Genomic DNA, 144,179 nt, shown 5'->3' with positions numbered 1-144,179 from the left:
CGGGTATGCGCAGTGACAAATGCGGATCCAGCCGCCCGAAAAAACGTTGCATGGTCCGTTCGGGCATGTCGGACGTCAAAATTTTGGATCCGCAAAAAATCGGATCCAACAGATGGCCATCCGTCAAGATCCGCCGGTAATGCAACTCAATGGGAAAAAAAACGGATCCGCCAAGAAAAATGGTGGATCTGTGTTTTTTTTGCAAAGAGGCGGATTTTGACTGATGGACAAAAATGGATGTGTGAAACAGGCCTTATTTACCAGCCGTCCAGTAACATGGGGAACGGCTACATAAGTGGTTCACTGGGCAAAAGGTTACTCTGGCTAAATACCCTTTTGATCCAGACCTAATGAAGGGTCGATTTACAGGACCCTCCTGTACCGCGTCTGGCTTCTGCGGGTTCCTCAGTCAGAAACCCCTCCGCAATTTTTTGGAAGTTTCAGGAGCAGCGTTTTTTTCCCATCCATCGCAGCAGTTTAGGTCACTAAGGCATGGCTGCTTGGACAGAAGTCCTGATTACTTCCTTCCAGGGCACCAATCTTCCTCCGGAGGCAACCTCTGTCGCCAGATGCTTCACGCAGCAGACTTTGTAGTAGACACTTCTTTTGATGCCGCCAATTGCACGGCTCAAGCTGCCGCTAATGCAATCTCCTTTAGAAGCACCCCAGGGCTCTGCGGCTGGTGGGCGGATGCCACATCTAAAAGATTGTTGACTTCTCCCCCCTCTTCAAGCGGGTCGTCTCTTTGGAGAGAGACTGGACCAGCTCATTTCTGATACTACCGGGGGGGGGAAAAGTAAATTCCTTCCTCAACAAAGGGCTGTTTCGCAAATCAACAGCCGACGCATCTTTGATCTTCTCGCAACAATTCCGGTTGGACCTCCTCTACCTTCTCTTTCGGATCAGGTCGGTCCCCATGTGGAGACAGAGGCTCCCAGATCTCATACAGACCTAACTGTTCTTGGAAACCCAGGCCTAGGGCTTCTGGATCTAGGGAAGCCAGATCTCATAGATCTACCCAATGATGTCAAATGGGTCAGGAAGCCCGTGTTCTTCGGATATAATATAGAATTTCTTCTCCCCCCTCCAACTCAGGTTTTCCTTTCCTCTTCCCCCAAGAGAAAGACAAGAGCCTTCCTTTGGGTTGTTCAGGCTCTGCTAAGGGACGGAGTCATAATTCCGGTCCCCCTTCACGAAAGGTTCAGAAGATTTTACTCAGACCTTTTTTTGTGGGTCCAAAACAGGACGATGCGACCCATTCTGAATCTCAAATTAATTCAATGGAAACTCTCCGATCAGTTGTTGCTTCCATGAAAAAGGGACAGTTCCTAGCATCCATCGACATCAGGGCCGCTTACCTTCACATTCCAATCTGCACTTCCCTCCTGTAGTTCCTGCGTTTTGCAACTCATCAGGAACACTTCCAGTTCGTGGCCTTGTCCTTCGGACTCGCCACCGCTCCCAGGGTCTTTACCAAGGTCTTGGCGGCTGTGATGGCCATTCTTCACTCTCGGGGAGTGGTAGTGTTACCGTATCTGGGCGACCTGCTCATAAAGGGCCTGTCCCTTCCAGCCGCCAAGGAACCTGTGGATAACAGTAAATACACTTTCTTGCCTAGGGTGGAAGAGACTGCAAAAAGTCTTTCCCAGGACCGGCTCACACTTCCTGCGGGTTGACCACTCTCCCTCCAGGAGAGACCCAAGCCTTACAACAAGCAGCGCGGCCTCTTTCTCGACCAGTTTTTTCACTCCATTCGTTCAGCATGAGAGTTCTCGGAAGGATGGTGGCCGCGATGGAAACAGTTCCACCTCCGTCCCTTACAACATGCGTTGCTGTTAGCTTGGGACAAGAACCCGTTCTCCCTGGACCGTCGGATTCCTCAGTCCCTGCGGAACAGGCAAGCCCTCAGGTGGTGGACACTGAGGTCCTCCCTGAATCAAGGGAGGTCTTTACCCCCAGTAAGATGGTTGGTAGTAATCACCGACACAAGTCTCAGTTGGGGTGCGGTCTCGTCGGCACAAGGTCATTGGTCAACCCCAGAGTCACGTCTCCCCATTAACATTTGGAGATACGAACAATCAGATTAGCGCTACGGAGTTTCCACCATCTCTTCGCAGGTCTCCCCATCAGGTCTCAATCCAAAAACGCCACGGCTGTAGTGTATATCAACCGCAAGGGAAGTACCCAGGGCAGGATGGCCATGCACGAAGTGAGTTGTATCTTCCGTGGAGTTGAGACCAACCATTTGCCCATCTCAGCAAGCCACATCCCGGGCTTGGAAAATTGGGAGGCAGATTTTCTCAGTCACCAAGGCATTGCCTCGGGGAAATGGTCTCTTCCTCTGGAAATCTTTCAGCAGATTTGTCATCGTTGGGGGACTCATGGCCTCAAGACTAAACAACAAGGTTTCACTGTTCTTTTCCCGATCGTGTGATCCATGCGCCATTTGGAGAGGACACTCTAGTTCCGCCATGGCACCGACTCCTGTACATCCCCCCCCCCTTGTTTCCGAAGGTCATCAAGAGGATCAGAGCGGAGGTAGTACCAGTGATCCTAGTCGCACGAGATTGGCCGCGCCGAGCATGGTATGCAGAACTAATACAACTAGTCGCCGACGTCCCATGGTGACTTTCAGATCGTATGCATCTACTCTCACAGGGCCCAATTTACCACCAGTACTGCGGGGCCCTGTCTTTGACAGCATGGCCATTAAATCCTGGTTTTTACTTCAGCCCAGCCTGAAGTATTTCCACCATGATTAGTGCTACGAAGCCTGTGTCCATGCGTATCTATCACTGCACCTGGACAACCTTCTTTTTTGTGGTGCACGGTTCATGGTCAATCACCTCCGGTATCTTCCATTCTGGCCATATTGGAATTCCTTCAATCTGGATTAATATCGGGCCTCGCGCTTAGCTTGCTCAAGGGCCAAATTTCGGCCTTGTCAGTGCTATTCCAACACAAAATTGCCACCAAGCTTCAGCTCAAGACGTTCATTCAGGGAGTTTCCCATGTGGCGTCTCCTTATGGAAGGCCATTGAACTCATGGGGCCTTAACCTGGTTCTCGAGGCCTTTCAGGAGGTTCCTTTTTGAACTGCCTCAGGACGTGTCACTGACCGTCGTCTCTTGAAATGTGGCTTTTTCTAGTGGCAACTACGTCAGACGAGTTTTGGAATTGGCAGCCCTGTCCTGCTGTTCTCTGTTTCTGAATTTTCATCAGGAAAAGGTTCTCAGGATGTCCCCGTCCTTCCTGCCCAAGGTCCTCTCCTCTTGCCATCTCAACGTGGAAATTGTTTTGCCTTCCTTTTAATCCGGCGCCAGTCCATCGCATTGAGAAGGCCCTCCACACCCTGGCTGTGGTTAGGGCGCGGAGACGGTACATCTCGCGGATGGCTCCTTTCCACAAGTCAGATGCCCTGTTCATACTTCCAGAGGGGCATAGGAAGGGTCTAGCCGCGTCAAAAGCAACGCTCGCCAGGTGGATTCGCTTGGCGATTCAGGAATCCTACCTTGTCAGGAACGCGCCTGTCCCAGCAGGGATTAGGGCGTGCTCTACCCGGTCAGTGGATGCCTTTTCGGCACCAGGCCTCGGCAGAACAGGTCTGCAAGCTGCGACTTCATCCAGTCTGCATACTTTTACAAAAAATTACCAAATTCATTCTCAGACCTCTCCGCAAGGCTGCTACTTGGTCCAGCTTGTGTACCTTTACATGCATTGCCTAATCCATTCTCAGGCTTCTGCGGATGCAGCTCTCGGCAGACGCAGCCTGCAATCGGCAGTACCACAGTGTTGACTCAGCGGTACATGGGGTATTAGCAGATGTATGCTTCCCACCCAGGGACTGCTTTAGGACATCCCATGGTCTCTGTGTCCCCTAATGAGGCGTTAGAGAAATAGGGATTTGTGTGTACTCACCGTAAATTCCTTTTCTCTGAGCCAATCATTGGGGGACACAGCACCCACCCTGTTTAGCCTATTGGCTCACTGTAGCATTCTTAGGTGTTGGCATAGTTATTGTTGACTGTTAATGCTCCTACTGCTTTTTTTACCGAACTGGAGAAATCTCAGCCAGCGAGAGGGTGTATACTGCAGGGGAGGAGCTAACTTTTTTTCTGGTTTACTTAGTGTCCTCCTAGTGGCCAGCAGCATAACACCCACGGTCTCTGTGTCCCCCCAATGATTGGCTCGGAGAAAAGGATTTTACGGTGAGTACACAAAAGTCCCTATTTTGACAGAGTGATCAATGAGTGGAACAGGCTGCCACGAGAGGTGGTAAGTTCTCCTTCAATAGAAGTCTTCAAACAGAGGCTGGACAGACATCTGTCTGGGATGATTTAGCGTATCCTGCTTTGAGCAGGAGGTCCCATCCAACTCTATGATTCTATGGATGCTCTCAACCACCTGAGCCATCCCAAACATTTTGTTTCTTTATGTAACTCATTTTTCCCGTCTCCCATGACTGCACACATGAGAGAGGGCATCCACCCATTCAAGACAGGAACCTTACTGAAGATAAAAGGGCGGTACCTCTTCCCTCGCTTCAGTTGGGTTTCCTATCCTGACAGGGACCTGCCTGCTGAAAGACTGTGTGTAAAAATGTCTTACCTGCCTGTGCTGGGCGTTGGGGGTGGACGTGCCATCCGCAGGTCCCCCGGGGGCTCAGCGGGCGTGGGTGCAGCTTGGCCGGAGGTCCAGGGGCTCCTCCATGTCTGCCGTGCTGCCCTCCCTCTGCCGGGGCGTGACGTCGGGGGCGGGTGCCGGATCCAAGATGGCGGTACCCATGACGAAAACGCCAGCCGGTATCAAATCATCCCGGTGGGGGGGCGTGCAGTGGATCCCTCATAAATGGGGAATGACCACATGCCCAAATCTTCACAATGGAAGTGGGGCAAGAAGAGCAGCAGCAGTCTTTTCTGCAGGAGCTCTCGCCAGATGAATTGCTGAGCTGCCAGTCGTCAGGACCAGCAAGATTCTGCGATGTCCAGAAAAAAGTCACACATTCATCTGATCAGCCTCCGAAATCGGTACCCTTGATTAACAGCGGTGGTGAGTTATCTACGTGAATGTCACCCTTATGGTAACTGGGTCCATATTTCTGTTTGATCACTAGGGGTCGAGGAAGTCTAGCGGCAAAACAAAGAATAGAGAATACGTCTTATGCAAAAACCCGCTGGCAGTTCAGTGGCAGAAAAAAATCTCTCCGCTGACTGTATAAATAAAACCATACAGGATGAGTCTCCTGATTTTGTCACTAGCCTTAGGGCTATAATACAAGAGGAGGTGAAAGGCTCCCTAAAGGCAGCCCTTAAAGAAGCCGCAAAAGGGATTCTGATTCAGAGGCCTCGCTTGTGCAGGAAGGTCGGGAAAGATCCCTGTCCCCCTCCGCCTTCTCGTCTCAGTCCTCAAAATCCTCCTCGGACAGCGATATAAGGGGCCGTCTGTGCTTCCCAACAGAGGACGTAGAAAAGCTGGTCAAAGCTGTCAGGTCTACAATGGGCCTTAAGGAGGGAAAAAACACCTAAGTCATTGGAGGATGTTATCTCCTAGCCCTCCGAACATAAGAGAAAACGCACCTTCCCTGTCAATGACAAGATAAAGGCTTTAATTGACAGGGAATGGAAAAAGCCAGAGAGGTCGGGTACCTTACCTTCTACATTAAAGAGGAGGTACCCATCTGAGGAGAAAGACTCCGAAACTTGGGAAAAGATCCCGAAAATTGATGGTGCCGTGGCTAGGTCCTCAAAAAAGTTCTCTCTACCATTAAAGGATTCGTGCGTGCTGAAAGACCCGCTTGATAAAAAAGCAGATGGCTTCTTGAAACATCTGGGAAGTATCGGCAGGGGGGCTAAAACCGGCAATAGCTGGTACTTGTACCACCCGAGCTCTCATGGTCTGGCTACAACAAATAGAACACCAAATTAGGGAGAACTTTTCTAGGAACTAAATACTATCAAACCTGACATTGGTACACGGAGCAGCGGCTTTCCTAGCGGATGCCTCAGCAGATTCTGCAAGGCTAACAGCTAGAGCGGCAGGCTTGTCCAATGCGGCAAGACGAGCCCTGTGGCTTAAAGGGTGTCCAGGAGATCTGCCTTCCAAAGAGACTGTTCCATCCCATGTGACGGTCAATTCCTTTTCGGCAAAAAAATTTGAGGACATTTTGGAGCACGCAGGGGATAGGAAGAAAGGCTTTTGCCGATTTCTTGGAGAGTCCAAAAAACCGTCCTTTCGGAGGAGATTTAACAGGAGTCGTCCCCCGGGAGACAAAAAACTGGGACTTTAAAGAAAAGAGAGGATCGGGGTACATGTTTAAAGGGCCCTCCATGTCCTCCAAAAAATCTCGCCAGTGACATCAGGGCAGTGGTAGGGGGAAGGATTTCTCTCTTCCTTTCAGCCTGGGCAAACATCTCCCCCAGTACATGGGTCCTAAATATAATCTGGGACGGTCTAAAAATAAAATTCATCCATCCACCCAGGCAAACCTTTGTAATGACACCCCGAAGAAAAGCCCAGGAGGAACAACTGGCCCTGGAGACGAAGGTCCTGGGAATAGTGCAGAAACAAGTCCTACAGGAAGTCCCAGCTCAGGAAGAAGGAAGGGGGTTTTACTCCCCCCTCTTTTTGATACAAAAACCAGACGGCTCTTGGAAGACCATAGTCAATCTGAGGAAACTCAATCAGTGGGTAGACAATTGCTCCTTCAAAATTGAGTCAATCAATACGGCCATAAAAATCTTGTTCCAGCACTACCTCATGGCAAGTGATAAAAGATGCCTATCATCATATCCCAATCCATCGGGAGTATCGGAAGTACTTGAGAGTAGCACTCTATGTCCAAGGTCAGGTCAAACATTATCAATACACAGCCCTTCCGTTCGGCCTGTCTACAGCCCCCATAGTCTTTACCATAGTGATGGCCGAAGTAATGTCATGTCTTCGTTCCCGGGATATAGTGATCGTCCCATATCTGGAAGACTTCCTTGTGGTAGGGAGGTCGGGACCACTGCACTCAGCAAGTAAAGGAAGTGACGTCAACTCTAATAAAACTGGGATGGATAGTAAACATTCCCAAGTGAAGATTAACACCAGTAAAGGTGCAATCCTTCCTAGGGTTAATACTGGACTCCGAGCGACAGCTCTGCCTCCTACCAAAGAAAGTCACCAAGATAAGGGGCCTAGCTTGCACAGCAATACAAGGGACAGCTATGACACTGAGGAACGCAATGTCCCTTTTAGGCTCGTTGACATGTATACCCATGGTAGGCTGGGCACAGTTCCACCTAAGACAGCTGCAGTGGGAAGTTCTATCAGCATAGAACAATTAAATGGGGGTTTAGAAGGAGAACTATATCTCTCCACGGCCGTAAGAGATTCCTTACTCTGGTGGACGGTAGAGGAACATTAACAGCCGGTGTCCTGTGGCAAAACCAGTCCAGGACATCATTACAACCGATGCAAGTGCTACAGGGTGGGGAGCACACCTGAGATCCCACTCAATACAAGGAACCTGGTCCTCCCTAGAAAGGTAGGACGGTTCAAATGTAAAAGAACTGTGGGCAGTGGAGAAGGCCGTGAAACATTTTCTCCCCTTACTTTGGGGCTGCCACACTCGAGTTATGACGGACAATCGTGCAGTGGTAGCTTACATCAACCACCAGGGGGGAACGAGATCCCGGGGCCTCATGGAAATATCAAATCTGCTGTTCCAGTTAGGCGAACATTTGTTATCCATCATGGCACTGCATATAAGGGGCGTCGAAAATATACAAGCAGACTTCCAGAGTCGCAGACACCTGAGACAGGGGGAATGGTCCCTAAACCCCCAGGTTTTCCAACAAATAGCGCAAGCTTGGGGTAAACCAGAGATGGACCTGTTTGCCACCTCACACAACTGAAAAGTCAGGAAGTTCTGCTCACTAAATCCAAAAGAACACCTGTTCGCAGTAGATGCCCTACAAATACCCTGGAAGTTCTCTCTGGCCTACACGTTCCCCCCATCCCCGATAACGATGATTCCGATAGTTCGGAAAATCAGGGAAGACCGAGCGAGACTAATTCTCATAGCTCCGTTCTGGCCGAGGAGGCCTTGGTTCTCCCTTCTGAGACTCATGTCAGTAACGAATCCATGGATCTTACTGGAGGTTCCAGACCTGCTTTCTCAGGCACCAGTGGTCCACTCTCAGGTGAAGGGCTTCCATCTGGCAGCCTGGAATTTGAGAGGGTGCTACTGAGCCGCCAGGGATTCTCACCAGGGTTAGTCTCCACCCTGTTGGAGTAGGAAACCTATAACATCCAGAATCTACGTGGAAAAAGTTCCTTGACTTTCTGGGGGAACCTTTAGGTGATGTAGCTCCAGTGAGACCTATCCTAGAGTTTCTACAGGTGGTACTGCAACTCTGGTTAGCAATCAACACCCTCAAAGTCCAAGTCTCAGCTCTGGGGGCCATATACAACTGCAACCTAGCATCCAATAGGTGGGTGTCCCGCTTCACAAAATCTTGTGGTAGGTCTAGGCCGGTCATCAGCCCAAAGATACCACCCTGGGACCTAAATCTAGTCTTGGAGGCTTTAACCACAGATCCCTTTGAGCCATTACAGGAGTTGTCACCAAAACTTCTCACACTTAAAACAGTATTACTAGTAGCCTTAACATCGGCCCGTAGAGTGAGCGACCTACAAGCTCTATCTATATACCCTCTATATACTCAGATTTTTGATCACAAGCCGGATCTGGTCTTAGAACCACTCTATCTCCCCAAGGTGGTCCTCAAGTTCCATAGAACTCAGGAGATCTCCTTCCCATCTTTTAGTGATAATCCTAGAAACCCTGGGGAGCAAAAGTTCCATACATTGGATGTAAGGAGGGCCACATTACAATATATGTCAGTGGAGGAAAGATCACTCCCTGTTTTTAGCCTTTCAGGGTAGTACAAAAGGGTACAGGGTAGGTAAGAGTACCATTGCCAGATGGATCAGGGAGGCCATTATGTTATCCTACTCTGCGAGTGGCGCTCCAGTTCCAGAAGGCATCAAGGCTCATTCCACCAGGCTGAGTTATCGATTGAGCAGATTTATAAAGCCGCTACTTAGTCCTCACCTTCGACCTTTTTCAAGCACTACCGACATGATCCATCTTCCTCTACTGACCTAACCTTTGGTAGAAGGGTGCTAAAAGCGGTGGTCCCTCCCTAAGGCGTCTTATTCTACAAAAGTCTCATGTGTGCCATCATGGGAGACGGGAAAACACCAAGGTTACTTACCGGTAGCCGTTTTTTCTGGAGCCCATGACGGCACCTATATATTTCCCCCCCTTATCACTCCTTTGGTGTGCACTATAGTTTGGGTGCTTTTTTTAAATATGTGATAGTTTTACCATGTGTACTAACCCGAGGGGCCTCTCATGCTCTGTAAACCAACTGAAGCGAGGGAGAGGTACCGTCCTTTTATCTTCAGTAGGGTTCCTGTCCTGACTAGCCAGATCCCCTCTCTCATGCGTGCCGTCATGGGCTCCAGAGAAAACGGCTACCGGTAAGTAACCTTGGTGTTTCACATTCCCATTGCAAAGTTCAACCAGTGATTACTTTTGCTTTGCTTACTTCTATCTTTATTCTGCATTGTGACTCTCATACCCTCAGCCATTCTAATGGCACTCTTCCATGTCTGGGAAATGGCAATTTAGACAATGTTTTGATGAAGGCCCAGTGTGCAGAGGAGAAAATGTCTAGTCTTAATATAACCCTAGACTACCTGCAACTTTTCTGTCCAATTCTACAACAAAGCAGATTGATGCTAAATTAATCTCCATGGTCAAGCATGAAGAGAGCCTCATTGTGGTAGACAGGCTTCAGAAATCTTTCTCTGTTAGCAGGTGGTGATGACTGATGCTAGTCTGTGTGGCCAAAGATTCTCAGCACTCAGTTTCTGATGGCCACAGGAATGGTGGCTTAAGTCGTAAATAACAATAAAATAACAGTAATTTTTCTCGCTTTCTCCCACTGACCCTTACTTCTAGAAAACATCCTGTTCTCGAACATTCACATTTGAACCACCTGTAAAACAGCAGGAGCCCCTTGGCCATGAGGGAAACTTCCAAAATCTTCACTGGGCAAAAATTCACATTTCAAAGCTCCCCCACAATCGATATTCTTAGGCCTGACAACTGAGCTGGAAATTTTTTTGGCTAATAAGCGATGGCTGCAGCAGAGTGGGCGCTTCAAGATATCTTCAGCCAGCTCTCTTTGCTTAGGTACTACTGATGTGATACTTTTCACTTTCCAAGCCATACTGGCTGATCTCTGCAACAATAAGCCTAAGCAGTGGACATGTAGGTCACACCTTGGACAGATCCTTCTGCTGCTCCCACAACCCCTTCTCAATCATATTTACCACCCCACCCCCAAGTAATATTCTGGCCTACGTTGCCAACCCTTCCAGAGCTTGTGTGACCTTATGCCATGAGAAACCCTGCAATTGCTTCACTCTTGCCTCCTTCAGATAAGTCTGATTTCCAGAAGAAATTGGCAGTTACTGCTATCTCTCATGGCAGGAAGTATTTTTTGGTTGGCTCCGTTTGAAGAAATTGGGTTCCATTAAAATAAAAAAAAAAAAACACATCTGACAGGCACCAAGCAAAACATTTGGTTAAAAAAAAATGTAAACGTCCATCTGGATTTTTTTTGGACATCAATGAATGCATCATCCTCAACATAAATACAACCTAATACTTTATTATTGTTTTGTGAGCTCGATCGTTCAGGGGCCTAATCTGTTTGGAAAGTAGAAGGCCCACCATATGTAGATTGCATGGATGTGTGGGGCATTGGCTTTGATAGGTGGATAAAGTGTGGCCTAAGAGGAAGCTAGGTTTGTTTGGCTAAAAGGTAGGTTCTGGTGCTGGACTTAAGAATATGCCTGATCATGGCAGGGTGCATACATTGGTGGGTTTGGCCCATAATGTGACATGAGCTGGGGGAAAAAATATTGCACCAGTGTCCTACAGAGCTTTGAAAAAGCATTCATCCGCTATGAATGTTTCCACATTTTTCTTTTCATGTTGCTCCCACAAACTTGTATTGCAAGTACAGTCATATGTTAAAGTTTGGGCACCCCTATTAATGTTAACCTTTTTTCTTTATAACAATTTTGGTTTTTGCAACAGCTATTTCAGTTTCATATATCTAATAACTGATGGACTCTGTTATATTTCTGGATTCAAATGAGGTTTATTGTACTAACAGAAAATGTGCAATCTGCATTTATACAAAATTTGACCGGTGCAAAAGTATGGGCACCCTTATCATTTTCTTGATTTGAACACTCCTAACTACTTTTTACTGACTTCCTGAAGCACTAAATTGGTTTTGTAACCTTATTGAGCTTTGAACTTCATAGCCAGGTGTATGAAATCATGAGAAAAGGTATTTAAGGTGGCCACTTGCAAGTAGTTCTCCTATTTGATTCTCCTATGAAGAGTGGCATCATGGGCTCCTCAAAACAACTCTCAAATGATATGAAAACAAAGATTATTCAACATAGCTTTTCAGGGGAAGGATACAAAAAGTTGTCTCAGAGATTTAACCTGTCAGTTTCCACTGTGAGGAACATAGTAAGGAAATGGAAGAACACAGGTACAGTTCTTGTTAAGCCCAGAAGTGGCAGGCCAAGAAAAATATCAGAAAGGCAGAGAAGAAGAATGGTGAGAACAGTCAAGGACAATCCACAGACCACCTCCAAAGACCTGCAGCATCATCTTGCTGCAGATGGTGTCACTGTGCATCGGTCAACAATACAGCGCACTTTGCACAAGGAGAAGCTGTATGGGAGAGTGATGCGAAAGAAGCCGTTTCTGCAAGCACGCCACAAACAGAGTCACCTGAGGTATGCAAAAGCACATTTGGACAAGCCAGTTACATTTTGGAAGAAGGTCCTGTGGACTGATGAAACAAAGATTCAGTTGTTTGGTCATACAAAAAGGCGTTATGCATGGAGGCTAAAAAACACAGCATTCCAAGAAAAACACTTGCTACCCACAGTAAAATTTGGTGGAGGTTCCATCATGCTTTGGGGCTGTGTGGCCAATGCCGGCACCGGGAATCTTGTTAAAGATGAGGGTCGCATGCATTCAACTCAGTATCAGCAGATTCTTTACAATAATGTGCAAGAATCAGTGACGAAGTTGAAGTTACGCAGGGGATGGATATTTCAGCAAGACAATGATCCAAAACCGCTCCAAATCTACTCAGGCATACATGCAGAGGAACAATTACAATGTTCTGGAATGGCCATCCCAGTCCCCAGACCTGAATATCATTGAACATCTGTGGGATGATTTGAAGCGGGCGGTCCATGCTCGGCGACCATCAAACTTAACTGAACTGGAATTGTTTTGTAAACAGGAATGGTCACAAATACCTTCATCCAGGATCCAGGAACTCATTAATAGCTACAGGAAGCGACTAGAGTCTGTTATTTTTGCAAAAAGAGGATCTACGAAATATTAATGTCACTTATGTTGAGGTGCCCATACTTTTGGACCGATCAAATTTTGTTTAAATGCAGATTGCACATTTTATATTAGTACAAGAAACCTCATTTGAATCCAGAAATATAACTGAGTCCATCAGTTATTAGATATATGAAACTGAAATAGCTGTTGCAAAAACCAAAATTGTTATAAAGAAAAAAGGTTAACATTAATAGGGGTGCCCAAACTTTAACATATGACTATGTGTGAAGGATTGATTATACATGACACTCTAAATATTTTAAAAATATAAATCTGAAAATTGCTGAAATCACTGCTGCAAGTCTTTCAGGATATGTCTCCATGATCTTTGCACCTTATCAGCTTGACATTTTTGACAATTCTTTGCAATCTAGCTCATTGAGATTGAATGGAGAGCGTCCATGAATAGCAATTTAAGTCTTGCCACAGTTTCGTAATGGGATTTTAGTCTGGACTTTGGACCGTTCATCCAGGAATATGTTTTGATCTAAACCATTCCATTGCCACTCTGGCAGTAGGTTTAGGGGTTGTTGTCCTGCTGGAAGGAGAACATACATTCAACTCTTTTGCCTTTAAGGTTTTCCTCCAGAATTTCCCTGTATTTAGCTCCATCCACCTCATCAGCTATGACCAACTTCCCTATCCCTGCTGAAGAAAAACATCCCCAAAACATCATGCTGCCATCGCCATGTTTGATAATAGGGATGTGTTTTCAAAGTGAAATGCAGTGTTAGTTTTTCCTGTTCTTTCATGACAGCACCACCTGAGAGAGGGTATCCACCTATCAAGGACAGGAAACCTACTGAGTAAAAACTGGTAGCTCTCATTAGTTGGTTTCCTGTCCTTGAGGGAACCGAATGGAAAGAGCAGTCCGTGGTCTTGCCAGGAGAGTATCCAGGAACGGGATGCCTTCTGTGCTGGGATCACAATCTACTGGCCAGGTGTTCGATGCAGCGCCATGTAGTCAGTGACCTCTTGACAAATGTCTTTGGCCGACATGAGATCCCTGGTCTGCACATGCCGAGGGCTGCAGGAGCACCCAGCTAACAAGTGCACTGAAAAGCTTGGCCGCCGGGTCGGCACAGGATGCTGGTTGTAATATCTGTTGTGTCCTGATGCACAGCGCACCGGGAATAGATGGCCATCCAGGTCTGCAAATGCGCAGGGCTGGCCGGGGCTCCCTGCGCACAGCGTGCTGGATTTGAAGATGAAAGTGCCCTGGGGTCAGGGCGGTACTGGAGATGTGGCTGGACTCTCCCTACTTAAGGGAGATTATCCAAGATGGTGGCAGCCTCACAGCAATGGATGTTCCACAGGAGGCACTGCAGCAGCAGACACCACCACAAGAGGCCCCAAAACAACATCAGCGGCAGCAGCATCACAGCCAGGGACACAGCAGTAGCAGTTGGGCAAGTGGAAGCAAGACCAGACAGAGGGCCAAAACAGGTCAGGAGTCCACAACCTCCAGAGGAAAATGTTCATGTGATCCGACCCTGCCTTAATCTCCAGTACCCTAGACTGAACATCAGAATGGTGAGTAATCTCCATGAAAGTTCAGCATATTAAATAGGTCCCCCTTTTCTCTATGTATCCTTGCTAGGGAAGGCCCATGAAGTGTAGCGCCAAGCGAAATAACAATGTGCGCTGTGCTGGAATACCTTATCGAGCACATACACAAAACAGCTGTGTCCCCACTGCATTCAGAACACCATCTCAGAGAAAACTCCCAGTTTTGCTACAGATTTAAAATCCATAATAAGATTAGAAGTCCAGGACTCATTGAAACCGCTAATGGAGCAGAGGAAGGGGAAAAGGAGACCAAATCATCTGTTTCGGATGAATCAATAATATTGGAAGATAAGGACGTCTCGGTCTACTTCCGGCTATTCCTCTTCCGATAGTGACACAGGGCAGACCATGTTTCCAGGAGGAAGATACTAACAGGCTGGTGAAAGGCATTTGATCGACCATGGGTATTACAGATTCCAAAACCCCTAGGACAGTTCAAGACATCATGTTTGGGGGTTTAGAACAGAGGAAAAGACACTCCTTCCCAGTCAATAAGAAAATTAAAACACTCATTGACAAAGAATGGAAAAGACTGGATAGGAAGGGTCCATTACCATTGGCGTCAAAAAGAAGGTACCCCCACCCTTGGGATAGGACCTTTTCCTTTTATTCTCCCCCTCATCACACCCAATCTAGAATAGATTATTATTATTTTGTGAATATTTTGATCCTTAGGATGATGGTGAAGGCAAAGTTGGGTCACATCACTTGGTCTGATCATGCCCCGGTGGTCTTAGATCTTAAATCCACTCAATTAGCTTCCAGCGTCTTGTCACTGGCGGTTGATTGAGTTTCTAATAAAGGATCCGACAATTCGAAACTTTACTGAACCATCTCTCCGACTTCTTCCATTTGAATAAGGGCTCGGTTTCTTTCCCTTTGGTTCTTTGGGAGGCCCATAAGGCTGTCATGAGGGGGGTACTCTATTAAGAAGGGGTCTAGATTAAAAAGGAACGTTAAAGTGGAATTTGATAAATTATCTTCTCAATCATCATGTGAGGAGCGCAAGTTGGTAGCCTCGCCTTCAATGAGGATCTTAAATAAGGTTGTGGCACTTAGAAACAAACTGAAAGACCTGCCATCACATTTAGAATTGAAAAACTCACTCTCTATACTAAACAAAAGTACTTCAAAAAAGGAAACAAAGCTCATACATTTTTGGCCAGAATGTTGAAGGCTAGAGCTTTGAATTCCCATCCCCAGGCTTTGAGAAGTACTGACGGCACGATCATTATGATCCTACTGAAATCTCAGACATGTTCTACAACTTTTACAGTAAGTTATATAACTTACAAGACACTATCTTTTACAGTCCGGTAGAATAGAGGCAATGCGCCAATTTTTGTCAAGCTTGAATCTTCCAATTCTCCCCTATGAGGCCTTGTCATCTCTTAACCAGAGTGTGACACAGGAGGAGGTTCTGGACATTTTGGGGGGCCTCCCCTTGGGTAAATCTCCGGGCCCAGATGGGCTGACATATTTGTACAGGACCTTTGCAGAGGAGCTCTCTCCACATATGGTCAATCTCTTAAATTCCTATCTCGGGTTCTCCCCCATGCTGGATACACTGGCACGTTCCTATCTGGTCCTTATTCCAAAATCGGGGAGGGATCCCCTGGATTGTTAAAACTATCACCCAATAGCGATGTTAAATTCTGATTTTAAGATATTCACCTGCTTACTGGCTAATAGATTGAACTGCTGGCTTCCCCAGCTCATTAACAAGGACCAGGTGGGTTTTGTCCCTAACTGGCAGGGGGGAGACAAGACTACAAGGGCAATGGATCTAATTGATGTTGCTAATAAAAATAAACTACAATCTCTTATACTAAGCTTAGATGCAGAAAAGGCATTGGATCGCCTTAATTGGTCATTTTTGTTCGTAACTGAAGGCTTTCGGGTTTACGGGCCACTTTGTCAGTTATTGGAGTACTATATAGCTCCCCTTCTGCCTCAATCAGGCTTCCATTTTGCACTTCTTCATTTAAGATATCAAATGGGACCTGTTAAGCCGGCTCTCCATCGACCCTATTATACGTTTTATGCATAGAGCCGCTAGCGGCGATTAGGCAAAATCTGAACATATCAGAGGTAGAAGTGCGTGACCAGATATTTAAGATTTCCTTGTTTGTGGATGATGTCCTTTTGACTCTGACCAATCTACAGTTAGGTCCATATATATTTGGACAGAAACAACATTTTTCTAATTTTGGTTCTAGACATTACCACAGTGAATTTTAAACAAAACAATTCAGATGCAGTTGAAGTTAAGACTTTCAGCTTTCATTTGAGGGTATCCACATTAAAATTGGATGAAGGGTTTAGGAGTTTCAGCTCCTTAACATGTGCCACCCTATTTTTAAAGGGACCAAAAGTAATTGGACAATTGACTCCAAGGCTATTTCATGGACAGGTGTGGGCAATCCCTTCGTTATGTCATTCTCAATTAAGCAGATAAAAGGCCTGGAGTTGATTTGAGGTGTGGTGCTTGCATTTGGAAGGTTTTGCTGTGAAGGAAACAATCGGTCAAAGGAGCTCTCCATGCAGGTGAAACAAGCCATCCTTAAGCTGCAAAAACAGAAAAAACCCATCCGAGAAATTGCTACAACATTAGGAGTGGCAAAATCTACAGTTTGGTACATCCCGAGAAAGCAAGCACTGGTGAACTCATCAATACAAAAAGACCTGGGCACCCATGGAAGACAACAGTGGTGGATGATCGCAGAATAATCTCCATGGTGAAGAGAAACACCTTCACAACAGCCAACCAAGTGAAAACACTCTCCAGGAGGTAGGCGTATCAATATCCAAATCTACCATAAAGAGAAGACTGCATGAAAGTAAATACAAGAGGGTTCACTGCACTGTGCAAGCCACTCGTAAGCATCAAGAATCAAAAGGCTAGACTGGACTTTGCTAAAAAAAACATCTGAAAAAGCACAATTCTGTAAGAACATTCTTTGGACAGATGAAACCAAGATCAACCTCTACCAGAATGATGGAAAGAGAAAAAGTATGGTGAAGGCGTGGTACGGCTCATGATCCAAAGCATACCACATCATCTGTAAAACACGGCGGAGGCAGTGTGATGGCTTGGGCATGCATGGCTGCCAGTGGCACTGGGTCACTAGTGTTTATTTATGATGTGACACAGGACAGAAGCAGCCAAATGAATTCTGAGGTATTCAGAGCCATACTGTGTGCTCAGATCCAGCCAAATGCAGCCAAACTGATTGGTCGCCGTTTCATACTACAGATGGACAATGACCCAAAACATAAAGCCAAAGCAACCCAGGAGTTTATTAAAGCAAAGAAGTGGAATATTCTTGAATGGCCAAGTCAGTCACCTGATCTCAATTGAGCATTTCACTTGTTAATGACTAAATTTCAGACAGAAAGGCCCACAAACAAACAGCAACTGAAAACCACCGCAGTGAAGGCCTGGCAGAGCCTCAAAAAGGAGGAAACACAGCATCTGGTGATGTCCATGAGTTCAAGACTTCAGGCAGTCATTGCCAACAAAGTGTTTTCAACCAAGTACTAGAAATGAACATTTTATTTACAATTATTTAATCTGTTCAATTACTTTTGGTCCCTTTAAAAACAGGGTGGCACATGTTAAGGAGCTGAAACTCCTAAACCCTTCATCCAATTTTAATGTGCATACCCTCAAATGAAAACTGAAAGTCTTAACTTCAACTGCATCTGAATTGTTTTTTTTAAAATTCATTGTGGTAATGTCTAGAACCAAAATTAGAAAAATGTTGTCTCTGTCCAAATATATATGGTCCTAACTGTACATATTACGCTGCCTAACCTGATGGAGGATCTTAAAAAATAAGGGGAATTACTGGGGTACAAGCTAAAGTGGTCGCTGGACAAATGAAAACCGCTCTCGCTTTCATTAATTGGCAAGATTTCCTCTCTAGACGTCCCTCCTTCCCAGACTCCTATTATTTTGAGACCTTGCCAGTCAAGGTTCCCATGAGTGAGCTTAAGTCTTTCCAGGCTGCTATGATGAGGTTTATTTGGAGAGATGGGTGTCATCGGATGTCTAAACATGTCCTCGTCTCTCCTAAATCACAATGGGGTCTCTCGGTCCCTGACGTTATTAAATATTACTGGGCCGCTTACCTTCGTAGAATCCCTTCATGGGCTTTGTTTAGGGCATACAATAAGTGAACAGAAATAGAGAAATTATGGTTGACGCCAATCCATCCAAACTTGCTACTATGGCTAAATAGGACCATTCTGACCCTGGAGCCCCTACTAGGCCCCATCGGATTCACGAGAGAAAGATCTGGCTCTCCTGTATGAGAAAGTTTGGTCTGGCCTCTCCTAATACGCCTATGGTTTCATTTATATTTCAACCCCTGCTGCCAAGCAGTCTTGAACATACGATGGCCAACCCTTGGTCCTCTGCGTGCTTGTTTAGATTGGCAGACGGGGACACATTGGAGCTTCTTACATTTGATGATGTCAAATCTAAATTCTCTATTACCAATAAAGAATTTTATCAATACCTACAGATTAAGCATTTTGCCTTTTCCTTTTTTGGCTCGTCAGGAGTCTGCCTGCTGACAGACCAAGGGTTTAATCTCAGAAATATATAAAATTCTGAGTTCTCCCCAAGACAGTCGTCAACGAAAACACTCTTACATGTGCAAATGGGAATCTATTCTGGGAAAGAAACTCACCCCAAAACTGGCACGTCATCTGGGAAAAGGCGGCTAAATCATCTATCTGCACCCTTTACAAGGAAAATCAGTATAAGATACTTATGTTCTGGTATCACACTCCTGACCTTCACAGACTGAATCCCTCAATACCGGATGTGTGTTGGCGTTGCGGCTCTGATGTGGGTACGCTGTATCATATCTTCTGGTCGTGTCCGGGGCTTGAGAATTTTTGTAGGAAGATGGGTTGTTGATTTCCAAGGTTCTCTTTACTGATGTGGGTCTGGACCCATCAATATATCTGCTAAATCTTACTCCTAAAGGGTTGGGGAAAAGATTAGCTAAACTGCTATTATACATTCTTACCGCGGCTACATGCTTGATCGCCCTCAACTGGAGACAGGTCTCCCTGCCTTCACACCATTTGCTTTATAGAGTTAACAACATCCAAAGGATGGTGTATATAGAACGACAATTCTGAATGCGAGTATGGAGAATTTTGACTCTGTATGGGCTCCATGATATTACTTTTAGGCACAGAGAATTGACTAATTTAGTACTGTAATGCTGGATCCTCCCTTCTTCTAAAGGTACAGTCACACTTAGCGATGTACCAGCGAACCCGACCAGCGATATGACGCGGTCAGGATCGCTGGTACCTCGCTAAGTGGTCGCTAGTGAGCTGCCACACAGGCAGATCTCACTAGCGACATCGCTGGGGACGGGGGTCGCTACTTACCTGTCAGACGAGGCGATCCTGCGTCCTCCTGCCCGGCTCCATGCGTCGCTCGTCGTCACAGCAGGAAGCGCCGCAGGAAGCTGACGAGAAACAGTCCAGCCTGTTCTCGCGCGATCAGCGATAACCAGCGGGGGAGCGGGTTGTAGGTAAGTATCACACACAGCAATATCGCTAGCAATATCGCTATAACGTCACAAGTTATAGCGATATTGCTAGCGATATCGCTAGCGATATCGCTTAGTGTGACAGGCCCTTAACACTTGCTCTCTCCCCTTCCCCTCCTCTCCTTATGGTGTGGGTCCTTATTGTCCATTCAAATTAGGGATATAAGTTTCATAAATAGTTTGTTTTATTTTGTAGTGTGTTTGGTGAGTCATTGACATTCTCCTTATTTTCGCTGCTTTGTACTGTAAAAGCTTGACTTGACTCTCCTTTATTGTCAAGATTGTTAAAACTTTAATAACAATTTACAACTTAAGAAAAAAAAAAGAAGGTACCTCTTTGATGAGGTGAAAGCGGGTTTATGGGGAAAAAGAACCCATAGGATTGTGGCTATTGCAAAATCCTCTAAAGTCCACCTTACACTTTAAAAGATCTGGGAACCCTTAAAGACCACCTAGGCAAGAAGGCCAAGACCTACCTTAAACAAACATTGGAATCTACAGCCGGAGCACTGAAGCCTGCGATAGCTGCAATTTGCATGGCCAAGATCCATGATGGTCTGGTTACAGCAGCTAGAGGAGCAGATAAAAAAAAAACACCCAAAGACAAGAGTTGTTAGCAAATATTCCGCTAACGCAGGGGGTGGCGGGCTTCTTTTCTGATGCTTCAGCAGACCCCGTTAGACTGGCGGCCAGATCAGCGAATCTGTGAAATGCTGCCCGTTGAGCATTGTGGCTCAAGAGCTGGCCTGGGGATGTCCAGTCTAAAAATAAGTTGTGCTCGGTCCCATATGAAGAAGGGAAATACCTCTTTGGGCAGGCAATAGATGACATACTGGACAAGGCAGCAGACAGAAAGAAGGGGTTTCCTAGCGTATCCTTTCCCCACTATAAAAGTTTTGTAAGAGAAGGTTCAATAGGAACAAATCCCACAGAGAACAGGGCAAGTGGAAAGATAGGCAGCCAATGAGCAGAGGCTTGTTTGGAAGCCCTTCCTCCAAACTTCCTTCCAGGCTAGGAAGCATTCCAAGCTGGGAGAGAAGCTCATCCAATCACTGGATTCTAAACATAATTCAGCTAGGGCTAAAACTAGAGCTCAAGTCCCCTTCTCATCACACTTTCAGAATATCCTCCCCCAGAAGTCTTGGGGAGCAATTAGCCCTGGAGACAGAAGTACTAGGCTTAATACACAAACAAGTGTTGATAGAGGTGCTGGTACATCAGCGGGGAAGGAAGGATTTTATTCTCACCTATTTCTAATAGAAAATGAGAGGGAGCTTCAGGATTATAATCAACCTGAAGGGTCTGAACAAATTTCTGATATCCAGGTCCTTCAAGATGGAATCCATAAAATTGACCATCAAGATGCTGTTTCCAGGTTGTTACATGAGTGTCTGGACCTAAAGGACGCTTACTACCACATTCCAATCTGAGCAGAAGACCAGCAGTACCTGAGAGTAGCCATGTACATAGACCAACAGATCTGACACTTTCAATACAAGGCATTACCCTTCGGGCTTTCCATGGCTCCAAGGGTATTTACAAAGGTCATTTTAGAGGTTATAGTGCAGCTTTGAGAACAGAACATTCTAATTATTCCGTACTTGGACGATTTCCTAGTGGTAGGAAGATCAAAAGAAGACTGCAATCAGCAAATTATATAAGTCAAAACCTGTCTGACCCAACTGGGATGGATGCTGAATCTGGAAAAATCAAAGCTACAGCCACAAAAATTCAGTCCTTCTTGGGGCTTATTTTGGAGTCCGGGTAACAGATGTTATCTGCCGGAGAAGATAACCAAAGTTATAGCCATGGTTTCAGCAGCATTGACCGGACCGGTTATGACCCTAAGGAAGGCAATGCCTCTGCTGGGGACAATGACGTTCTGTATTCCGGCAGTTCGGTAGGCCCAGTTACATTCCAGATGACTGCAGCAGGATGTATTAAAAGGCGAAAAGAAGCTCAATGGTCATTTAGACAGGAAGATCACACTTTCCCAAGTGACTATCGGTTCTATAGCCTGGTGGCTGAATTCGGAGTATCTGTCACAGGGAATTCCTTGGTCTTATCAGATTATCGACATAATTACAGCAGATGCAAACTCGGAAGGTTAGGAAGCACATCTTCGAGATTGCATAGTCCAGGGAGTCTGGTCGGAGACAGAAAGGCATTATTCGTCGAACATGAAAGAACTGCTAGCAGTAAAAAAAAAAAGCATAGAATATTGCTTCTTCACCAGCTGAAGGGATGTCATATTCGGAATATGTTAATTGCACAACGGTTGCTTACATCATCCATCAAGGAGGCACAAGATCTCACTCCTTAATGTTGGCGACCGAAGGGATCCTGCAGTTCGCAGAGTGTCATCAGTTAGCACTAACAGCAATACACATGAGAGGAAGAAAACAACAGAGCAGACTTCCTCAGTCGAAATATGCTAAAACAGGGTGAATGGTTGCTAAATCCAGGAGTATTTCACAAAATAATGGATCAGTGGGGACAACCAGAGATAGATTTTGTTCACCAACAAGCAAAACAAACAGAAAAATCCTGCTCTCTAGATCCAAGGGAAAGTCAATATGCAGTAGACTCACTACACATTCCCTGGAACTTCGACCTAGCCTACACCTTTCCCCAGTTAGTGTTGATTCCCACGGTCCTTAGAAAAATACAGAAAGAGAGCGCAAAAGTTCTTTTAATTGCTCCCTTTTGGCCCAAGAGGCCATGGTTTACAAGGATGAGAAGGATTTCTGTGTTGGATCCTTGTGTCCTTCCAGATATTCTGGATCTCTTCAGGCAGGACCCAGTCTATTACCCTAAGAGATCAAGCCTGCATTTAACGGCATGTATTTTGAGAGTTTGTCGTTAATCTAGAAAGGCTTCTCCCCGGGCCTTAGTTTCTACTCTGCTTCAGAGCAGGAAGCCAGTGATGACTAAAATATTTGCTTGGGCAAAATTTTTGACTAGTTTGGGACAATCCAGGGAGGGGGATGGTCCGATTAAAGCCATACTAGAGTTCCTTCAGAAAGGACTGGAAATGGGCCTAGCCACTAGCACTCTTAAGGGGCAAGTGTCAGCTCTAGGAGTTTCATATAATTATAACCTAGCTGCAGATAAGTGGATAATTATATTAATAGGTCAAGACTGATTCCGGGCCCAAGAAAACCCCATTGGGATCTAAATCTAGCCCTAGAGGCGTTAACAAGACCTCCCTTTGAACCTCTGAGCAAAGCACCAGTTAAGATACTCACTCTAAAGACAGCTATATTGATCGCTCTAACATCGGCCTGTAGAGTCAATGACTTGCACGCCCTGTCACTCAACCTCTGATTTACCCATATTTTGGAAGATAGAGTTATAATGAGAACAGACCCAGCATATCTTCCGAAGGTGCTGTATAAATTTCATAGGAACCAAGAAATTGTTCTCCCTTCATTTTGTAGCAATGCGGAAAATGCAGAAGAGCGCAAGCTGTATACGCTAGATGATAAGCAAGTTCTGTTTCAGTATTTGGCTGTATCAAAAATATGGAGGAAAAGCGAGTCCTTATTTGTGTCATTTCAAGGCGTTACGAAAGGCCTAAAAGTAACAAGGGGTACAATAGCTAGATGGATCAGAGACACCATTAGCTTAGCCCTACTCCGCCAGCAATGTACCAGTTCCAGAGAACTTGAGAGCTCATTCCACTAGGGCCATGGCAACTTCCTGGGCTGAGAAGGCAGAGGTGTCAATCGACAAGACATGTAAGGTAGCAACCTGTTCTTCTCAGTCTTAAGTTCTATAAAAATTACCGACTTAATCTGTCTTTCACTGATGATCTGTCCTTTGGGGCAACAGTGTTGCAAGCAGAGATCCCTCCCTCTAAGGTGTTTTCTGTCTATAAAGGTCAGCACGGTGGGTCAGTGATTAGCCCTGCAGCGCTGGGGTCCAGGGTTCAAATCCCACCAAGGGCAACATCTTCAAAGAGTTTGTATGTGCTCTCATGTTTGCGTGGGTTTCCTCCGGTTTCCTCCCACATGCCAATGACATACTGATAGGAAATTTAGATTGTGAGCTCCATTGGGGACAGTGATGATAATGTATGGAAATTACTGCGGAATAACATAGCGCTATATAAGCAAAGCATAATAAATTAATAATTATAAATATCTCTCACGTGGTGCTGTCATGGGGGAAGGGAAAAAAAAAATCTTAGTTACTTACTGGTAAAAGGATTTTACAGAGCCCATGACAGCAGATTATGTTTCCTTATTATCACTAGTTGGTGTGTACTTTAATGGTGTTAATTAAGCAAAAAAAGAGTTTATTAGTGATGGTTGTGTTTACTAACTGTCACGAGGTCCTATCATCCTCTGAAAACCAAGTGATGCGGAGGAGAGGTACCACCTTTTTATTCAGTAGGTTTCCTATCCTTGGTGGGCGGATCCGTACTCTAAGGTGGTGCTGCATGGGCTCTGTAAAATTCCGTTACAGGTACACTACCATTCAAAAGTTTAGGGTCACTTAGAAATGTCCTTATTTTTGAAAGAAAAGCAGTTTTTTTCCAATGAAGCTAACAATAAATGATTCAGAAATACACTCTATACATTGTTAATGTGGTAAATGACTTCTAGCTGCAAATGTCTACTTTGTAATGCAATATCTTCATACGTGTATAGAGGGCCATTTCCAACAACCATCACTCCAGTGTTCTAATGGTACTTTTGTGTTTGCTAACTGTGTAAGAAGGCTAATGGATGGTTAGAATACCCTTGAAAACCCTTGTACAAGTATGTTAGCACAGCTGAAAACAGTTTGGCTGATTAGAGAAGCAATAAACCTGATCTTCGTTTGAGCTAGTTGAGAATCTGGAGCATTACATTTGTTGGTTCCATTAAACTCTCAAAATGGCCAGAAAAAAAGAACTTTCATGTGAAACTTGACAGTCTATACTTGTTTTTTGAAATGAAGGCTATTCCATGCGAGAATTTCCCAAGAAACTGAAGATTTCCTACAACGGTGTGTACTACTACCTTCAGAGGAGAGCACAAACAGGCTCTAACCAGAGTAAAAAGAAGTGTAAGGCCCTGCTGCACAACTGAGCAACAAGACAAGTACATTAGAGTTTGTAGTTTGAGAAATCGACGCCTCACAGGTCCCCTTCCCTTGTTATATCTGTAAACTCGTAAAGAGCTGGATATTGACTTAAAGGGCCACTTAATATTGTGGTAATGGTGGTTTCCGAAAGGAGCCACTCCTTGGCTGGGTCCTTCCCTCGAGGAAGATCTGGCTAGTCCCGTGTTTGAGACTCTTAAATGAGGCTCCACGGACTTTATTTGCATATTTGTTTTTCCCAGGGAGCAATGCACCTAGAATTTCACCGATTGAGCGCCTTTGCCGGCTGCCGCAGTGTTTTCTTTGACTGGTCTCCCTGAGGTCAGTGATTGTTTCGTCATGTTGGTCTAATAGGCATTGCTCCCACCAAGCCATAATCCTACTCCACACTGATGAGGGGCAACACCCCGAAACAGCTGTCTCTGGATGGATACCTGGCCTTGGTATTTCCCTTGTCATATCTGTAAACTCGTAAAGAGCTGGATATTGACTTAAAGGGCCACTTAATATGGTGGTAATGGTGGTTTCCGAAAGGAGCCACTCCTTGGCTGGTTCCTTCCCTGAAAGAATATCTGGCTAGTCCCGTGTTTGAGTCTCTTAAATGAGGCTCCAGACTTTATTTGCATATTCGTATTTCCCAGGGAGCAATGCACCTAGGATTTCACTGACTGAGCGCCTTTGCCGACTGCCACAGTGTTTTCTTTGACTGGTCTTCCTGAGGTCAGTGATTGTTTTGTGATGTAGGTCCTCAACTGGCAGCTTCATTAAATAGTACACGCAAAACGCCAGTGTCAACATCTACAGTGAAGAAGCGACACCGGGATGCTGGCCTTCAGGGCAGAGTGGGAAAGAAAAAGCCATATCTGAGACTGGCTAATAAAAGGAAAACATTAATATGGGCAAAAGAACACAGACATTGGACAGAGGAAGATTGGAAAAAAGTGTTATGGACATACCAATCCAAGTTTGAGGTGTTTGTATCACACAGAAGAACATTTGTGAGAAGCAGAACAACTGAAAAGATGCTGGAAGAGTGCCTGACGCCATCTGTCAAGCATGGTGGAGGTAATGTGATGGTCTGGAGTTGCTTTGGTGCTGGTAAAGTGTGAGATTTGTACAAGGTAAAGGATTTTGAATAAGGAAGGCTATCACTCCATTTTGCAACGCCATGCCATACCCTGTGGACAGCGCTTGATTGTAGCCAATTTTATCCTACAACAGGATAATGACCCAAAGCACACCTCCAAATTATGCAAGGACTATTTAAGCATCAGTATAATGTCCAAAAATACAACATTCCACAATGGCACTTCCAATCAAATTAGATACACTAATAAAGAACAAAATGAAGAGATCCATAAAACAATTATATTTTTTTAAATCCAAAAAATAAAAACAACCATTATCATATTAAAAAAGCTGTAACGCTTCAAAAAACAGGACAGGATGACATCCACAGTAAAGTCCCTATATAGGATAATTCACATCAAAAATCACTTTGACAAAAAAATAAAATAGCCAATGCCAATAAATAATCATAAATTTAACATATCTCCTATAATATTATAAAGTGCAGTGCAAATTAATTATCAGAGATAAAATTATAAATAATTCAACTCCCAAAGGTATAGCCATAGGCCAATAAAGATAAAGGCAATAAGGGAAGGTTCTTATGGATAAGTAACCTATATGAACGCGATAGTAAATTATTAGGGAAGTCAAATCTTTCAAACTGGTTATAATATGCAACAATAACTGAGGTAGACTAAGAGACATGAAAATGATTCACCTTATGTGGAGCTCCATGTACCGTCCTGATACCCCGACGCACGTTTCACCGCTTGGCTTCTTCCTGGGGGTGTTTTATGGATCTCTTCATTTTGTTCTTTCTTTATTATGAGTAAAGGATTAATGTATCTAAGAACTATTTAGGGAAGAAGCAGGCAGCTGGTATTCTATCTGTAATGTAGTAGCCAGCGCAGTCACCAGATCTCAACCCCATTGAGCTGTTGTGGGAGCAGCTTGACCGTATCGTACGAAAAAAGTGCCCATCAAGCCAAACCAACTTGTGGGAGGGGCTTCTGGAAGCATGGGGTGAAATTTCTCCAGATTACCTCAGCAAATTAACTGCTAGAATGCCAAAGGTCTGCAATGCCGTAATTGCTGCAAAGGGAGCATTCTTTGACAAAAGCAAAGTTTGAAGGAGAAAATTATTTCAAATAAAACTCTTTTTCGAACCTTTTCAATGTCTGGACTAGATTTTAAAATCATTTGGCAACTCATTTGATTAATAAAAGTATGAGTTGCCATGGAAAACACAGAATTGTCTGGGTGACCCCAAACTTTTGAACGGTAGTGTAACTAAGATTTTCCACCACATAGAGCTTTGCATTTAGCTCGAAAAGTTCTACCTTGGTCTTATTTGCCCATAGCACCTTCTTCCACATGCTAGCTTGTCCCCTACATGACTTTTTGCAAACAGGATTTCTCATGGCTTGCTTTCAAAAATGTCTTCCTTCTTTCCACTCTTCCGTAAAGGCCAGATTTGTGAACTATATGACTAAGGGGTTTCTCACACAAGCATATAAATAGGACGAGTGCAATGCGAGAAAACATTGCATTGCACTCTAACCATTGTTACTAAATGAGTCAGTGCTCATCTGCGATTTTTTTTCCTTTAGCGGAGGAAAAAATTGCAGTATGCTGAGAGCGGATGAGAGATTCGTATCGCACTCGCCCATGCAAGTCAATGGGTGCGAGGAAAAAAAAAAAAAAAAAATCGGGACTGCATACATACCCAATTTTTACGCACACATTACAAAGGAAACCTGACATAGAGAATAAAAAAAAATTAGTGGAATCCAGCCCTCTAAAAATGAATTTTTACTGAAATCAAGCAATAGTGTATGAAAGTTTTGATGTTTCGGTCTAATCGACCTTTCTCCGATATACACCAAAATAACCAGAATAATATGCATAAATACCGTATTAGACACAGCCTGGCAATTAGTTACTAAAAAAAATATTACAGAAAAATGGAAATTGAACTTTCAATTTCTGTTTCTTAGTTACTGATTGTCAGGTTAAGTCTAATATTTATGCAGATAATTCTTGTTTCAGGGTGTATCTGTGGTAGGTCAATTAGACCTAAAAACTTTTGCATACTAGATGATTTCAATAAAAAATCATTTGGCACTAAAGGGTGCTATCAAAGCAAGCTTGCGTTATAACAGAGTGTCTTCGGCATGCTTGAATAGTATGTTTGAGTCCCCGCACCTGTATGTCTCGCGGCTGTCCCGAAGACACTTAGCACCCGAGCATGCTTGGATAACCCCTTATCCGAGCACGGTTGCCCATCACTATTGTTTAGCCTTAATTAACCTATTTAAAAATCGACATGGGGTCTTCCCTACTTTTGCTAGCCAGCCAAGGTAAAGAAGACAGCTGCGGGCTTGTGTTATCAGGCTGGGAAGGTCCACAGTTATTGGGCCCCTCCTGCCAAAAAAGACAAGTCTACAGCCACCCCAGTATTGGCTCAGCAAAGTAGATGCACCATTCTGGCTCTTTGCCCAGCTCTGCCCAATTGCCCTGGTGCGGTGGCAATCGGCGTAATGGTTTATAGGGTTGATGTCTGCTTTGAAATGTCAGTAAGTGTTAGTAATGGAGCGGTGTCTATCAGAAACCCCCATAACTAATCAAGTATTTTAACCCATTTACCCTCAAGGGGTGGTTTGCATGTTAATGACCAGGCCAATTTTTACAACTCTGACCTCTGTCCCTTTATGAGGTAACTAGCTGAAGAGCCTGGCGCTGCCCGGGCATAGTAACTGTGGTTAGTTATAACAAATTATAATTATCCTCCATCCCATAGTCGAGTGCCCATATACCCATCACACATCCTCCATCCCATAGTCCCATGCCCATATACCCATCACACATCCTCCATCTCATAGTCCCATGCCCATACACCCATCATACATATCCTCCATCCCATAGTCCCATGCCCATATACCCATCATACATATCCTCCATCCCATAGTCAACCATTATGACATCATAATGAGCGGCAGCAGGGCTTGCAACCTATGATGGCATCAGCGTCGCCATGGCAACCATTGTGACATCGTAATGAGGGTCGGGGCTTGATACGCACACACTGTTTCCCCAGTATGCAAATAGGGGCATTATGGCATCATAATGAGGGGCGGGGCTTGACACGCACACACTTTTTCCCCAATTATGTAGATGGGGTAAAATGGTTTGGTGAATTGGAACGCACGGGGTTAAAATTTCACCTCACAACATAGCTTAGGACACTCTCGGGGTCCAGACGTGTGACCGTGCCAAATTTTGTGGCTGTAGCTGCGACGGTGCGGATGCCTATCCCGGACATACACACACATACATACATACATACATACACACATACATACATACACACTTTGAGCTTTATATATTAGATAACTATGGAACACTTCCATGGATCCCAGTGGTTCTGAGAATGTTTTCTCATGACATATTGTACTTCACGATAGTGGTAAAATTTCTTTGATATGACTTGCGTTTGTGAAAAAAAATGGAAATTTGGCAAATTTTTACAAAATGTTGTAATTTTCCAACTTTGAATTTGAACTTTCCAATTTTGTTTGTTCTCTATTAACAGACTAGGAAACAACAAAATTCCAGCTAGTGTAGGTGACGTTTTAGAGGAAACTTTACAACCCTCATATGAAATCACAAAGTGAAGACCGGATACATTGGTTTACAGTTAGTGTACACAGCTCCTAGGTATAATTAAATCTGCTGATATGTTTGTTTTTTTTTAAATTCTATTCTATGATGGTCTACATATTGGTAAATGCCGGTCAGGGCAGAACGGGGCCGTATGGCATCAGTTTCCCCCAACTTATGGTCCCAATAGCAGCTGCACCGCTGCTCTTGTGTAATGCAAGTTTGTTAGCACATTTTTAGATGTGGAATTAATGGTTGTGGCCGTATAGGTGCTTGTGACCTAATAAAAAAATGACACCTTTTCTAGTAGAGATGGTTCTGCCAGTCAGGCGATCTAGCGTATAAGCCATATGCCAATCAGACTGACAGTGCATTCCTGGGGTGCTGTAGATAAGCCCCCGATGTAACCTGAAAGAAGAAAAACAAGTTAGATTATACTCACCCCGCCGGACCTCTCTGACCTTCCACTCCGCTAGCGCACTGCAGTACTTTACTCTGCCCTCAATAGGGCAGATATAGTACGCCTGCGCAGGAGCCGTGGTAGAAGTAAGAAGGAGGAAGTCATCGCTAGAAGATGGGAGGCCCCGGACCAGACCGCGACACCCACCGCCCCCCGGTGAGTATAATCTAACTGATTTTTCTTATCTTTCAGGTTACATCAAGGGCTTATCTACAGCATTACAGAATGCTGTAGATAAGCCCCTGACGGCGGTGGCCGCATCTTATAGGCCAAAAATGAGGTGACAGATTCCCTTTAACTGACCAAAACAATCTGTGCAACTTGTCTGTGACACAACTAATTTGGATGTAAACAGAACAGCCAAGTTGCATGCGACTTGCATTGAAGTATGTGGGCAAGCGGATCATGTGTGACATGTCACCAGAGACATTTGCAACTCTGTCTCTGTTGCAGTATGTTGCAGGTCACAACACAACACCATAGGAAACCATTACATCCAGGGCATGGTATCACTGCTTTTTTTCAGTGTCACATGAATCATGTCACCGTGTAGCCCAGTCCTTACCAGGGGAACATTTGTACAGCCATCCCCTACTCCCGTATGTAAAAATAATCCAACAAGTTCCCATTGTGGTTGGTAAGTTTTTCTCCTGACATGAGCAAATCAGTAATGAAAAGTAATTAAGGTGATTAAATGTCACATTTATTAGTCTCCACAGGAACGTACAGGCATACCTCCTATAATTCCCAATTCGTACAGAATAGACATTATAGCAAAAACAAGGTACATGTTTAGACACAGGACACCTAACTTCTTATTGAGCTTCCATCCATTTACATGTACTGCCACAAATACAAAAACGATTGAGAACAAGAGAGAGATGGTAGTATAGGTTATTCCAGTGCTGTTCACTTCCACTGGCGATGACCGGTCTATGAAAACAGTCTTAATAAACCAAGGAACTCCCAAACAAAGCATGTCAAATACATTTGATCCCACAATGTTCGACATGGCCATGTCACCCTTTCCTGTAAAAACAAGAGGAGATGCGTAACTACAATTTTTCTAGTTGACCTTTTAGGCCACAAAAATAAGTCACTACAGAGGCAGAAGGAGAGTTTCCCTCATGGAGAAAGTGGCATTCTAAAGGGCCTTTTACACATAGCGATATCGCTAAAGCATCACCGATTTTATGACGCAACAGCGATATTGCCAGCGATCTCGCTACATGTGACACTTACCTCCGACCGCCCCCCCCGCTGGATATCGCTGATCACGCGAGATCGGCCTGGTCCATTTCTCATTGTCTGCTTCCTGCTGGCGCCGACGAGCGACGCATGGACGCGGGCGGAAGTCATAATTTCTGCGTGTGACAGGTAAGTAACGACCGCCGAGCATCGCTGCGTCGCTGGTGAGATCTGCCTGTTTGGCAGCTCACTAGCGACCATTTAGCGATGCACCAGCGATCCTGACCGGGTCGTATCGTTGTCAGGATCGCTGGTGCACACGGGACCTTAAGTCCTGTGTGTTCTAGTATTAGCCAAATTGCACAGTGTTTGTTTATAAAGTTGAATTGATCTTCAATTAGCTAGGACCCACAGAGCACAGGCTACAGCAGTTCTTACAATTTTGCTGGTTGTCGGTGTAAACCGTCAACAAGCTTGTTAGAGACAGACTTAGGGTATGTTTCCACGGTCAATATTGGCAGCGCTTTGGACGCAGCTCTGTCCAAAGCGCTGCCTGCTTTTGTACGGGCAGTGATTCTGCATATGTTCATTGGACCATGCGGAATCACCGCGTCCTATACAATGGACGGTGATATTTATCTTGCGGAGACTGAGCGTTTCCACAAGATAAATCGACATGCTGCTGTCTAGAAACACGTGCCGCATGTCCGGTTACGCAAGGAACTTGGAGTCTGAACAATCCCATCCACTGTGTTGTAACATCTGGCCGTTGCGGATTGGATGCTCTGGCTGTACACAGCATCCAATCCGCACTGTTTACTGACCATGGAAACATACCCTTAAAGGGGTAATCCAGCGCCACTCACTTCTGCATCAAAAGGCAATGATGTCATGACTCAACTAGAGATAGCTGCAGGCTGTCATGCCCGCCATGTCTGTTATGCCTGGCATGCCGCATGATCCCTGGAGCAGTGTGCACGCGCACCGAACTATCATGCCTGCCATGTCTGGTATGCCGCATGACTCCTGGAGCAGTGTGCACGTGCACCGAACTCTCATGCCCGTTATGTCTTATGCTGCAAGATCCCTGGAAGCAGTGTGCACACGCACCTCGTGACTGTTGTGCTGTAAAATGCCTGGAGCAGTGTGCACATGCGCCTCATCTCATGGCTGCCATTGCCAGTGCGCATGTGTGTTTTACCTCATGGCTATACGCCGTTGCTGTGTGTCCAGCCGTCTCTGATCTGCCTGCAGCAGTCCTCTCTGTGATCCTTGAGCCCCTGATCATGTGACCTTTCCTCCCTGATCATGTGACCTTTCCCATGTTCCAGCACAGCCTGATCCAGCAATGCTCTCTATGATCCTGGAGGACTGAACCGGAAGTCCTTCCCTGGTCCTGACCCGGAAGTGCAGGTGCTTATTGTGCTATATCAGACCGCCCCTTCCTATGGTCGGGGCCTGAGTATCGTGTTGCTTCCCTGCATGGCTGCTCAGTCGCTCCCTGTATTCTGTGCCCCTGCACTCTGCCCTGTAGTGCGTCTCTGCACACGCTCTGTGCTTGTACTCTGCCTCTTGTCCCATGCCTTGTCTTGTGTTTGTCCTTTGTGCCATGTTTTGTCCTTGCTATGCTTTGTCTTGAAGTCCTTCCTGTGTTCTCTGCCTTGCCATGTCTTGCCTTTGCTATGCTTTGCCTTGTGGTCCTTCCTATGTTCTCTGTCTTTGCTTGTTCTTCCTTGCTCTGACCTATGCTGCTCTGTGGTGCCTCCAGGCACACACTATTCCTCCCCTCTTACCTATGGTGCTCTGTGGTGCCACCTGGCACACACACCATTCCTCCTCTCTTACCTATGGTGCTCTGTTGTGCCTCCTGGCACACGCACCATTCCTCCTCTCTTACCTATGGTGCTCTGTGGTGCCTCCTAGCGCATGCACCATTCCTTTCTTACCTATGGTGCTCTGTTGTGCCTCCTGGCACACGCACCATTCCTCCTCTCTTACCTATGGTGCTCTGTTGTGCCTCCTAGCACATGCACCATTCCTGCTCTCTGACCTTTTGTGCTCTCTTGCACATTTCGGGGCTAGTCTCAAGGTTCCCCCTTGACCCGGCTCTGGGCTTCGGCCTACGCTCCGCTGCTAGCTCTGTTCTCGCTCTGGCCTGACTGTGTTTCTGCCTACGTTCTGCTCCTTGCCCTGTACCTTGTCTTACCTTGTTTATCGCCTTGCTTTGCCTTGTTTCTTCGTGTGCACTTTGCATGCGCCTGGCCTTCCTAGCCTCCTGTCTGTGCCTCAGCCGTGCCCGCCCTAGCCATGCCCACCTGCTTGTGCCTCAGCCGTGCTCGTCGGCCAGTGACAGCTGTGTCGCATGTTATGCCTCAGCCGGGTTCGCTGGAGTCTTACACGTCTGTCTGTGCCGCAGCCCAACCAGCTAGCCAGTGCCCCAGCCATGCTCTCTGTGCTTCCTTGCACCCACGCTGTCTCTGCACTGTGCTTTGCGTGCTCCTCTCATATCACGCATAGGCCCTAGCCTGCTCCTTGGCATACCTCCCCGTGCTTCTGTAAAAGTATGCGCATGTCTTGCCATGTACCCTGTCGTGTCCTCTTGCACGCACAGGCCCTAGCCTATACCCTGTCGTGCCCTCTTGCATGCACAGGCCCTAGCTTGTACCCTGTTGTGCCCTCTTGCACGCACAGGCCCTAGCCTGTACCCTGGCGTGCCTCCTAGCACCCCTAGCACGCGCAGGCCCTTGCCTTAGCCTGAACCCTGTCTCTTAGCACGCACCCTGAGTTGACCATGATCCTGGCGTGTCCCTCGGCACGCGTAGGACCTTGCCGTGAACCTGACCCTGGCGTGCCCCTCTGCACTCGCAGGATTCTGCCTTGAACCCTGCCCCTGGCATGTCCCTCAGCACGCGCAGGACCTTGCCTTGGACCCTGACGTGTCCCTACACACGCACCTTGTCTTGTATCTTGGACCTTGAACTCTGGCGTGTACCCTACACGCGCACCATGTCTTGTACTTTGCACGTTGAACCTGGCGTGTGCCCTACACACGCACCTTGCCTTGCACCTTGCCCTGGACCCTGGTGTGCCCTAGCACGCACCCTGCCTGGAATCTTGCCTTGGACCTCGGCATGTTCCTTAACACGCACCATATTTGGAGATCTGTCGTGCCTCCTTGCCTGTACCCTGGTTTGCCTGTTGGATTCCTGGAACCTGCCACCACGGCCAGAGATCGTAAGCATGAAGACTATGGCCTGATGCCCTGATCCTTGCCAGCTGTCCGGAGTCCGATGCCATCGTGTCCTTGCCGGTAACCGGGCTTACCTTCTGGTACGTACCATGCCATGGACCTTGGCGTTCCACGCACGCACCTTGCTGTGTTTGCCTGTTATCACGTTTTGCACTTAATGTTATCCTGAATTTGCCTTAATGAAGATACCTTGAATTCACGTATTGTCTTGTCTTGTTTCCTGCACGTCCTTTGTCGTCAGACACTCGTACCTAGTGTCTACTTTAGTCGGCCGTCTGGTTCCAGCAGTCGTGGTGGCTCACCCCCTTGGTCTTGCCCCTGACACTCCCTGTATAGAGGGTGGTTCCTCACAAGGTCAGCTCGCCCTAGATGGGTGGGTGCCACGACCCAGAGGGTCCACTCTAAAGAAAACGACTCAGCGTAAGCTGACTCCGTCACACAGACACACATGCACAAGGACTTGTATCACCACTTGTCCTATTCATTATTCATTGGGAAATGAGCGGCGTCAGATTACCCCTTAACAGCTAAGCTTGATGTAGCTTTTTATACATTCATTAATGTAAAGTTTGCACCTCACAGCTCACTATAATTCAGAGTGCAAACCACTAGAGCAACACTGTGTAGAAATTTAACCAGCAAATAATAACCTTGAGAGATTGGAGTCTGAGGCCTTTTAGGGTATGAGCTCACGGAATAATCTAACTGCCGGCGCAGCAAAGCAGCTTCAGGAAAATTGTTTTCCTGAGAAGCTTTCCCGTCTGCTTTAACTCTATTCTATTAAAAGAAACACTCCCATGAATATTTTTTTCAATAAATGTGTGTATGGTACTGTATATGGGGCGAGTATAGTAATATACTCACCTACCGCCACTTTCTCCAGGATCCAGTGCTGTTCTGCTCTTTTCAGTGACATGACCGCAATTCAGACTAGCAGGCTTACTGTCTGGGTGAACTGGAAGTCTTTTTTTTTTTTTTGTTTAACAATGTGAACCTACAGAGCCTATTTCTGACTGTCTATAATCTTGCACAGTAAAAGCTACCAGGTCACGCTAAGCACAGCATGGACCGGAGAGCGGTGACGTCAATGAGAAGCAGAAAAAGTCGAGGTAGGCTTTTTATTCCTCCTTTTTTCTTCATCCCTGCTTCATGGTTTTCTTTTGAGGATCCAACTTCATATATTTATATATTGTGGCATTCAAATCAGCAGACTCATTATCATCAATGTTTCAACTTTTTTTTGTGCTGCTATGATTCACTTAATTTTTGATAAGACATAATTTTACCTGTCCCCATGTAATGCATCTTTTTTTTGTTCTCTGTGTATTTGTTTCCACCCTTACCGATATTTTTGCATTGTATTAATAAAGAAAATATATTTTTTAACAATCGGGTTTTTTCCTCCATTTCATACTGCTGTACTCATGTACAGCAGTGTATGAGACTGTCAGTCTCACTGACTGTGCCTGTGAGAGCCAGTTTAGAGCTGGATCTCACAGGCCACCATACCCTGTGGTCCGATGGTTACCAAGGGGGTTTTGTGACCCCCATCTAACAACTTAAAAACTGCTGCTGCAATTGACAGCAATATTTAAGGGATTTATCGGCCCCGATCAGTTGCAAAACCATCCAGGGCCGAAACTACATAGTGTCAGCTGTCATGTGCCGCTTACATCTGCAGGAATTGCTGCCGCTGGGCGGCGCTATTTCCTTATTCCCCATCACCATTTTAAAACAGTGATGAGTGAATAAGTACCCTTAATGACCGCTGTTTTAATGCGTATTGGCGGTCGTTAAGGGGTTAAAGGGATTGTTTAGTCCAAACCAAGAAGTCTGCAGTCACTCTGTGTGACTGCAGATTTAGGAATTGCCTGTTTCTGACCTGGGACCGAAAGGTATGTACGAGTTATACATACTCCTGGCTTTGGGTGTGGCCTTGCTCCTTACACTTGTATAGAGCGAGGCTGCGCCCCATCTAGTGATGTGACTGATCAGTGAGCGTGGGCGACTAGAGGGTGCAGCCTTGCTCCATACAAGTATGTGGAGAGCAAGGTCGCATCCACTGGTTGGGGGTATGCATAATGCATACATACTCCACCAGGTCCTGGCTCTGAAACCGGCGAATCCCCGCAGCGCACAGTGCGTTTGCTGGGGAGATTCTTAAGTCTCACAGTGACACAGAGAGACTGCAGACTTATCGGCTTGGACCGGACAACCCTTTTAAGGGGGTTTTACACTAAGCGATATCGCTAGCAATATCGCTAAAACGTCACTGGTTTTGTGACGTTATAGCGATATTGCTAGCGATATCGCTATGTGTGATACTTACCAGCGACCGGCTCCCCCGCTGCTCATCGCTGATCGCGCGAGAATGTCCGGCTCCATTTCTCGTCGTCTGCTTCCTGCTGGGCTTCCTGCTGTGACGTCCAGCGACGCGTGGAGGCGGGCGGGAGGACGCAGGATCGCTGTGTGTGAATGGTAAGTATCGTGCGCTGCGTCGCTGCTGCATCGCTGTGAGATCTTTCTGTATGAAAGCTCAGTAGCGATCATTTAGCGATGCACCAGCGATCCTGACCGGGTCGGATCGCTGGTTGGATCGCTGGTGCATCGCTAAATGTAAAAGGGCCTTTAAAGTATAGAGAGCAGGTGGCTTTTGAGTTAAAACCGTCTGAAGAACGAGCATGTCACTTCGTTTAACCACTCCAGGGTCTCTGAACCCTGAAGCATTTAAAAGAAGTAACGTGATACAGATCATGTGCAGGGCAATGTAGTTTTGACATTGTTTTGCATTATGTTAATTTTAAGGAGTGCTTTTGTGGCGCTATTTGTTTACTATAATTTATGCCAGAAAATGGCGTAAATTACATTTTCTGGCACATACAAAGCAAGAGATATCCCTTATTTACTAAGAGGCGTGTTGTTCCTAATATATTAAACGCATCTTACGCCAATGTCATAAAAACACCGGCCTTAATAAATTCCTTCACTGTTTTTATTCGCACTTGGGTTTATTCTGAAAAGTTACCCGAAACAACAGTTACATTTGAAATTCTGTTTTATACTGGATGTGTTGCGTTTTTACAGACAGAGGTGAAGACTGCTCCAAGATCATATGACTGATAATTGTGCAACATTGAACAGTTTCCTTCATAGCCGAGGCAGACAAATCATTGGTGCAACCTGTGCAGCTGTACAGGGGCCCAAGAGGTACAGGGGTCCACTTACACCTCATGAGCAGCAAGCAGTGTCTGTCCGAGACATATTAATGGACTTCAAAAGGGCCCATACACTATTTTTTGCACAAGGCCCCTTTTTCTGTTCATGTCGGTCCCGGTTCAGACCCAAATGGGAAACTTGCTTAAACCCTGATGAAGCGTACCTCCATTTAGCATCTGACTAAGAGCGGAGAACAGTACATTTGCAAATTCCTTTTCAATTAAAAAGAGATGTGCACATTACTCTCTAAACATCGCATGGTTGCTTTGGTAAATGTCCCTCCCAGCATGCAGGAGCATCTCGCCATGCCTGATGTCAGATTGGGAAGGAGATCAGAAGTAGAAGTACACTTTAAACATCAACATATAATTAAGACAGTAAGAATACATCTAAAAGCATGCAGTTTTGTTGCGTAATGATTAATTTAATTATCTTCCTATGTATGGCTACTTTAAGTAGATGCAAAAAGTAAGACACTCATACTTGCCTTCTCTTGCCACAAGCACGCTTGCGACAGTGTCTGGTATACTTGTGCCGGCCGCTAGTAGAGTAAGACCCATAACGGTGTCTGGAATGCTCAGAGTTTCACCTGCAGGTATTAATGATATGAAACATTAGTATATGTATGATAAAATGTTGTATTATGAGTTTGTCAGAATTCTATAATTTTCTTCCTTTGTTATATCTAAACTCCTAAATATACAGCACAAGTCAGACTGTCACCTAAAATTTCTACATTTTGTAAAATTGATATGGAAAATTGTGGATAATTGATGGTATGGGGAAAAATTACTAAATGCCGTTAATATTAGATTGGTGACTGTACACTTCCCAGCTGATTAGCTGTGACGAGGTACAATGGCGCTGCAGCCTCTTTATAATCTGCATCCTGTTTTGTACGGCACATACTGTACTCTTAGTGACGGATGTGCGTCATATTACAGCCTAGTCCCATTCATTTGTATGTAGCCTTCATAAGACAGATCTATAATGAATTTTCAATGCTTTAAAATTTCATCCTTTCAAAGTATTTGATAAATTACCTTAAAGAAGTTTCACACTACAGTGATATTGATGAACTTGGGACCAATCCTAAGGAAAGGTCATCAGTATCATTGCATTGGAAGACCCCTTTAATCTGTGTGTTCTCAGTTTACTCCCAGTAAAGTAACTGCGTGAAAACATGCTTATAGTCTTAGCCATTTATCATCCTCCCTCTTTTTCTTGTATGTCTTTTTCAGTCGCCAGGGGAAAAATTACTTCTGAATAGCAAACCTAAGGGTACGTGCCCATGATCAGAAACTGCTGCGGGTTTGATGCTGCGTATTTATGCAGCGTCAAACTCACAACGGCCAAATGTTATAACATAGTGGATGGGATTTTTAAAAATAGCATGTCCACTATGTGACTACGTGCAACTGTGGATCACCCGTGGACATGGACACGCTAGTCTACCCAACAGAAATTAAATCAATAGACTGTATTGGATGTGGTAAATCTGCATGGTTCAATGAACACATATGGATTTATCTGCGTTCAATAGAAGGCGGCCCTTTGGACCTAGCGAACATGCTCTGCCTCAAAGCGTTGCTACTTCCGGATCGTGGGAACGTAGCCTAAGGCTTCCTTGTGAGTATCTGATCTGAGAGCAGAATAATAATCTCCTTCTATTAGTAGGGAGTTTTCCATACAAACCTCAAATCATGTGACAACATACTTTTTTAAAATCATACTTTAAAAAAAAAAAAAAAAGCCATGTGACAGTAATCCTTGGGCTAACAATGAAAGACAAGGGTCTGGTATGGAATTTCAGCTATTCGCCTCTTGGCAAATCATCCGTTTAATTGTGAGATTTGTCCACATAAAAGGCCAAAGGGAACATGAATAGACGGATGCAACAGGCAGGGAATGAAATCTGAATTAAAACTTGTGTTTTATCCTGTTTCAATCTTTCTCTGAACCATTGATATGCCACATGTGTCTTTCCAGGAAACTCAAACAGAATGCAGAATCCTGTGATGTATGTCTGCTATGATCATAGTCTTAAATAAGAATCACTATTTACTCTGACAGAAAGGAATATGTTCTGCTGCTTCTCAATCTTGTATTCTAACAGGGAGATAGAGCTCATTTCTGTCACCTGTCCATGCCACAGGCATGCTGAATTTCGACAGGCACCTTAGTCATTCTGTACGCTCAGGAGAAATAAAGGTGTCCCTCATAATCATGTCAAAAGTCATAACCTAGGGGTTTACAGACTGAAGTTGGCCACACTGCTGAATATGTCAGCTAAAAAGTCACAGTGACGAGCCCAACATAGGGTAATCTTACAGGCAAAGGCTAAGTAATATGCATCATATCAAACTGTTATTTTGCAGCCAAATATTTCTTTACATCAGTGAGGGTAGAAAAAGGAGGTGGACATTCGGCATGATGGCTGGCACCAAAACAGGGAAAAGGAGAAATGCCTGGGTATGGTAGGCAAGGCTGAGATGCTGACATCTGGTGCTTTCCTCATTAGGAATAAGATTCTCATTTAGCATTTATTACCTTTTGCATTGTAAAGCTAAACCACAAATACATTAGCGCTCATGTTACAATTACCTACCTACTATTGTCACCATCCAAACCAAAATGTAGGTTACTCCGGAGATCCAAACTGCTGACATAATAAAGGTCAAAATGAACCATTTTTTCCACGACTTTCTTCTGCAGTCAGGTATGGTCAAGAAGAGCAGTGTAATAATGGGCAGCGAGAGGACCCAGAGAATTCTTTTCATGTCATTCTCCGGCATTGTGAAAACACTTGGAGAGTCTGATATGATCAGAAAAGAAACCTGGTAAGAACAAAAAGCCTCATAACACAAGTAATACAATAATAGATGGCAATATCCCTAGTAGAGAACCTGATGGGAATGTGTATAACAGGAATTTGATTTCTCTTTTAATTACTGTGTTATACACCGCACTATGGGTAACGGAGCATACATTTTGCAAAAGTATCCATTTAAAGAGGATGTGCAGCAGGTATTGTACATGTACACTAGAAGGTCATTTGCCTCGTATGCATCCTCCAGACTTTCAGATTCGGCCACCTCCACACTGGGTCCTGTAGCCAAAAAGCATTAATATAAGATGCATTGGTGCAAAAAACGAACAGACCCTGGCCAGCAAAAGATCATAGGGCTGAGGAGGCACCTGAGAGTAATGGTACAGCCCAGGGATGCCGGGCCAGTGTAGGGACTACACCCAGGGGAAGCCTCTGACTTACGGGCAGACAGAAAGACGTATTTCTTGTGCGACGATCGCACTGCATGACAGCTGCACAGAAATCCATCACGCCATCATGCTCAGGTCAGAAATGCCGGACCAGTCCAGGGACTGCAATGCGGTTCTCGCACAAGAAATACGGCCGTCTGTCTGTCTGTGCCCCGAGTTCTCAGAATTAGGCCCAATTCACAACATTGTTTTTCTTTCATGCAAAAATCAGACAGATTTTCATCTGTGTGTTGGATCCATTTTACATCAGTTTTTGGCCCGTGTGCCCATTCTTACCATCAGTGTATGGCATCAGTTTTTCTCATATGAAAAAAAAAAAAAAACAGACTGATGGATGTTTTCCAAGCTTCTATTAGCAACCTGTCATTATAAATGAACAGCATATGGATACAACGTGGATGTCATGTGTGCACCAAATTCAATTAAAAGGGTGAATTTGGTCTGGAAATTCGTGCAACATAGAACATGTTAGTTTTTTGTGTGGATTATTGGTTAGTTAAAAAAAAACAAAAAAAAAACAGACATGTGAATAGCCCTATGGAATATAGTTTGTCAGTTAAAATCACTAACCTCTCATGTATGACAAAAACATTTGTGTGAATGAGGTCTGAGAGGATTATATTGGTGATGGTGGAGGTCAGGTCATTCAACTTTTCTTTTGGCATCTTAATTGATGCAATCTCTTCTATTACTCCAGAGCAATATAAAGCAGGCACAAGTAAAGAGGTTATTTAGCTTAATAGTGTTATTTTTTTCATAATGTACGGTATATGAATTTTAGGCAGTGTATAGTTTCAGTACAGGGAACTACGCAGTGCACATGTAATGGTCAAGCTTTATAATACACAGTACAAGTCGGAGCCATGTGGTCCTCTAGCCTCTATGTACTGTATGGAAAAGAAAACAGAGGGCAGGAGCAGAAAGTCAGTTATGCAACAAATGGGTTAAGATATGATTTTTTTTCCCCTCAGATCTAGGGTCTATTTATTTTATGAGCTTAAATCATTCAACGGGGTTGGTCTGAGATCTGTTTTATTTAGGGGTTTTATCTGAGGTATGAATTTATTTTGACTCCTGGTCTGGAGTCATTATTCGTTTGGGCACGCGACCGGAGGTCTGATTTTTTTTTTGTTGGGGGGGGGGGGGGGGGGGTCTGATCTAGGGTTTGATGCTTCCATGCTACATTTTTTGGTTAGTAGGGGTACCATTGTGTGCTTCTTTCACCCCATAGCTTATTATCAGAAACATCACATCTCAGTATTGGGGAAGCCAGTCAGCAGAGCCTAAAGAGTGAGAGAGCACACAAGCTTGGACTGTGGTACAGAAGCAGAAAGTCTGGCTCTGGCGCTGTGGACTCGTGTTGACCACTGAGCTACAAATGGTAGCAATAGGGAGAATTGGCGGAAGGAGGCAGCATCAGCAAGATGTCATAACTACCTACACCTGGGGTTGCGCCCCTGGTAGTTCGACATCCGAAAACAGTATACCGTAGAGCATTCAAATGCTCTGACACAGCCCAGAGGGATCTCTAAAAATGCCAATATTTTAAACAAGGGGCCATTTAAATCAATACCTCTTTGTTTTGATGTTGAGACAGAAATTTCCAGAAACTCTAAAGTCTAAGGAGGACTAAAGTATCAACTCTGATAGCTCCACACCCATTCACCAATTATTCTGACGGGCACCTAATGCAAGAAATAATCTGTGGAGGGGTTTTCTTGTCAAATATTACCCACTGCCCCTTATGTGGAACAAAATGACACAAGATCTTGATTTAAAACCATCACTAACCATCTGAAATGTCATTAAGCTCATGCAAGCTCAGTGAGAGATGAGAATAATCAGAATCTTCCTGAAAGATGCCACTATCAGATCGGGAGTGCTGGCGAACAATCCGCACACTCTCCTCTTTCCATCCAAGTAAGGGCTGTTGGTCATTGTCTTCTTCCAGAGCTTCAGCAACACACGTACAGCAAGGACTAAACTTCTTAATCATATACTGATTAATTCTAATGTCAAAGCACAGCACCACAATGTAGAACCCGTATATCAATATCAATGATGCAGATTCATACCTGAAAAATAAATACTTTACATATTAGAGATTTATGTACGCACGTCCCCTAAAAAAAATATATCCTCATTGTTAAAGTAGAAGACATTGGAATTTAGCTTGCTAAATGTTTGAGTCAAGTTTCGCCAACAAGCTGGTAAAATGTGGACACACGATGGATACCTAGCTAAATTGTTCCTGATGAAGACTGGATTGAGCAGTTGCTCATTGCACACTGCTTGTGATCTATAAAATTGCAGGATATGTAAGAATAAAGTTCTAAAATTGAGTTAGGGGGCTAATGAAGCATTAAGCTTTTTTTTTTAATTTTCTTTGAGAATGAAACCAACTTCAACATCAGTTATTCCTATGAGTATCTGCGTCTAGATACACATTTCTCCTGCACTGGCCATGCGTGTGAGTCACTGAAATGAATGGCTAACTAATTAACATATAGACAGGCTGGGTATGCCAATGCTAAGGGACAGGGTAGTTTGACTTCCCTAGCCCCTTTAAGTCATCCATAACAAATAGAAATAAATAGGAATATCTGACAGGGATTGTCTCACTAAATGATAACTACAGTCCACTATGTCATAGGTCTTTATGTGACAACCTCTGTGTCAATAAACCGGATTACTTTCCGGTAATACGCTTTTATAGAGCCATGACAGCACCCACTGAGAAAGGGGATCCGCCCCTAGGAACAGAAAACCTACAGAGATAAAAGGGGCGGTCCCCCTTGCTTCCTCAGTTGGATTACAGAGAACAAGAGGAACCGCCACATATGTTTTAGTTAATTTGTTCAGCAAGCGATTTTAGTATAAACATACTTATAACTTTCACTATATACAGTTTCTATCCTTCACCCACCAGAGTGAACCATGTGTACATTACAGTCATATGTAAAAGTTTGGGCACCCCTATTAATGTTAACCTTTTTTCTTTATAACAATTTTGGTTTTTGCAACAGCTATTTCAGTTTCATATATCTAATAACTGATGGACTCAGTTATATTTCTGGATTCAAATGAGGTTTATTGTACTAACAGAAAATGTGCAATCTGCATTTAAACAAAATATGACCGGTGCAAAAGTATGGGCACCCTTATCATTTTCTTGATTTGAACACTCCTAACTACTTTTTACTGACTTCCTGAAGCACTAAATTGGTTTTGTAACCTCATTGAGCTTTGAACTTCATAGCCAGGTGTATCAAATCATGAGAAAAGGTATTTAAAGTGGCCACTTGCAAGTAGTTCTCCTATTTGATTCTCCTATGAAGAGTGGCATCATGGGCTCCTCAAAACAACTCTCAAATGATCTGAAAACAAAGATTATTCAACATAGCTTTTCAGGGGAAGGATACAAAAAGTTGTCTCAGAGATTTAACCTGTCAGTTTCCACTGTGAGGAACATAGTAAGGAAATGGAAGAACACAGGTACAGTTCTTGTTAAGCCCAGAAGTGGCAGGCCAAGAAAAATATCAGAAAGGCAGAGAAGAAGAATGCTGAGAACAGTCAAGGACAATCCACAGACCACCTCCAAAGACCTGCAGCATCATCTTGCTGCAGATGGTGTCACTGTGCATCGGTCAACAATACAGCGCATGCATAACGCCTTTTTGTATGACCAAACAACTCAATCTTTGTTTCATCAGTCCACAGGACCTTCTTCCAAAATGTAACTGGCTTGTCCAAATGTGCTTTTGCATACCTCAGGTGACTCTGTTTGTGGCGTGCTTGCAGAAACGGCTTCTTTCGCATCACTCTCCCATACAGCTTCTCCTTGTGCAAAGTGCGCTGTATTGTTGACCGATGCACAGTGACACCATCTGCAGCAAGATGAGGCTGCAGGTGTTTGGAGGTGGTCTGTGGATTGTCCTTGACTGTTCTCAGCATTCTTCTTCTCTGCCTTTCTGATATTTTTCTTGGCCTGCCACTTCTGGGCTTAACAAGAACTGTACCTGTGTTCTTCCATTTCCTTACTATGTTCCTCACAGTGGAAACTGACAGGTTAAATCTCTGAGACAACTTTTTGTATCCTTCCCCTGAAAAGCTATGTTGAATAATCTTTGTTTTCAGATCATTTGAGAGTTGTTTTGAGGAGCCCATGATGCCACTCTTCATAGGAGAATCAAATAGGAGAACTACTTGCAAGTGGCCACTTTAAATACCTTTTCTCATGATTTGATACACCTGGCTATGAAGTTCAAAGCTCAATGAGGTTACAAAACCAATTTAGTGCTTCAGGAAGTCAGTAAAAAGTAGTTAGGAGTGTTCAAATCAAGAAAATGATAAGGGTGCCCATACTTTTGCACCGGTCAAATTTTGTTTAAATGCAGATTGCACATTTTCTGTTAGTACAATAAACCTCATTTGAATCCAGAAATATAACTGCGTCCATCAGTTATTAGATATATGAAACTAAAATACCTGTTGCAAAAACCAAAATTGCTATTAAGAAAAAAGGTTAACATTAATAGGGGTGCCCAAACTTTTACATATGACTGTATATTAAGGGAGGGGAAGGGAGTGGGTGCTGTCGTGGCTCTATAAAAGAGTATTAACGGTAAGTAATCCGTTTTTTTCTCTTCGCCACGACAGCACCCACTGAGAGATTTCCAGAGACAATCACCTGGGAAGGCCCACCGTGTCAAGTACGGATCTACCAAAGGCTAAGTCCTCGGCGGACGATAAATCTAGCCTATAGTGACTATAAAAGGTAGAAGGAGAAGACCAGGTTGCGGCATACATATTACATATTAGCTCAAATCGGAACATTTGCCCTCTCGGCCCAGGAGGAAGATATGGCTCGTGCGGAATGTGCCTTTACGCCAAGTGGCGGGTCTTCTCCTTTTCCCAAATATGCCAACGTAATTGCGTCCCTGATCCACCGGGACAGCGTGCTTTTCGTAATTCTTGCCCCCTTCTTATTACCCTGGAAGGACACCAAAAGAGCCCTGCTCTGCCTCCAGGGCCTGGTCCTATCTAAATAGGCTAAGACTGCTCTCTTCACATCTAAGGTGTGATATCTTTCCTGTGGTGTCATTGGGCTATCATAGAAGGATGGAAGATAGATTTCTTGAGATTTATGAAATTTAGTAGCCCTTTTAGGAAGATAAGTCGGGTCCGTTTTTAACACTAACCTATCCTGGAATATTGATAGGAAGGGGGGATCCTATTGACAAGGCCTGGAGATCACTCACTCTCCTTGCTGATACCAGAGCTACTAATAAGGCAGTGTTTAATGACACGCATTTTATTGGTGCCGAGTGTACGGGCTCGAATGGGGCCTGTGTGAAGGCATCTAAGACTAAGTTAAGGTCCCACGGTGGTAGTTGAGGAATGTGGACCGGGTTTGCTCGCTGGCAAGCTGAAATAAATCGAGCCACCCACCTCTTGCCTGCCACATCATAATTATACAAGGCCCCTAGGGCCGACACCTGGACTTTTATTGTAACATAGTAACATAGTTATTAAGGTTGAAGGGAGATTTTAAGTCCATCTAGTTCAACCCATATCCTATCCTAACATGTTGATCCAGAGGAAGGCAAAAAAACCCCATGTGGCAAACAGTAAGCTTCACATTGGGGAAAAAAATTCCTTCCCGACTCCACATACGGCAATCAGACTAGCTCCCTGGATCAACGCAATATTAAGGTAACTAGTGTATATACCCTGTAATATTATACTTTTCAAGAAAGGCATCCAGTCCCTTCTTAAATTTTAGTAGGGAATCACTCATTACAACATCATATGGCAGAGAGTTCCATAGTCTCACTGCTCTTACAGTAAAGAATCCGCGTCTGTGAGTATGCTTAAACCTTCTTTCCTCCAGACGTAGAGGATGCCCCCTTGTCCCCGTCACAGGTCTAAGAGACCCCCTAGTTCCCTAATAACCTTGGTCGCTCTTCTCTGCACCCGCTCCAGTTCAGCTATGTCTTTCTTATACACCGGAGACCAGAACTGTACACAGTATTCTAAGTGTGGTTGCACTAGTGACTTATATAGAGGTAAAATTATGTTCTCATGAGCATCTATGCCTCTTTTAATGCATCCCATTATTTTATTTGCCTTTGCAGCAGCTGCCTGACACTGGCCGCTAAATGTGAGTTTGTCGTCCACTCATACACCCAGGTCTTTTTCAGTGACTGTTTTGCCCAGTGTTTTACAATTAAGCACATAATTATACATCTTGTTCATTCTACCCAAGTGCATGACCTTACACTTATCCCCATTAAAGCTCATTTGCCATTTATCAGCCCAAGCTTCTAGTTTACATAAATCCTCCTGTAATATAAAATTGTCCTCCTCTGTATTGATTACCCTGCAGAGTTTAGTGTCATCTGCAAATATTGAAATTCTACTCTCTAAGCCCCCTACAAGGTCATTAATAAATATGTTAAAAAGAAGCGGGCCCAAAACTGACCCCTGTGGTACCCCACTGCTAACTGTGACCCAGTCCGAGTGTGCTCCATTAATAACCACCCTTTGTTTCCTATCCCTGAGCCAGTTCTTAACCCATCTACACATTTTCCCCTATCCCCATTGTTCTCATTTTATGTATCAACCTTTTGTGTGGCACCGTATCAAAAGCTTTTGAAAAGTCCATGTACACCACGTCCACTGCATTCCCTTGGTCCAGTCCGGAACTTACCCCTTCATAAAAGCTTATCAGATTAGTCTGACAGGAACGGTCCCTTGTAAACCCATGTTGATATTGGGTCATAAGGTTATTCTTCTCCAGATACTCCAGTATAGTATCTCTTAGAAAACCCTCCAGGATTTTACCCACAGTTGAGGTTAAACTTACTGGCCTATAATTTCCAAGTTCAGTTTTTGTCCCCTTTTTAAATATTGGCACCACATTTGCTATACGCCAGTCCTGTGGTACAGACCCTGTTATTATGGAATCTTTAAAGATTAAAAATAATGGTCTATCTATGACTGTGCTTAATTCCTGCAGTACTCGGGGGTGTATCCCATTCGGGCCCGGGGATTTGTCAATTTTAGTGATTTTTAGACGCCGCCGTACTTCCTGCTGGGTTAAGCAGGTGACATTTTTATCCCTGATCACGTTATCCGTCATGGGATTTTCTTGTGTAAATACTGTTGAAAAAAAGTCATTTAGCATATTGGCTTTTTCCTCATCCACCATTTCACCCAGACTATTTTTAAGGGGACCAACAATATCATTTTTTAGCTTCATACTATTTATGTAGTTAAAGAATATTTTGGGATTATTTTTACTTTCTCTGGCAATGAGTCTCTCTGTCTCAATCTTTGCTGTCTTGATTTGCTTTTTACAGTATTTAATTTTCTGTATTTAATTAATGCCTCATCACTACCTACTTGCTTTAATTCTCTAAATGCTTTATTTTTATCTCTTATTGCGCCCCTTACAGCTCTATTTAGCCATAGTGGTTTCCTCCTATTTCTAGCATGTTTATTCCCATATGGTATATATTGTGCACAGGTCCTATTCAGAATGCTAATAAACGTCTCCCATTTTCTTTGTGTATTTTTATGTCTCAGGATATCGTCCCAGTTAATAGCACCAAGATCATCTCTCATCCGTTGGAAATTTGCTTTCCTGAAGTTTAGTGTCCTTGTAACCCCTCTACTACACATCTTATTAAAGGATACATGAAAACTTATTAATTTGTGATCACTATTACCCAAGTGACCCTCAACCCTTACATTTGATATGCGGTCTGGCCTGTTGGTTAATATTAGGTCTAGCAGTGCCCCCCCTCTTGTTGGGTCCTGAACCAGTTGTGAAAGTTAATTGTCTCTCATAGTAGTCAAAAACCTCTTACCTTTGCTGGAACTGCAGGTTTCGGTTCCCCAATGTATTTCAGGGTAGTTGAAGTCCCCCATAATAATGACTTCTCCTTGAGTCGCAGCTTCATCTATTTGCTTTATGAGGATATTCTCTGTTGCTTCCATTATTTTTGGAGACTTATAACAAACCCCTATCAGTAATTTATTATTTTTCCCCCCTCCCCTTATCTCCACCCACAGGGACTCTACATTTTCATTAGACTCATATATTATCACGAAGGATGGGTTTTAAGGATGATTTTACATATAAACACACCTCCCCCTCGCTTATTTGTTCGGTCATTTCTGAACAGACTATAGCCCTGTAAATTAACCACCCAGTCGTGGCTCTCATCCAGCCATGTCTCAGATATCCCCACCATGTCATAATTATGTTCCAACAACATTAACTCCAATTCCTCCATTTTGTTGGCAAGGCTTCTGGCATTAGTATACATGCACTTTATGTATCTCTCTGTACCTCTATTCTTTCTTAAATTATTAACTGTTCTAACCCCACCCCCCATGCCACCCCCACCCCAATGTCATTATTTGTGCCCAGGTCTCTATCTGCACTGTCTTCCCCTCCTATAAAAGGAATACCCTCCCCCCCGTCCCTAGTTTAAACACTCCTCCAACCTTCTAGCCATTTTCTCCCCCAGCACAGCTGCACCCTCCCCATTGAGGTGCAGCCCGTCCCTAGCATAGAACCTGTAGCCAACTGAGAAGTCGGCCCAGTTCTGCAGGAACCCAAACCCCTCCTTCCTACACCAATTCCTGAGCCACTTATTAACCTCCCTAATCTCCCGTTGCCTCTCTGGTGTGGCACGTGGTACAGGAAGTATTTCCGAAAATACCACCTTGGAGGTCCTTGCTTTAAGCTTACAGCCTAATTCCCTGAAATCATCTTTAAGGACCTTCCACCTACCTCTAACTTTGTCATTTGCGCCAATGTGCACCATGACCGCTGGATCCTCACCAGCCCCTCCCAGTAATCTGTCAACCCGATCAGCGATGTGTCAGACTCGAGCGCCAGGTAGGCAGCACACCGTTCGACGATCCCTGTCTTTGTGACAGATTGCCCTATCTGTTCCCCTAATAATTGAGTCTCCCACTACCAGAACCTGTCTGGCCTGCCCTGCTCTCCTATTTCCCCCCTTACTGGAGCAGACACTCCTCCGGCTTTCAGAGGACATGCCTTGCTGCAGCAGTGCTACTCCTGCACTAACACTTCCCTCATCTGCCAACTTAGCAAACTTATTGGGGTGTGCCAGATCAGGACTAGCCTCCCTGGTGCTCTTCCCTCTACCCCACCTTCTAACTGTCACCCAGCTAGCTGCTTCATTGTCCTGCAGCTCCAACCTAGCATCCCCCCCCTCATCTATCCCATTGAGCGTCTGCTCAGTGAGCAGAAGACTCCTTTCCATATTGTCTATGGATCTCAGTGTTGCCAGCTGCACATTTAGATCCAGTATCTGGGCTTCCAAATGCACAATGTGCTCACATCTTGCACAGCAGTATGCACCATCGACCGACTGTTCAAGGATTTCATACATGCGGCAAGACGTGTTTACAGAAAGTTTCAACTCATGCCCCTTTTGTAGGAATTCTAGAATGGCTGGGATAGGTATCTCACTGGAGGGCCCCGCTGAAAGGAAGGCTAAAAATTTTTCCCATATTCTGGAATAGATTTTTGTTTTAGTCTCCGTCCTACTTTGTTATTCGAGAGAATCTTTTCTGCCTTAATAACTCCCTCTCAAATTCCATGCCGTGAGGGGTAGACCTATGACCTGAGGGTGGTAGCAGGGTCCTTGTGAGAGTAGGTCCCGATCTAGAGGGAGAATCCATGGATTGGAGATCGACATGGTTCTCAGCCACGAAAACCATGGCCTCTTGGGCCAAAACGCGGCTATTAAGATGACCCGCGCCCCTTCTTCCCTTATTTTCCTGATGACAGTTGGTAACAGCATCATTGGAGGGAAGGCATAGGCTTGTCGGAAATGTCCAGGGTGTTTGGAGAGCGTTGAGCATCTGTTGGCCCTTGTGGCGAATAGGTCTCTCTCTGGTCTGTGCCACTTGGCCTCTATCATCTCAAAGATGCACCGGCTGATCACCCATTGCTCCTGATGAAGGGTGTGGCGACTGAGGAAGTCTGCTCTGGAATTGTCTAGCCCTTTGATATGGAGAGCAGACAAGGAGTCGAGGTTTTTTCGGCCATTTTTAGAATCTCCTCCGCGATAGACATTAGCGGACCTGATTGCGTGCCTCCTTGCCGGTTTAGGTATGCCACTGAGGTGGTGTTGTCCGAGTGAATACTTGTATGGGTTCCTTGGAGCTGTGGGAGAAATTTAGATATGGCATAAAATATTGCTTTTAGCTCTTTCATATTGGAGGAATCCTCGGCCCACTGTCCCTGAGCCATATTCTCATCTAGATGGGCTCCCCATACGAAGGGGCTAGCGTCCGTAGTAACTATTTTTGAGGGAACCATCCATGGGACTCCTCCCGAGAGGTTGTCTGGGTCTAGCCACCACCTTAGTGAGCTGGTCACCTCTGTTGACAGGGACATTCTGCCTTCTAGCTGGCCCTGCAATCTTTCTACCTCTTGCAAGATGGACCACTGCAATTTCCTAGTATGGAATTGGGCCCACTGCACTGCCGGAATACATGATGTTAGGGAGCCTAGCAAGGACATGCCCTCCCTTAAGGACATATTAGGCCTACTGATAGCCGTCCGCACTTTATTAATTATAGTTACTTTCTTTGTTTTCGGCAGGAGGCATTTTAGACTTAAGGGCCTGTCACACTAAGCGATATCGCTAGCAATATCGCTATAACGTCACTGATTTCGTGACGTTATAGCGATATTGCTAGCGATATCGCTATGTCTGATACTTACCTCCGACCGGCTCCCCCGCTGATTGCGCGAGAAAGTCCTGGACCTTTTCTCGTCGCCAGCTTTCTGCTGGGCTTCCTGTGGCGCCGACGAGCAATGCGTGGACGCGGGCGGGAGGACGTCAGGATCGCCCGTCTGACAGGAAAGTAGCGACCCCCGACCCCTGCTGGTTTGATCTGCCTGCAGCTCACTAGCGACCACTTAGCGATACACCAGCGATCCTGACCGCGTCATATCGCTGGTCGGGATCGCTGGTGCATCGCTAAGTGTGAAAGTACCTTTACTGAGTCTAGATGAAGGCCTAGGAACGTCTGGCAGGTTACCACATGTAGTCTGGATTTTTCCCAGTTAATTAGCCACCAAGCTCCTGCAAGAATAGATGTCAGCTAGCCTGTGTCTGCATTGAGACCTAGAATTTCCCACTATCAGCAGATCGTCCAATTACGGGACTATTAAGGTGTCTTTTAACCGTAAATGTGCCATCACCTTCAGCATCAATTTGGTGAAGACGCGTGGTGCCATGGATAGCCCAAAGGGCATTGCCGTAAACTGAAGATGACGTATCTGCCCTCTTAACATGACTGCCACTCGGAGGAACTTTTGATTCCCACTGTGTATTGGAAGATGGTAGTAGGCATCTTTGAGGTCCAAGACTGCCATGTAGCACCTAGGAAACAAGATTTTTATAGCTGATCGTATAGATTCCATTTTAAATGATCGTGGCCTTAGAAAGGTATTTAGCTTTCTCAATTTACTTATGGTCCTAAATGAGTCATCTGGCTTAGGGACCAGAAATAAGGGAGAATAGAACCCCCTTCCCCCCTTTTGTGTGCTGGAACCGCTATAATAACGTGCTTAGTTAAAAGGCCCACAATCTCCAGCTCCAATGCTTCCTGCTGGGCTGGGGACTTCAGAGAAGTCAATAGGAAGGAGTCCGGTGGGTACCGAACAAATTCTAATTTCAGGCCCGATGTAGCAATGTCAATGGCCCAGGGGTTAGCCGTTATCATTCCCCATTGATGGGAAAAATATAGCAACCTGCCACCTACCAGTAGATTCGGGCTACCGGAATTTGTCCCCGGATCTGAAGGGGCGTTTACCAAATAGGTTCCCCTTCTGTTTGGGATCTTTGTTGACCCAGTGTTCTTGGGACCTGTAGTCTTTTTCCCCAAACGAAGACTTCCTGAAGGCCCTCCTGTAGAAGGGAACGTACGGGTTAGGGAATCCCGACTTCCTCTCTCCCGCCTTGGTCAGTATTTCATCTAGGACTGTGCCAAACAGGTACTTACCCTGACAGGGCATAGCACAGAGCTTGCTTTTCGTCTGCGTATCCCCCTTCCACCCCTTCAACCATAGAGCCCGACGGGCCGCATTGGTTAATCCTGCCGATCTGCAGCTAATCGGAGGGAATCGGCTGCACCCCTGATTAGAGGAATAGAGGAACGAAGCTTGTCTCTCGATGTTCCGTTCTTTATATTCTCCTCCAACTGGTCTAACTATATCAACATGGACCTCCCAGTACATGTGGCCGATATTGCCGGTTTGAAGGCCCCTCTGCATATTTCCGAGGATCTTTTGAGGAGTGTATCGGCTTTGCGGTCTAAGGAGTGTATCGGCTTTGCGGTCTAAGGGGTCAGATAACATACCCGAATCCTCCACTGGCAGGGAGGATCGGCAAGAAGTGGAAGCTACTGCCACATCAACCTTGGGGGCCTTGGCCCAAGAGGCTAATTCCTCATCGTCAAACGGATATCTCCGTTTGGAAGTCACTGGGGGAAAACTCTTGTGCCCCTGCCTTTCCCACTCTGTCTTTACCAGCTCCTTTATTGTCGGGGTTACTGGGAAAGCTCGGACTTTCTTTTGGGAGAGTCCAGCAAATATTATTTCCAGGGGGGTTTTGGGGTCTTTAGTGTCTGACAACCCCATTGTATTGCGCACCGACTTGACTAGATTATTAATATTGTCAGTGGGAAAGAAACTGTATTCCTCCTCTTCTGAGGATAGGTACTCCTGAGACTCATCCGAATCTAGTTCCCACGTTTCCAAAGGTGACCTGGACCCCGGTGAGGTGATCTCCCTGCTGGATACTTGTCCTCCCATACTATTAGCGCCCCCTAGGGCCTGTAGCTCTTGCCTAATAATTGAACGGATATCTTCCGTTCTAACTAAAGACTCCTCTTGCAGGGTCTGCCCGATACAGATCTGGCATAATCTTTTAGAGCAGCTATCCGGGAGAGGTTGGGAGCATAAGGCACACTCTTTATGCTTGGATTTCTCCATCCTTTTTCCCTATGGGGTATACAGAGGAGAACGCCATCAGCTACATAAGCGTGACTAAAAAACACTCACCCGTTAATTTTATCCGGATGGTACCGGCTGTGGGGGTGGAGGCACAGGCTGAGACGTGGAGTTGCTTGATTTTTTTCTCCTTTCCATCTTTTCCTATGGCCTCACTCAGTTTAGAGCATCCACTGCTACTTCTCCTGGTACTGCCACATATTCCCCTGGCTGTTCCAGTGGGCGTGAAACAGGGTCGTTTGAGGATGACATTGCTGCGCACCGGTATCCCTCTGGCGGGTGCTTTTATGCAGCTTTTTTCCTCCCCCTTTTTTTTTCTTCTCCCCCCTTCACCCAGAAGTGGTACCTCAATTCTGGGTTATGCTCTGTGGCCGCTCCATACTGGCGACGTCGCACTGTGTGATCCCTCCCCCGGAAGTTCAATGGGATGACTTCCGGATCACACTGCAGTCTGCCCGCCGCATCTCCCGGTTACCGCTGTCCCCATGCCGCCGGACCCGTACTGTACCGCTGACCATCCACAGGGAGGCAGGTACGGAATTAGCGCTGCACCTATTACCGCGTCCTCTAGGCAAGCTCGGTGGTCTTACCCAATCCTGGCCTCGCATCACGGGGGGGCACCATGTCGGCAGCCCCGATGCTGTGCTGCGCTTTTACCCAGAACCAGGACGGCCCTGGTTCTTAATGCTGCATCCTCTTCTTCTCTCAGGGGGTAGCCACAGGTGCCGCCTTGCACCACATGTGAGCCAGGGTGGCCACAGCTGTAATCTAGCCTCATGCTGCATTACCAGCTAAGGGGGGAGCTAATGAAACAGATCTTTCCCGTTGCTGCTTCAGGTGCTGGGGCCCCTGCCACTCTCATGGACGCTGCACAGGCGGCAACCAGCCCAGGTATCCTCTTTTCTGCAAGTTCCTTTAGGAACAGGAAACCAACTGAGGGAGCGAAGGGGACCGCCCCTTTTATCTCTCTGTAGGTTTCCTGTTCCTAGGGGCGGATCCCCTCTCTCAGTGGGTGCTGTCGTGGCGAAGTGAAAAAAAGAGATCAGATATTTTCTTAATGGACGCAGACATCTTGCGTGAGCCGCTGATCTGCTCTGTTAACAATAATGCAAAGTCAGAGATATACATTACATTTGACAAACAGACCATAGGAAACTAGAGACTGCAGACGACTCACTGACTTGTATGTGCAGGCTGTGGCCTATGCAGAGGACATGGAGCATGGAGGGTGATGAGCTGTGACCATCACCTATTGTGAATGGTGGTTCCTTTGTTACCCACATGTAGGTGTTACCTTTCTTGGTAATCCTGCCTGTGATGATAATCAGAGGACATCTGATTTCTACAAAACAAAGTCCAATTCACCATATGCAATTACTTTTGTCACTTCTGTTATGCCTTGAAATATTCTTTGAGATATTTTTTTACACCTAATTCTTCACAATGGTGAACGTAGTCAATAAAATCTGGCAAAATTAAAAAAAAAAATGCTCTATTTTTATTTTAACCTTGTATGCAACTTTTTAGTGTGAAAAGTTGCATGTTCTGATTGAATGTCAGAAAATTTAAAGCAAAAAATTTAAAGCGTACCTAAAATCGCTTCAACAGGGCTACTGAATTACATTTGTGCTCACATATAGCGACTTTTAAAAGGTGATTAATGAATCAGCCGAAAACATTTGGAATCCTAAACCTCACCCACTAGCATTAAAAGCGAAAAGAAAAAAAAAACAAAACATTAAATAGACTGGGAAAAATGAACCAAAATAATAAGGTGCTGGTGATGAGCGAACTTTCTGGGATAAGGTGTTATCCGAGCATGCTTGTGTGCTAACCGTGTGACTTTGGCGTGCTCGAATAATACGTTTGAGTTCTATGCCGGTTTGTTAGGCTGTCTTTGCATGTGTTGTGGCTGTCAAACAGCCGGGAGACATGTAGGTGCGGAGACTTGAACACATTATTTGAGCACACCGAAGACTCTGCTGGGGTGCAAACATTCTCGGATAACATCTTATCCAAGCACGTTTGCTCATCAGTATAAAGTTAAAAAACAAGCAAACAAAAAAAAAACACAAACTAGACAATAAAAAGGAGCAAATGCAATAATGAATCGGGTCTGAAATGTCAGCATATAGTGAGCTTTAATAAGCAGAATAAAAACAGCAACATTTAACTTTTTTTTATAAGAACATAATATTAAAAAAGTATCGGCTTAAAAAAATAGGCTATTTTCTGATACAGGGATTTTTGTGATAAACTCACCGTAAAATCCTTTTCTCCGAGGCGCTCATTGGGGGACACAGATACTGTGGGGTGTATGCTTCTGCCGCTTGGAGGCTGATACTAAGTGAAAAAAAAGATTAGCTCCTCTTCCGCAGTATACACCCTCGCCCCTATTGCGGGCGGAAATCAGTTTGGTACCAAAGCAGTAGGAGGACAACAAAATCAGCCTTAGTACAGGTACAACATGTCCAGAAAAAAGACCACCCTTATATCACATAAATAAATGCGTATAAATTAAACAAAATAGAAGCCAACTTGACTAATAGGGTGGGTGCTGTGTCCCCCAATGAGCGTCTCGGAGAAAAGGATTTTACGGTGAGTTTATAACAAAAATCCCTGCTTCTCCTTCGCGTCATAGGGGGACACAGATTCTGTGGGACGTCCTAAAGCAGTCCCTGGGTGGGAGATTGACTCACCGATCCAAGCTACATGCACCTCTTGTTTAAGGCCGGTTTCACATTTGCGCTTTATAGCACAGCGACAGCCTGCGTACGGCCGCCGCTAAGCCCCGCCCCCTGCCGGCTCCCTGCCCGCCCCATCTGGTCATCGCCGCCTACTAGCGCACATGGACGCTTGCGATCTGCGCACCCTATCTTTAGCATAGGGTGTGCAGATCGTGCGCTAGCAGGATTTTGCCGTGCGCTGCGCACTTTTGAAGGTGTGCCCGTGTGCGCCAAACGCAACATGTTGCATTTCGGCTTCAAGAGTGCGCAGCGCACGGCAAAATCCTGCTAGCGCACGGCCAGCGCACGATATACGCACCCTATGCTAAAGATAGGGTGCGCAGATCACAAGCGTCCATGTGCGCTAGTAGGCGGCGATGACCGGATGGGGCGGGCAGGGAGCTGGCAGGGGGCGGGGCTTAGCGGCGGCCGTGCGCAGGCCGTCACTGCGCTATAAAGCGCAAATGTGAAACCGGCTTAAAAGATGCGCAACCACTGCTTGGAGAATCCTTCTACCCAGGCTCGCATCCGCCGAGGCCTGAGTATGGATATTATAATGTTTGGCAAATGTGTGCAGGCTGGACCAGGTTGCTGCCTTGCAAACCTGTTCCGTCGAAGCCTGGTGCCAAAGCGCCCACTGGCCGAGTAGAGTGCGCTCTGATCCCTGCTGGAATCGGCGTGCCTCTAATGCGGTAGGACTCCTGAATAGTCAAATGAATCCATCTGGCAATGGTCGATTTCGAGGCAGCGAATCCCTTCCTGCGCCCTTCGGGGAGCACGAACAGCGTGTCCGTCTTACGAAAGGGTGCCATCCTCGACATGTACTTCCGGAGGGCTCTTACCAGGTCTACCGTGTGCTGGACAGAATGAAGGCAAGACAGCATCCTCATTAATGTGAAATGAGGACATGACTTTTGGCAGAAAAGGAGGGGCTGTTCTGAGCACCACCTTATCACTATGGAAAGTGAGGAACGGAGCTCGGCAGGATAGGGCCGCCAGCGCTGAAACCCGCCTGATAGAAGTGATGGCCACTAGGAACATCACTTTCCAGGAAAGGTACCTCAAAGAGACATCCTGAAGTGGTTCAAATGGAGCTTCCTGCAGAACACTTAGGACCAGGTTAAGGTCCCAGGCGTCCATAGGCGCCTTATAGGGAGGTACCAAGTGGGAGACTCTCTGGATGAAAGTCTTAACCTGCAAATTGGTAGCAATTCTGCGGTGGAACAGAACGAATAAGGCCGATATTTGTCTCCTGAGGGAACTTGGGGCCAAGCCCGAGTCTAGGCCCGACTGGAGAAAGGCCAAGATGTTGGGAATCGAGAATCTCAGTGGAGAAACACTCCGACCTCGACACCAAGCAAAGAACACCTTCCAGGTGTGGTGGTAAATTCGTGCTGAAGCAGGCTTCCGGGCGCTAACCAATGTAGCGACCACCTCGCTGCCAAATCCTGCCTGGGTTAGAATCCAAGATTCAAGGGCCATGCCGTCAATCACAGGGCCCCTGCGTTCGGGTGGCAAATCGACCCTTGAGAAAGTAGATCTGGGCGCTCTGGCAGTTGCCAAGGAACGTCGGCGAGCAGCTGCATTAGATCTGCGTACCACGCTCGACGGGGCCAGTCCAGGGCCAACAGAATAGCCGGAACCCCTTCCGTCTTGATCTTTTTGATGACTCTCGGGAGTAGTGGCAGTGGGGGAAATAGATATGGGAGGCAGAACTGGTTCCATGGCAGAACCAACGCATCCACAGCGATTGCTTGCGGGTCCCTGGCCCGAGTGACATATGTGGGCACCTTGGCGTTCACTCTGGACGCCATTAGGTCCACATTCGGAGTTCCCCACAGTTGACAAAACTGCTGGAAGACCTCGGGATGTAGTGACCACTCTCCGAACACAAGACACTGCCGGCTGAGAAAGCGACTGCCTGACTTGAGAGGACAGTCGGCACCGCGGATCGAGCGTGAAAGGATTCTTGTCCCAGGCTGACAAGAGAGCGTGCTGCAGGGGGCGAAAATGGAACTGGACGAACGGTATTGCTTCCATTGCTGCCAACTTTCTTCCTAGAATCCTCATCCCGAAACGAATGGTATGAGGGACTGGTTGGCGAAGAGTCCGAACTCCCTGCCGGACAGCTAGGGCTTTTTCCTGAGGGAGAATCACCAACCCTCGGCAAGTGTCGAAGACCATTCCTAAGAAGGAAATCCTCTCAACTGGCACAAGGGATGACTTCTTCGCATTGACCAACCACCCTAAGCGGGCAAGAGTATCTAGCGTGATGCTGACATTTCCCTCGCATGCCCGTCTTTTACGGGCCCTAGACCAATAGGTCGTCCAAGTAAGGCAAGACGACTATGCCTCGAGAATGCAATATGGCCATGACAACTGCCATAACCTTTGTGAACACTCTGGGAGCCGTGGCTAACCCGAAAGGTAGCGCCACGAACTGAAAACGTCGACCGTTGATTGCGAAACGCAGGAACCTTTGATGAGGAGGAAAGATGGGAATATGCAGATATGCGTCCTGGATGTCGACCAAGGCCAAGTATTCTCCCTGCTCCATGGCCGATATGACTGAACGGAGAGACTCCATCCGGAAATGTCTGACCCTGATGACTTTGTTCAGAAGTTTGAGGTCCAAAACAGGTCCGACAGACCCGTCCTTTTTGGGAACCGCAAACAGGTTGGAATAGAAGCCCTGAGCCCTTTCATGCTCTGGCACGGGAACAATGACCCCATTGCGCTGGAGCGATTCGATGGCTCCCAACAGAGCTCTTGCCTGGATATCCACCCTGGGAAGATGAAAAAGAAAAAAACGTTTTGGAGGGTTTCTGACAAACTCTATTTTGTAACCCGAGGCCACCAATTCCTTTACCCATGCATCGCCTGCAACACTGAACCAGACGTGGCGAAACCAGAGTAGTCGGCCGCCCACCTTGCTGGTGTTGTCTGGTAAACGCCTCGAGTCATTTGGCTGACGATCTTTGGGATCTAGATCCCCTTGATCTGGGCTGTTGAGTACGCATTCTCCCCAATGGGTTGGTTCTATATGAGACCTGCTGCTCCCTATCCTGGTTGGGGCAGCCTGAAGCGGTGGAATTGGCCGCTGTGGTCCTCCCGGGGTTGCGAAAGGCCCGAAAACGTGCCTGAAAAGGCTGTCGAAAAGGTGGTTTGACCTTTTGTTGAGGGAGAAAACTGCTCTTTCCTCCTGTGGCGTCGGAGATAAGTTGATCTAACTTCTCCCCAAATAGACGGCCGCCATGATAGGGCAGGGAAGTCAAAGAATTCTTGGAAGTAGAATCGGCCCGCCATGTCTTTAACCATAGAGCTCTTCTGATAGAAATTGCGTTAGCGGCAGCAATTGGCCGCATCCAAAGATACATTGATTACGTAGTCTCCGGCCATCGTGATCTGACTCGCGATCTCCGATATCTCTGCAGGTAGCTCTTGCTCCTGCGCGACCTTGTTTAATGATTCTGACCATGAGATCATGGCCTTGGCTACCCAAGTTGCTGCGAACGAGGGAGAGAGCGCTGATCCTGACGCCTCATATACTGAGCGAGCTAAGCTCTCTATGAGGCAATCCGTGGGATCCTTAACAGAGGAACCACTAGGTACGGATAACAGAGTTTTAGTGGCTAGGCGTGACACCGGTGGATCCACCTTCGGAGATTCCGTCCATTTTTTACGGAGGTCCGGGGCAAATGGATACCTTGCTTCGATAGCCTTTCGACCAGAGAAACGCCTGTCTGGTCATTCCCTGTGTCGCTGCACTATGTCCTCAAACTCAGGGTGAGAGGAAAAAATTCTGTGCGGCCGCTTCATTCGCTTAAACGCCACCTTATGCCCTGTAGCCGCTGCGGGATCATCCTCAATCCCCAAGGTCTGATTGACGGCTTCTATGAGGCTGTCCACTGTCTCACGTGACCCTGGAGCATCCAGGTCAAGGGGCTCGTCTGAGTCGAAATCTGAGGACTGCTCGCTATCAACCACTGGTGACGGGGAGAGAGAAGCAGAACTTACGGATGCCAAAGTACCAGATGGACTGGGCGACACCGCGTGGATTCTCTTCCCCCGGGTCTGCCTGGAATGAGAGCGGCCCCTGCAGGCCGAAGGCTCAAGTGAGGTGGAGGTTCCCTCTAAGGCCGGCGAGCCACTGTCCCTGCCCCTATCTGGGGCCTGAAGGGACTCGATTGCCCTCATAAGCGACGCCATGGACTGTGACAGTGATAGGGCCCACTCCAGGGGGTTCGGGACCTCGGTCGCAGTCGCAGGGGAGGGCTCCTGGGTGCATTCGGACTCGCAGTCTTCGCATAATCGCTTGCTCTGTGCCAGCAGAAACGCAGCCCGACAAGAGATGCATGCAGCGTTAAAAAACGTGTGCATCTTTGCTTTTTCGGACATGCTGTATCTGTCCACTGCTGGGGATGGGGGGAGGAGGTAGCACCTCGTTTTCCCTGTAGCGTGGCCTCTCGGGCAGCACTTACCCCAGTCCTGTGCCCCCACGTTCCTGGACGCCTCCACACCAAAATCGCGAGCCACCAGCTGTGGGGCGGCCCGCCAGCATATAAACCGCTCCAGGGGCGGTACTTCCAGCTCTGCGGCCTAGCCGCACTCCGAAGCTGGGGACTAAATTTATCCACCGCCGCCCAGGCCTGGGGAGCGGGCCACCGGAAGTGACGCGCGGCCGGAGGCAGAACTTCTGGCCGCTGCCTCAATTTATCCCCTGCCCGTGACAGGGGGTCTGCATCCACGCTCAGCCAAGAATGGCCGGTGGCATCCGCCAGCTAAGGGCTCCAGCCCCGGATCTTCGCCGCAGGAGCCCTCCCAGGCCCTCTCCTCACTGACGATCCTCTTTGGCTTCCCAGCTCAGGTATGTGAGGGGGCCTTGAAAAATAGGACGGTGCAGGCACCCTAGCTCCATCTAACCCCTTCCGGGGGTGAGGAGGGGGACCGTCCTCCTCCTTGCAGCACCGCAGTCTAAGCATTGGTGGAGCAGTGGGGGCCACACGGACTAATCTTGTGCCTCTGTACAGCCCATGGTTTCAATACCTAGGGGTGGTCAGGGCTAAGTCCGGCATCGTGTCCCACGTCGCGGGAGAGGATACGTGGAGGGACACTCGCACGTGCTCGCCCTTTGTTGGTTTGGGGAAATCGGACCCTTTCAATAGGATCCGTTGCCCCTTTCTAATGTTCATGGAAAAAAAGTCTGGAGCAAAAAAACAGACGTGTGCCTCCATGGACACTAAGCAAAAAACTGATTTCCGCCCGCAATAGGGGCGAGGGTGTATATGGCGGAGGGGGAGCTAATCTCTTTTTTTTCCCACTTAGTGTCAGCCTCCAAGCGGCAGAAGCATACACCCCACAGTATCTGTGTCCCCCAAATGGGCGAAGGAGAAAACAACATTTCATTTAATAAAGTCCTATATGATTGTAATCACATAAGATATTTACTAGTCATCTACATGTCCTTTTCACAAATCAGGACAATTCATTTTAAGAGGTTGTCCATGACTGTTTTTATTTTTTTTTCCAATGGGGTGAGAACTGTACTGCCTGGCTCAGGTGGAATTATCATGCTTCCTTTGACCTCAAGTCAACAGAACAGCATTGTTGACAGGGCATCACTGCCATTGTCATGCTGATTGACAATCCGCTCCCTGTTCCATAGACAGAGCACAGTGGAAGAGAAAGAGCCGTTTCGTCCAAGTGACTGCTCTAAGCTGGGAGGGATCGTCACAGGGAAGAAGTTACTACCATACCTGTTGTAAAGTTCTTAGACCTATAGGGAAAAAAATGCCAGATAACTCCTATAAAGCCTTACTCCCATCTCAGCAATTCATGTCTGAGGTGGGAATCTCTCTCTTTATGCTCTGGACACAGGAGGTGGGGACTTAGATATGGTACACTTTTCTTATGACCACATTCACACGACCATATCTATTTTTACACTTGTGTAAAACGGACCATTTTTCATCTATTTTTAATAACTGAAGGGGGTAAAGTTTTATTTATTCTTTGTCTTACAATGGATCAATTAAAAAAATGGATGAAAGACTGAAGAACAAAGTCTGTCTTCCACTGTTCATCTGTTTAACAAATCCTCTTAGACATTAATTCCCGAAAATGGATGAGCCTAGGCCGTGAGCTTGCGGATCAGAAACATGGCTCTGTTATTAAAATGGATGTGTCTGGATCAATTATACATAAACACTGAATGACATAATGAACACTGCAATAGGTTACTTACCAGTATATACGATTGTCAAATGTTATGGCAATTACTGCCCCTACACTAACAGCATATGCAACACAATCACGAAATAAGGGCCAACACGTTAACTTGCAAATCTGTGCAAGAGAAAAGAAAAAAAAGAGGATTTGTTTTATAGAAGAGAGAGAATCACACAGGGTTCAACTTGTATCTACTTCTGTGCACGAGTCACAATATACAGAACGATCCTGTGAGATCAGAAAAGCCTTTCCAAAGAATTTCCAATATGGCTCAATTTAGTATGCGGTGCCACATCCAAACTAGCAAAATAGTGGATGATTTTCACTTACCTGTCCAAGTGATGTAGTTTTTTTTTACTATCACTTATCCATTTAGGGCAAAAACCAAATGTGGCAGTAGCCGAAAGTTTAAAGGGGTATTCCCATCTCAAAGATCCTATCCCAATAAGTAACAGGTGTAATATTAGCAAATACATTCAATTTGACATGTAGTACAGTTCTTCTGATTAGCTATAGCTCTTTCTCCATGCAGAGTATTGCAATAGCTTAGGTATCCATGGTTACAACTAAAGATGAGCAAATTTGTTCGGATTTTGGCCCCGAATCTGATTTTGACATATTCGTGTCATATTTGAACACTATTCGTGCCGAATGTATGTCTTATGATCGGTTCCTAACATGTTAGGTAATTTCTACTCCCATTCACTCTAAAGACGGTCGGCTGTGTTCGACGAATATTGCAAAAACAATATTCGAGTTCGATCACATTCAGAACCGAATCCGAACAAGTTCGCTCATCTCTAGTTATGACCACTGGTACAGTGACAGTTAGTTAGGTAGACAGCTCTTAGTGGTTATAACCATGGTTACTTAAGTAACTACAATGCCCTACATGAGGTAAGCGTCATAGCGAATTAGAAAAACTATACAACATTTCTAATTGGAGGTATTCGCTAATATGATTATTAGTACAGCTACTACATATTGAGATAGGATCTTGGAGATGGGAATACCCCTTCCAAATCGTAATATGGCGTACATTACTTGTTCTGGGCTCACACTATACCTTATCTTTATGTGCTCTAACACATACTTTCTCCATTTCCTCTGTAAGCACACAAAGCCACTACGGATCTGCCCTAGGGCCCTAAACAGACTCTGTGTGTTGCTACACATGACCTGTGCAGGTGTCTTCGAGGGAGTCCTAAGAGCATCATTATAACCCTTTAAAGACCAAGTCATTTTTTGACTTAAAAGGGGTATTCCCATCTCTAAGATCCTATCCCAATATATAGTAGTGGTCATAATAATAATATCAGCAAATAACTTCAATTAGAAATGTGGTATAGTTCTTCTAATTGGTCATGATGCTTACCCTATGTGCAGGGCAATGCTGAAGCTTAGGTATCCATGGTTACGACCACTAATAGTGACAGTCAGTTAGTTTTTATAGCTCCTAACCATGGATACCCAAGCTACAGCAATGCCCTGCATATGTGGTAAGGGACATAGAGAATCAGAAAAACTATGCTATATTTCTAATTGGAGGCATTTGCTTTTATCATTATTGATTCTACATCTACTGCATACTGAGATAGGATCTTGGAGATTGGAGTACTCCTTTAAGGGCAAAAAGAACCTTTGCTGATTTTTGCCCATCCTTTCATTCCTGCCTGTGTAAGTCTATAAAAAATGCCTATGCTCTTCTTATTTACCACTATAGTTTATATTTAAACCCATAACAATGTGTAAGCTGCTTCTACAGTATGTATTGTGTAGAATACAAATTTCATAAATTGCTTTCTGATCCATCCTAAGCATCAGATTTATAAAATGATGTAAGGAATGTACGTCAGTGACTGCAACAATGTCCTGAGCAGAGCAAACAGATTTATTACTAAACAAGTTTTACTTACCTTCGTATTTCAATAATATGGAGCAAATGTGTTATCGCTAAGTAATGACATGTATCATGTTTATTTTACTCCTGATATACAATTTTCATGTATTCTTGTGTGCATAAAATATTCTATAAAATATACAACAAGCTGAAAAGAAAAGCTGTACGGCATACTATACCGCAGATGATAATAGGCAGCAGGCAGCACATATCCCAAGGAGATTGTACACAGCTGAGCCAACAATAGTGCTCACTCCAATATCCCCCTTGGTGACAAACACACCTGCAAAACAAAGCAAAAAAAAAATTCAATTAATGGGGATTACATAGAATATGCATCTGAATTGTAAATTCTGTTGGCTTTAGATCTGACAGTCTTTATGTATGAAGACTCATGAATCCGGTATTATTTAAGCACCATCTCCATTGCAGTTGAATTGAACAGCATTTCTTTCTGTAAGGGTATAATCACACAAAACAATTGAGGTATGGTTAAAAAAAGAATGTCAAAGTTTTAAAAAAAAAAAAATGTTATGCGGCGTTACACTGATCTCACTTGTGGCTATTACTGCGGTAAAAAACATGGTAAAACTGCATACGGTATTTTTTTTCAGGTTGTGGGTTTCAGCCAGCCATCAATCATTACATGTGAACATAAGCCAGAGCTGCCTCAACAACCCCCATCACACCCTATATAATAGGCAAAACTCAAGTGTCTTGAATGCCTTGAAAAGGCAGCGTCAGAGTGGAGAACCTTGGGTACACGGGAGAAAATCATTCTTGGGTCCACCATACTTCCAACACTCTGCATATTAACCCCCCACCCATAAGTTTTAAAAGCTCTACATAACTCCCATAAATTACTGGGGGGCCGTTTCCCTACAGTGCTCAGGCTAGATTCACACTTGCATATTTGTTTATTCCACCAGAAACGTGTGAGGTATAAATGCAGCGTAATATAATAACAGCTATTGCAAAGCTCATTTACACATTGTGGAAAATTTCTGAATAGAAGTGTAAGGAAGGTGACCTGACGGACGGACGGACTAGTCAGAGTGAAGAAGGAAAGGTTTGCACAGTGTAGGTAGGTGTTAGTTATTACAGTGGGGAAACAGCTAGGAAAGTGTAGTGGACGTGCAGTACCTTGGGTTGACCATTAGATGGCAGGGAGGAGTGTGAGCAAAGGACTTGACAACAGCTTAGGGCTTTAGAAACCGTTGGTCATGGGGGGCGTGGTTACAGTGACAGGGGACCGGGAGAGCTATAAATACTGAGGGAGGGTTCCAGAAAGTTCCAGTCCCCAGGGGGAGCTCCAGTGACAGGACTGCGACAGTCTGTGCACTGTGAGGAGAATCTAAACCAGGGGGACTGAGGAGAGAGAACGTCAGGGGGGTGGTCCTGACAGAAAGAACCGCAGAAGGGACGAGGCACTGGGTGTGAGACACTGTATTTGACATGACGACTGAACAGTAGAAGCGCTGTTGCTTTACGGGCCTAAGGCGGCTACAGTGACTGACCTGTCAGGAGCGTCGACGAGTGAAGAGGGGACGGTGTGTGCATACATGTCCCCCAGTGTAACGTACGGTGTGTAAGAAGCGGCCCTGGAAACGGAGGGCCGTGAGGTAAAGGAAGTGCGGTGTGCTCTGAGGCCGTCAGGCGGACGGCGAGTGAAATAAACTTGGACCTGTTGCACCCAGAACTTGCCTCCATCTTGTCCCTGTTTTTATCTCTGCGCGGTAAGAAGAGGGACCACCCCCCCAGCTCGGCCCACCGACCCTACATTTGGCGGAGTCGGCAGGATCGCCGCCGCTAATACATCATCTTCTGCGGCAGGCCTGCCGCAAATAATGGAAAAGAACTTGGACTGTGCTGCTTGGATTATAAATACCTGTGGATTACAAATTGGGAGCGCTGTGGTGACTCAGTGGTGCTGACAGAAGATCCGGGGAGGCATCAGGTGCTGCTCAAGATGGCGGCATTACTACAGCGCAGGGGAGAGGTCCGAGTGTTTGCAGTCGTGTTGAATGGACTGGGGCCCCCTCCAACGTACCCCCGTGGACAGCAGTATGTGCCCGGAGGCCGACGCTCCCATGTACTGGACCCTGGCAGATGGGTGGAAAGGTCTGCCAACGCCCCACCCAGCAGGAGGAGTGGCACAGAAGAAAAACTTGGCTGCGACTGTCTGACGCCATTCGAGTGCTGCCCAACGGACGGTATGAGATGCTGCGGGTGTCGGGGAATCGGCCGCCTAGAGTGGCAATGGCGGCGAGAGATGGAGCTGCACCAGAAGTCATCTTCAGAACCACGGGCAGGCAGCAGGATGCTGAGCCGGGGAGCGGAGCCTGAGCAGAGTCAGCGAGAACGGCCGCCACCAATACCAGCAGAGGACTTCTCAGCGGAGCCCCCTAGTCCGGAGGGAAGGCCCGCAGGACAGTGGAGCAAGGAACGGAGGCTGCGGGGGAAACCGCGTGATGATGGGACGGAGGCCGCAGCGCCGGGGAAGGTGAGAGTACCCCCGGCCCTACCAGTGCCTCCGCAAGCGGCCCCCACCATTCTGCTGCAGCACGCGGCCCCCTGCGCACCGGAAGGCCTAGTTACCACGGGCCCCGTGGTGTATGCAGAGCTGAGCGAGTCCCCCGCTCATGTCCCCGAACTACCCCGCCCGGAGTCACCAGTGCAGAGCTCACCCAAAGAAGACGCTGCTGCGCTTTCCCTGCTAATAGCAGCTGCATCGTTGAAATCGGCCGTTACTCCGGCTCCGTTGGAAGTAGTGGATGCGGCCTGTCCTGAGGCCGCGGTTATGCCACTGCTGGAGTCGGCTGCGGCCGACTTAGCGGGCCCTGTGATTCCAGCCCCCGAGGACCCAGTTGTCCCCATTTGCCACCTGACCCCAGCGGCTGCTGGGCCACAGAAATCTTCTGCCGTTTCTGTCTTGCGGTCATTTTCAGCGGAGTCCCGCCCACCGGACTCCAGGGCCTGTGCTGTTCCCTCCGTGTGGGTAGCGGAGGTGATTAGGAAGAAGAAGGCCCGGGAGCAGGAAGTGTGGAACCTGCTCCACACTCAAAGAGAGGCCGGCATGAAAAAGAAGAGGACTTGAATGGACACCCTCAGTATCCCCGGGGGCTCCACGGCTGTGGGGTCCCTCACTACTAGCCACTGCGTAGTGAAGTAGACTGTCGAGAGTTCGGTGCACTGTAGTGCAGGTTCTGAAGAACAGTTCTAGTTTAAAAAAAAAAAAATGTTTGATGTGCTGAGCTTATTTTTAGTATGTTCCTCTTACAGGATGTCATTTGCTGATTTGAAACTTGACAGAACGGGGATGTGGAGGAGTGTTCAGGTCCAAGGAAGGGGGGAGAAAGAAGACATGCAATGTTATGTTGTTATATGTTGGTTTTAAAATGAGCAAAAGAAAACGAAAAAAAATATAAAAATGGGTACTTGTGCTATTATAAAGTTGTTTAATGTATAATATGCCAAAGTAAAATGCAACAGGTCCGGGTAAGGGAAGGTCTGCGGGACCAAAGGAAAGTGTGAGATCCGGTAGGGATCTAAGAGTTGAGGAGGTCTGGGAGACCGGGACGCCGACCATGACATGTAATTGAAAGAAGGGTAAATGAGTTGGAAGACGTGAGAGAGACAGCCGTCCTAGGTCAGGTCCCCAACACCACGGACACACCTGAAGGAAGGCGGGCGCTGGTAATGATCTGGAAGGTAAGAGACCTGGATCATGGCGTACCGAATAGTGGAAGGTGACAGTAGGGGAGAGTAGGGGAAGGTACACGCCATAGAGAGAATGTGGGTGTACCTAGCCCAATTTGAAAGACGTTGTCATGTGGCGTGCGTGCTGGTGAGTAGCAGTAGGCTGCTCAGAGCCTAGTGCTCCCAGTATGGTTCGGCCCCCGCAGATAGTGAGTTTGGCTCAACAGCTGGTCCGACAACAGAATGTAGGTGTAGCTTCAGAACGACGAAGGCAGGGATGACGATTGTCGAGGACGACAAAGGAAGGGAGAGTGTAGGGAAGGTGACCTGACGGACGGACGGACTAGTCAGAGTGAAGAAGGAAAGGTTTGCACAGTGTAGGTAGGTGTTAGTTATTACAGTGGGGAAACAGCTAGGAAAGTGTAGTGGACGTGCAGTACCTTGGGTTGACCATTAGATGGCAGGGAGGAGTGTGAGCAAAGGACTTGACAACAGCTTAGGGCTTTAGAAACCGTTGGTCATGGGGGGCGTGGTTGCAGTGACAGGGGACCGGGAGAGCTATAAATACTGAGGGAGGGTTCCAGAAAGTTCCAGTCCCCAGGGGGAGCTCCAGTGACAGGAGGACTGCGACAGTCTGTGCACTGTGAGAATCTAAACCAGGGGGACTGAGGAGAGAGAACGTCAGGGGGGTGGTCCTGACAGAAAGAACCGCAGAAGGGACGAGGCACTGGGTGTAAGACACCGTATTTGACACGACGACTGAACAGTAGAAGCGCTGTTGGTTTACGGGCCTAAGGCGGCTACAGTGACTGACCTGTCAGGAGCGTCGACGAGTGAAGAGGGGACGGTGTGTGCATACATGTCCCCCAGTGTAACGTACGGTGTGTAAGAAGCGGCCCTGGAAACGGAGGGCCGTGAGGTAAAGGAAGTGCGGTGTGCTCTGAGGCCGTCAGGCGGACGGCGAGTGAAATAAATTTGGACCTGTTGCACCCAGAACTTGCCTCCATCTTGTCTCTGTTTTTATCTCTGCGCGGTAAGAAGAGGGACCACCCCCCCAGCTCGGCCCACCGACTCTACAGAAGATCTGCAGTATGTAATTTCTTTTTGGGAAATTCATCTCAGATTTCACCCTTTTCAAAGCAAAGTGTGAAAACTGTGGAAAATTCACAACAAAATCTATAGAAAAATTGACTTTGCTATATGTAAACTGCAAAAAAAAAAATTTTCATCAAATATTGTACAAGAGAAAATACACTTACTAAACATGGTGGTGTTGGGAGTGGAGCCTTCCACTGGTTATGGCCTTAATGGCAGTAGTATAGGACCCATAAATCCATAACCAAATAAGGACCCCCATTTAACCTCTGCAACACTTAAGTGCGAGAGCGGTAAGCCCTCTTTAAGTTGGGGGTGATATGGATAGGAAAAAAAGGAAGGAGCCCATTCGCCTCTGAATGACTGATGGCCTGCCTCCAAGACCACTCATATCATTCCTGACAGAGCCCCCACTCATATCACTGCTGACTGAGGCCCCCCCAATCATATCAATCCTCACTGTGCCCCCATATTCATTTCACTCTTGACTGATGCCCTCCCATTCATATCACTCCTGACTGAGGTCCCCCCAGTTCATATCACTCCCGACTGAGGTACCCCGTGTTCATATCACTCCTGACTGAGGTCCCTCACACTGATATCACTCTAAACTGTCCGAAAGCCTATTTTTACAAAAACGAACAGTTGTGTATGATAATGGTGATGGCGCTTGCTTCAAAGAATTTCACCTTGATGAAAACAGTAGCAGGGTGCTGTCTTCTCTCGTTCTTTCATGTATGAGTCCTTCAATTAAAGGATAACTCGTTACCAGAGATGTGCTGCCGAGTCTATGAGGGAGGGGGATCCAGAGGGCAAAAAACAACCTTAACGCTAACTGGCTGATCTAACACAGACAAAAGCTGAATCTACACATGGCATGGGGGCACTTTGTGATCAGCTTATTGTCTAGGTACCCATTCCACAGCCCCCTATACACTTTATATGGTAGTTTGCGGAACAATAGTTTAGCCAATCGCTCCACTGGTAGCGCTCTTCCCCAACTCTCCCACACTCAGGAGCGCTACCTCTCCCGAGTACTCTAGTGTTTTCTATGAGAGAGTCACTGCCAGACCCATCTGACAACAGCTTATCTCTAGGGAACATGAGGATCGGCAGTCCAAAATTGAATGAGCTGGATCCTTAAAGAGGTGGTCCACTACTACTTGTACATTGATGCCCTTTCTTTAGGATAGGGCACCAATGTCTGATCGTCAGGGGTCTGGCACTCAGCACCCCTGCAGATCAGCTGCTACCGGTGGCAGCAGCCGCTGGCCGGAAGTGCTTGCTTGCGGAGCTTGTAGGTGCTGCCTCGGGGTACTACACATCTGCCTCCTATTCAATTCAATAGGAGGCGGATGTGCAGTAACAAACCCTGGCCACTACAAGTAGACGGCCAAGCTCCGTAAGTAAGTACGTTCGGCTGGCAGTTGATCTTCGGGGAGTGCTGGACCCGGATGATCAGACACTGTTGCCCTATCTTGAGGATAGGGCATCAATGTAAAAGTAGTAGACAACTTCTTTAACTCCCTCAACAATCATCTGTTCTGGACCCATACACATTAGTCTGTTGGCGAAACCAGTTGATATAGGTGGGTTCAGCGGAATTTAATCTAATGTGTATGTAGGCCTTTGTAAGTAGAGTGTTTCCAAAGCAGAGATCTCTTTTACAAGATTTTGGTAACCATTCCCAAGCGTATTTTATATCACATACCTAGAAATGCTGTGACTAGTTCTGGTGCAGAACTTCCTACTGCCATAAAGGTAGCTCCTGCAACATCCTGGGATAGGCCAAGACCTTGTGCAGCCACAGACATACAAGAAACAAGAAAATTCTGTTCAGAAACCATAATTCATAAATGTATATATCACAAAATACATGCAGATCAGCAAACATAGTCACAGGAGACAAAATGGGGTGCCTGGTATGACAATGAAAGCCCTAATATGAGGCAAAGGTACACAGGGAAGCAAATGATTAGTAAAAATCACCTTTACATAAGGACTTGTAAGGCTGAAGGTATTGAAAAAAACCCAGATATTGGACCTCCTACATATAAACTCATGCCACAAAATACACAGCATATTACTATGTTACTATGTATATTTTTGCTCCGAGTGCAGTCCGAGAAAAAAACAGACAGCATTCAGACCAATGTTACTGAATGGGGCAGTCTAGAATTTTTTCATTGACCGAACCTCCGTGGGCAAAAAAAATGCAACATGCACTAGTGTATTCCTTAAACTGGATGGCACACTTCAAGTCTATGAGTGCACAACAAAATCGGATGCCACAGTATAGCATCAGTATTTTTATGGATACATTGCAATTCTGCAACATAAGAAACTGTGAATGGTCCTGTAAATGATTAATAGCTGTGGTGTAAAAAAAGGATAAAAATAGTCACACTATTCTGCATGAAATTCTGCACAATATTTTCTACGCCCATGTGAACCTACTTTAAGGGTTTGTGCACACGTTGCAGATTTGCATGAATAATTTTCTGCACAGAATCTGCATCTCTTGCCAGAAAATGCAGGTAAAAATCCGCGCATTTTTGATGCGGATTTCATGAGTTTTTTTCATGCAGATTTGTATGCATTTTTGTAAGCTAAATAAAGATCTATTATTTAACAAAAAAAAAAGTTGTGATGTCATTTCTTTGTCCAACCTCTTATTTTACATACTCCATTACACACAGATAGATACAGTGCCTTGCGAAAGTATTCGGCCCCCTGGAACTTTTCAACCCTCTTCCACATATGTTTCGAACATAAAGATACCAAATGTAAATTTTTGCTGAAGAATCAACAAGTGGAACACAGTTGTGAAGTTGAACGAAATTTATTGGTTATTTTAATTTTTTGTGGAAATTCAAAAACTGAAAAGTGGGGCGTGCAATTTTATTTGGCCCCTTTACTTTCAGTGTAGCAAACTCACTTCAGAAGTTCATTGTGGATCTCTGAATGATCCAATGTTGTCCTAAATGACTAATGATAACTATAATCCACCTGTGTGTAATCAAGTCTGCGTATAAATGCACCTGCTCTGTGAAAGTCTCAGGGTTCTGTTTGAAGCACAGAGAACATCATGAAGACCAAGGAACACAACAGGCAAGTCCGTGATACTGTTGTGGAGAAGTTTAAAGCCGGATTTGGATACAAAATGAGCAAGCGATCATATTGAAATGGAAGGAGTATCATACCACTGCAAATCTACCAACACCAGACCTTCCCTCTAAACTTTCATCTCAAACAAGGAGAAGACTGATCAGGGATGCAGCCAAGAGGCCCATGAGCACTCTGGATGAACTGCAGAGATCTCCAGCTGAGGTGGGACAGTCTGTCCATAGGACAACAATCAGTCGTACACTGCACAAATCTGCCCTTTATGGAAGAGTGGCAAGAAGAAGAAAGCCATTTCTCAAAGATATCCATAAAAAGTGTTGTTTAAAGTTTGCAACAAGTCACCTGGGAGACACACCAAACATGTGAAAGAAGGTGCTCTGGTCAGATGAAACCAAAATCGAACTTTTTGGCAGCAATGCCAAACGATATGTTTGGCATAAAGGCAACACAGCTCATCACCCTGAACACACCATCCCCACGGTCAAACATGGTGGTGGTAGCATCATGGGTTGGGCCTGCTTTTCTTCAGCAGGGACAGTGAAGATGGTTAAAATTGATGGGAAGATGGATGGAGCCAAATACAGGACCATTCTTGAAGAAAACCTGTTGGAGTCTGCAAAAGACCTGAGACTGGGACGGAGATTTGTCTTCCAACAAGACAAAGATCCCAAACATAAAGCAAAATCTACAATGGAATGGTTCACAAATAAGCGTATCCAGGAGTTAGAACGGCCAAGTCAAAGTCCAGACCTGAATCCATTCGAGAATCTGTGGAAAGAGCTGAAAACTGTTCACAAACTACAATATCTCACATCAAACCTCACTGAGCTCGAGCTGTTTGCCAAGAAAGAATGGGCAAGAATTTCAGTCTCTCGATGTACAAAACTGAGAGACACATACCCCAAGTGACTTGCAGCTGTAATCGCAGCAAAAGTTGGCGCAGCAAAGTATTAAGTTAAAGGGGCCGAATAATATTGCACGCCCCACTTTTCAGTTTTTGAATTTCCACAAAAATTTAAAATAACCAATAAATTTCGTTCAACTTCACAATTGTGTCCCACTTGTTGATTCTTCACCATAAATTTACATTTGGTATCTTTATGTTTGAAGCATGAAATTTGGGAAAAGGTTGAAAAGTTCCAGTGGGCCGAATACTTTCGCAAGGCACTGTATATATATATATATCCATTGATATATCTATCTATCTATACATATATATCTATAATTAGATGTATAATAGCAAGGCCGTTGTTTATTAATGAAAAATATTTTTAATTTTGAAAAAAAAAAAAAAAAAAAAAAGGGAAAAAAATGGCGTGGGCTCCCAAGCAATTTTCTGCGCCAGAGAGGGAAAGCCGATGACTGGGGGCAGATATTCATAGCCTAGGGAGGAACCATGGTTATTGGCCCCCCTGGCTACAAACATCTGCCCCAGCTGCCCCAGAAATGGCGCATCTCTAAGATACGCCGATTCCGGCAATTAGCCTCTCTCTAACGAGTGGCATATGGGTAAAAAGGGGTTAATGTCACCTTTGTATTGTAAGGCGACATCAAGCCCGGTTAGTAATGGAGTCGTCATTAAGACACCTAGCCATTACTAATCCTATAGTTAAGGGTTAAAGAAACACAGCCAAAAAAAAGCCTTTTAATGAAATAAAACACTACACAGCTTTGCCATCTTTATTATACGCCTAATCCATGCAACGCCCTTAATCTCCAGGAAATAAATACTCCCTGTTCTGACATAATCCATTTAATAACGAGTATCCCACGACAATCTCCCCTATAGAGCTGTCACATCAGGAGATGTGACCTCTCTACAGGGCCTCCAGTGACACTGACAGGAGACAATGGCTCCTGCAGTGTTTGAGGGTTCAATAAAGTTAAGGCTCTCACTTTACAGCAATACTGCGTGAGAGTTAGGGTTACGGGACCTCTTTCCCGGTGGCGGAGGGATACATCGTGGAAGATTACCTCCGCCTGTCAGTTTATCGCAGGAGACCCTGTAGAGCACTGACACCTCCCGATATCAGTGTTCTGCACAGGAGATAGTCGTGGGACACTCGTTATTAACTGGACTACGGCAGAAAGGTAAGTATAGGTTGGTTTATTATTTTTATTAGGAGATGGAGGGCTTCGGGACTAGGTGATTGGTGAGTATGTACTCTGTTATATGTACTGTATGTAATGTATATGTAATGTATGTTTTTTGGGTTTTTTTTACACTTGACATGCATTGTCTGATGGGACTACTTTTCCATCACAGGCAATGCAGCAGTCCCATCAGACAATGGCTGCACAGCAGACACGCACACACACAGGGACACACGCAGACACAGACGCACATACATACACGCAGACCCCCGCACACACAGACACGCACATAGCTCCGCCCATACTTTTCCCTCCTCCCAATCGGCAGCTTTTCTAGCAGCCACATCCGCAGATCTTTTTTACATATGCGGTTTTGCTGCGGATGTGCTTGACTCAATGGAAGTCAATGGGTGCAGAAACGCTGCAGATCCGCAAAAAGAATTGACATGCTGCAGAAAAAAAAAAAAAGGGTTTCTGAGCGGATTTTTCCGTGGCATGTGCACAACAAATCTCCATTTCCCATAGATTTACATTGGCTGTGCACAACACTGCAGATTTGATGCGAATCCGTGAGGCCAAAAACGCTGCGGATCCGCATCTAAGTCTGCGACGTGTGCATACAGCATAAGAATGAATATAAGAAAACTACCATAGGACCCACCAGTCCCAACAGGAGTGTCAATAGAAAATGTTTCTTTTGGGTTTAGCATTATGCATCATGACTGTGGTAAATGCCTTGGAAGCAGGTTTTTTTTATTCTTAAAGGGTGGTCCGACTAACAAAAAGTTATTTTCATCCTAGAGCCCCATCTATTTAATTGCCATAATCTAAACTAATTTCTAATATATATTATTTCACTGCTTCATGGGAAGTACACTTACGTCATATGTCATGTCCCTGCTTTTGATGCAGGCTCGCACGCAGGTTTATCTTTCCCCGTGCATAATCAGCCACAGGGCCGCCATTAGGGCATTACTGCCCTGACCGGCGTATGGGGCCCGGTGGGCAGAGGGGGCCCGCATCGGGCCCGGTCTCCTCTGCTCACCGGGCCCCTACCGGCAGGTAAACCGGGCCCTTAGTGCGACGTTGCCGGCCCGCACGTCAATAGTTAACGGCCACCAGCCATTCGAAGGCTGGCAGCTGACGTCAGCCGCAGCGCGTACCTTGCCAGCGTCGGATGTCAGTGTCAGTCGCCGGCTAGAGCGCGCTTCAGCAGCTTAGAGGGACGGAACCTCGCCCGCCGAGCGGTCAGGTAAGAAGAACTTTTGTTTTGTTTGCTTTTTTTTTTTGACAGCGGCGATCCGGGGGGCCCGGGGCAGAATGCTGGACATGGGGGCAGAATGCTGGACACTGGGGCAGAATGCTGGACACTGGGGCAGAATGCTGGACACTGGGGCAGAATGGAGATACGGTGCATGATTGGAGACAGATGGGGCAGGGTTGGAGACAGATCGCGCAGGATCATGGGGCAGGAAGGATAGGATGGAGATCATGTGGGGAAGAATGGATACTCATGAGGGCGGGATGGGAGAACATATGGCTAAAGCCAGGAATGAGACACACGGGGGTCAGGATGGGGGATATTATTACCATAGGGGCTAATTAAGGGATATTATTACTGCAGTGATGTATTTAATTTTTTGAGGATAATGTTTTAAATGGGGGGGGAGGCGGTCCTGTTACTGTGCAGAGCGACACTATGTCACCTTTTTTTTTCTTCATGTGGTGTAATGTAGAAGTTGGGAAAAAATAAGTAATGTGTTCTGAAAGCGGAGCTCTAGATAACTGTTATTTCCTGCAGGGACGAGCCTTGGCTGGAATACGTGATGGCGGTCTGTGCTGGATGAATGAAAAGCAAGGATGAAGGACTTCACCTAAAGACATCACTGGGGAGTTAGTGTGTTACCTGTACACTGACACTATACATTGTATACTATATATACAGGGGTCCTGTGTATAATTTCACCAGTGATCACTGTTACCTGTACATTATATACAGAGCTCCTGTGTATAATGTTATTGATCACTATATTACCTGTACACAGACACTGCATACTAAATACAGATCTCCTGTGTGTAATGCCACTTATGGTGATAGTATTATGTTTTTTTTATTAATGATCAGTATTGTAATATTCAGTCACCATGTGGTGGTAATATGTGGTCTGGGCATGGTGTGGGGGTATTTGTCCCTTGTATGTGCTATTATTTGGTCACTTTGTGGTGGTAATATGTGGTCTGGTCATGGTGCGTTGGTATTTGTTCCTTGTATGTGATATTATTCGGTCACTATGGTAGTAATATGTGGTCTGGTCATGGTGTGGCGATATTTGTTCCTTGTATGTGGTATTATAGGTCACTATGTGGTTGTAATATGTGGTCTAGACATGGTGTAGCGGTATTTGTTCCTTGTATGTGATATTATTGGTCATTTTAAAAATTGAAAAATAAAAATATACCTAAAGTGCATTGCCTATTTTAACAAATATTTAATAGGTTACAGTAGAGTAGAGCCCGGCCAAAAGTGTCTACCCTGTTATGGTGGCGGCTTAAAAAAATCTTTTGTCCAAAGTAAAAGCTGCCGGCTTTATGTGTGATCTGGTGATGGGAACTGTTAATGTGTGATAGGTGAGAAGTGGAGTTTTTCCAAGAGAGACCGGTGGGACTGTGGACAGTTTGAGGGGTGGAGGTGGGGCTGGGTGGAGCTTGGGTGGAGTCTCAAGGGGGCCAGTATGGGGCCCCGAAATTCCTAGTGGCAGCCCTGATCAGCCATCATGTGCCTTTAAGAGCCACGGGTCAGGTGGAGCTCCGCCTTTGGCCATTAACCGTAAACCTGTTAAGTTAACCCTTTCACGCCAGAGCCTGTTTTTACCTTTGTGACTGGGCCAATTTTTTCAGTTCTGACCAGTGTCACTTTATGAGGTCATAACTCTAGAACGCTTCCACGGATCCCGATGATCCTGAGACTGTTTTCTTGTGACATATTGTTCTTTATTATCGTGGTAAAATATCTTTGAAATGACTTGCGTTTACTTATTAAGAAAATGGAAATTTAGCAAAAATGTTGAAAATTTTCAAATTTTAATTTTTATGCCCCTAAATCAGTCATATCGCACAACATGGTTAATAAACAACATTTCCCACATGTCTACTTTACATCAGCACAATACTTGAAACATATTTTTTTTTTTGTTAGAAAGTTATAAGGGTTAAAAGTTGACCTGCGATTTCACATTTTTCAAACAAAATTTACAAAATTATTTTTTTAGGGACCACTTCACATTTGAAATGAGTTTTGGGGGGGAGGGGTCAATATGACAGAAAATACCCAAGTGACACCATTCTAAAAACTGCACCCTTCAAGGTACTCAAAACCACATTCAAGAAGCTTATTAACCCTTCAGGTGCTTCACAGGTATGAATGGAATGTGGAAGGAAAAAATAAACATTTACTTTTCTTTCACAAAAATTTTCCTTTAGACCATTTTTTTTTTTTTTTTTTTTAACTTTAGCAAGGGCAACTGGAGAAAATGGACTTTACCTTTTGTTTTGCAATTACTCCTGAGCATGCCAATACCCCAAATATGGGGGAATACTACTGTTTGGGCGTACTGCAGGGTTCGTTAGGGAAGGAGCACTATTTGACTTTTTGAATGTAAAATATGCTGGAATAATTAGCTGATGCCATGTCATGTTAGGAGAGCCCCTGATGTGCCTAAACAGTGGAAACCCCCAATAAGTGACACCATTATGGAAACTAGACCCCTTAAGGAACTTATCTAGATGTGTATTGAGCACCTTGAACCCACAGGTGCTTCACAGAAGTTTATAACGTAGAGTTATGGAAAAAAAAAAATTTCCCAAATAAATCTTTTTAGCTCCATATTTTGCATTTTCATAAGGGTAAAAGGTGAAATTGCTCCATACAATAGGTTGTGCAATTTCTCCTGAGTACGCTGACATCAATGACAGCGTGAAGTCTTTTGTGGTAGTTGTGGATGAGGGTCTTTATTTTCTCAGATGGTAAAGCTGCCCACTCTTCTTGGCAAAAAGTCTCCAGTTCCTGTAAATTCCTGGGCTGTCTAGTATGAACTGCACATTTTAGATCTCCCAAGAGTGGCTCAATGATATTGTCGTCAGAAGACTGAGATTGCCACACCAGAACTTTCACTTTGTTCTGCTGTAGCCAAGGACAGGTCAACTTGGCCTTGTGTTTTGGATCGTTGTCATGTTGGAACGTCCAAGTACATCCCATGCGCAGCAGTATTTGCTGATAACGTGCTGCATTCATCTTTCCTTCAACTTTGGTTAAGCTTCCTGTGCCTTTGTAGTGCACACATCCCCACAACATCAGCGATCCACCTCCGTGCTTTACAGTAGGAATGGTGTTCCTTTCATCAAAGGCCTTGTTGACCTCTCTCCAAATGTAACATTTATAGCTGTGGCCAAAAAGTTCAATTTTGGTCTCATCACTCCAAATTACCTTGTTCCAGAAGTTTTGAGGTTTGTCTCTGTGCTGTTTTGCGTATTGTAGGCGAGATACTTTGTGGCATCTGAGCAGTAATGGCTTTCTTCTAGCGACTCGACCATGCATTCCATTTTTCTTCAAGTGCCTCCTTATTGTGCATCTTGAAACAGCCACACCGCTAGTTTTCATAGAGTCCAGTATTTCAGCTGATGTTATTTGTGAGTTTTCCTTTGCATCCCAAACAATTTTCTTGGCAGTTGTGGACGAAATTTTTGTTGGTCTACCTGACAGTGGTTTTGTTTTTACAGAGCCCGATTTTCCAGTGGCTAATCACAGTTTGAATGCTGCTGACTGGCATTATCAATTCCTTGGATATCATTATGTATCCCTTTCCTGTTTTATACAGTTCAACTACCTTTTCCCACAGATCCATTGACAATTCTTTTGCTTTCCCCATGACTCACAATCCAGAAACGTCAGTGGCTAGATGACAGATACAAGAGTCTGTCTGGATCCCAGACAGCAAACAAGTGAGGATGTTACCTTTAGTAGCCAGTCAAACCCATTTGTGTCAACTTCTGTGCATGTAATCAGGCCAAAATCACCAGGGTATGTAAACTTTTGATCAGGTCATTTGGATGTTTTGGGTTGTCATGATTTAAAAAGAGAAAACACAGTAGTTTGGTAATAAATGGCTTCAACCAACCACTAACCATGAGTGGAGAAAAAGTGATGCTGTTATCATTCATATTCTGTGAAAAAAGGCCAGGAAAGCAAGAATTCTGTCGGGGTATGTAAACTTTTGAGCACAACTGTATATTGCTGCAATCAGTATGATGTATAGTGTTCTATACATAAAAAAATAAACAAATAATCACCTCTCTCTGTCCCCCCGCTGCTCTGGTCTCTACAGTCTCTCAGCACTGCTTGGTACAGAGGGCGCTCTATAGTGACATCAGTGGACAGCTGCCTCTTCCATCATTGTTTTCAACTGTATCAGCATCCAGAATGCGGTACAGTATGATGCGGGCAGTACCCAATGCCAGCCCCCATGATGCACGGGCCCCATAGCGGCCGTCTAGACTGTCACCATTGGCAGTATGCCACTGTGAGGGCTCCCCCGTTTGTCCAAGGCCCTGGAAGTTGCCCGGGTGCACCGTGTGGCGACGCCGGCCCTGATGACAGGCACAGGAGTCACGGACGTGCCACGTCACGATGATATCAGCCATCATGTGCGGGGAAAGAGAAGACCTCAGCATGCGAGCCCGAATCAAAGGCAGGGACACGACATAGGAAGCAAGTTTAAATCATAGGTTGTGAAGGGGTTAATTCAAGTATCTTAGTTTAGATTATGGCATTAAATAGATCGGGTTTCAGGATGAAAATTACTTTGGATTTAGGACAGCCCCTTTAACTTAACAGCAACAATTCTTGCAGAGCCTACTGGCAGGTAAACCTCTAGTCTAAGAAAAAGGAAAGTTTCATACTGGTGATTGATTCAGGGATTTATTCAGATTTCTAAACAGAGTAAAGAGGATAACCATAGCATGAAAATAAAGGAATGAGCTCTCTATGTAATCCTGTAATATAGGTATATCAAATTATTGGGTTCAAATAAATTACATTGTAGTTATGAGAAAATACTTTAATGGAAACTGAACCTTTCTTCAGACATGAGAATTACAAAAAAAGTAGTGGTGTAAAAATTTAAAGTAGGGGCTTCTCCAGTGGAAGAAAAAAAAAAAAAAAGACACCTAAGCTAACGCTACAGTCAAGCTTTAGTGCAATATTATCTTACAATTCTAAGTACAAATTATATTGTTAGTTTTAATGGTAACATACAGTACTAATACTAAATAAAAATAAGTAGTTTACATCAGCTGCAGCCAACCCAAAGTATTCAAGGGTCATCTGAAACTTGATATGGTCATAGAATCATAGAATGTTAGATTTGGAAGGGACCTCCAGGGTCATCATGTGTAACCCCCTGCTTAAAGCAGGATTCACTAAACCATCCTCTGTTTGAAGAATTCCATTGAAGGACAACTCACCACCTCTCGTGGCAGCTTGTTCCAATCATTGACCATCCTCACTGTCAAAATTTTTTTCAAATATCTAATTTGTATCTTCCCCCTTTCAGTTTCATTCATTGCTTCTTGTGTTTCCATGAGCAAATGAGAATATGGATGATCCTTCTACATTGTGACTTCCCTTCAGATATTTGTAGACAGCTATTAAGTCTCATCTTAGCCTTCTTTTTTTCAAGCTAAACATTCCCAAATCCATTAACCATTCCTCGAAGGACATACATTACTTTGTAGTCCGTTCAGCATCCTGGTAGCACCTGTCTGAACTTGCTCCAGTTTTTCAATGTCTTTTTTAAAATGTGGTGCCCAGAACTGGACACGGAATTCCAGATGCGGCCTGACCAAGGAGTAGAGGGGGATAAGTACTTCATGTCATCTAGACTCTGTGCTTCTATTATTACATCCTAGAACTGTTGACTCATGTGCCATCTGTGATCTATTAGTTTACCCTAGTCTTATTCACACGTGTTGTTGCTTAGTTCTATTCCTCCCATTCTGTACATGTAATTTTTGTTTTTATTGCCCAGATGTAGAATCATGCATATCTCCTGGCTAAATACCATTCTATTAGTAACTGTCCATTGTTCAATCTTATCTAGATCCTTCCGAACCCTTTCTCGGTCTTCTCTAGTGTTACTTATCCCTCCGAGCATTGCATAGTCTGCAAATTTGATTAATTTACCTTCAGTTCCCATATCTAGATAATTTATAAAAATGTTGAACAATACTGTTGCCAGGACAGAGCCTTGTGGTACCCCACTTGAAAAACTTTCAATTGGATGTGCAACCATTTCTTACCATTCTTTCAGTACCATCACGGAGCCAGTTATGAATGCACCCCTAGCCTTTTCAATCCCATACTTAGTCATTTTTTCAATAAGGATAGTATGAGATATTTTATCAAATGCTTTTGCTGAAGTCGAGATATACTATATATACCACATTTCCCTGATCCACCCAGTCAGTGATTCCATCATAGAAGGAAATTAGATTAGTCTGGCATGACGTTTGCTACAAACCCATGCTGGCTATGGTTAATTACTGTATTTTTATCCAAGTACTTACATACCTGCTGTTTAATTTGTTCAAAGATCTTTATAAAAGTGCTAAAATGTTCACCACTATCCATCACTTACGTTCACTGATGAGTTCAAGGGATGGGATGAAATACTCATCACAGACAATGGCAACAGCTAGAAACATGTATATAATGACTAGGAAATGAATGATGATTCCCCCATCTCTTCTCTCCTGTTCTGTGAATAGCCCTTTGGGAAACTCCGATGATGGTGAAAAGACGCAGAGAGTTTCATTCTCTGAAACAGAAAAGCATATACAGAATCTTTATGGAAGATAAATCACATTTTTTAATGTTTAAATTTTATTCAAAATGTCACAAACACAAAGAAATGGCAAAATACACTCTGAAAAGTTCAAGTGCAATGTGACTCCATTTTTATAGCAAGACATCCAAGCGAGCAAGGAAACAGTGTATTACACGTCTTTTCTGAAAAAAATCTTCCCCATGGAGATTGTTACTTTTTTTGTCAAATATATGCCAAGACAAAATCATTCAAGTTATACATTCGTATATTTATAAAGACTGAAAACGCGGCCATTCAGAGAAGAGGCCACTTGTTATGAAGAAAGATAAGATAGTTGAATTTATGTATCTAGTTTCCGAACTCCAAATGCGCTTTTCAGGATCTCTGTGAGATACCAAATGTAGGAACTTAGTCATTAACGATCCTGATACATCATGTTTTTATGTGTAACCTTGTATACCTGCAGAAGCTGCAGCAGCCAGGCCTTTTTGTGGGGCCCTTAGTAGTAAGGGCAATCAAAATGAACTACCGCAGATTCTGGCAAAATCAACAGGAAGCAGAAACACATTTATAAAAGTCCTCTGTTATATTTCCCGACAAGGTCTCCGATTTACAAAAGATTTCTGCTAGGTTTCTGTTTAAAACCCTTGTAATACAGTAAAGCCATGTGTCACACTAGGGATGCTTTATTAGGTACTCATCATTACGCAAGTATCAGACATTGTGGCAAATATGCCTTAAATGGAACCTGTCACCAGGTTTGGCCAATCAAAGATACAGCCACTGCCTTTCAGGGCTTGTCTACAGCATTGCATAATGCTGTAGATAAGCCTCGATACGACTTGCAAGATCAGAAAAAGAAAGTTTTATTATACTCACTTGGGGGCAGTTCACTCCGATGTGCGTCGCAGGTCCGGGTCCACCCTTCTGCTAGCTTCACAGGCATTGTGCTGCGCACATAAGGAAAAAATTCCCAAAAATTAAAAAAAAAAAAACCACATTTGAAGGTTGACTCACCAAAACCCTGACTAATGCACTAGCAGGATGCAGCAGACCTCCATTGATAAAGGCTGGGGAAGCACAGGTGCAAACCACTGATGGAAACAGCCAATAGCCCAAGAGGATCTGGCTGCCTAGTGGAAAAAATGCACACAAATAGGGCTTGCATAGGACATCAGTCACACAGATAAGTGTTGTGCAAAGTGTCTGAACAGCCTATTAATGACACCCATAGTATTAGCAGGCGGGTTGCTCAGCACTATATATATGCACCACACAGGAAAAAACAAGCTAACATGAAGAGGTTTAGCTGCATCCTGCAAAAATGATAATATGTGCAAAAAGATATGGGGTATTAGTTACTATTTGGGCCAAAGCAGATTAGCTCGCAACCTAACGTCAAGGGTCCCCAAATTTTGCGAGTCCGTAACACTAAATCTGAACAGCGCACATAAGGAAAAAATTCCCAAAAATTAAAAAAAAACACATTTGAAGGCTGACTCACCAAAAACCCCGACTAATGCACTAGCAGGATGCAGCAGACCTCCATTGATAAAGGCTGGGGCAGCACAGGTGCAAACCACAGATGGAAACAGCCAATAACCCAAGAGGGTCTGGCTGCCTAGTGGAAAAAATGCACACAAATAGGGCTTGCATAGGACATCAGTCACACAGATAAGTGTGGTGCAAAGTGTCTGAACAGCCTATTAATGACACCCATAGTATTAGCAGGCGGGTTGCTCAGCACTATATATATGCACCACACAGAAAAAAACAAGCCAACATACAGGCATCGTGCTCCTGCTCAGGCGTACTGATCTGCTCTGTTAAGGGCAGAGCAAAGTATAGCATTGCGAAGGCGCTGGGCCTCTCTGACCTTTCCCGACACCTGCGCACTGCAGTACTTTGCTGTGCCATCAGCAGGGCAGATAAGTACGCCTACGCAGGGGCACAATGCCGCGGAGCCATGACGCAAGCAGGAGGGCAGCATCGCAAGAAGATGGGAGGTGGCAGACCCGGACCTGCGACACCCATCGGACCGATCTGCCCCCGGATGAGTATTAAAAAAAAAAAAAAAACACTTATTTTTCTTCTTATCTTGCAGGTTGGATTGGGGCTTATCTACAGCATTATAGAATGCTGTAGATAAGCCCTGAAAGGCAGTGGCCGCATCCTATATCGGTCAAAACAGCTGACAGGTTCGCTTTAAGCTTTTAAAGAATTCTTTTTCAGATTAAAGAAAATTTTATTTAAATGTATGTCTCTGTAAGAAGTGCTGGAAGTAATATTCGTTGGATGCAGTGACGAGCCGGAGGCAGAGAAGGGGTTAACAGGATTTACTAGAACAGGTTATTATCATACAAGGGATACTCCACAAAGGGAGACGAGATAAGCAACGGCAACAACAAGATTTGAACACAGACACAATATTTGAAAAGAAGGTGTACGAAAAAGATAACTTATTGCTTGCAGTTCTTGTTAGGGAGAGTCTGGAATATCTCCCGACGGCGTCGTAAACTGTGGACAATGTCTCTGGCTCTGTTACAGAGGAACGAAAAGCACCATCTCCCGACCGTGCCGATGTATCCGGTCCCGCTTGGCTTGAGTGCACTGGAACGTAGAAACAATCTCTTTTGTGTATTCCTCTGGAAAGGTGCCAAACATGAACCGCATGCACGCTCGCAGGCCGTGGCAGCATGCGAACCTCTGAAGTGGCTGCTAGGAACGGAGCAAGTCAGATTGTCTCTCACAGAGCGGGAAGGAGCCATCCAAGAAGGTAGGGTCGGCGGACAGCTCAGTAAGGACACAGTAAGTTTGCGAGTCAGAACGCCGGGGGATGGATGATGTGGAGTTAGCAGTTGGAGCAGGGAGTCAAACTCATTGTTTTCCTGTCACCTTCTTGCCAAATCTCCCTCATTCCCGCACTCAGTCTCTTTTAATCTCCCCAACGCCCCCTGCTGTCCAGTGCAAAGGTCCTCCCCTCCCAGAAGAACTGTCCCCCGGCAACAGTGGTAACAGTCCCAATAGTTCCGGCCTCAAAGTGCACTGGAAACTGCTGACTCTGTCCCGGCTCATCTTCTAACATCTCCACCCAACAGGAAAAGAACTGGAGGGGGGACAGAAACACTGACTGGATATTGCAGCACAAAGAAGTTACTTCTAGTTCTTACCTCTCCTGACATTTCTTTTTTAGTAGACACTTTTTTATTCCTCAGAAAATATACATCCTGAAGCTTTTTTTCTTCTTCTTTCTGGATATGTATGAATAAATAGACAACTGATGCTATTCAAACTCTCATAATTTTGGAAGACTGTGCAGAGTAACCCCCTAGTCAGAAAAAGATTGGTAATACCCAGCTGTCATTTTATTCATACATTTTCTTGGGAAATAATAAAATAGCACAATGCAGTGTTCTACAAACGTTGCTCTGGAATTGTTATTTCTCAAAGAATACAAGAATTTTTGCAGGACAAGTTGTACTTTCTGTTCTTATTTCAATTTTCTATTCTTATTTCAATTTTTGACAGAAAGGTAGTTTACAATTAAATTGTATTATAGAATGAACTTGCAAAAAAGGGTCAAATGTTTGGAAAAAAAACAATGTGACAGATCAATTTAAATTTAAAAGCAAAGATAGGCCAAAATGGTCAAAATTTGAAATTTCAACAGACTTCTCGTGTATTGACAGATTTAGTATTAAAGGGAACCTGTCACCAGAAATAACAGTGTTAACCTGCAGATATGTGGTTAATCTGCATGTTAACATATTACGCTGTCAAGCGCCTGCCAAAATGTATTCTCCTTGCCAGCAATCTGTATCCAGTCACAGGGCCGGCGCCCATTCACTCACTGGGAATACACAGCATCAGCTGTAGCCTTGACTGACAAGGTATCAGTAGCCGATCTGTACTCCCAGACCAGTGAGTGAACCAGAGTGCCCCAGCCCCTATGACTGAATACCGAATGCTGGCGGGGAGTGGTGGATCGCTGGCACATTTCACTCAGTTACCAGGTCTTGCATCCACTCCGGAACTTGCCGAGAAATTCATCCAGCACATCTTCCATCTTCCCTCGACAAATCGTATCTTATCGAAGTGTCCATTTCACATCCAGATTCTGGTGAGCTTTGTTTAAACTTCTGAACGTTGTCCTGTATTTTTCGTCTGCATACCACTCGCAAAATTACAGGCAGACAGAATCAACCAAACTCTGTCCAACTTCCTGTGGCACTTCACAAACGCACATTATGACGATTGAGTCAAGCTCTTACCATAAGCAGAGTTCTCCTCTAACAACCACGCAAGTGATTCTTCTGCCAATTCTCCATTCTTCATTGTTTTTGGGCAACAGTCATGAATACCCCTTCCGATGACGGTTGCTTCTGGCGTACCAGCCAAAGATCTTACAAAGGATTTCTCGAAGATATGGGAGGACACTAAAGCCACTCTAGAGAGGTTATCTGAGCGTATAAAGAGGCATGCGGACAAGAGATGCTTGGATCCACCTTATTATTGCCAGGATATAAGTTGTGATTATTTTCTAAGTACATCCATCTTAATATTCCATCCTACAAGTTAGGTCCTCGGTCCCTTTGAAGTGATCAAGCAAATTAATGTAATATCCTATAAGTTGAAGCTGCCAGCCTTCTTACGAATACCCAATTCCTTCTATGTGTTCCGCATGAAGCCAGTCATATGGAGTCCCTTCTTCAAGGATCCTGGTGTCACGCCTGCTCCAGTCAGCTCTGGGAATATCTTTGAAGTAAAGCATATCATAGTCACGAAGAGGGTGAAAGGAAAGACATTTTTCTCTATTGGAAGGAATATGGACCTGAAGAGAGGTCATGGGAGCCTAAAGAAAATATTCATGTTCCACTTCTACAGAAATTCCTTGCAGGCTTGAAGAAGAGGGTGCATAAAGGCGGGTACTGTTACCGCAGCGCCGGCACCCCTATATGGGTCCCCTTTACTAAACCATCCCCCAAAGGATGCCGGCGTCTTAACTTACCTATCTGCGCTCACCCAATTGGGAAGGGCCTTAGCAATTTTAGTGTATATCCTGCTAGCTACTTGTTAGGTTCCTGTACTCGTGCTCTCTGATCCTGTCTGCCTTGATCGAGTCCGTACTGCTGAACCTGTATCCATCCTGACAGTGCCTAGACCTGCTCCTGATCCTCCTGAACCTTCACCTGTGTTCCTGTACCACTCCTGCTGGTGCCTGATCCCGCACCTGTCTACCAGTTGTACCCTCGTTCTGTAAGCTGCCACGGCTTCGTGGGTCCATCCTAAAGTAGCACTTGGCATCCTTCTGGAGCCAAGTCTGACCCCACCATCAGGGCCTCTAGCAAAGAGTCATGTATTCACCAAGTTATGCCCCTCTAGGTTCTCCCCGGACAGTGGCACAGTGGTTCCACAACCACAAGTGTAAAACAAGGCAGTATGCAAAGCTTCATGGTTTCCTATATTACCTCCATTCAGATCTGCTCTTCTGTGCAGGGCTACACACAAAATTCACCACCTAGAAATCTACTCTTAAAAGCCATTTGCTACACCTGGTGCTAATGCACCAAGTTGGCAGATAGTCATGAGCCACATATCAGGGACCTGCGACAAAATATGTGACTCTCAAGCTACAGGTTGGAGACCCCATGTATGATAAGCTGCTGATAGATTTAGCTGGAAGTGCTTATTATACAAAGGAATCATTGAACTGGATCCCTCATAGCTATAATTCAGAGTTTTTAAGTCCTATTTGTCAACTTCAAGACCATAATAAAACCATACCTCGTGACAGTTATTTGACCCCAAAAATCAGTTGCCAATTATGATCTGCAGATTTGAGCGAATTGTTAGTGGACTAAAAATTTTTGAATAGAAAACAAATTGAGCGGAGCTAATGACATTGTGTCTACTCACACATACTAATCGCATACGAGACCCGGTAGGAATCAGTAGACAAGACATTACAGACTTGCTAACTTCACAAAGTGGAAGTGAATGGACCTGGAATACCCCATTCACCCCCTGAGCCTGTTTTCACCTTCAGGTCCGGGACAAATGTTACAATTCTGACCAGTGTCACTTTATGTGGCAATAACTCTGGATCGCACGGATTCCGAGACTGTTTTTTCATGATATATGGTACTTTCTGATAGTGGTAAAATGTCTTTGATATCACTTGCGTTTGTGTGTGAAAAAAATGGAAATTTGGCAAAAACGTTGCAATATTCAAACTTTAAATTTTTATGCCCTTAAAATCTGAGTTATGTCACAAAATAATTAATACATAACACTTCCCACATGTCAACTTTATATCAACTGTAAGGCAGCAGTAGCACCTTATGCAGTGAAGATGCAGTGACCCACAAAATTCAAACACAAAAGTCTCTTTAATGTGCTATCTTTACACATAAAAAGTCCAATCCACACAATTGCATATAACTTCAGTGCATATTATCAATGTTCAGTTCACACCAGTTCATAGCACTCCATAGTACACAGCATCCTTTAGATTGCAGTCACTACACACGCTAGTCCTCCACTGACCATTTCCCGTGGGTTTCCTGCACCACTGTATCACAGTCTACTCACAGACGTACACAGTCCTCGATATCCTCCGGGTCGCAGCCGTTAAACACACTAGTCCTTTATTCGGGTACAGGACATCCACCTCCAGGCACAGGACTGTCCACATGCGAGACCAATTACTATGGATGATTTGCATCACTGTGTATGCTGTCAGTGCCAGGCCTATTGGCTACACTCTGTCCTGTGCTCTGCACAGCAACAAGCACCAACTCACTGGCCTTGACACACCTGAGACTCACTCAGAACTTACTCAGCACTCACTAACCCTTTCCTGCAGGGCTTTTATCACAGAAACCTAAGGCTTTCAGCCACATGGAAAACCTGGCTCCGGAATCAAAGAGACTGCAACAAACTACTATCATACTGCAATCTGTTTCATACACAACATCCAGAGCAGGTTTTCCCTACCTCTGTCTTGGACACTAATATGTCCAAGACTAACACTTTTATTATCCATCTGCATTGCGTATCCTGAGAACATACAGCGCCCCCTAGCTGTAACAGGGGTCACTGCCTCCACAACACAATTTTTGAAGCATAATTTTTTTTGTTAGGAAGATATTAAGGGTTAAAAGTTGACCAGCGATTTCTCATTTTTCCAACACATGTGAAGGGAGTTTGGGGGGCCTGTATGACAGAAAATACCCCAAACTGACATTCTAAAAACTGCACCCCTCAAGGTGCTCAAAACCACATTCAAGAAGTTTATTAACCCTTTAGGTGCTTCATAGGAATTTTTGGAATATGGAAGGAAATAATTTAACATTTAATTTTTTGTCACAAAAAGTTTACTTTAGACTCCAATTTTTTTTTTATTTTCGCAAGGGTATCAGGAAAAACATAAGCCACAAAATTTCTTGAGCAAATTCACCTGAGAATGCCAATACCCAATGTGTGGGGAAAACAGCTGTTTAGGCACATGGCAGGGCTCAGAAGGGAAGGAGAGCCATTTGACTTTCAGAATGTAAAATTTGCTGGATTAATTAGCAGACGCCATGTTGCGTTTGGAGAGCCCCTGATGTGCCGAAACAGTGGAAACTGCCTACAAGTAACACCATTTTGGAAACAAAACCCCTCAGGGATCTTATCTAGATGTGTGGTGAACACCTTGAACCCCCAGTAGCTTCACAAAAGTTTATAATGTTGAGACATGAAAAAAAAAAAAGAAAAATCTAAATTTTTCCCACAAAAATGTTTTTTTTTTTTTAATCGCCCCAAATTCTGCATTTTCACATGGATAGCAGGAGATATTGCACCATACAATTTGTTGTGCAAATTCTCCTGAGTACGCTGATATCCAATATGAAGGAAAAAATGAACATTTAACTTTGTCAGGCCGGTTTCACATTAGCGCTTTTTAAGCGCACGCACGGCCGGGGGTAGCTCCGCCCCCGAGCCGGCTCTCTGCCCGGCGTGCCCGCCCCTTGCTTGTAGCGCCGCCTACTAGCGGACAGCGGCGCCTGCGATCGGCGCACCCTATCTTTAGCATAGGGTGCGCAGATCGTGCGCTAGTTGTGCTTTGACCTGCGCTGCGCACTTTTGACGGTGCGCCGTAATCAAACTTTTCGGATTTTGGCGCGCACGGCGCACCGTCAAAAGTGCGCAGCGCAGGTCAAAGCGCAACTAGCGCACGGCCTGCGCACGATCTGCGCACCCTATGCTAAAGATAGGGTGCGCCGATCGCAGGCGCCGCTGTCCGCTAGTAGGCGGCGCTACAAGCAAGGGGCGGGCACGCCGGGCAGAGAGCCGGCTCGGGGGCGGAGCTACCCCCGGCCGTGCGTGCGCTTAAAAAGCGCTAATGTGAAACCGGCCTCACTAAAATTTTACTTTAGACCCAAATTGTTTTTTTAGTTTCGCAAAGGGTATCAGGAAAAAATGAACCACAAAATTTGTTGTGCAAATTCTACTGAGCATGCCGATACAACATATGTGTGGGGAAAGCTACTGTTTGTGCACACAGCAGGACTTGGAAGGATCTACATTTCACTTTTTGAATGAACAATTTGCTGGAATAATTAGTCGACGCCATGTTGTGTTTGGAGGGCCCCTAATGTGCCTAAACAGTGGAAATCCCCCACAAGTGACATCAAGTTGGAAACAAGACCCCTCAGGGAACTGATCTAGATGTTTGGTGAGAACACTAAACCCCCCCCAGGTGCTTCACAAAATTTTATAACGTTTAGCCGAAAAAAAATAATCACATTTTTCCCACAAAAATGCTATTTTAGCCCCATTTTTTTTTATTTTCACAAGGGCAGCAGGAGAAAATGGATCCCAAAATTGGTCATGGAATTTCTCCTGAGTACACCGATGCCCCATATGTGTTTGAGGCACAGTGCAAAGCTCAGAAGGGAAGAAGCACCATAATGAAGTTCACATTTTCCTGGACTGGTTTGAGCCTGCCATGTGACATGGGCAGAGTCCCCGAGGTGCCACAACAGCAGAACCCCCCCATAAGAGACCCCATTTTACAAAGTACACCTGTCAATGAATACATCAGCGCAGTGATCATATCGACACCACAGGTAGGTCACAGAATTTTATACCATTGGGCAATGAAGAAAAAAAAAAATCATAAAGTAAGTTTACCACCAAAACTTTGCTTTAGGTCCAGATTTTACATTTTCAAGAGAAAATGGGTAAAAATGGCACCAAAATGTGTCCCACAATTTCTGTTGAATGTAGAAATATCCCAAATGTGGCTGTACAATACAAATTAACCATAAGGCAAGACTCAGGAGGGGACAGAGTGCTCCCGAGTCTCGCCGCATGGCTAACCAGTACTGTTATACAGGAAGCATTCTGGAGTTCAGAATTTTCTAGAGCTGAAATCTCATCTCTCGAGATTTTGGTCCCAAGATCACCATCTGCACATGCGCCGCCCCCGGCGGCCATATTCCCGGAGTCCACCTCACAGGGAACAGTGAAAGTGCCGAGGCTCTGGCCTGTCGCAAAATGTCGGCTCGGCAGAGCCCCGGGCAAGCACCGGACACCCATGCAGCATCGCAGACACCAGCAGCACCCAGACACCCCTCATCCCAGCCTGCGGCCTAGACCAACGATACCGGTAAGTCATATACGCTTTTTTTTTTTTTTTTAAATCAAATAGATTTTTATTAATCAGAATTCAAAATACAGAATATACAGTAAATCTTCCACAAACAATAGATTTACAAATTGAACATCCCTGTTCCCCCCCTCCCAGCCCCCCATGTAGACAGCTTATATAACTCTTTTCTCCATAAGATTTCTCTTACACCGTAATTTACCATTAGTCATCCTTTTTACCCATATTATCAATCAAACCATACAAAACAGAAATGTTCCTATGTCCGGGTATTAATGGTCTATCCACAACACCAGCATTGTAAAATATAGTACATTCCCATCAGTTAACTGTACCGTATTGTAACCAGGGATTCCACAACCTCTCATAGGTTTTAGAATTGCCTCTTTTAGCATATATCCTTTCCTCCAGCCGGATGATACAAGACATCTGTTTCACAAACTCTCTCCCAGAAGGTGGTTCTTTCCTGATCCAGTTCCTCGCAATCAGCTTCCTTGCTACATATAGTAGTCTGGCTATAGCAAGCTTTACACTATTAACTATTTCAATTTCCTCCACATATCCCAGTATGCAGACCAGTGGGTTTTTGGGTATAACACTTCCGTAAGCCCCTTCTATTCTGTTAATGACATTAAACCAGAACGCAGATAGCCTGGGACAAGTCCACATCATATGAAGGATTCCGGCATCAGACCCCCCACATCTTGGACAGTCAGAGTTGTCCCTCAGCCCCATTTTAAACATCAGAAGGGGGGTATGGTACACACGATGGATCACGTAAAGATGGGACAACCTAGCTGGTTCACTCATAGTGAGTTTGGGGACATATTCTAGGATGCTGTCCCATACCTCGTCAGTCATCACCCCAATCTCTCCCTCCCATTTGGATCTTGCTTTAAGTGGGAACCCCATTAAATGTGTATGCAATATATCTTTGTAGATGTTAGAAATTACCCCTTTTGTAAGTCCATCACCACCACATATATAGTCCAACACTATGTCAGATTGTATCTGCAGGTTTCTGGAAAGTTTTTGAGCCGTAATGGCATGCCGTACCTGACAGTAATGGTACCATTCAGAATCCGGCAACTGAAACTCACTCTGTAATTGCACAAACGGTCTCAGCTCCCCGTTATCCATAATTTGAGAAATTAATGTCAGCCCCCTACGTTTCCAGCCTTCCAAGTTTCCGAATCTCTGGGAGGTTACTATTATCCCATATAACTGTGAATCTAGTCAACCCGGTCACCCCTCTCACCCTCTTTAGTCTGTTCCACAGGTCTTGTAAGAGTCGCAGAGTGGGACACCCGTCTCCCATTACACCCATCTTCCCATCCTCTAGGCCAAGTATCAATGGGCTTCTATTTAGTACGTATTCCAGCACTCCTCTGACGCCTGCCTTCTTTTGATTAGACCACCCTCTGAGATGTTGACTTTGGGCAGCTAAAAAATACAGTTCCGGATTTGGTAGTGCCAGTCCCCCCTCATCCTTTGGTCTTTGCAAGGTTTCAAGCCTTATTCTAGGTTGTTTCTTACCCCATACCAAGGCCCTAAACAGTGAATTCACCACTCCGAACCTTTTCTGCGGTATCCAGATTGGGGAGTTGTGTAATATATATAAAAGCTTGGGCATTAAAACCATTTTAAGTAGATTAATCCTTCCCACCACCGACAAGTGTAATTTGTTCCAAGTATCCACCTTAGTTCTTAGAATTGCCATTAGGGGTACTAGATTAGTATTAAGGTACTCAGTCACTGGTAGGGAAACCTGTATCCCCAAATATTTAAACATTTCCACACATTGTAGTTTGTTGGCCCCTATGTCTTCCTGAGTCCATACCATCTCCTTGTCCACTTTAAATAGGCTTGATTAAGGCCGGTTTCACACTAGCGCATTTTCAGCGCGCGCACGGCCGGGGGTAGCTCCGCCCCCGATCCGGCTCTCTGCCCGGCGTGCCCGCCCCTTCCTTGTAGCGCCGCCTCCTAGCGGACAGCAGCGCCTGCGATCGGCGCACCCTATCTTTAGCATAGGGTGCGCCGATCGTGCGCAGGCCGTGCGCTAGTTGCGCTTTGACCTGCGCTGCGCACTTTTGACGGTGCGCCGTGCGCGCCAAAATCAAACTTTTCGGATTTTGGCGCGCACGGCGCACCGTCAAAAGTGCGCAGCGCAGGTCAAAGCGCAACTAGCGCACGGCCTGCGCACGATCGGCGCACCCTATGCTAAAGATAGGGTGCGCCGATCGCAGGCGCCGCTGTCCGCTAGGAGGCGGCGCTACAAGGAAGGGGCGGGCACGCCGGGCAGAGAGACGGATCGGGGGCGGAGCTACCCCCGGCCGTGCGCGCGTTGAAAATGCGCTAGTGTGAAACCGGCCTTAGACCAATTTATGGTCAGTCCTGAGATCTCACCGAACCCCTCAATGGTCTGCACAGCATGATCCAATGAAGCCGAGGGGTCCCCTAGGAATAACAAAAGGTCATCCGCATACAGGGCCACCTTTTCCTCCAAATCGCCATATTGAAACCCCTTTATTGCCTTGTTGCGTCTAACAGCAGCCGCCAATGGCTCTATCGCAATAGCGAACAGGAGCGGTGACAATGGACAGCCTTGCCTCGTTCCTCTATGCAGCTGTATTCCCACGCACATTACCCCATTAATCTTAACTCTAGCTGTGGGTTGAGTATACAATAGCTGAATCCACGCTGTAAATTGAGGACCAAAGCCCATACTATGCAGCACTCTCCACAGGTATGACCATTCTACAGTGTCAAAGGCTTTATGGGCATCAAGTGAGGCCATCACCCTCCCACCTGGGTTATCGACTGGCAACTTCAGATTGAGATATAGTCTCCGTATATTGGCTGCCGTTGATCTGTTGGGCATAAACCCCGATTGATCCATATGGATCAATGTATCAACAACACCAGTTAGTCGGTTCCATATACGCTTTGTAAGACGCACCCCCATTTCCCCTCCGAATTTGGGGGGAAAAAGTGCGTCTTACAAAGGGAAAAATAGGGTATATATTTTATTAGTTTGTGATTTAAAAAAATTCTCTTTTGTTTTACTTATTCCCTCTATGGGACTTTCATTTTCTGCAGTCTGATCACAGTTAGGCTGTGGGCCCACGTAGCGTTTTAAAACGCTCACTAAAAACCGCACTCCTTCCCAGAAATCGCGATACGCTAGGCCGGGAATGCAGCGCGGGACATCGGAAGGTAAGTATACCCCGATTTTTTATTCTTTTTTTTACAGGGGTATGGTACCCAGGGCCTGGAGGACAGTCTCCTCTCCTCCACACCGTGGGTACCAACCGCACGAGACGCTTCACTTCCCGCATGGTGGGCATAGCCACATGCGGGAAGTAAACGATTCTCATGCATTCCTATGGGTGCGGAATCGCGGCAATTCTTTGCGATTCCGCACAAAAGAATGAGCAAGCTGCGATTTTTTCCGCGATGCGATTCCGCCGCGGAAAAAAGCGCATTAGCACAGCATGTGCGGAATGCCATAGGAATGCATGGGGGGCGTTCTGTACACGATTTTTAAGCATTTTCGCAGCGTTTTCGTGCCGAAAATCGCGGCAAAAACGCTTAAAAATCGCTACGTGGGCACATAGCCTTACAGTGCCTTGCGAAAGTATTCGGCCCCCTGGAACTTTTCAACCTTTTCCCACATATCATACTTCAAACATAAAGATACCAAATGTAAATTTTTGGTGAAGAATCAACAAGTGGAACACAATTGTGAAGCTGAACGAAATTTATTGGTTATTTTAAATTGTTGTGGAAATTCAAAAACTGAAAAGGGGGGGCGTGCAATATTATTCAGCCCCTTCACTTTCAGTGCAGCAAACTCACTCCAGAAGTTCATTGTAGATGTCTGAATGATCCAATGTTGTCCTAAATGACTAATGATGATAAATATAATCCACCTGTGTGTAATCAAGTCTCCGTATAAATGCACCACATGCACTGAACACACTTCTTTACTGTGGGACATGTATAATTCTTATTCTGATAGCTTGTCTCATACAATGCCCTACTCATGTACAGTAATGTATGAGACTCTCAGTGTCTCACTGCTTGTATGTGTGTGAGATTCAGCTTATTGCTGGATCTCACAGGCCACCATACCCTAGGGTCATCACATGACCTCAGGATACCATGGTAACCATCGAGACCCGCAATTCTCATCGCAGGGGTCCAATGTTTACTAAGGGGTCTTGTGACCCCTTTGCAACAACTTAAATACCGTAATCGATAGCAGTATTTAAGGGGTTAATTGGCTCAGATAGATCGCAAAACCAGCTAGGGGCCGATACTGCTGAGCGTCAGCTGTCATGTACACCTGACACCCGCGGGAATCACCATTCCCTAATTCCACACCACTATTTTAAAACGGCGATGAGGGAATAAGTACACTTAACGACCGCAGCGTTAATGCATATCGGCAGTTGCTAAGGGGTTAAAAAACAAGGCAGCTTTATTTAACGAATGACACCAAACAGATACAAAAAAAAAAAAAAGTCAAAATCAAATGTCAAAGGGAATTTGTCACCCTTTTTATGCCCCATCAGCAGCCAGCATCGACATCAGGGGCTTATCTACAGCATTCTGTAATGCTGCAGATAAGCCCCTGATGTAATCTTAAAGATAAGTAAAACATGTTAGATTATACTCACCGGAGGGGGCGGAGCGGTCCGATGGGTGTTGCGGTCCGGTCCGGCGCCTCCCATCTTCATAAGATGCCGTCCTCTTCTTTCCTTCATGTTGTGACTCCGGCGCAGGCGCACTGCTCTGCCCTATTGAGGGCAGAGCAGAATACTGCAGTGCGCAGGCGCCAGACCTCTCCCAGAAGCTCAATGTGGGAACGTAGCCCAAGACCAGACATCCCCTTTAACTGTCAACACACAGGCGGATAGTGTATTATTTGTAATGTTACAAAAATCGGAAAATAATACACTAAGATACGTATGAATTTTCTATTCAATAAGTCATTTTCCACAGCCTGTTATATATAACCCTCAGAGAAAATGTATTTTAATCAAATACTATCTTCGGAGGGAGAATTAATAAATCGGCATTTCTGTTATTAGAAAAAAAATCTCCAAGAAATAAGTTTTTCTACACAGTTATGGCTTCTATTACATTTAAATTACTTCATGTGCACAGTTACGTCATTTGCTTGTCTACTACTGCAGACCCTACTAGATCAGTAATAAAATGTGGGGTGACGATTTATAACAATAAATAAACTTGATAGAAACTTGCGCTAATTAAATGTGTCTTGGTTAAATAAAAGATATCTTATGAAGAAATCTATTACCTTTACTGAAGCTAAAAACTGGCGAGGCAGGGAAAAAGGTCTTCAGAATGCAGGGTGGATTTCCAGGTCCTTTCCCAATAATGCTCCCCGACACAGGTATATAAAAAGTTACTGGAGCTAAAGGGTGCTACCTCCTAGCATGCCGCCGTCCCGGCCGGTGACTGGCGCGCAGCTGGAGGTGTATATCGGCAGGCTGTAAGAGTACCAGCCGCCGCTTGCAAAAGCAGGCCTGCAAGGTCCGAAAAAGCTGAAGGACCTTGCGTGACGTCACAGTCACGTGATAGATCACGTGACAGGCAAGAAAGCCCTATGGGGCGCTGATGGGGCCAGAAAGCAATGGCAAATCCTACGAGTTGCGGAATTCACTGATTCCTTCTTCAGGGATGGCCCCCTAGAGCAAGAGGAACCCTTATATAGCCTCCAGTATATAGCAATGGAGCATTATACTATGCATTAAAAGCAAATAGCTCAATCTCGCTATTTAAACCGTTTGGGATCAGAGTATTCAATTCAAATATCCATTTACTTTCCACCCTGGACAGCTGATGGATAAAATTACCTTTCCTGATACTTCTTTTAACTATTTGAATCCCAGTCACTTTAGTGTCCCTTAGGGAGCTCCCATGATGTGTAAGATAATGATTAGAGAGGGGGTGACCTGTGAATTTCTTACAAATATTCCGTAAATGTTCCCCAATCAGTCCCCTATAGTAAAGAAGGTATTAATCTAGGCATCAGCTCTTTGAAAACATTGGAACAGCTTCTCATAAAAGAGATGAGGGACCTATGGGAGATTGCCACATTGGAAAGGTACATTTCTAGGGATATCATCCCTAAGGGACTTGTTGTCTATAAACCCCTTTCGGGGGACATTGGTGATGGGGACACTTTAGCTGAATGGGACAATATGTTCCATGATTTTTCCAAAAAAGCAGTTTCCTTTATCATCAAAAAAAGAAAGGATGGCTTGATTAAGATTAGGGATGAAATCTCCAGTTTATTTGAAGTCATAAAAACATACGAAAAACACCCTGATATAATACATCTCTCCGCTAGTATACGGAGGAGGATACATGTAAAGGAAAAGGAGATTATAGAAAGGAAAAAAAAGAAATTTGGGAGAGATTTTGGGAACGATCCAGGCAATCAACATCATTCGACACGCTGGCATCAACCCACTTATTGTAGTAATGATTCACATATTGAGGAAAGCCATGTCCACTCCAGACCATTTAACCCATTGGTGACTCTTGATGAAGTACATGGACAGGAAAATTCTTCTCTTTTATCCTCTAGTGAAAGATTTTCGATCCATTTAACCTCTGGTATGGACTATATCAATGTCAATAATGGACAAGAAACAGCTCATATACAATGTGGGGACTGTAATATAGATAATATACTACTCGGAGAGACGGCGGTTACTGCATCCACACCGGTGCCCGCTATTCCCACCCAAAATAGATTTTCTCCTCTTGCAAGTACAGTTAACCATCCTTCTACTTCTAATAACAATCCCAATCAATTACCCCCAGCCCTCAATGAGGGTCCTCTTCTCACAAAAAATAAACCTAAAACTAAACAAAGCCATTTGCCGTTTTTTCAGGTGGGTCCAAAAAAATACGGCAGAGGGGATGTAGGGGCGGGAAATTTACCAAAAAAAAGAATAAACAACAAATACCAGAGGATCAAGTGAGCCATTCAGAACAAAAAATTTTTAATCTTAGTGACTGACTACAGTTTAAAGGATGAGAAAAGATTACTGAGTAAAGGCCTCAAATTTGCACCCAGTGTGGGTTTTAACAAGTTCCAGGCGTTTATTGGTATCAAAACTTTTATGAGGAGATTAGCCATAAAAAAATTCTATATGAAAAAAAAGAGTGACTTCTAGCGACGTCACGAATCCGTTTGAAATTATAGACCCTTATCAGCATACCGGTCTAAAGAAGAAATCCAATTTCAATCCGATTCAAGAATACTCAGAAGCCTTTGAGGCATTTCAGAATAACGTGATACAGGATATTAGGAGTATATCTGATAAAAGATGCAGAAAATTTAAGTATAATTTATCTAGCAGTGAACGTTCAGCTATCAAACGGCTTCAGACAAATCATGCAATTACACTAAGACCGGCTAACAAAGGGGGCAGCATAGTAATTTTGAACACTTCTGACTATGAGGAAGAGTCTTTGAGGATACTATCGGATTCACGTACCTATGAATTATTGGACAGTGACCCATCAGAAAGGTACCTTGCAGAAATGCAGGTCCTCATCAAATGTGGTTTCGATAAGGGGTACATAAAGAAAGAGGAATTTGACTTTATCAACACCACTCACCCTAGGATACCATATTTTTATTACATCCCAAAGATACATAAGAGTTTGATCAAACCCCCGGACCGACCAATAATATCGGCTATTGGCGGCCTGACGGCTAATCTTTCTAAGTTTGTGGACTACCATTTACAGCAATTAGTCCCTGCCCTTCTAGCCTATTTGAAGGACACTACTCATGTTTTACAGGTTTTAAATACTATAGAATGGAAAGATCATTTCATCTTAGAGACTTTAGATATAACTTCCCTTTACACAGTTATTGAACATGAAAAGGGTTGCAAATCTGCGGAATTCTTTATGTCAGAGGCTAAAAGCTTTCCCAGCGACCAAATTGCTTTTATTGTCGATTGTATTTATTTTATACTCACCCACAACTATTTTTACAATGGAGCGAACTACTACTCCCAGAAGTGGGGGACCGCTATGGGTACCAGATTCGCGCCCAGTTATGCAAATTTGTATGTTGGCAAGTGGGAACATGAAACCATCTTTCCCGAGGGCAGGCTGTGCGCGAATCTGGTACTCTGGCACCGCTTCATAGATGATATTATTTTTATTTGGTCTGGTGGGCCTACTCTTTTAACAGATTTTATTGATGAAGTGAATAAAAATTGTTATTTTTTAAAATTTACCGCAACTACTAGTCTCACGGAGATTAACTTTTTAGACTTAAAAATCTTTATTGAGGACAACACCATTCAGACACAACTATTTCACAAACCCACTGATTCAAACAATTATATTTCGCTAGAAAGCTGTCATCTCCCAAGTTGGCTTCTTAATATTCCAAAGAGCCAATTCATACGGGCTCATAGAAATTGTTCCAAGTCACAGGACTATTTAACTGAGGCTGAAACTCTAATCAAAAAATTTTGTCAAAAAGGTTATGATACCCAATCCCTGCTAGCAACCAGGGAATATATTGGACATATACCAAGGGAACAATTCCTCAGACATAAAATAAAAAATAAAGAAAATATTAGTATAGACGAGATTCCTATCATCACCCAGTATAATTCAAATAGTCAAATTCTCAGAAAAATTGTAAATAAACACTGGGGTATTTTGAAGAATGATAAAATCATAGGGGAAGTTCTACCAGCCCGCCCTAGGTTTGTCTTTAGAAGGGCAAATAATTTAGGTAACCTGGTAGCCCCTTCTATTTCAATATCTAAAAAAGGCCCCAATTCTCATTCACAACAGCAATTAAAAGGTTTTTTTCCCTGCAAAAAATGTGTATCTTGCAGAAAATTAGGCAGTAAGAAACAATTCTCTATTATAAATAAATCCATGGAGATTCAGATTCGTGATTTTATCACCTGTGACACGAAGGGGGTGATATATTGTATCACATGTCCATGTGATAAATTATATATAGGTCGAACGATACGTCCCTTAAATGTCAGAATTGGGGAACATTTACGGAATATTTGTAAGAAATTCACAGGTCACCCCCTCTCTAATCATTATCTTACACATCATGGGAGCTCCCTAAGGGACACTAAAGTGACTGGGATTCAAATAGTTAAAAGAAGTATCAGGAAAGGTAATTTTATCCATCAGATGTCCAGGGTGGAAAGTAAATGGATATTTGAATTGAATACTCTGATCCCAAACGGTTTAAATAGCGAGATTGAGCTATTTGCTTTTAATGCATAGTATAATGCTCCATTGCTATATACTGGAGGCTATATAAGGGTTCCTCTTGCTCTAGGGGGCCATCCCTGAAGAAGGAATCAGTGAATTCCGCAACGCGTAGGATTTGCCATTGCTTTCTGGCCCCATAGGGCTTTCTTGCCTGTCACGTGATCTATCACGTGACTGTGACGTCACGCAAGGTCCTTCAGCTTTTTCGGACCTTGCAGGCCTGCTTTTGCAAGCGGCGGCTGGTACTCTTACAGCCTGCCGATATACACCTCCAGCTGCGCGCCAGTCACCGGCCGGGACGGCGGCATGCTAGGAGGTAGCACCCTTTAGCTCCAGTAACTTTTTATATACCTGTGTCAGGGAGCATTATTGGGAAAGGACCTGGAAATCCACCCTGCATTCTGAAGACCTTTTTCCCTGCCTCGCCAGTTTTTAGCTTCAGTAAAGGTAATAGATTTCTTCATAAGATATCTTTATTTAACCCCTTCACCCCCAAGGGTGGTTTGCACGTTCATGACCGGGCCAATTTTTACAATTCTGACCACTGTACCTTTATGAGGTCATAACTCTGGAACGCTTCTATGGATCCCGGTGATTCTGACACTGTTTTCTCGTTACATATTGTACTTCATGTTAGTGGTAAAATTTCATTCAAATAACTAGCGTTTATTTGTGAAAAAAATGGAAATTTGGGGAAAATGTTGAAAATTTCGCAATTTTCCAACTTTGAATTTTTATGCCCTTAAATCACAGAGATACGGCACACAAAAAACTTGATAAGTAACATTTCCCACATGTTTACTTTAAATCAGCACAATTTTGGAACAAAATTTTATTTTTGTTACGAAGTTATAAGGGTTAAAAATTGACCAGCGATTTCTCATTTTTGCAACACCATTTATTTTTACGGACCACATCACATTTGAAGCCACTTTGAGGGGTCTATATGATAGAAAATACCCAAAAGTGACACCATTCTAAAAACGGAACCCCTTAAGGTGCTCAAAACCACATTCAAGAAGTTTATTAACCCTTTAGGTGCGTCACAGGAATTTTTTTGAATATTTAAAAAAAAAAAATGAACATCTAACTTTTTTTCACAAAAAAAATACTTCAGGTTCAATTTTTTTTATTTTACCAAGGGTAACAGGAGAAATTGGGCTGCAAAAGTTATTGTGCAATTTGTCCTGAGTACGCTGATACCTGACTTGTGGGGGGAACGACTGTTTCGGCGCATGGCAGAGCTCAGAATGGAAGGAGCGCCGTTTGACTTTTTCAATGCAAAATTGGCTGGAATTCAGATCGGACGCCATGTCACGTTTGGAGAGTCCCTGATGTACCTAAACAGTGGAAACCCCCTACAAGTGACCCCATTTTGGAAACTAGACCCCCCAAGGAACTTATTTAGATATGTGGTGAGAACTTTGAACCCACAAGGGCTTCACAGAAGTTTATAACGTACAGCGGTACAATTAAAAAATCATATTTTTTCCACAAAAATGATCTTTTCACCCTCAATTCTTATTTTTCCAAGGGTAACAGCACCCTAAAAGTTATTGTACAATTTGTCATGAGTACGATGATACCCCAAATGTGGGGGTAAACCACTATTTGGGCGCATGGCAGAGCTCGGAAGGGAAGCAGCGCCATTTGACGTTTTTGGCTGGAATTGAGATCGGACACCATGTCGCGATTGGAAAACCCCTGATGTACCTAAACAGTGGAAACCCCCCACAAATGACACCATTTTGGAAACTAGACCCCCCAAGGAACTTATCTAGATGTGTGGTGAGCACTTTGAACCCCCCAGTGCTTCACAGAAGTTTATAACGCCCGGGCGTGAAAATAAAAAATTCGTATTTTTTCCACAAACATGATCTTTTAGTCACCTTTTTTTTATTTTCCCAAGGGTAACAGGAGAAATTGGACCCCAAAAGTTGTTGTCCAATTTGTCCTGAGTATGCTGATACCCCATATGTGGGAGAAAACTACTGTATGGACACACGTCAGGGCTCGGAAGGGAAGTAGTGACGTTTTGGAATGCAGACTTTGATGGAATGGTCTGCGGGTGTCACGTTGCCTTTGGAGAGCCCCTAATGTACCTAAACAGTGGAAACACCCACAAATGACCCCATTTTGGAAACGAGAACCCCTAAGGAACTTATCTAGATGTGTGGTGAGCACTTTGAACCCCCAAGGGCTTCACAGAAGTTTATAATGCCCGGGCATGAAATTAAAAAAATCGTATTTTTTCCACAAACATGATCAATTAGTCCCCAATTTTTTCATTTTCCCAAGGGTAACAGTAGAAATTGGACCGCAAAAGTTGTTGTCCAATTTGTCCTGAGTACGCTGACACCCCATATGTGGGAGAAAACTACTGTATGGACACACGTCGGGGCTCGGAAGGGAAGCAGTGCCATTTTGGAATGCAGACTTTGATGGAATGGTCTGCGGGTGTCATGTGCGTTTGGAGAGCCCCTGATGTACCTAAACTATTGAAACTCCCAACAAGTGACCCCATTTTGGACACTAGACCCCCCCACGGAACTTATCTAGATGTGTGGTGAGCACTTTGAACCCCCAAGTGCTTCACAGAAGTTTATAACGCTCGGACGTGAAAATAAAAAAATCATTTTTTTTTTTCCACAAAAATGATATTTTTGCCCCCAATTTTTTATTTTCCTAAGGGTAACAGGAGAAATTGGACCCCAAAAATTGTTTTGCAATTTGTCCTGAGTAGGCTGATACCCTACATGTGGGGGTAAAACACTGTTTGGGCGCATGGCAGAGCTTGGAAGGGAAGGAGCACCATATGACTTTTTCAACTCAGAATTGGCTGGAATTGAGATCAGACGCAATGTTGCATTTGGAGAGCCCCTGATGTGCCCAAACAGTGGAAACCCCCAATTCTAACTCCAACCCGAACCCCAACACACCCCTAACCCTAATCTCAGCCCTAACCCAAGCCCTAACCCTAGCCCTAACCCTAATGGAAAAATGGAAATAAATACATTTTTTTAATTTTATTATTTTTCCCTAACTAAGGGGGTGATAACGGGGGGTTTGATTTACTATTTATGGCGGTTTTTATTTTTGGCAGCTGTCGCACGCTAAAAGACGCTTTTTATTGTAAAAATAGTTTTTGCATCACCACATATTGAGAGCTATAATTTTTCCGTATTTTGACCCACCGAGTCATGTGAGGTCTTATTTTTTGCGGGACGAGTTGACGTTTTTATTGGTACCATTTTCGGCCATGTGACATTTTTTGATCGCTTTTAATTCCGATTTTTGGGACGCAGAATGAACAAAAACCAGCGTTTCATGAATTTCTTTTGGGGGAGTGCGTTTACACCGTTCCACGTGCGGTAAAATTGATAAAGCAGTTTTATTCTTCGGGTCGGTACGGTTACAGCGATACCTCATTTAATTTGTTTTTTTATGTTTTGTCGGTTTTATGCAATGAAAACTATTTTATATAAAAAATAATTATTTTTGCATCGCTTTATTCTGCGAGCTATAACTTTTTTATTTTTTCGCTGATGATGCTGTGTGGCGGCTCGTTTTTTGCGGGACAAGATGATGTTTTCAGCGGTACCATGGATATTTATATGCGTCTTTTTGATCGCGCGTTATTACACTTTTTGTTTGGCGGTATGATAATAAATCATTTTTTGCTTCGTTTTTTATTTTTATTTTTTAAGGGGTTCGCTAAAGGGGTTAACTAATGGGACAGTTTTATAGGGCGGGTCGTTACGGACGCGGTGATACCTAATATGTGTACTTTTATTGTTTTGTTTTTTTTATTTTCAAAAAATGAATTTATTGGGGAATATTTTTTTTTTTTTTACTAATTTATTTGGCGATTTTTTTAAAATTATTTTTACACTTTTTTTTATTTTTTTTTTACTTTATTACATAGTCCCAGGTGGGACATCACTGTCCTGTGACAGATCGCTGATCTGTCACATCACAGATCACTGTGACAGATCAGCAATCTGTCACAGGCAGTGCACAAGGCTTCCTCATGCCTGCGCTTTGCAGGCACTGAGGAAGCCAGCTTCCTCCAGGCCCCCGAAGGCCCCCGTCGCCATCTTGGATCCGGGGGCCTGGAGGAAAGGAGTCCTCCGCAGCAGCGCTGCACATTGCGCTACTGTGGGGGGGCTCAGGGAAGCACGGAGGGAGCCCCCTCCCTGCCGATGCTTCCCTTTAACTCCCGGTACACCGCGATCATGTTTGATCGCGGTGTGCAAGGGGTTAACGTGTCAGGGGCGGTCCGTGACCGCCCCTGACACATAGTGCCGGGTGTCAGCTGTGATAATCAGCTGACACCCGGCCGCGATCAGCGGCGCTCACCACGTGGGCGCCGCTGATCGCGCTAGACGTACTATCCCGTCCATGGGCATAGGGGCCCGGGTCCCATGGACGGGATAGTACGTCTGATGTCAGGAAGGGGTTAACCAAGACACATTTAATTAGCGCAAGTTTCTATCAGGTTTATTTATTATTATTTTATGGGGACAACTTGAGTGGTGTGTTGTCTTATTACTTGCTGCTTTGTGTTCTGTGGGTGTACGCTTTAGCGCCATTGGTATATACATATATTGATGATTTATAACACACTGACACCATGATGGACTGGATTATTCACAATGATTTTGGCAACGTGAATTAGTTGACTGCTTCCCTCTAAAGACATACCGTACTTATATACTTAATCCTCATTCATAAAAAAAGTTTTTTACTGCCCTATGAGTCTCCCACTAAAAATGAAATTAATGCAGTTATCAGGGACTAACTACCTTCCTGTTGTAGCAGACGCCGATCTCTGCCGGCTCAGAATCATCACCGACCGCTCTTGCTGGCATTTGTACGCCTTCTGCTGACGTCACATTGACAATGTGTTGTGGCAGTAACTCGCATGTTTCCACAGCGCACCTCTGCGTTAGAGTGTTCCACTAATCTGCCTCATGTAGCACTGCTGCATCAGTTTGCTGCATTCATTTAGCCTTAGGAGTGTGTGGCCGGTCTCTGCAGGAATGTAACCCTGCTAGGTCCTGCAGAGATTAGATTCCCATGCGGGCAGGTTCTTTTTTATTAGGCAGCTCCACCTCCCACTCCCTGTCCGAACGTTGGTTCCTACCCCGTTTGTTCATGTGCATGATTTCCTGTATTCTGATTCTCATTACCGACCCGGTTAGTTACACATACTATTTGACTTCTCCACTCCTGACCATGGCTATTCGTACGGATACTTTGCTGCCTGCCCCAATGTCAAACTATTTGACCACGCTTAGGCTTTTCCCTTCTGTATCACGCACCAGTGCTGCTGCAGTCCCGGGGACTGCCCTGGAGTGGTACCTGATGACTATCTGAGGCCAAGCTTAACCTCACCACCAGAGGCTCTAGCGAAAACCATGTGGTCGCTTAGTCACACCTCTGTAGAGTAAGCAAAGCCTGTGGCACCAGCATTACAGAGAAGCAACTTCTCTACCACTTTGATCTGTTGACGGGACTGCTGACATCATGCTGATTAACAGCTGGCTCCTCGCAGCCTTAGGCCTCTTTCACACGTCAGTGGCTCCGGTACGTACCAGAGACACTGACACACGTAGACCCATTCAAATGAATGGGTCTATGCTCATGTCAGTGTGTTTTCACGGACCGTGTGTCCATGTGCAAATACGCTGACATGTCCGTTTTAACACCTGAGAATATCAGCCCTCAGCTGTCAGCTTTAGTCAGGTTGGTTGTCAAAAATAGGGGGGACCCCACGCCAGTTTTTTTTTAAATTATTTATTTAAAGTTTAAAAAAAACAGCGTGGGGTCCCCTCTATTTATGAGAACCAACCTTGATGAAGCTGACAGCTGAGGGCTGCAGCCCCCGGCTGTAAGTTTCGTCTGGTTGGTTCACAAACAGAGGGGGACCCCATGTTGGGTTTTCATTCATTCTTTCTCTCCTGCTCGCTGCTGGCGGCAGAGCAGGAGAGAAGAATGACAGCTGCATTCAGCACCAGCCGCCGGGAACAGCGCTTACTGTAGCCGCTTCTTCCCGGCGGCCATCTGTGTGGTCCTGATGCGGCACACAGTTGCCACACGGAGGTACCACGTATCCACATGGACAGCTCCGGTACCGGAATTATCTGGACGTGTGAAACTAGCCTTAGGGCTCATACTCATCTGCAAGAAAAACGGAAAAGCGCAATCTGATAAAAAAAAAAAATCGAATTGCACTCTGAGCTATGTTAATCTATTTACATTTCATCTGTAGTTTTTGCCCAGCTGAAATTGAACTGAACTGAGGAAATAAAATAAATCATAGAATGCTGCGATTGTCCTCGGACTAGACTCGCCAATGCAAGTCAATGAGTGTGATGGGGGAAAAAAAATTGCACGGCACTGAGACCATGCAAGTGTCGTCCGATTTTTACAATTTTTACACACCCATGTCCTTTAAAAAGCCGGCAATTCAGCAGCTGAGTACAGTAAAATCACAGTGTGATCTGACAGATCGCATTCACTATATACACGTAAAATAAATAGATATAAAGCTGTCAGTTACATATACAATTAGTGCAGTGCAGCGTACTATACATGTATTTAATAAATTATTATTTTTATGAAAAAAATAGCGTGGTTTCCTGCGTAATTTTCCAAACCAGCGGAGGGAAAGCAGACGGCTGGGGGCAGATGTGTATAGCTTTCCAGGCTAATAATATCAGCTCACAGCTGTATACTTAGCCTTTAGGCTATGTGCACACGTTGCTTTTAGCGTTTTTTGTGGCGTTTTTCCGCTGGGAAAACGCTAAGAAAACGCATCCCATCCTATGGGATTCTGCATTGCTGTACTAATGCTGCGGATTTTTCCACTGCGGAATCACATAGCAGAAAAATAAGCAGCATGTTCATTCTTTGTGGGGAATTGCGGCGATTCCGTACCCATAGGATTGCATTGAAATGCTCACTTTACGCATGTAGCTATGCCCTCCATGCGTAAAGTGAGCGCTTCATGTGCGGATGGTACCCAGGGTCTGGAGGAGAGGACACTCTCCTCCATACCTTGGGTACCATAATCCTGTAAAAAAACAGAATTGAAAAAATAAAAAAAATAAAAAAAAAAAAATCGGGATATACTCACCCTTCTGATGGCCCCGGAGTCCTTCCCGCCTCTCACCACGCTGCCAGCATCTTCCAGTCCCAGTGATGCTTTGCGTGAATTACCCCAGATAATGTCGCTCTCTCGCGAGCGTGACTTCACAAAGGTCCTTCGCGCAAAGCATCACTGGAACCGGAAGATGCCGTGTCGCTGAGGAGATCGGGGGCCGTCGGAAGGTGAGAACAACTTTTTTTTTTTTTACTATTTTTAACATTCTATCTTTTACTATTGATGCTGCATAGGCAGCATCAATAGTAAAAAGTTGGTCACACTTGTCAGGCACTATGCTTGACAATTGTGACCAACCTGTCAATCACCTTTCCAAGCGATGCTTGAAATCGCTTGGAAAGCGCAAGCATTCTGCAAGCTAAATACGCTTGCAAAGCGCTTGTGTTTAGCAAAAAACGCATGTGAATGCCGCATGCGTATGCCGCATGCGTTTTACCCGCGGCGGGAGTTGCGGAAATTTCCGCAGCATTTCTGAACTTGTGCACATAGCCTTACTGGTTATTAAAATGGGGGACCCTAAAAAAAATGACGTAGGGTCATACCAAAAGCAGGTGTTACTGTGTTTTTGTTCTCTTGTGCATGCTGATAAAGTTTAGTGCCCCCCGAAAAATCATGATGCAACTTACTTAAGGTTTTTGCAGCAAAACCTGATACCTGTGTTTTTTGTTGCATTTTTGCACTTACTGATTACTTTCTATGAATAAAAAAAAATAGATGCTAAAACGCTGAAAGAAGTGACATGCTGCAGTTTTCAAAAATGCAGCAGTTTTCCAAATCAGTCAGGGGAAAAAAAAACTGAAATCTCATAGCTTTTGCTGGTACTGTAAAATGCAGCTTAAAATTTGCATTAAAAAACGTAGCAAAAATGCAACTTGTGAACATAATCCAGCTGTAATCCTTAGAAGATTTACAGATACAGACAGCACTATACACAGTGATCCATCATCTGGAGCACTGGCTTTTTTTTATGTCTGGGACTAATAGCATCGTAATGGTGGAAAGTGTGATATAATAATCACTGTAACAAGGGTTGAATGTACAGTTTGCATCAATGTTATTCTTCTTTACAGTTATATTAGCAAGTAGATAAATGAACATAAAAAGCAATTGTGCATTAATAAGACTTCTATAAAATGCTGCACTAAATCCGCTGTATATGACATAGGCGCACAAATGAACCGGTATTATCAGCATGTTAAGAAATAATTGCAATGTAAATCTGAAAATTTTTACATACCAAGAAGTTGCCATAAAAATAATCCTTCTAACCTAATAAAGGTCAAACCTTTGTTTTGCTAATTTAACTCCGTCACCACCAAGCCTGATTTGACCATTTTGACCATGCCAAATTTTACAATTCAGACCACTGTCCCTATATAAGGTAATAACTCTGGAACGCATCAGCGGATCCCACTGATTCTGCAATGTTTTTTGGTGACATATTGAATTTAATGATAGTGGTAACATTTGTACAATATAACTTGCGTTTATCTGTGAACAAAAGTTGTGAATTTGCCAAAATTCTGCAATTTTCAAACTTTTAATTTTTATGCCCTTAAATCAGTCATGTCAACTCTTTTTCACAAAAATGTTAATTTAGACCCATTATTTTCACAAGGGTAACATGACAAAATGGAACCCAAAATTTGTTGTGCAATTTCTCCTGAGCATGCGGATACCCCATATGTCGGGGAAACTACTGTTTGGGTGCACGGCAGGGCTCGGAAGGGAAAGCGCGCCGTTTGACTTTTTGAATGCAAAATTGGCTGTAATGAAGAGTGAATGCCATGTCACTTTTGGAGAGCCCATGATGTGCCTAAACAGTGGAAACCCCCACAAGTGACCCCAGTTTGGAAACGAGACCCCTCAAGGAACTTATCTAGAGCTGTGGTGAGCACCTTGAACCCCCCAGTTGCTTCACAGAAGTTTATAACGTTGAGCTGTGAAAATAGAAAAAAAAATAAACCATTTTTCCTACAAAAAAATTTTTAATCCCCAATTTTTTCATTCATTTTCACAAGAGTCACAGGAGATATTGCACCATACAATTTGTTGAACAATTTCTCCTGAGTACACCAATATCCCACATGTGGTAGAAAACTACTTTTGAGGCACAGTGCAAAGCTCAGAATGGAAGAAGCGCCATATTGGAGTTCAGATTTTGCTGGAATGGTTTGAGGGTGCCATGTCACATTGGCAGAGCCCCTGAGGTGCCAGAACAACAGAAACCCCCATATGTGACATGATTTTATAAACTACACCCCCCCCCAATGAATTCATCTAGGGGTGCAGTGAGCATGTTGACACCTCATGTGCCTCACAGAAATTTATACCATTGGACGGTAAAGAAAGAATAATTACATTTTTACAGCTAAAATGTTGTTTTAGCCGCAAATTTTTAATTGTTAAAAGTGCTAATAAGAAAAAAAAGACATCACAGATTGTTGTGCAAATTCTCCTGAATGCACCAATACCCTACATGTAATTGAGAACTACTTTTGAGGCACAGTGCAAAACTCAGAAGGGAAGAAGCACCATAATTTAGTGCAGATTTTACGGCTATGGTTTGCGAGTGCCACGACCCACAGGGAGAACCCCTGAGGTACCAAGATAGCAGAACCAACCATAAGTGACCCCATTTTACAAACTACACCTCTCAATGAATTCAAGTAAGGGTTCAATGATCATATTGACAGCACAGGTGTGTCACAGAATTTGATACCATTGGACAGTGAAGAGAAAATAATTTATATTTTTACCACAAAAAATTTATTTTAGCCCCAGATTTTACATTTTTACAAGGGGAAATGGGTAAAAATGACACCAAAATTTGTCACACATTTTCTGCTGAAAATGTAAACACCCCATATTTGGCTGTACAGTACTACTTAGCCACACAGTGAGACTCGGAAGTGAAGGATTGCTATTTGCCTCCCGTAGCCCAGATTTTCCTAGCATAGTTTGCGGACTCCATATACAGAGCTCCTAAGTGCTAGGAGAGCAGAATTCCCCATCAAGTGACCCCATTTTGGAAATTATACCCCTCGGGGAATTTATCTACAGGTGTAGTGATGATTTTGACTCCATGGGTTTTTAACAGAAGCAAGCAGTAGTGAATGTTGCAGAGCGAAAATTGCAAACTGCTGTTGTGGTGACCAGTACAGTACAGCCATAGCCGGATCATAGGCCAAACGGTGTCCACAGTACGTCCATCTTCCTCATTATAGGGAATATTCCACCTGGGGTTCTGTCTAAATAACATATTTCAGCGATTTACACTGAAACCCCGCTGTAAGTGCTCAGCGCAGAGCGCAGGATAAATGTGACCTGAGCTGTACTGCTATCTTTGGAATACAGAATGAACAAGCCAACCGCATGAGAAGAATTGGTTTTATTTACTTTTTTACGCCGCTCCTCTTGAATAGACGACTTTATTCTTTGGGTCGGTGCGATTACAGCAATACCAGATTTACATCAGTTTTTTATGTTTGGCTGCTTTTTATTGCGTATCCCTATATTTTGAGAGCTATAATTTTTCTATATTAATGCCGACAGTCATATGTGGGTTTGGTTTTGCCAGACGAGTTGACATTTTCACTGGTACCATTTGTGTGCATTTGATCGCTTTCTATTCCAATTTCTGGGAGGCAAATTGATCAAAAACCAGCAATTCAGGAGTTGTTTTTTGGCAGCTTTTATGCCATTTCGTGTGTGGTAAAAGTGATAAGAAAACTTTATTCTTCTGGTCAGTACGATTACAGTGATACCACATTTATATTTTTTTTATATGTTTTGGCGCTTTAAACAAATAAAAACTATTTTATAGAAAAAATTACCGTACATACTCACGTATAAGCAGAGATTTTCAGCCCTTTTTTTGGGCTGAAAGTCCCCCTCTCAGCTTATACGCATGTCATATACTCCAGGGGGTCGGCGGGGGGAGGGGAGCGGGGGTGTCAGATCATACTTACCCCCCGGCGCGTCTCTGCAGCCCCCCCGCTTCTCCCACGGTCTCCCTTCAGCGGTCACGTGGTACCGCTCGTTAAAGTCATGAAAATGCGCATATTCATGACTTTAATGAGCGGTACCACGTGACCGCTGAAGGAAGGGAGACCGTGGGAGAAGCTAAAGAGACTGCGCCAGGAGGGGGTAAGTATATGCAGTATTCACCTGTCCCCGTTCCAACGCTGTTCGCCGCCTTCTGCCAGGTCCTCCGTCAGTGACGTTCAGGCAGCAGAGGGCGCGATGACGTGGTTAGTGCGTGCCGCGCCCTCTGCTGCCTGAACAGTCACTGACAGAGGACCTGGAAGAGAGCGGCGAGCAGCGATGGACCGGCGACAGGTGAATATCTCAGGTGGCAAACTCAGGTGTGAAACTGCAGTGCGCCGGCTCCCAGTGATAAATTACATCTTACCTACGTGAGGGCAATTGAAGCTATGACTGTCGGGTCAGAGCGACGCCAGCAGTGTGATCATGTCATGTGATCACGCTGCTGACGTCACTCGCCGGCGCTGCAGAGACGCAGATGGGTGGTAAGTGCTCCAGTGGAGCTGAAGACTCCGAACATTAAGTGCATGGGGGGATTTAATGTGTGGGTGGAAATTTTTTTTTTTTTTTTTTTTGGGGGGGGATTTATTGCGTGTGTGTGCAGATTTGGAGGGGGATGGTGGATTTAATGTGTGTGGGGAGATTTGGAGTGGGGATGGGGGTGTTTAATGTGTGAGGGGAGATTTGGAGTGGGGATGGGGGTGTTTAATGTGTGTGGGGAGATTTGGAGGGAGATGGTGGATTTAATGTATGAGGGGCGATTTGGAGTGGGGATAGGGGTGTTTCATGTGTGAGGGGAGATTTGGAGTGGAGATGGGGTGTTTAATGTATGGGGGAGATTTGGAGGGAGATGGTGGATTTAATGTATGAGGGGAGATTTGGAGTGGGGATAGGGGTATTTAATGTGTGAGGGGAGACTTGGAGTGGGGATGGGGTGTTTAATGTGTGAGGGGAAATTTGAGGACACAAAATGAGGAGCAAAGGGGGAGATGCAGGGCATGTATGAGGAAACCATACAGGGGAATGGGGAGCATGTACGAGGAAATAATACTGGGAAATGAGGGGCATGTATGAGGAAACAGTATGGTGGATGGGTGCAGACACAGTATGGTGAATGGGGATGGGTGCAGACAGTAAGGGGAGCGAATGGGGGAATGTATGCAGACACAGTATGAGTAGCGATATAAAAAATGTATGTGGACAGAGTACGAGGAGTGAGGGTGATAGGATGTGTGCAGACACGGCGGGGGTGTGTGTGAGCAGGCAGTATAGAAAGTGAGGGGGTAAATATATGAAAAGACAGTATGGTGAACAGGGGGATGTGAGAGGAGACAGTATAAGAAGGGAGGGGAATAGTGTGAGGAGACAGTATGGGGGTAGAAAAGTGAGTAGGCACAGAATAGAAACTGAGTACTGGGGGTGTAGCATGGGGAGACAGTGTAAGGGTACAGCCAGGATGGGACAGTATACCAAGGAGGGGGAGTGTGATGACATAGTACAGTATAGAGACTGGGCCCTATAGGGAGGACACAGTGTGAGAGGACAGTGTGTAGAGAGGATCAGTATGGAAATGAGAGGACAGTGTAAAGAGCATGTACCATAAGAGGGACAGTGTGAGGTCATATTTTGTACAGACAATACAGTGAGGGGCAATTTTTTTTATTCAGGAGCATTATAATGACACTTCTATCTTTCAGGGCATCCTGTGGAGATTTTCTGCAAAAGAGCGGAGAAGATGGAAGTCTGCAGAGATGAACTGTGGATGAGAACACTCATCATGGGGTCTGGACAAGATGAAGAAAAGAAAGAAAAGCAGAACGACTCTAGAAATGATGTCATCTGTAAGGTACCTGGATGTAAATGTTAGGCCTGTTTCACACTTCCGTTTTTGACCGTCAAAATCCGCCGTTTTTGCCAAAAAACGGATCCGCCATTTTTTTTGGCGGATCCGTTTTTTCCCCATTGACTTGCATTACCGGCGGATTTTGACGGATCGCCATCCGTTGGATCCGTTTTTTGCGGATCCGTCAATTTTTTAGCGTCCGCCGAGATGCCTGGACGGACCATGTAACGTTTTTTGTACTGCAGGATCCGCATTTTTATACAGCGCATGCCCGGAGGAATGAAGTCAGGAAGAAATTTAACCCTGAAATCATTTATGGCGGACAGAGAAAAAATTCTCTCTCTCTCTCTCCTTCCCGGGCAGCGGTTCCTTTAAAATTCTTCACTCAGCGGATCCGTCAAAAAAAACAGATCCGGTGGCATCCGTTCACAGCAGTTAGGAACGGATCCGCTTTCCGCCTTTTTGGCGGATTTTAACTGACACAAAAAACTGAAGTGTGAAACAGGCCTTATTTGTGATACTGACTAATTCTCTTGTTTTTATTTATGTTAGGAGCATTAACCCCTTAGCGACAGAGCCAGTTTGCAGCTTAATGACCAGGCCATTTTTTACAATTCTGACCACTGTCCCTTTATGAGGTTATAACTCTGGAACGCTTTAAAGGATCCCACTGATTCTGATAATGTTTTTTCGTGACATATTGTACTTCATGTTAGTGATAAAATTTCTTTGATAAGTCTTGTGTTTATTTATAAAAAAAAACGGAAATATGGCGAAAATTTTGCAATTTTAAAACTTTAAATTTTTATGCCCTTAAATCAGAGAGATGTGTCACACAAATGTCTTAATAAATAACATTTCCCACATGTCTACTTTACATCAGTACAATTTTGGAAGCAAAATTTTTTTTTGTTAGGAAGTTATAAGGGTTAAAAGTTGACCAGCGATTTCTCATTTTTACAACAAAATTTACAAAACTAATTTTTTTTAGGGACCACATCATATTTAAAGTCATTTTGAGGGGTGTACATGACAGAAAATACCCAAAAGTGGCACCATTCTAAAAACTAGACCTCTCAAGGTGCTCAAAACCAAATTCAAGAAGTTTATTAACCCTTTAAGTGCTTCACAGGAACTAAAGCAATGTGGAAGGAAAAAATTACATTTAACTTTTTTTTGCAAAAATTTTACTTCAGAACCAATTTTTTTTTTATTTTCACAAGTGTTAAAAGAGAAAATCAACCACAAAATTTGTTGTACAATTTCTCCTGAATACGCCGATACCCCATATGTGGGGGTAAACCACTTTTTCAGCACACGGCAGAGCTCGCAAGGGATGGAGCGCCGCTTGACTTCTTCAACGCAGAATTGGCTGGAATTGAGATCGGATGCCATGTTGCGTTCGGAAAGCCCTTAATGTGCCTAAACAGTAGAAAACTCCAACAAGTGACCCCATTTTGGAAACTAGACCCATTAAGAAACTTATCTAGATGTGTGGTGAGCACTCTGAACCTTCAAGTGCTTCACAGAAGTTTATAATGTAGAGCCGTGAAAATAAGAAATCCATTTTTTTCCACAAAAAAGATCTTTTCGCCCCCAAATTTTTATTTTTACAAGGGTAACAGGAGAAATCATACCCCCACAGTTATTGTGCGATTTGTCCTGAGTACGCCGATACCCCATATGTGGGGGGGAACCACTGTTTGGGCGCATGGGAGAGCTTGGAAGGAAAGGAGTGCCATTTTGGAATGCAGACTTTGATGGAATGGTCTGCGGGCACCATGTTGCGTTTACAGAACCCCTGATGGGCCTAAACAGTGGAAACCCCCAACAAGTGACCCCATTTTGGAAACTAGACCCATTAAGGAACTTATCTAGATGTGTCTTGAGCACTTTGAACCTTCAAGTGCTTCACAGAAGTTTATAAACGCAGAGCCGTGAAAATAAAAAGTCTTTTTTATTTCCACAAAAGATTTTTTAGACCCCAATTTTTAGACCCCCAAAGTTGGTAAATAGTGGAAACCCCTCAATTCTTGCTACAACCCTAACCCCAACACACCCCTAACCCTAATCCCAACCCTAATCCTAACCCTAATTCGCCCTAACCCTAACCCGAGCCCTAACCCTAGCCCTAGCCCAACCCTAACGGAAAACTGAAAAAAAAATATTTTCTTTATTTCATTATGTTTGCCTATATATGGGGGTGATAAACAGGGGGGGGGGGTTATGTACTATTTTTCTATTTTGATCACTATATTCAAAAAGGGGACAAAAACTGAACTTGGAAATTATAGGCCAGTAAGTTTAACCTCAACTGTGGGTAAAATCCTGGAAGGTTTTCTAAGAGATACTATACTGGAGTATCTAGAGAAGAGTAACCTTATGACCCAATATCAACATGGGTTTACAAGGGACCGTTCCTGTCAGACTAATCTGATAAGCTTTTATGAAGAAGTAAGTTCCGGACTGGACCAAGGGAATGCAGTGGACGTGGTGTACATGGACTTTTCAAAAGCTTTTGATACGGTGCCACACAAAAGGTTGATACATAAAATGAGAACAATGGGGATAGGGGAAAATATGTGTAGGTGGGTTAAGAGCTGGCTCAGGGATAAGAAACAAAGGGTGGTTATTAATGGAGCACACTGAGACTGGGTCACGGTTAGCAGTGGGGTACCACAGGGGTCAGTTTTGGGCCCGCTTCTTTTTAACATATTTATTAATGACCTTGTAGGGGGCTTAGAGAGAAGAATTTCAATATTTGCAGATGACACAAAACTCTGCAGGGTAATCAATACAGAGGAGGACAATTTTATATTACAGGAGGATTTATGTAAACTAGAAGCTTGGGCTGATAAATGGCAAATGAGCTTTAATGGGGATAAGTGTAAGGTCATGCACTTGGGTAGAACAAACAAGATGTATAATTATGTGCTTAATTGTAAAACACTGGGCAAAACAGTCACTGAAAAAGACCTGGGTGTATGGGTGGACGACAAACTCACATTTAGCGGCCAGTGTCAGGCAGCTGCTGCAAAGGCAAATAAAATAATGGGATGCATTAAAAGAGGCATAGATACTCATAAGGAGAACATAATTTTACCTCTATATAAGTCACTAGTGCGACCACACTTAGAATACTGTGTACAGTTCTGGTCTCCGGTGTATAAGAAAGACATGGCTGAACTGGAGCGGGTGCAGAGAAGAGCGACCAAGGTTATTAGGGAACTAGGGGGTCTGCAATACCAAGACAGGTTATTACACTTGGGGTTATTTAGTTTGGAGAATCGAAGGCTTAGGGGTGATCTTATTACAATGTATAAATATATGCGGGGACAATACCAAGACCTTTCTAATGATCTTTTTACTCTTAGACCTGTGACGGGGACAAGGGGGCATCCTCTACGTCTGGAGGAAAGAAGGTTTAAGCATACTCACAGACGCGGATTCTTTACTGTAAGAGCAGTGAGACTATGGAACTCTCTGCCATATGATGTTGTAATGAGTGATTCCCTACTAAAATTTAAGAAGGGACTGGATGCCTTTCTTGAAAAGTATAATATTACAGGGTATATACACTAGTTTCCTTAATATTGCGTTGATCCAGGGAGCTAGTCTGATTGCCGTATGTGGAGTCGGGAAGGAATTTTTTTCCCCAATGTGAAGCTTACTGTTTGCCACATGGGTTTTTTTTGCCTTCCTCTGGATCAACATGTTAGGGCAAGTTAGGATAGGCTATGGGTTGAACTAGATGGACTTAAAGTCTCCCTTCAACCTTAATAACTATGTTACTATGATCGTTTATCATAGTGATCAAAATAATGAATGGAATCTGCCAGATTCCCGGCGGGCGCGCTGCGCATGCGCCCGCCATTTTCAAGATGGCGGCGCCCATCGGAGGACGCCAGCAGGACGAGGGAACACTGGGAGGGAAGTGAGGACCACGGAGAGGTACCGGAGGGGGGATCGGGGACCCTATTTCTCTCTCCTCTGATGTGCGATCACATCAGAGGAAAGAGAAATTTAATGCATAAACGCGGCTTCTTTTTTTTTTGCGGTCGCCGTTATAGGGTTAATAACGGCGATCGCAAAAGCGGGGTCGGTAAAAACCGACCGATTCATGTTCTCTGGGGTCTCGGCTACCCTTGGCAGCCGAGACCCCGGAGAAAATCTGACACTGGAGGGCGCTATGTACTTTCTCCACAGCGCCGTGAATTAACGGCACTGTAGTTTTAGTACACTCAATTACCGCCGTTAAAGGCGTATCGGCGGTCGTTAAGGGGTTGTCAAGGCTTGTGATGAGTCTGCAGTCATTCTGTGTGACTGCACACTTCTGAATTCCTACAGTGCTCACTGCACGCTGTCAGGATTCTCTGATGTTGGTGATTTACATACATGCAGTCATATGCTGACTAGATGTGTGGCCTTGCTCAATGTAAATTAACTGAGCGAGGCCAGCCACGTCTACACTGTGTTCCAAATTATTATGCAAATTGGATTTTTAAGTGTCATAAAGATGCAATTTTTTGTTTTTCAAATAAACTCATAGATGGTATTGTGTATCAGGGCTCTTTGGATCACTGAAATCAATCTCAAATGCCTGTGATAATTAGTTTACCAGGTGAGCTCAATTAAAGGAAAACTACTTAAGAATGATGTTCCACATTATTAAGCAGAGCACAGGTTTCAAGGAATTTAGGAAAGAAAAAGGATCTCTCTGCTTCTGAAAAGCATCAAATAGTGCAATGCCGTGGTCAAGAGATGAAAACATTAGATATTTCCCAAAAATTTAAACGTGATCATCGTACTGTTAAGAGATTTGTGGCTGATTCTGAGCACAGACATGTTTGTGCTGATAAAGGCAGAATGAGGAAGGTTTCTGCCAGGCAAGTTCATCGGATCAAGAGAGCGGCTGCTAAAAAGCCATTATAAGCCAGCAAACTGATATTTAAAGCTGCTGGTGCCTCTGGAGTCCCTCGAACCTCAAGGTGTAGGATCCTTTAAAGGCCTCTTTCAGACATCCGGTGTCAGGGGTCCGGCGGCCTGCGGCGAATAGCCGGGCCACCGGATCCGGCCTGCAGCGGTGACACCGGATGTACATGCGGCCCCTGATGCGGCTTGGAGGACATTTAAAGGAGCCGCAGCACCGGGGGTCGAGAGAGCCAGCCGGAGAGAGATCGGGAGGCGAGAGAGCAGCCAGAGAGACAGCGGGGGACGAGAGAGCAGCCAGAGAGACAGCGGGGGACGAGAGAGCAGCCAGAGAGACAGCGGGGGACGAGAGAGCAGCCAGAGAGACAGCGGGGGACGAGAGAGCAGCCAGAGAGACAGCGGGGGACGAGAGAGCAGCCAGAGAGACAGCGGGGGACGAGAGAGCAGCCAGAGAGACAGCGGGGGACGAGAGAGCAGCCAGAGAGACAGCGGGGGACGAGAGAGCAGACAGAGAGACAGCGGGGGACGAGAGAGCACACAGAGACAGAGGGGGACGAGAGAGCACACAGAGACAGAGGGGGACGAGAGAGCCAGCCAAAGAAAGGTATGGAGCGTATGGAGAGAGAGAGAGAGAGAGAGAGAGAGAGAGAGAGAGAGAGAGAGAGAGAGAGAGAGAGAGAGAGAGAGAGAGAGAGAGAGAGAGAAGGGGAGGGGGAGAGAGAGAGAGATGCGCGCCGGGCACTTGTGGGGTTAAAACTCATAGTGTCCGGGCATGCGCAGTTGAAAAAGCCGGTCCGGCAAAAAAACGTTGCAGCCAACGTTTTTTGCAGACGCCGGACGGCGCATGTTTGCCGTATCCGGCAAAACCCGGAGGCGCCGCATGTCCATCCGGCATGATGCGGCGATCATTACATTCTATGTGAAAAAACCGGATCCAATTCCGGATCCGGTTTACACAAATTTCGCCGCATCATGCCGGATTTAAAAAAACGGATGTGTGAAAGTAGCCAAAGGCTTGCTGTGGTGCATAAACCTACTATTCAGCCACCCCTAAACAGTGTTCACAAGCAGAAATGGTAGCAGTGGGCCCAGACATACATGAAGACTAATTTTCATACACTCTTGTTTACTGATGAGTGTCGAGCAACCCTGGATGGTCCAGATGGATGGAGTAGTGGATGGTTGGTGGATGGCGTCAGCAAGGAGGTGGAGGAGTCATGTTTTGGGCCGGAATCATGGGGAAACAGCTGGTAGGGCTCTTTAAGGTCCCTGAAGGTGTGAAAATGACCTCTGCAAAGTATATCGAGTTTCTGACTGACAGCTGTCTTCCATGGTATAAAAAGCAGAAACGTGCCTTCAGGAGCAAAATCATCTTCATGCATGACAATGCACCATCTCATGCTGCAAAGAATACCTCTGAGTCATTGACTGCTATAGGCATAACAGGAGATAAACTCATGGTGTGGCCACCATCTTCCCCTGACCTCAACCCTATAGAGAACCTTTGGAGTATCATCAAGCAAAAGATCTATGAGGGTGGGAGGCAGTTCATATCAAAACAGCAGCTCTGGGAGGCTATTCTGACTTCATGCAAAGAAATACAAGCAGAAACTCTCCAAAAACTCACAAGTTCAATGGATGCAAGAATTGTGAAGCAGGAAAGATGTATATCTTTGTACCGTGTTAGCCAGTAGATAGAAAAATATTCAGGATTGAGAGTCCTCAGTAGTTGATACCTTTTAATGGCTAACTGAAAAGATGGTAATACATTGCAAGCTTTCGAGACTACTCAGGTCTCTTCATCAGGCTAGACTAATACAAAATCTGAAGTCACATATTTATGCACAATACAGCCTAGAAAAAATGCAATAGATAAGACAAGTGACGTGAAGCAGAACTATCAATATGGGAGAGGGAGAAACATAAATATAAACATTGGACCAGTTCATAGATAAGGAGTCTGGATGTTTTATGGTCCTCTGATTGGGGTCTAGTTCTGTGTTGCCCTGCAAGGTTCTGTGTTGCAGGGCAACACAGAACTAGACCCCAATCAGAGGACCATAAAACATCCAGACTCCTTATCTATGAACTGGTCCAATGTTTATATTTATGTTTCTCCCTCTCCCATATTGATAGTTCTGCTTCACGTCACTTGTCTTATCTATTGCATTTTTTCTAGGCTGTATTGTGCATAAATATGTGACTTCAGATTTTGTATTAGTCTAGCCTGATGAAGAGACCTGAGTAGTCTCGAAAGCTTGCAATGTATTACCATCTTTTCAGTTAGCCATTAAAAGGTATCAACTACTGAGGACTCTCAATCCTGAGAATTGTGAAGGTGATATCAAAGATGGGTTCCCATGTTAACATGTAACTTGGCCTGTTAGGATGTTTTGGAGTTAAATAGCTTTTTTGTTCAGTGAATGTGACCTCCTAATGCTGCAAATTCCACAAATGAACATTTTCAGTTCTTTAAAACACATCAAATGTTTAGAAATTCTACTGTGCCTAATAATTTGGAACAGTGCAATTTGAGTTTTTATTCATTTTGGAGATTATACTGTTATCATTGGGAGGTTTCGGCAATAAAATTTGATGCATATTCTAACAGGTGATGACTTTTATTAGACTCACTGTCATTTGTACCGACTATTTAGAAAAATCATAGAAAAATATCATTTGCATAATAATTTGGAACACAGTGTAGTCGGAATGTGGCCAGAAGTATCCAAATCAAATACTTGTGCTGACATGACTGTCCATCGGCAAGGGAGAGTCACAAAACTGTGCAGTGCATTCGTTGTGAGAATTCAGAAGCCTGCAATGTCAGGATTCAGCTCTGCAGGTTCCAGTAGTCGACTCATGGCATGAACACTTCACTCATGTGATATTTTCATACTTATGGTCTTGTGACAACAAGCTTCTCTTCCTGCTTCTCTCAGTTTTTCACTGATCATTGAGAGCAATAGGCCAGGTTCACATAGCGTTAATAAAGTCCGTTCAACGCATAGCGTTGACAGACTGCATTAACGCTACTCACATAAGGCCTGTTTCACACTTCCGTTTTTTCCTGTCAGTCAAAATCCGCCAATTTTTAAAAAAAACGGATCCATTATTTTCCCCCATAGACTTATGAACTCGGAACATGGAAGCCCGATCTCATAGAAGCCCGCGACATGGCCGATCTCGATCATGTAAACCCGCGAGATCGCGGCGATCTCGATCACTGAAGATCTCATGGAAGCCCGCGATATCGTGGCGATGGATTGAAACCCGCGATATCGCGGCAATGGATTGAAGCCCGCGAGATCGCAATGATGAAGGCTGCGGTCACTTTAAATGACGCCGCTTTCCACCTTCCACGGATCCGTGGTCCGCTGTCATCCGTACATCACTGAACGGCGACGGATCAGTTTTTTTCACCTTTGGCGGATTTCAGCTGACCGCCGTCAACGGAAGTGTGAAAGAGGCCTAACGCGATCGCGTTATGTGAGCCCGCTAGCGCAGATGCTTCATCTGCGCTAGCAGTGACGGACCATCACAGAATGACGGCACATCGATTGCCCATGCAGATTTATGGCATGCACTAGCGATGTGCTCCTAATGGGAGTTAATGGCAGCGTTAACGGATTACGTTACATCGCGTTATGCTGCGGTGTAACGCAATCCGTCAAATGGACTGCATTAACGCAGTGTGACCCCGGCCTTAGAGGGAGAGCAGCTCGTTGGTACATGACTAAGGCTGCCAATTGCATGTGTGCTGGGGAAGGGAGGGGGGCGACAAACTGAATTTGTGCCCCGGGTGCTAGAAAATCTAGATACTCCTCTGTGCCCAGCTCTGGCGTTCATGTACTCCCTCGCTCCAATTCTAAGCGCACTCCAGGCGTTTGATATCTGTGTGCAGTTTCTTCCTGGTATGATGCGCGTCTGCGTAATTTCCGGTATTGTGCATTGCAGGGCTGTGGAGTCGGTAAGCCAAACCTGTGACTCCGACTCCTCAATTTCCCTTACACCGACTCCGACTCCAACGCCGACTCCGACTCCCACACATATTGCTTATATTTAAGTGAAAAATTTATTGTAGTACAATGTGAACCTCAGACATTTAATCATTTTTATGATCCAATAATCAAGATATTTAGATAGAACAGAATATATATTGGTGTACTACCCGGTTTTCATTCTTTTTGGTACAGATACGATATGGATAGACAGATATGGATAAATGGATAGATAGAGCAGATTTCTAATCTGCTTTTGCTATTGAAAACATTATCTATGAGCTCAAAAACCTTTCAGGTGATGCAGTTTTTTAAAAAGATGATCAACTTTTGCAGCTGAAAAACGTATCCTCAAAATACACAGGAAAAACGCTGTGTGTGAATGTAGCCTTAGATCAGGAATATAACAGCCATTTATAGGACATTTCATAACTTTCCCAAACTCCTATGAAAAAATATTCAGCACATCCTGCATTGAACTACTGTACCCAATTTATTATATATTTTAGGAGTCGGAGTCGGTCCATTTTATACCGACTCCAACTCCGACTCCACCAAAATGAGCACCGACTCCGACTCCACGACTCCGACTCCACAGCCCTGGTGCATTGTAGGGGAGTATTGGGTGTAGTGCTCTGGAGCCAACCAGTACACCCAATGCACCCCCACACTGCACAGGATCGGAAATGACGCACTGCAGCGTCATACCAGGAAGAAACAGCACACCGATTTCAAACGCAGGGAGTGCACTTGGAATTTGAGCAAGGGAGGACATGAACGACCAGAGTGTCTGCACTTCCAAAGACATCACCCTAATTAGCATAGGGACATGTAAGTTATAAAATCATTTTTCTCAGCAATTACAGGGCAGTATTAGGTCAGACTATACAGCATTGCAACAAAACTATAGTGTGCGTAATGAATAGGGGGGCCCATTTGAAAATTCGCACCAGGGCCTATATAGTTACGCCACTGCATGGCAACAATCAGGCCCTCGTGATGACATTGCAGGGGCACCAATTCGAGGGGAAATTACACGACACCGTACGTATTCAAACACGGATGTGTGAATGAAGTCTAAGATGAAGGGTGGCGATTCATCACAGTGTTCTCACCGGAAAACTGACATAAAACACTTTGAAAAGTCACAAAATTTTGAGAAGTTGCACAAAACCTTTGCAACTATTAAGCTATGTGCACACGGTGCGGATTCGCAGCAGAACTGCATGTGATGTACAGTAGCATTAAAGGCTATGGAAAACAAAATCCGCAGTACACATGCTGCATTTTTTTCCGCGCAGATTTGCTGCGGAATGAAAGAAGCAGCATGTCACTTCTTTTGTGCGGTTTTACTGCACTTTTCCACCTGTTCCATTCTAGAAATCCGCTGGTGGAAAACTGCACAAAAAATGCACTAAATCTGCAGGAGAAATGCACTAAATCTGCAGGAGAAATGCAGGTCATTTGACCTGCGGATTTAGTAAAATCTGCGCGGAAAATTCCACAGCAGAATACGCACTGTGTGCACATAGCCTTAGTGTTTTCACGCTAGCTTGAAGCAGCTCCGCCAAAGTGGGTGGAGTTTGGGCAGTCATAAAATGTGCTAGTGTTTTGTGAATGAATTTGGAGCATCATACTCCATCAAGCCCTTCATTAAAACTGGCGTGGGCAACGGAAGTTTAATGAATCAGCCCTGGGATGTTTCCAGAAATGCCGCATTATAAAATGCCCACATCACTTATTCTGTTCAACTGAAGAGAAATAAATGAGCTGCAACTAATTCACTACGGCACAAACTATGGTAATATATACAGTATACAGACAGTGTACACTGTGCAGTTCTGAGCACAGGCAGCACTCCCTCCCATGACATACTCACCTGCAGCACTCCTCCCACATCGCTGTACGCTCATACTTTGCTGTACACCCACCTGTGGCACTCCTCACACCCACCTGTGGCACTCCTCAAATGGTGTTGTACACTCACTTGCAGCACTCTGCACACCGCGCTGTACGCCCACCTGCCGCTCTCCTCACACGGCGCCGCACGCTCACCTGCAGCTCTCCTCACAAGGCGCCGCACGCTCACCTGCAGCTCTCCTCACACGGCGCCGCACGCTCACCTGCCGCTCTCCTCACACGGCGCCGCACGCTCACCTGCCGCTCTCCTCACACGGCGCCGCACGCTCACCTGCCGCTCTCCTCACACGGCGCCGCACGCTCACCTGCCGCTCTCCTCACACGGCGCCGCACGCTCACCTGCCGCTCTCCTCACACGGCGCCGCACGCTCACCGGCAGCTCTCCTCACACGGCGCCGCACGCTCACCGGCAGCTCTCCTCACACGGCGCCGCACGCTCACCGGCAGCTCTCCTCACACGGCGCCGCACGCTCACCTGCAGCTCTCCTCACAAGGCGCCGCACGCTCACCTGCAGCTCTCCTCACACGGCGCCGCACGCTCACCTGCCGCTCTCCTCACACGGCGCCGCACGCTCACCTGCCGCTCTCCTCACACGGCGCCGCACGCTCACCGGCAGCTCTCCTCACACGGCGCCGCACGCTCACCTGCCGCTCTCCTCACACGGCGCCGCACGCTCACCTGCCGCTCTCCTCACACGGCGCCGCACGCTCACCGGCAGCTCTCCTCACACGGCGCCGCACGCTCACCGGCAGCTCTCCTCACACGGCGCCGCACGCTCACCGGCAGCTCTCCTCACACGGCGCCGCACGCTCACCTGCAGCTCTCCTCACAAGGCGCCGCACGCTCACCTGCCGCTCTCCTCACACGGCGCCGCACGCTCACCTGCAGCTCTCCTCACACGGCGCCGCACGCTCACCTGCAGCTCTCCTCACACGGCGCCGCACGCTCACCTGCCGCTCTCCTCACACGGCGCCGCACGCTCACCTGCAGCTCTCCTCACACGGCGCCGCACGCTCACCGGCAGCTCTCCTCACACGGCGCCGCACGCTCACCTGCAGCTCTCCTCACAAGGCGCCGCACGCTCACCTGCCGCTCTCCTCACACGGCGCCGCACGCTCACCTGCAGCTCTCCTCACACGGCGCCGCACGCTCACCTGCAGCTCTCCTCACACGGCGCCGCACGCTCACCTGCAGCTCTCCTCACACGGCGCCGCACGCTCACCTGCCGCTCTCCTCACACGGCGCCGCACGCTCACCGGCAGCTCTCCTCACACGGCGCCGCACGCTCACCTGCAGCTCTCCTCACACGGCGCTGTACGCTCACTTCCTGTGCCGCCCGATACAGCAGGTATATGGCCGCCCATAGAAGTAACATGAAGGTAAATGCCGCCAGTGTGGTCCTGCCGGCTTCCCTGCTCCTCCGTCCTCCTGTCCCCGCGGCCGGCTCCATGTTCTCACTAGTGGATAACTTCCCTGAGTGCCATGGACTGTGGAGGAGGCCAGTCACGCTAATCTCTATCATGTGAGGCAGGGAGTCCGTCCTCATGCGCCAATTAGCCCTCCCTGGGGTTACATGCAGCGTCTGACTGATGCGGGACATGAAGGAATCCCTAAGGGGAGACAGAGAACAAAGTGGGGCCAGATGATGCTCAGTCACAGGGTGAGGAGAAGATGTTACCGGGGGCTGGTGTCAGGAGGCCATGTCCGCCGAGCACACACTGCTGTACTGTACTCTGTGCTGTCTCCTGCCTGCACCGGTGCTGAGGGAAGTGCTGGTCTGGGGACAGTGCACGCAGGAGCGCCCCAGAGGCGTAGCGAGGGTTTCGGTTCGGGGGGGGCGAAACTTCTGAGTGAGCCCCTAACTAGGTAACTTTGATTACAACTCGGTGGCGCACCCTAATAGTGGATGTAGGAGATGACTGCGCTGTTACTGAAAATAATCCCTATATAAAGACGAACATGGATATTACCGCAATATGGTCCGTGGTAAATACCAGTCCTACAAAACATATGTGATTACTGCACAGTAATAGTTGGTGTCTTACCGCTGACGTTCTTTCTGATGGAATCGGTCACTTTTCACGTCTTTTCCATCTGGCCCAGACCGACATGACAACTCCTCCAGCCACGGCTCTGCTACAGAGAATACAACAAAGACACGTTTCACTTCTCATATTCAATCCCCATCACCATGTATCCCCAACCTGCACAAACCACTCATCCTGCTGATACCCCAATGCTGAGCCGCTGCTTCTGTATGTGTCCCTATTACTGCACCCGATACCCCAATGCTGAGCTGCTGCTGCTGTATGTGTCCCTATTACTGCACCTGATACCCCAATGCTGAGCCGCTGCTGCTGTATGTGTCCCTATTACTGCACCTGATACCCCAATACTGAGCCTCTGCTGCCGTATGTGTCCCTATTACTGCACCTGATACCCCAATGCTGAGCCGCTGCTGCTGTATGTGTCCCTATTACTGCACCCGATACCCCAATGCTGAGCTGCTGCTGCTGTATGTGTCCCTATTACTGCACCTGATACCCCAATACTGAGCCTCTGCTGCCGTATGTGTCACTATTACTGCACCCGATACCCCAATGCTGAGCTGCTGCTGCTGTATGTGTCCCTATTACTGCACCTGATACCCCAATGCTGAGCTGCTGCTGCTGTATGTGTCCCTATTACTGCACCCGATACCCCAATGCTGAGCTGCTGCTGCTGCATGTGTCCCTATTACTGCACCCGATACCCCAATGCTGAGCTGCTGCTGCTGTATGTGTCCCTATTACTGCACCCGATACCCCAATGCTGAGCTGCTGCTGCTGTATGTGTCCCTATTACTGCACCCGATACCCCAATGCTGAGCCGCTGCTGCTGTATGTGTCCCTATTACTGCACCTGATACCCCAATACTGAGCCTCTGCTGCCGTATGTGTCACTATTACTGCACCCGATACCCCAATGCTGAGCTGCTGCTGCTGTATGTGTCCCTATTACTGCACCTGATACCCCAATGCTGAGCCACTGCTGCTGTATGTGTCCCTATTACTGCACCCGATACCCCAATGCTGAGCTGCTGCTGCTGTATGTGTCCCTATTACTGCACCCGATACCGCAATGCTGAGCTGCTGCTGCTGTATGTGTCCCTATTACTGCACCCGATACCCCAATGCTGAGCTGCTGCTGCTGTATGTGTCCCTATTACTGCACCCGATACCCCAATGCTGAGCTGCTGCTGCTGTATGTGTCCCTATTACTGCACCCGATACCCCAATGCTGAGCTGCTGCTGCTGTATGTGTCCCTATTACTGCACCCGATACCCCAATGCTGAGCTGCTGCTGCCGTATGTGTCCCTATTACTGCACCCGATACCCCAATGCTGAGCTGCTGCTGCCGTATGTGTCCCTATTACTGCACCCGATACAGCAGCAGCAGCTCAGCATTGGGGTATCGGGTGCAGTAATAGGGACACATACAGCAGCAGCAGCTCAGCATTGGGGTATGTGTCCCTATTACTGCACCCGATACCCCAATGCTGAGCTGCTGCTGCTGTATGTGTCCCTAATACTGCACCCGATACCCCAATGCTGAGCTGCTGCTGCCGTATGTGTCCCTATTACTGCACCCGATACCCCAATGCTGAGCTGCTGCTGCCGTATGTGTCCCTATTACTGCACCCGATACCCCAATGCTGAGCTGCTGCTGCCGTATGTGTCCCTATTACTGCACCCGATACCCCAATGCTGAGCTGCTGCTGCCGTATGTGTCCCTATTACTGCACCCGATACCCCAATGCTGAGCTGCTGCTGCCGTATGTGTCCCTATTACTGCACCCGATACCCCAATGCTGAGCTGCTGCTGCTGTATGTGTCCCTATTACTGCACCCGATACCGCAATGCTGAGCTGCTGCTGCTGTATGTGTCCCTATTACTGCACCCGATACCCCAATGCTGAGCTGCTGCTGCTGTATGTGTCCCTATTACTGCACCCGATACCCCAATGCTGAGCTGCTGCTGCTGTATGTGTCCCTATTACTGCACCCGATACCCCAATGCTGAGCTGCTGCTGCTGTATGTGTCCCTATTACTGCACCCGATACCCCAATGCTGAGCTGCTGCTGCTGTATGTGTCCCTATTACTGCACCCGATACCCCAATGCTGAGCTGCTGCTGCTGTATGTGTCCCTATTACTGCACCCGATACCCCAATGCTGAGCTGCTGCTGCTGTATGTGTCCCTATTACTGCACCCGATACCCCAATGCTGAGCCGCTGCTGCTGTATGTGTCCCTATTACTGCACCTGATACCCCAATGCTGAGCCGCTGCTGCTGTATGTGTCCCTATTACTGCACCCGATACCCCAATGCTGAGCCGCTGCTGCTGTATGTGTCCCTATTACTGCACCCGATACCCCAATGCTGAGCTGCTGCTGCTGTATGTGTCCCTATTACTGCACCCGATACCCCAATGCTGAGCTGCTGCTGCTGTATGTGTCCCTATTACTGCACCTGATACCACAATGCTGAGCTGCTGTATGTGTCCCTATTACTGCACCCGATACCCCAATGCTGAGCCGCTGCTGCCGTATGTGTCCCTATTACTGCACCCGATACCCCAATGCTGAGCCGCTGCTGCCGTATGTGTCCTTATTACTGCACCTGATACCCCAATACTGAGCCGCTGCTGCCGTATGTGTCCCTATTACTGCACCTGATACCCCAATACTGAGTCGCTGCTGCAGTATGTGTCCCTATTACTGCACCTGATATCCCAATGCTGAGCCGCTGCTGCCATATGTGTCCCTATTACTGCACCTGATACCCCAATGCTGAGCCACTGCTGCCGTATGTGTCCCTATTACTGCACCCGATACCCCAATACTGAGCCGCTGCTGCAGTATGTGTCCCTATTACTGCACCCGATACCCCAATACTGAGGCACTGCTGCCGTATGTGTCCCTATTACTGCACCCGATACCCCAATACTGAGCCACTGCTGCCGTATGTGTCCCTATTACTGCACCCGATACCCCAATGCTGAGCCACTACTGCCATATTTGTCCCTATTACTGCACCTGATACCCCAATGCTGAGCCACTACTGCCGTATGTGTCCCTATTACTGCACCTGATACCCCAATGCTGAGCCACTGCTGCCATATGTGTCCCTATTACTGCACCTGATACCCCAATGCTGAGCCACTGCTGCCATATGTGTCCCTATTACTGCACCTGATACCCCAATGCTGAGCCTCTGCTGCCGTATTTGTCCCTATTACTGCACCTGATACCCCAATGCTGAGCCACTACTGCTGTATGTGTCCCTATTACTGCACCTGATACCCCAATGCTGAGCCACTGCTGCCGTATGTGTCCCTATTACTGCACCTGATACCCCAATGCTGAGCCTCTGCTGCCGTATGTGTCCCTATTACTGCACCTGATACCCCAATGCTGAGCCTCTGCTGCCGTATGTGTCCCTTTTACTGCACCTGATACCCCAATGCTGAGCCGCTGCTGCCGTATGTGTCCCTATTACTGCACCTGATACCCCAATACTGAGCCACTGCTGCCGTATGTGTCCCTATTACTGCACCTGATACCCCAATACTGAGCCACTGCTGCCGTATGTGTCCCTACTACTGCACCTGATACCCCAGTACTGAGCCGCTGCTGCCGTATGTGTCCCTATTACTGCACCCGATACCCCAATACTGAGCCACTGCTGCCATATGTGTCCGTACTACTGCACCTGATACCCCAATACTGAGCCGCTGCTGCCGTATGTGTCCCTATTACTGCACCTGATACCCCCTATACACACACGGCTCTGCTCCACACCCCCTATACACACATGGCTCTGCTCCGTACACGCTGTACACATGCGGCTCCGCTCCATACACCTTGTACACACACGGCTCTGCTCCGCACACCCCGCACACAGGCGGCTCCGCACCATACACCTAGTACACATACGGCTCAAATCCGTACACCTTGCATAGACGGCTCCACTCCGTACACGCCACACACACACGGCTACAGAGATTACAAGAAAGGCACATTTCACATCTCAGATTTCCTACACCATCACCATCTATCCCCAACCTGCACAAACTCCTTATCCTGCTGATACCCCAATCTTCTGGATTACAGTCACTAAACATGACAGTCCACCTCTGACTGTTTCTGTGGGCGACTGCACCGCCATGTCAATGTTCTACTCACATCTTTACAAAGTACACAATATCCTCCGGATCACAGCCGGGAACCATATCCTCCAGTTTACAGTCACTAAACATGCCAGGCTATTCAGCTGCCTTGGCTGTTTGGCTCCGCTGGCCCGTGTTGCTTCACACAGGTGGAGCTCTGCAGAGCTTTCTGCTCTGAACTCCTCCAAACACCAGACTAACACTGACTGTAATAACTGTAAGATACAATATTGTTACGCTCTAGGAAGACATCCAGGCCTCTCTTGAACCCTCCACTGAGTTCGCCATCACCACCTCCTCAGGCAAGGAATTCCAGATTCTCACTGCCCTAACAGTAAAGAATCCTCTTCTCCTCAGCATGAAATTCCACCACATGGCTGTCCAGTAAAGGCTTTTTGAGATGTGCAGGAGATCGAAGCAATGTGTGTGAATATACCCAAAATAAGAAAAAAGGCTTTACTCTTCCCCAATGTTCCTCACAAATCATCAATTCATTTATTAATTGCGACACCGATCACTTGATTTACTGTATAGAATGTAATAGCTGCAAGATAAGATACATAGGTTGCACTACAAGAAAATTAAATAAAAATATTGCAGAGCACAATGCTTATATAAAGAGTAAAAATAGTTCATATTCAGGCTCTGGGAAAGAGCTCACCTTACTACATCAGAGTAATCTTTCTAGTTTTTGTTTTTTTTGGGTTGAAAGGATCATTAAACCTAATAGAGGGGGGAACTAGCAAAAAAAACTCATGTTGCAGGAAGCCTTCTGGATTCCCCATTTGAATACCAAGTATCCAAATGGTATAAACCATAAAAACTATCTTTTTATGTTTATTGAAATTAATAGTCAAAAATTTTTTAATATTAAAATTAATAGTCAAAAATTTTTTAATATTAAATGCAAATAATATTTTCAAATCAGAATACATTAATTTTGTTACATTATTTTGTGCATTCTCTGAGCACCTGTTTTTGCTTAAAGCTGACAATTTAGCACACCTAACTGCACATTGGTCCACACACCACGTAATTTCCAATTCAATTATCCTTCGATTACCATCACGCTCGTAGGTTTTGTTCTTTAGCATTATCATGTATCCTATGACTAAGGGCACTGGAGTTCCAGAAACGCATCAGGTTTTGTTTTTAATTTAAATATTTTTGAGTTGGCAGGAAGTGGAAAGGGCTTGGATATGTGGTTTGACAGAGAGATCAGAGTCCAGGATTATCCCAAGGCAGTGAGCTTGTGGGACTGGGGAGAGTGAGTAGCCATTTACTGTAATGGATAGGTCTGTTGGGGGAGTCGAGTGAGATGGGGGAAAGATGATGAATTCTGTTTTGTCCATATTAAGTTTTAGAAATCTAGCGGAGAAGAATTATGAAATAGTGGACAGACATTATGGGATTCTGGTTAGTAGGAAGGTGATATCTGGTTCAGACAGGTAGAGCTGTGTGGCATGAGCATAGAGGTGATACTGAAAGGCGTGAGATTCTATGAGCTGTCCCAGGCCGAAGGTGTAAATGGAGAAGAGCAGGGGCCCTAGCACTGAACCTTGCGGGACTCCGACAGATAGGGATCAAGGAGAGGAGGAGGTGTGTGAGTGGGAGACGCTGAATGTCCGGTCTGTTAGGAAGGACGAGATCCAAGATAGGGCCAAGTCTGTGATGTCAAGAGATGAGAGGGAATGGTCCACTGTGTCAAAGGCAGAGGACAGAGTAGTGTCGCTTAGCTTTGGCTGCTAGTAAGTCATTGGTGACTTTAGTTAGGGCAATTTCAGTGGAGTGATGCGGTTGGAAGCCAGATTGTAAGCTGTTGAAGAAGGAGGAGGAGGAGAGGTGGGAGGACAGTTCAAAATGGACTTGTTCCAGTAGTTTTGAGGCATAGGGGAGAAATGATATGGAGCGATAGCTAGATACGTTAGAAGCATTTAATGCATGAGGGGAAAACACCAGTTGTTAGTGATAGATTGAAGAGATGGGTTAAGTGCACAGGTGGCGAGATGTGATCTTAAGAGTAGAGCAGAAAGTTGATCTTCTGTTATGGTGGAGAAATTGGTCTTGGAAGAGGGTTTGAGGGGGTTGTACGCCAAAGCTTTCTCTGATGTTATCAATCTTCTGCTTGAAGAATGAAGCAAAGTCTTCAGCTGAGATGAGTGGAGAGAGAGGAGGTGCTGGGGACGGAGGAGAAAATTGAAAGTGAAAAACTGTTTAGGATTGTGAGACGGAGGATATGAGAGATGAGAAGTAGGTTTGTTTTGCTGTAGTGAGTGTAGCCTTGAAAGTAGTGAGAGACTGTTTGAATGCGATGAAGTGCTCGTTGGAGTGGGATTTTTTCCATCTCCGCTCAGCAACCCCGGAAGCGTGCCTCAGTTCTTTGATCAGGCTGGTGTACCAGGATTGTCTGTTGATTTTGCAAGCTTTGGTGTGTGTGAGAGGGGCGACCAATTTGAGAGCTACAGCTATTATGGTGTTATATATAGCGGCAGCAGCGTCCACATAGTGTAAAAACTTATGTCTGCGTCATATCAAGGCACATGATTCAATGCCTTAACTACAGTGTATTTGCAACACATGATAAACACTGATAGACAAATGTAGACCTAGCCCAATACATACAGATCAATGGGGACTGACATCAGCATCTGCAGGGCTGGTTATCAAGAATAGAGGGGTCTTTCAGCTGTTTTTTTTTTTTTTAAATCATTTAACTAAATATTTTTAAAAAATGACACATACTACCTCCCCCCCCCATTTCTGATAACCAGCCAAGCTAAAGCAGACATCTGGAGAGGGTAGGAATTCACAATCTGGTAAGGGGTCATGAATGTTGCCCTGCCAGCCTAAAAATAGCAGCCCACAGACACCTAGAAAAGGCGCATCTGTTAAACTTGTTGTTTGTTAGATGTACTAATTCTGGCACTTTGCCCATCTCCTCTCACTTGCCCTGTGGCATTGGCAAGTGGTGTTTATATTTGTAGAGTTGATGTCACCTTTGTTTATCCCCAGCATGGATAACGGCATGGTACAGAGCGACGCATAAGTGAGGGATATAGTTGTTTTTATTTTAGTTTTATTACAGGAGCCCATGGCTTCAGTTAAATGGGCATTAGGTGAATATAACTGTTTGTCATTTTTAAATAAAAATGTAAAAGTGTGTTTTGTTTTTATTTCATATAAGACTTTATACTTGTGTGTTTATTTACAATACAACTATAGGGTTAGTAATAGAGAGGTGTCTTATAGATGCCTCTCCATTACTAAGCCTTGGGCTTGATGGCACTGGACAATACAAAGTTGACATCAACCCCAATAATATGAACCCCACTTGCCACTGCCACAGGACAAGTGGGAAGAGCCAGACAAAGCACCTTTTCTGGGTGGCTAGGCACTGCTATTTTTAGGCTGGGGGGCCCATATTTATAGCTCCTTACCAGCCTGAGCATACTAGCCTCCAGTTGTCTGCTTTAGCTTGACTGGTTGTCAAAAATGGGGCTGCTTTTTAAAATTATTTAAATAATTTAAAATTATGCATGGAGACCCCTCTATTCTTGATAACAAGTCTTGCTAAAACTGTCAGCTGAGGGTTGCAGCCCCCAGCTGTCAGTTTTGCCTGGCTGGTTATAAATACTGGGGAAACCACATCATTTTTTTAAAATTTATTCAGAGCGCAGGCATTGGCTGATGAATACTCCCATCAGCCGCCACCTGCTATGACTGTTTTTAGTGGCAGCAGGCGTAGGTTGATAAGAAAAGTAGTCCCTTCAGCCGACGTCAGTGACAGGAGGTAAGCGTTTTACCTCCAATCGCAGCTGCGGGCTTGCGCTGTCATTTGACAGCATGGGAACCTTTGCTGTCTGTCTGGCGGTAATGATTTTACCACCATTCAGAAGCAGTGTTGTTCACGCTGTTATATGCATATGACAGCGCCGTAAACACCTGGTATTCTGAGGGCCGAACAGTAAGGCTGTGTTCACACGTTTCATTTTTTTTCGCGTTTTTTTTTTGCAGATTTACCAAAAAATCCGCTTAAAAGAAGCTTCCAATTCATTATAATGCATTTTGCGCTTTTTGTGCATATTGATGCATTTTGTCCGCAAAAAAACGCTTCGCGGTAAAAAACGCAGCATGCTCCTTAATTTCGTTGAAAATTCCGCATTTCTTGCTATTTTCTATGTGTCTGGGGATGCGTGGAAAAAAAACGCATAAAAAACACACATTTTTTTTCTCAAAAACCGCGCAGAAAGCATGCGGAAAAAACGTGCGTCTTCTGGGAATGAGTCCTGTTTTTATGCAGAAATTTTCTGCATACATGTGCACATAGCCTAACACGGACTTACTGGTGAAGTCCATGTTCAGTGTCCATGCCCGAACAGTAGGTGTTCGGTATGGACGCCGAACTTTACTGTTCGGGTTCGCCCATCTCTTTTCATTAGTTTATTGCAAACATCCAAAAGTTTGTACGTTTTGTTAATAAACCTATTTTGCAATGTAGGTTGCATCTGTATTTAAATATATTATTAGAGACAAATTGGGGAACTGTAGAGACTAATGATCACTCATTAGTTTGGTTAGAACTCGTTCTAAGGCTATATGTGCACGTTGCGTATTTGATGCGTTTTTGCTGCATTTTTTCCGCACGTTCCGCTCGTAAATGGTCCAAAAATGCAATGGAATACTTATACAAGATAATTCAATGACAATCCTGAAGTTTTGTGCACATTATCAGTAAATTTCTGTCCATATTTGCAATGCGTTTTTTTTCTGCAGCATGTCAATTCTTTTTGCCTTTTTGCCTGCCTTTTTGACCCATTGAATGCACAGGAAAAAAACACATGCAAAAAAAAAATGCATTTTTGCTGCCAAGAGATGCAGAAACCTTGCAGAAATTTCTGCAAGCAAATACACAACATGCGCACATTACAGAGTCTACCGCTAGCTGTATTTCTTCCATGTACACTCATCTGTATATTCTTGCAATATTGTTCATATGGCACTTTGTCAGCAGTATTTTTATGAGAATCAGTCTGCTAATACCAGTTATGTGGACACTATTCTGGCACAGATTTATATGGGGGTTGTATTTGAAATTATCCTTTGTTTATCTAAAGAGAGATTTTGATGACATTATTATATTAACTTATTATGTAACCCAGAGGTGCACGACACGTGGTCTGCTGTCATTATCTATTGACCCAACCTTGATGGACAGAAATACAGATAATCTCCTGCCCGTGCATTCAAGTGTGTTTCTTTATAACACTTGCTTTGGCTGTCCTGAGCACATCTAAAATAGGTCCAAATTTTTCTGAGATTTTACAATATTTATAGATAGTAATATTTCTTAAATAATAAAAAGAACATTACTTGCCAGCTGTATCCCCCAGCGCTCCATTATCCATTGCAGTAATACTGCCAATGACATCCCATACATCAGTCACATGATCACTGCAAACACTGGATTAGCTGCAGAGGTTACATAAATAATGTACAGGACCTCATTCAAATGTAGAAATGAGTCCCCAGGGAGCTGTAAGGATTCATTTAGTAAGTACTGTTTATTTCTTTATATTGCCTATGTAAGAAGGACCGTACCAAGGGTACCTGTTCTGTGCCGGTTCCGGAACTGTCGGGGCTGTCTCCTCTGTTGTCCGGGGAAAAGCTTAAGGGACCGGATCAATTCTTGCATGGGGAAGCAGGGGGCGTGGTTAAAGGGGTACAGCTCCAGCGTGCGCAGAAACAGGCAGATTTGGTGGGAACAGACAGCGCGGAGAAGGGAACAGTGAGTGCTCCGTCCCTGGAACATCCGTACAGCGCAGGCCTCACTCGAGTACTGCCACCGCCGCTGGCAGAGACCGTCGGGAAAGACGGCAGTGTGCCCGCTGGTTACCACGAAACGAGATTCCAAATGATCCGGGCCTGTGAGTACTGTGCGCGTGCCGCCTAAGAGAGACCAGATGCGGGACCGCCATTTGCACCCTGATTCCCCAGTGTATATCCGTCGGACCACGGTGGGTGCAGACAGTGTGGTGACCCGCACCTTCCTGGCTACATCAATTTATGGACTAGGGGCAGCGGGACGCACCGGAGACCAACCGCTGTTGCCAGAAGGCGGATTTGCGTTACCTCCAGGACTCCCATCTGACAAGCACCACGCCGGCCGTTGTGGACATCATCTCCTGCTCGGTGATTTATCCCATCCTGGGAAACGTCTGACAGGATAAGTGACCCAACAAGAACTGTAAAACCCCTTCTGCTGTTCTTTAACCCTGCATATTGTTTATAATTTGAACTGCTTACACCCCTGTTAAACAATTACCTCTCTGCGTGAAGTATTCCCAGTTCAAGAAAAGTTATTAACTCTTGCTCTACCTTCTGTCTGTCACTGCATCCTGCAACCTGCTCACACTTGGCGTAGTTGGTAGGATGCAGTCTACAGGCACAGAGGGGACAGACCAAGCAGTCATAGCTATCCCAAGGGCTAGTATTCCACTGGGGGCAATGCTGAGCAACCTCCCGATGTTTACAGGGAACAACACTTTACTATGGGACTAAACTGAGTGGGTCAGGGGCATGTTGAGAATGCACCCATGACCCCCGCTATGGAAGCAGAGATTGCTCTGATGGCCCTGGGCGAAGACGCAAGGAGCTCTGTCTTGTTTCGGCCCCCACACCTTTGCCAAAGTACTACAAATCCTAGAAGAAACGCATGGAGACCTCAAGGATGTTGGAGAGTTGCGCATGCGCTTCTTTAGCTGTGTCCAAAGGGAGAGGAAATCCGTGACCCAGTACATGAACGTGCTGCAGGAAATCCACACCGCGATTGGTAAGCGAGATGGCGCAGGTGTAGGACCCCCTGACAAAGTTCTGAGAGATCAGCTAGTAGCAGCCTTTAGAGATGCGCTGCTTAAACAAGACTTGAGGGAGAATTTACAGTTTTATCCGCGCATGACCTTTGTGAAAGTAGGAGCCAATGCACGCAAGTGAGCCAGAGCAGAGGGTGACAGTCCCGGCAGGGAAGGTCCATAGAGGTGTCGTCCCATTGGAAACTGAAACAGTCTGGGTGAGAGAACTTCGGAAGGAAATCCATGACATGCGAGAGGAAACCTTCAGCACCCCTGGACCCCTCTGGGGTTAGAACTGGTCCCGAGCCTTGTTGGGGGCTGAAACCACATCGCATAGAGGGTCCACCGACCTGTTTCAACTGTGGAGACTCTGGACATTTCGCTCGAGGATGTACACGTCGGGGCAGGCCCCTCCACCGCCGTCTGTCAAACTTGTGGGCTCTGTGGCTGGGGAACACTGCCCGGAGCCTGAGCAGCCAGTCAGTTACCAATCCCGGTTGCAGAGGTGGTCTGGGTGCAAATCACTGTGTGTGTGTCAAAGATGTGGGCCAAAAAGGAGTCATCTTGACCGCTGGGGACTCCGGTACCAGCCCCACTGTGACTTTAGGAATGAATGTACAGAAGGAACTGGGGAACCTCCTGGTCAGTGAGTCAGCTGATGTGTTTCTGAATCAATGGGGCTCTCGCACCTCCCAGAAAAAAGTGTTCCAACAGTTGGTACAAGTGGCTCAAGCTCAATAGACATTAAGTGGAGAAAAAGCATTAGGCAAGGTGATCATTCTGGGTTCCACAAATCTCATCTTACTGTAAGAGGAGGGCAGGACGGTAGTCGCAGCCAAGAACACCGGGGCTCTGGTGTCCTGACCTCCCACAGGAATATCTTCAGCATCTACTGGTGTACCTGTTCTGGTTGCTGGTCCACGGTCAGGAATTCCACTGCGGTGCGTCCCAGCTCCTGCACACTTGTTTCCAGTGCATGAAGATGAAATAACGGACACAGATACAGGTTCTGATGCAAAATCAATGCTTTTACTTTTTTCTTGAACAGTCCCGGACACATCAGTTACATCACAGTCCACACAGAATTCTTCCTGCACTTTCCCCTTCTTACTTCGCCCTCACGTATATTACGGAGTAGTAGCAGCCTTGGCGGTACCGAAGCTTCACTAATGTAGGACCTCAGTGCATAGGGGATCCCGCTCATCCATTTCGCCCCGGACTTGCCAGCTTCAGCCCTATTGAGGATCTGCCACATCATGAGCATTCTGTGCCCTGCACGACGTTTGGACCATGTTGCCTTCTCCGTTCTTGCTGCTGACGTGAACTGTAACTTCCCCGGGTGCTCCGGTCTTAACCAGCACCCATCTGACTGTGCCAGTGTTTCTCCACTTAAACAACGTTGCGTAGCTGCTATGTTGTCCTGGGCTTAGAGCCCATGTGGACCTGTCGGGTGTGCTCGCCCTTCTGACTAATTCCTATTACCTATGCTAGCTTAACCCATAGCAGCTCCTCCTACAGTTAACTGTGGGTGCTGTTACTAAACCATCTAGAAACTTTCTACAGCTATACCTAACAAGGACCCACTAGTATGCCCCCATCTACTGGCCCGTTCCAATACGCTTACCCATTCTATAAACTCTATACTACAAGGGTCCTCCTCTAATGTTCCCATCGAAAGCACTATCTTATCCTAATCTGTACAGAAATACAATACAATAGTCATAATAAAGCATAATATCTTACAGCATGTACAATATGGTAAACATAATGTGGCAATACCAATAGGACAGTCGGTAATACACAGCTGTGTAGCAGTAGCGAAGCATAACAGTGAATTTACAACAAGGCTCTTAAAAGGGAGGAGGCAATAAAGGGATGTTCTATCCCAATCCCCTAAATTACCACCAGGTCAGACTGTGCTCTCTTTGCCTATCCGAGCCTGTACCACTCTTGAAGCAGTCGAGGTCCAGATAGAGCCAGCTGTCATGGAGCAATTACCTCCAGGGCTCCTCGTTGCGCGGACTTTAGCCATTTTCCAAGATGGAAATGTGTCAACCTCGGGAAGGGCAATCTCATGCTTCTGCCCAAGAGTGAAGTAGCACAGATCGTGAGAATGCCAGAAGAGTTGATACCACCAGAGGCTGTTCAGCTGGCAGTGAAGCAGGGGGTTTCCTGGACAGTGGTTGTATCGGTGTCCTCTGAACCAGAATCCAATCACCTAAAGGAAAGACGTTGAATCCTGGAGCAGATGCGAGTCTAGCTAGCGGAACTCTCACCACAACAGGTACAACAAGTGGAAGCAGTGCTGAAGCAATATCAGAATGTCTTTGCTCATCATGACGATGATTTTGGGTGTACCACAGCCATCACCCACAAGATTCCAACAAGGAGCACCGCACCTATTAGGGAACGATACTGACAAATCCCACCACAAATGTACCAGGAGGTGAAGGAGATATTGGTGCATATGCTACAGAGCAGAGTCATCAGAGAGCCAAAGTCCGTGGGCTGCACCTATTGTTCTGATAAGAAAGAAAGATGGGACTCTGCTTCTGTGTAGACTACCAGAAACTGAACGTTTAAACTGTGCGAAACTCGTACCTACTACCGAGAATCGAAGAATCACTGCCTTGGGAAAAGCAAAGTACTTCTCATCATTGTAGTTAGCCAGTGGATATTGGCAAGTACCCATGTCAGAGTAAGACCGGGTGAAGACCGCATTCATACTGCCTATGGGGTTGTTTGGACCTTCTATCGATTGATGAAAAGGTGTTTGGGAGACTTAAACTTCGAGGCTACCCTAATTTATTTGGATGACATCATCGTCTATGCGGCTACCATTGAGGAGCATTTACAATGGCTGGAGCAAGTACTGAGCTGACTACAGAGGCACCATCTGAAAGTAAAACCTCGGAAATGTCACCTCTTCCGCAAGCAGATTGAATACTTGGGGCATGTCGTCTCCGCTGAAGGAGTAAGACCATTACGTGAGAAGGTAGCAGTGGTACAGGACTGGTCCACCCCGAAGACTGTGAAAGATGTCCGGGCCTTCTTGGGACTCACCGGTATTATCGACGGTTCGTGAAAAACTTCACCCGCATTGTTAACCAGCTGCTGGAGTTGCTGAAGGGAGTATCGTCTGGCACAAAGAATTGGACCATTCAGTGGGGAGAAAGACAAGAAAAAGCTTTCCGAGCCCTGAAGATGGCCCTGACTGAGGCACCCATACTGACTTATGCAGACTTCTCTCAGCCCTTCATCCTTCATACTGATGGAGTCTGCATGGACTAGGAGCAGTACTGTCACAAATGCAGGGCGGAAGAGAGCGAGTGATTGCGTATGCAAGTCGGTTCATTTCTCGACTCCCAACGGAACCCAGATAATTAGTTATTTTAACCCCTTCCTGACATGAGACGTACTATCCCGTCCACGGTACCCGGGCCCGTATGACCGGGGACGGGATAGTACGTCTACCGCGATCAGCGGCGCCCACGTGGTGAGCGCCGCTGATCGCGGCCGGGTGTCAGCTGATTATCACAGCTGACACCCGGCACAATGTGTCAGGGGCGGTCACGGACCGCCCCCGACACATTAACCCCTTGCACACCGCGATCAAACGCGATCGCGGTGTACCGGGAGTTAAAGGGAAGCATCGGCAGGGAGGGGGCTCCCTCCGTGCTTCCCTGAGCCCCCCACGGCAGCGCAATGTGCAGCGCTGCTGCGGGGGGCTCCTATCCTCCAGGCCCCTGAATCCAAGATGGCGACGGGGGCCTTCGGGGGCCTGGGGAAGCTGGCTTCCTCAGTGCCTGCAAAGCGCAGGCATGAGGAAGCCTTGTGCACTGCCTGTGACAGATTGCTGATCTGTCACAGTGATCTGTGATGTGACAGATCAGCGATCTGTCACAGGACAGTGATGTCCCACCTGGGACTATGTAATAAAGTAAAAAAAAATTAAAAAAAAAGTGTAAAAATAAATTTAAAAAAATCGCCAAATAAATTAGTAAAAAAAAAAAAAAATATTCCCCAATAAATTCATTTTTTTAAAATAATAAAAAAAAAAAACAATAAATGTACACATATTAGGTATCGCCGCGTCCGTAACGACCTGCCCTATAAAACTGTCCCATTAGTTAACCCCTTTAGCGAACCCCTTAAAAAATAAAAATAAAAAACGAAGCAAAAAATAATGATTTATTATCATACCGCCAAACAAAAAGTGCAATAACGCGAGATCAAAAAGACGCATATAAATATCCATGGTACCGCTGAAAACGTCATCTTGTCCCGCAAAAAACAAGCCGCCACACAGCATCATCAGCAAAAAAATAAAAAAGTTATAACTCGCAGAATAAAGCGATGCAAAAATAATTATTTTTTATATAAAATAGTTTTCATTGCATAAAACCGACAAAAACATAAAAAAACGACCTAAATGAGGTATCTCTGTAACCGTACTGACCCGAAGAATAAAACCGCTTTATCAATTTTACCGCACGCGGAACGGTGTAAACGCACCCCCCCCAAAAGAAATTCATGAAACGCTGGTTTTTGTTCATTCTGCGTCCCAAAAATCGGAATAAAAAGCGATCAAAAAATTTCACGTGCCCGAAAATGGTACCAATAAAAACGTCAACTCGTCCCGCAAAAAATAAGACCTCACATGACTCGGTGGGTCAAAATACGGAAAAATTATAGCTCTCAATATGTGGTGATGCAAAAACTATTTTTACAATAAAAAGCGTCTTTTAGCGTGCGACAGCCGCCAAACATAAAAACCGCCATAAATAGTAAATCAAACCCCCCGTTATCACCCCTTTAGTTAGGGAAAAATAATAAAATAAAAAAAATGTATTTATTTCCATTTTTCCATTAGGGTTAGGGCTAGGGTTAGGGCTAGGGGTGTGTTGGGGTAGGGTTAGGTTAGGGTTAGGGCTAGGGTTAGGGTTAGGGCTAGGGCTAGGGCTAGGGTTAGGGCTAGGGTTAGGGCTAGGGTTAGGGGCGTGTTGGGGTTCGGGTTGGAGTTAGAATTGGGGGTTTCCACTGTTTGGGCACATCAGGGGCTCTCCAAATGCAACATGGCGTCTGATCTCAATTCCAGCCAATTCTGAGTTGAAAAAGTCAAATGGTGCTCCTTCCCTTCCAAGCTCTGCTATGCGCCCAAACAGTGTTTTACCCCCTCATGTAGGGTATCAGCCTACTCAGGACAAATTGCAAAACAATTTTTGGGGTCCAATTTCTCCTGTTACCCTTAGGAAAATAAAAAATTGGGGGCAAAAATATCATTTTTGTGGAAAAAAAATGATTTTTTTATTTTCACGTCCGAGTGTTATAAACTTCTGTGAAGCACTTGGGGGTTCAAAGTGCTCACCACACATCTAGATAAGTTCCGTGGGGGGTCTAGTGTCCAAAATGGGGTCACTTGTGGGGAGTTTCAATAGTTTAGGTACATCAGGGGCTCTCCAAACGCACATGACACCCGCAGACCATTCCATCAAAGTCTGCATTCCAAAACGTCACTACTTCCCTTCCGAGCCCTGACGTGTGCCCATACAG

At 45.4% G+C, this 144,179-nt stretch overlaps 1 protein-coding gene across 1 annotated transcript; it reads right to left on the bottom strand.

Moving 5' to 3' along the window:
• Nucleotides 1-30,618: 30,618 nt before the first annotated feature.
• On the bottom strand, nucleotides 30,619-127,238 carry SLC24A5 (solute carrier family 24 member 5). Its single transcript, XM_073568452.1, has 9 exons — nucleotides 126,857-127,238; nucleotides 82,502-82,681; nucleotides 71,302-71,385; nucleotides 64,976-65,079; nucleotides 62,913-63,013; nucleotides 42,662-42,945; nucleotides 40,200-40,406; nucleotides 38,079-38,180; nucleotides 30,619-30,966 (listed from the first exon to the last, which is right to left on the bottom strand). The coding sequence occupies exons 1-9, from the start codon at nucleotides 127,164-127,166 to the stop codon at nucleotides 30,644-30,646; spliced, it is 1,695 nt and encodes a 564-aa protein (XP_073424553.1). The 5' UTR covers nucleotides 127,167-127,238; the 3' UTR covers nucleotides 30,619-30,643.
• Between the last annotated feature and the right edge of the window lie 16,941 nt (nucleotides 127,239-144,179).

This window comes from Dendrobates tinctorius, unplaced genomic scaffold (assembly GCF_039654945.1).
Source record: "Dendrobates tinctorius isolate UK_male_01 unplaced genomic scaffold, ASM3965494v1 ptg000022l, whole genome shotgun sequence".
NCBI lineage: Eukaryota > Metazoa > Chordata > Amphibia > Anura > Dendrobatidae > Dendrobates > Dendrobates tinctorius.
Note: the sequence above shows the minus strand (reverse complement) of the source record. Positions and strands in the feature narration are given on the sequence as shown.

Bases quoted from the DNA above. Each gene is read 5' to 3' on its own strand.
- SLC24A5 (XM_073568452.1), bottom strand. From the start codon at position 127,166: ATGTCCCGCATCAGTCAGACGCTGCATGTAACCCCAGGGAGGGCTAAT. The intron at 63,014-64,975 runs GTATAGTATGCC...TCTCTTGCACAG, and splicing joins GCTGCCTATTATCATCTGCG to ATTTGCAAGTTAACGTGTTG. The intron at 42,946-62,912 runs GTAAGTAACCTA...TTTATTTTTCAG, and splicing joins TTTGACAATCGTATATACTG to GTATGAATCTGCATCATTGA.